The sequence below is a fragment of the Peromyscus eremicus genome, chromosome X, assembly GCF_949786415.1.
Source record: "Peromyscus eremicus chromosome X, PerEre_H2_v1, whole genome shotgun sequence".
Lineage (NCBI taxonomy): Eukaryota > Metazoa > Chordata > Mammalia > Rodentia > Cricetidae > Peromyscus > Peromyscus eremicus.
Genome location: NC_081439.1, coordinates 86,241,898 through 86,386,076, shown reverse-complemented (window position 1 = coordinate 86,386,076; position 144,179 = coordinate 86,241,898). Strand labels below are relative to the sequence as shown.

The 144,179-nt window shown below is 36.7% G+C and overlaps 2 protein-coding genes and 1 long non-coding RNA gene across 3 annotated transcripts; 1 reads left to right on the top strand and 2 right to left on the bottom strand.

Moving 5' to 3' along the window:
* Nucleotides 1–83,614: 83,614 nt before the first annotated feature.
* LOC131899316 (uncharacterized) lies at nucleotides 83,615–115,171 on the bottom strand. Its single transcript, XR_009376076.1, has 3 exons — nucleotides 114,389–115,171; nucleotides 100,015–100,201; nucleotides 83,615–83,762 (listed from the first exon to the last, which is right to left on the bottom strand). It is a non-coding gene; the product is annotated as an uncharacterized LOC131899316 (long non-coding RNA).
* A 146-nt stretch (nucleotides 115,172–115,317) lies between these two features.
* Nucleotides 115,318–116,774, top strand: Tex13a (testis expressed 13A). Its single transcript, XM_059250741.1, has 2 exons — nucleotides 115,318–115,963; nucleotides 116,064–116,774. The coding sequence occupies exons 1-2, from the start codon at nucleotides 115,505–115,507 to the stop codon at nucleotides 116,739–116,741; spliced, it is 1,137 nt and encodes a 378-aa protein (XP_059106724.1). The 5' UTR covers nucleotides 115,318–115,504; the 3' UTR covers nucleotides 116,742–116,774.
* A 4,399-nt stretch (nucleotides 116,775–121,173) lies between these two features.
* On the bottom strand, nucleotides 121,174–122,081 carry LOC131899315 (non-histone chromosomal protein HMG-14-like). The gene has a single exon (XM_059250742.1). The coding sequence runs from the start codon at nucleotides 121,977–121,979 to the stop codon at nucleotides 121,713–121,715; it is 267 nt and encodes an 88-aa protein (XP_059106725.1). The 5' UTR covers nucleotides 121,980–122,081; the 3' UTR covers nucleotides 121,174–121,712.
* Nucleotides 122,082–144,179: the final 22,098 nt, after the last annotated feature.

Below are 144,179 nucleotides of genomic sequence, written 5' to 3'. Positions count from 1 at the left end.
TAGGCACATACCCAAAAGATGCTCAATCATACCACAAGGACGCTTGCTCAATTATGTTCATAGCAGCATTATTCATAATAGCCAGAACCTGGAAACAACCTAGATGTCCTTCAACCGAGTAATAAAGAAAATGTACTACATTTACACAATGAAGTATTACTCACCTGTGAAGAACAAGGACAGCAGGAAATTTGAAGGCAAATGGATGGAACTAGAAAAAAATCATCCTGAGTGAAGTAAGCCAGACTGAGAAAGACAAACATGGTTATGTGCTCACTCATAAGTAGATACTAGCTGTAAAATAAAGCATAACTGTGCTACAATCCATAGACCCAGAGAGACTAGGTAAAAAGGAGGGTTCATTTGGGGACATCAAGATCTCCTGGGAAGGGGAAATAGGAGAGATTTTGTGAGTTTACTGAGGGCAGGTGGGGATGGGAACATGAGTGATCAGGTTGAGGGGGGATGGATGGGGAAGAATGCTGAGGGGTACTGTTGGGGGTGGCATTTCAGGGTCCAGTGGAAGCCCGATGCAGGGGAATCTCCCATGAGTCTATGGGAAGGATTCCAGCTTAGATACTTAGCAATAGTGGATAAGTAGTCTGAACTGGCTATCTCCTGTGACAAGAGTGGTGCCTGGCCCAGTTGTCATCAGAGAGGAATCATCCAGCAACTGATGGAGGCAGATGCAGAAACCCACAGTGAAACATTAAGCAGAATTAGGGAATTCTACAGATGAGGAGGAGGAGGAAGGAGTGTAGGAGCCAGAGGGGTCAAGGACACCATGGGAAGGCTCACACAATCAACTAACCTGGGCTCATAGGGGCTCGCAGGGACTGGACAGACAACCAGGGAGCCTGCATGGGACTAACCTAGGCACTTTGCATATGTTACCATTGTGTAGCTTGGTCTTCTTTTGGGACTCCTGACAGAGGGAACGGGCTGTCTCTAAATCATTTACTGGATTTTGGTACCCTACTCCTCATACTGGGTCATCTTGTCCAGCCTTAATACATGGGGAGGTGGTTAGTCTTACTGAAACTTGATATGCCATGTTTTATTGCTACTCATAGGAGACCTACCCTTTCTTGGATGGGGATGGAAGAGGAAGGGATTGGGGGGTGGAAGTGAGAGTGAGGTTGAGGGGAAGGGACTGGAAGGGGAGGATAAGGGGAGACTGCAGCCAGGATGTAAAATAAATAGATGAAAGAAAAAAAGAAACAGAAAAAATGGCAGAAATATATTTAGGGCCATCTCAGTAATTATTGGAAATTCTGTCTTATTCTCAAGTCAAATTTCAGTTTACAAATCTTTCTAAAACTCAAGTCAGCAACACAAACAGCAATTTAAATATCAAATACTCTGACATACTACAATTCAAAGATATACTAATTGATATTTGCATGCTAAAGAATATGGACAAGAAAATATTGAGTCTGCGTTTTGTAATTAAACTCTTTTGTTTAAGAGCAGAAACTTTTGTCTGTACAATAAAAGCTCTTCAATTAATAATATGCAATGTTTTCTTTTAACTCGAGCTGTAGTGTCTCAGGCAGTGGTCACTGTCACATGATATGACAGCATACTTAGTTCAAGTGCACATATTCTGTTTTCAGACTCAGGGCTGCAATGACATTGCATGATGCAATATAGGAAAGAACTCCCACTTCAGGTTATTATATTTTATCAGTGTATGATCAGAAACTTTTCCTCTTGCCAAATGTTTGTGACACCACATTGAGCTACATGACCCCATATAGGGTCAAACGCACAGTTCAAGAAGCTGTCTTACAGCATAAACATATATAATAATTTATTTTAAGTTGTATCTACTGAGAAACTGTGACCTAGAAGCATGGCTTTATGACCAGACAGCCTTTATGAGGTGAAAGCAGCTTTGCATAATGATGATCACACAGATGAAGTATGCATTACAACACCTTAACCAATGACAGAAACACAACTTACTATTTTGAGTGTTTGATCAGACATTGTACATAGCTCTTTATTATACCATGTTGCTTAATCTTCAAAGTAAGTCTGTAAGATAGTTAATATTCATAGTCCCATATTGCAGTATTGAAAATGAAGCTCAGAGAAGTTAATTACTCTGTCTGGGATCATATACCTAAAAAGTGACCCAATATGAGGCCACACTAAATCTGTTGAACTCATTGGTACACACCATTACACTCTGTAATATCTGTGCAGCTGTCTAAAGGTTTGCTCATAGACTGGAAGCAAGGACTAGAAACACGTAAATCCCTTTCCAGTTTTGTGTGTGTGTGTGTGTGTGTGTGTGTGTGTGTGTGTGTGTGTGTGTGTAGTGTAGTGTCATGAAGAATTGGAGGGAAAGAAAGATTAATATAAATCAATGAATTTTCAAAAAGATTCTCACCTAGCAGGAAGCTCTGCGTGCCATTTGATGAAAGAGACCATTGGGAATCAGTTTATTTCAAACTGAATTCCACATGCACATTTCTTTCTGACTCAACAGCTAACCGTCTGTCTCACCAAGGACAACCTGTGTAGCATCTCGGCGAAAAGTGAAGAAAGATATTTAAAATTGTCCCTTTCAACAATTCTACCTAGAGAAAAATACCTCCATTTACACTTCTTTTTCAATGTTAAATTATTGCACAATGAAATCCTTTAAAAAACTGCTTTAAAGCTAGAGTAGCACTCCCATTATACACAAGAGGCTTATGATATACAGAGGCCAGAATGCATCTTAGGAAAGAACCCCACTCAATGAAACCCAGCTCTACTCCAGCTAGCTTGTAACATCGGTGTTAGTCCTGTCCATTACAACCAGCATTACAAAGGCCTGACAGTCTTCTTCACGGCCTTTCAAGTCAGATTCCATTTTCCTGCTGTCACAAAATGCAGCCTCAGTCAGTATGACATCTACTTCCTCATTTGGCAGAGGGCTCTTTCTTCTGTGACAATGAAAATGAAGGTACTTTCTTTCCTGATAGATTTTAGAACTTATTCATAGGCAGAGCTTTTGTTTCTTCGTGGGTTATACTAGTACAGGGAAGTATCTCAGCACTCCAGTCCTTTTCCTTTTTCTTATTTTTATGACAAAAAAAATCCCCTACTGTTCATATAAATCAAAAATGAAATGCCTGGAGTTCATCCATTGTATTGTATGTTCAAAGCTCTCAATATTACTTAACTCTTTTCATTTCATTTTATTTTCCTGGGACATTGCATCATTGAGTCCTGGTTTATAGGAGTTAATAAACCTCATTTCTAATACAATCAGAGTTTATTAGGTCTATGTGAGAAGCAGAACGCTCAAACGTCTTGTAGGCTTTATACTCAGTGGTATCTGCTTATAATAAGCAGTATGTTCTCCCTCCCTCCCTCCTTCTCTCTCCCTCATTCTCTCTCTCCCTGTCTTCTCTTCCTCCTGTCCCCTCCCTCTTTCCTCTTTATGTGTGTGTTAACTCTACAGAACTATATAAGCAGGTTTGAGACTGTGATGGATATCATGTCTGACCTTAACGGCCCAAATAAACTTCTTATTAGAAACCTGTCACAAAGGGGACAACTGCTGTGGGATGTTCTGTATGTCAAATGTGTTGCTCTGATTGGTTAGTAAATAAAACACTGATTGGCCAGTAGCCAGGCAGGAAGGATAGGCGGGACAAGCAGAGAAGAGAATTCTGGGAAGGGGAAGGCTGAGTCAGGGAGACACTGCCAGCCGCCACCATGACAAGCTGCATGTGAAGATGCCGGCAAGCTACAAGCCATGTTTCAAGGTATAGATTAATAGAAATGGATTAATTTAAGCTGTAAGAACAGTTAGCAAGAAGCCTGCCACGGCCATACAGTTTGTAAGCAATATAAGTCTCTGTGTTTACTTGGTCGGGTCTGAGTGGCTGTGGGGCTGGCGGGTGAGAGAGATTTGTCCTGACTGTGGGCCAGGCAGGAAAACTCTAGCTACAAATGGCGTCCAACGTGGTGGCAAGAGTTTCCACCTAAAAACTGAGAAAAAAGATTCTAAAACGGAGCTAAAAACAGTTTCTAGTTGTCTCTTTTAAGTTAGCAGCAGCCTGCATGTTTGAGCCACTATGGCGGGTTCCTGGCGTGCGTGCTCGACCTGCAGTATGGTGGGAATGAGGCCTCTGCAAGTGGCACATTAAGCTGTGTGGTGGATTTAGCCTTTGCTAGTACAAAACAAAAAACAACAACAAAAAAAGAGGTTTCTGGGCTACATGCTGCTTTGATAGAAGCATAGACCCACTATTTCTGAGAGTTGATGGCTCCCAGAGCTGGCGGAAAACGTACTACCGCCATGTTGGGAAGCTGAAGTGGACGGAACCAGTAGCCACAGCGCCAGCGCCATTTTAGGCTTAGAAGGCTGCAGTTTAAAGCAATAGGCTCAAACTAATATAAAAAAATAAGCCACGTAAAGATGGCTACCACACAGAGAATCTGGATTATGTTCTCTTTGATATTTGTAACCGAAGAAAAACATTTGATTACAAAAGCTGTTGAGTTATGCCAAAATGTATATTTTAAAGGTACCTTGACTTCAAAATTTGGATGTAAGGATATGTTGCTTTGGAAAGAAGACTCTGCTTTTGTTTCCACAGAAAGCCAGAGGCTATGGATTTGTTCCAGATTAAGATACATCAGGCTTGACCAGCCAAGACCACCTGAAAGGTCTCCGATGACACCATGGCCCAGATGATCCAACATCCAGAATGGTTTGAAGGCAACTAGCTCAGACAATACAGCCTCATGGACTACTCCATAATCCTAAAATATTCTTTGTGTCCCCAGAAGATACAGCGCCCCCCTCCAGCAGGAAGTAGTAAGAGAGGCTATGCCCAAATTCCCAAATTATATGTAATTTTACTTTGTTAAGGTTAAAACCTTCCTTTTTGAAAAAAAAAAAGGGGGGGGAAGTGCTGTGGGATGTATGGCAAATGTGTTGCTGATTAATCAATAAAACACTGATTGGCCGTTGGCTAGGCAGGAAGTATAGGTGGGGCAAGGAGGAGAATAAAGCTGGGAAGTGGAAGGCTGAGTCAGAGAGACACTGCCAGCCGCCATGATAACAAACAGCATGTGAAGATGCCGGTAAGCCACGAGCCATGTGGCAAGGTATAGATTAATAGAAATGGATTAATTTAAGCTGTAAGAACAATTAGCAAGAAGCCTGCCACGGCCATACAGTTTGTAAGCAATATAAGTCTCTGTGCTTACTTGGTTGGGTCTGAGCAGCTGTGGGACTGGCAGGTGACAAAGATTTGTCCTGACTGTGGGCAAGGCAGGAAAACTCAAGCTACAGACAACAGGTTTGCCCTGAACTTCAAATGCCTTATTATCCTGTTGTGATTTTCGCATTGTTCCCTGGAATGGCTATGCAGACAAATAGCTTAGGTACTTATGTTGTGACTAGTATATGCCACTAGTTGATAGTTGAGGTCTTTTAATTCAAGTTAGAAGAGTGGGCAAATGGTGTTCATAATTGGCTCCTGAGGATACATTCTGTGATATATGCCTGGGCTTAAAAATCAATATGACAGCAGCTGGAAGAACAAGAAGAAAAATAGGCTAAACAGTTCTGCTTTGAAGATGGAGCCATTTTGCTTGTGGCAAATTTACATCCTACACAATCACATAGTGCAAGTTTTCAGATATATATTTTGTATCATTATGCTCACATTCAATACCAATCATAGATTGTATTTGAGTCAAAACAAATGTATCGAAAACAAAGATTTTTTTTTTTGAAATCAGCTTTAAGCTCCCTTCATGTTTAAGCAAAGACTAATTAAGGAATTTAACCAGGCTCCTCAGGATATTGTAGTTTCTCCTTCAGTGAAATTCTTCTGGGGAGCATAAAAGACAGTATAGACCAATGGGACACCAAAGAGATTCTGGCTTCAGTTGTTACCTTTCACATAACTTCATATCTCTAGTTAAATCAAATGTGTTTGTCCTTCAAATAGATTGCCCTGGACTGCCTTGTCAACATTAGATCAGTACAAGGATTGGGAGATATAAAGTATTGTTCCTATCCTAAATAATGTTAGCTGACATTTATGGGGTGTTTATTGTATGACAGACATTGTTCTCAGCAGTTTACATGCAACTAATGACTTCTTAAAGTACAGATGCAAGCTGGACAGCTTTATGACACATACACCATCATTCTTCCAATCTATAAGCAATCTAGGCAGAGAGAGATTAACTTACTAGGCATTTCCATTTGACCCTGCAATGTACTCCCAATGGCTCATACACTGAAGGCTTATTTGCCAGCTGCTAGTGTTTGGGGAGTTAATGGAAACTTCAGGGTGTGCGACCAGCTAGATAAGTCAGCTGCTGAGATATGCCTTTGAAAACAGTGTTTCAACCCTTGGCCCGTCATATCTGGAGGTGAGTATTTTTGCTCCACCATTCCTTTCTGCCATGATGGCCTGCTTTAAAACCAGCATAGAGATAATAGAACTGCCACTGATAGAGTGAAACCTCTTAAGTCATTGGCCAAATGGCGTCTTTTCTCCTTTATGTGATTTGTGGGTGTCTTTTTTAGGGTTCTTATAGCTGTGCTCAAACACCATGACCAAAAGCAACTTGGAAAGGAAGCATTTACTTCACCTGACACTTTCAGTTAACAACTCCTCACTGAGGGAATTTGGGGCAGGAACTCAAGCAGGGCAGGAACCCAGAGACAGGAACTGATGCAGAGACCATGGAGGAGTGTTGCTTACTGGCTTGCTCTCTCATGGTTTGAGTACCCAGGACCATAAGCCCAGTGGTGTCACTACCAACAGGGAGGTGGGCCTTTCCACAACAATTACTGATAAAGAAAATGTCCCATCTGCTTCCCTACAGGCCATTCTGGTAGGACATTTTCTCAACTGAGTTTCCCTCTTCCAAAATGACTCAAGCTTGTGTCAAGTGGACATAAAACTAGCTAGCACAGTGAGTGTCTGTACTAGAGAAAAAATCCAGTCATACAAAAACGAGTATGAGGTACATGCCCACTAAATAGCCATTTGTAGTAATTGCTTAAGTTAGAAGTAATCCAATTGTCTATTCTAGTACATTTTTTAAGTGGGTTATTTAGACAGGTGTTAAAACCATGATTATCAAAACTTCACAAAGTCTGGAAATATTTGTGACACAATATTAGTTCTACAAAGCAGTCCAAAAATTATAAAACAATACCATTATAAATATATAACCTTTTGAGAATATGAAAAAAGACTAAAAATGATAGCAAACCATGAAAACAATTGTATAACAGTAGGTATATCAGGATAAGTATTTTAAAATTTATTATATATTTTCAAAATATTTGCTAAAAATTCTCATTAAATTCCTTCTTTAGAAATAACATTAAAGAAAAATATACTTCAAAGACCCTGTCACCTACATGTAAGGTTGGCCTTGTCATACTTGATAGAGAGTCAGAAATTCACTTGCTGTGTTTAATGACTTTCTGAGGATAAATAAGCATTCCAAGGACTGTGCCTCTTCAATATGACTACCCAACCAACCTTGTATAGCATCTTTTATATTTTGGGGGATTCCTCATATTTTTTCAACCAAGAAGTTATTTTCAGATCTATTGCTTAGACTTCAGTGTATGGCCAATTGCTGTACTTCTCCTGCTTTCTTTTTAAGATGAAACATGACACACTAGACCTTGGTTAGAAAGACAACATCTTCCTTATGTTGGAATTGAAATTTACAAAATTTATACCCAAAGTAATATAATATCACAATCAATTGCCAGAGAACCCTGACTTAAAAGATAAATTTAATTGTAACATGTTTCTAATTTTTCTTTAAATCAATCAATATTGAATCTTCATTTAGATTGAATAAGGAAAAAGTTTAATATCACTACCTAACTGATACTTCAAGCATTTCATCCTAAAAATCTACATTTTGTTTTGTGTCCTGCTTGAAGATTTATAACTATAGACATATTATCTGGTTCATTAATAGTTAAAGGAGAACAGGGTGAGTTTGTTCTGAGTTTATTCCAGTCCATTATGCTCTGTCCTAGGAAGAGGCTACCCAGTTGCCTTCCAATCTCCTGGAAAAAAAAAGCTGTTAGGAATAATGAACTGGATATGGCTAAAAGCACTCTCAGCATTTAGCTATAAGAAGTCGTGAAGAAAAGAGGGGAGAAAATTACCAGTAATGATAGAAAAAGGAAAAAATGTAGGATAATTAAAATATTTTAATGAAATATTTCCAAAGAGCCCCCTCTGTGAAGTGACTGTGTTACAGTCTCTGCCTGCAAAACGGAAATAACAATTCTCAAAATTTTCCTCCTGGGTATTAAACATGTCTCATAAGGTTATGTAATAAAATTTTTGATTTGTATGTAAGCCAAATAAGTAAAGTATTATTTTTGAAGACTAAAAATGATAAACCATTAAAAAAAAATTTAAACAGTTACCTAATAGAGTTAAATCAAGTAAGTTTCTCTCATTTGAATTTCTTCGTTATTAATGAAAATACATGGATGAATAAGAGGGTAGGTCAACAATTATGCTTATTTTTAGGAAGTCCTGCATAATTACATTAAAAACAACCCTGAATAAATTGGCAGCAAAAACAGCAAAAACAAAATGTGTAAGTATTTAAGACAGAAGTGGAGTAGCTGATATAGTTTGAACCAAAAGAATTATTCTTACAAAATAGTCTTCATCCAAGCTAGCAGTAAGTAAGCAGCTTCAGGTTTGCATGAACAAATTTTGTCAACAATTAGATAATAAAAACAACAAGGTCAAAAAACAAAACAACAAGGTCATAATCTAAATAAAATAATAGCAAACATCAACAAATTCTTCTTCACACAGTACGTCTGTTTCAAAGTGACTAGTTTATTTTCACATTTTGATGATACTTTTCATTTACCCTTTGAAAATTTCATACACGTATACAATACAACTTGATCATGTCTACCTTCACACTCCATTTCTCTAACTTAATCTACTCTACTAACACATCTCCCTCCCATCTCCATGTCTCCCTTTTTAATAATCCACTGAGTCCAATGATTTCTGCCCACATATGTGTGTGTGTGTGTGTGTGTGTGTGTGTGTGTGTGTGTGTGTGTGTGTGTGCATTGATCCAATTGAGTGTGGAGAACCTATCAGTGGCTACCCACCAAAGAAAATTGACTCTAACTGCCCCAGTAGCCATCAATTGCCAATAGTTTCTCACCTAGGCATAGGCCATTTAGAGCCCATCCCCTCTCCATGATAGAATAGTTTTTTATACATTTATATAATACATATTATTCATATTAATCCACCACAATTGACTTGATTTTGTGCAGGTCTTGTGCAGGTAACTATAGCTACTATGAGTCCATGTGTGACACATCCATGCTACATCCAGAGGACAGCATTCCATAACAATCTTCCTCATCCTTTGGCACTTACATTCTTTTTTTTTTTTTTTTTTTTTTTTGCTTTTCAAGACAGGGTTTCTCTGTGTAGCTTTGTGCCTTTCCTGGATCTTGCTCTGTAGCCCAGGCTGGCCTTGAACTCACAAAGATCCACCTGCCTCTACCTTCAAAGTGCTGGAATTAAAGGCGTGTGCCACCTCCGCCCAGCGGCACTTACATTCTTTCTGCCCCCTTTTAACATGTTTTCTGAGCCTTGAGAGTAGGGTGACGAAGGGTAATAATATTGATGTCCCAGCTACAGTTGAGCACTCATGGTCATTATCAGTATAAAATGCCTAATTTGATAGGTAGTTATGCTTATAGCCTGATTTCTGTAGCTTGAATTAGTTTCATACATGCTATAATAGATCTCATTAAGGAGAAATCACTTATTCATCCAATGATAATATACTGAACTCATACTATGTGCCAAGTAGGAAGTACTCCAGGCGTTGTGAACATATGAAAGAGTAAAGGAGACAAAACTCTGTCCTTAATTTCTTGTGGGATATAAATTCAAAGTAAATATCATGGACTTCAAGGTAATAAATGATAACCTTCTTCAGGATAAGGTGGATAGAGAGTGTGGGGAGGTAGGAATAGAATGGGAACAAGCTTATATTTAAATTTCATCAATTCTAATGGATATTCTGTAACTGCATATAATTTTCATAAAATAATATGTTTCATTATTATAAGTAAATCAGGACAGGCCTCATTGAGAAGGTAACATTGGAAGGAATGAAGGAGCTAATTCATTTGGTTAACAGTTAAATCTACAGCAAATCAAGCAGGAGAAGATGGTAGCCACAATGATTGTGGTGAAAACATATGATTCCGGAAACATTTGAAATTAGAGGAAAGATGATTTTTTGATCCACTTATAAGGCTGTTTGAGGGAAACAGAACTGAATCAGAGTCCTCCAAATATTTTTTTAAATATTTTTATTTTATAATTAACTTAATTTCACATATAAACCACAGATTCACCCATCCTCCTTCTTCCCACCTCCCAATCTTCCCCCCAATCCACCCCCCATTTCCACCTTCTCCAAGGCAAGGTCTCCCCTGGGGAGTCAACCCAGCCTGGTACATTCAGTTGAGGCAGGTCCAATCCCCTCGTCCCTGCACCAAGGCTGAGCAAAGTGTCCCAGCATAGCCCCAGGCTCCAAAAAACCATCCCATGCACCAAGGACAGGTCCTAGCTCCACTGCCTGGGGGCCTCCCAAACAGTTCAAGCTAATCAACTGTCTCACTTATCCCAAGGGCCTCCTCCAGTTCCATGGGGGCTCCTCAGCCATTGGTTCACAGTTCATGTGTTTCCACTAGTTTGGCTATTTGTCCCTGTGTTTTTTCCAGTCATGGTCTCAATATCTCTTGCTCATACAACCCTCCTCTCTCTTGCCAACTGGACTCCCGGAGCTCCACCTGGGCCTCGGCCATGGATCTCTGCATCCACTTTCATTAGACACTGGATGAGAGTTCTATTATGAGAGCCAGGGTGTCCGGCCATCTGATCACCAGAGCAGGTAAGCTCAGGCACTCTCTTGACCATTGCTAGTAGTCTACAGTGGAGGTATCTTTGTAGATTCCTGGGGACCTCTCTAGCACTCTGCTTCTTCCTATTCGCATGGGGTCTTCATTCATCATGGTATCTCCCTCCCCATTCTCCCACTTTGCTCCTGATCCAGCTGGGACCTCCTGCTCCCCTAAGCTCTCTTTCAACCAACCCTTACCCTCCATTACTCCCCTACACACCCAGTTTGCTCATATAGATCTCATCCATTTCTCTGTCGTTGGGTGATCCCTATGTCTTTCTTAGGGTCCTCTTTACTAGGTAGTGTCCCTGGAGTTGTGAGTTGCAGTCTGGTTATCCTTTGCTTTATATCTAGTATCCACTTATGAGTGAGTACATACCATGTTTGTCTTTCTGAGTCTGGGTTACCTCACTCAGGATGATTTTTTCTAGTTTCATCCATTTGCCTGCAAACTTCATGATGTCATTGTTTTTCTCTGCTGAGTAGTACTCCATTGTGTATATGTACCACATTTTCTTTATCCATTCTTCAGTTGAAGGGCATCTAGGTTGTTTCCAGGTTCTGGCTATTACAAATAATGCTGCTATGAACATAGTTGAGCATGTGTCCATGTGGTATGATTGAGCATTCCTTGGGTATGCCCAAGAGTGGTATAGCTGGGTCTTGAGGGATATTGATTCCCAATTTTCTATGAAAGTGCCATATTGATTTCCAAAGTGGCTGTATAAGTTTGCATTCCCACCAACAGTGTAGGAGTGTTCCCCTTGCTCCACATCCTCTCCAACATAAGCTGTCATCAGTGTTTTTGATCTTGGCCATTCTGATGGGTGTAAGATGGTATCTCAGAGTCATTTTGATTTGCATTTCCCTGATGACTAAGGATGTTGAGCAGTTCCTTAAATCTCTTTCAGCCATTTGAGCTTCTTCTGTTGAGAATCTTCTGTTTAGCTCTATAGCCCATTTTTTAATTGGACTGTTGGGTATTTTGAAGTCTAATTTCTTGAGTTCTTTATATGTTCTGGATATAAGCCCTCTTCAACAAATGGTGCTAGCATAACTGGATGTCAACATGTAGAAGACTACAAATAGATCCATATCTGTCACCATGCACAAAACTTAAGTCCAAGTGGATCAAAGACCTTAACATAAATCTAGTTACTCTGAACCTGATAGAAGAGAAAGTAGAAAGTAGTCTTGAACACATTGGCACTGGAGATTACTTCTTAAATATAATACCAGTAGCATAGACACTGAGAGAAACAATAAGTGGGACCTCTTGAAACTGAGAAGCTTTTGTAGGGCAAAGGACACGGTCAACAAGACAAAACAACAGCCTACAGAATGGGAAAAGATCTTCACCAACCCCACGTCCTCTAAAATTTTTGGTTTTACCAACTGGAATGACACAGTTTCCATCAACCAAGTTGGGAATGAAGGTAGTGTGTTTTGTCAAGATAACAGGAAGTTTATTTTCGAAATGTTACCGTTGGAGAGTGTTGTTAGATTCCTATGTGGATATAGAGAGCTGTCAATTGAATACATATAGTGATATTAGAGGCTCACTAGTATCTAGAATTTACTTAAGCGAGTAAATACAGGCAGAAAAGAAAAGCAAACCCAAGTATTCAGCTTAGCATATCCAAAGTCCAGAGATAGGTAAGGAATGATGAAAAATGAAGAAGAAATGACAGTAAAATGATGTCTTTCATTCTGAATTCTTTCTCTCTAGTCTATCTCACCCTCCTCCTTCTTTTCATTGGTATATGGATGGATAAGTGTCTATTCATGGATATGTGTGTGTGTATGTATGTATGTGTGTGTGTGTGTGTGTGTGTGTGTGTGTGTGTGTGTGTAATGGTTGGTATGAACTGGTTACAGTATTGAGAGAAGTGCTGAGGAAAAGTCCATCCAAACAGTGGTGGACTCTTTTATTATTAGTGGCATTATTTAAAATTACTGATACATGGTAGTCATAAAACTGACACTCCCTTTTGTGTGACTTACAGTTTTTATATCTCCACAGACAGTGCATTCTTCTACTGCTTGTAAACAGGGTGGACTGTATCCATGGCCATCCAGTCTATCTATCATGTATGTTCTAGTTGAAAATATAAAATAATTATGTAACCTGGCTTTGCTCTATCTGACGGTTTTCTACTTTGAGTTTTCTTAATTGTAATTAGATCCTTCTTCACAAAGTTTCTTAAGCTTTCAAGTATATGGGTGCTTTCTAAAATAAAAACAAATCTGCCTTGTGCCTAGCCTACTAGAAATATAAGGGTAATTTAAACATAAAATTGAATTATGCTCACAAAAACTTGTGATTTTGGTTTGCTTTGATGTTTTAAAATCCTTATTCTTGTATATGTTCTGTACTCTCAACCTCCCCCATCATCTCGTCAACTTTAGTTCTTTAACAAATTCCTCATATACTGAGATTCTGAAGATGTATTTAATGAGGGAATTTCAATATCTAAAATCTTCCATCAGTTATTAACATAGATGCTCTTAATTATAATCTACATGCTTTGAAGAACTCATACACTTTCCAAAAAGGAACCAATATGATAGATGGCAGGTGTTTCCAAGACAAAACAAACTAGAATGTACCCTAGAAGCAATGGGCTAGGTGTTAGCTTCCTGGTGTGGAGCATGTGTTAAGTGTTTTGTTTATTGATGAAAGTGACTAGATAACTTGCATTCTTAGGAAGCCTGACACTGAATATATTATAGGATTATTTGATCTTGTTCAAGGAGGCCAGTTTCAAGTGACATCCTTGACCTCACTAATACCAACCTGTCTGTAATGCTATGATATAATTTAAGAACTTTGCAAAATAACAGAAAACTGTTGGGTCTAGATAAGAGGGAACAATGCAGAGGCAGAAGGTGGGGACAGATAAAGCCTGTCTCTGAGTCTAAACTAAGGCTTGGTCTCTAAGGAACAAAACCTGAATAATTCTTTAGGTTTGGATACAGAAAATCCATCCAAAGAGGAAGAACGACAGTTTCTATGTGCACAACATTATTTGAGATGCTGCACCTGATACAGAAGGCTTGGTTTTGCTTTTAGTTATTTGTAAGCTAACATTCTAGTCAGCAAAGAGTATATGATTACATCTAACTACAATCAGAGAAGTAATAGGAACTAAGGCAATGTCTTCCACTATATTCTATTCTATGGTGGTAGAGAATATAGGTAATAGGAATATCAAAGGAACACTTCTGAGCCTGCCTGCAGCACATACCAACTATTTCAATCTTTTAAAGTAGAAAATAAACATACATGTAATGAAGTATGGTTAATTTCTCAGCACCTTTTCCACAAATTGCATTTCTCTTAAAATTTCATAATTTGTAAATTTATCAAATGAATTTACTGAAAATCCTAAATTCATCACGAGCTATGTATATGCTCAGAAATACTTAAAATAACATCTCTGGTGTTGGAGAGATGGCTCAGTGATTAAGATCAGTGACTGCTCTTCTAGTGGTCTGAGGTTCAATACCTAGCACCCACATGGCAGCTCACAAGCATCTGTAACTAGTTCCAAGGGTATTTGACACCTTCTTTCAGTTTCTATGAGCATCAGACACATATGTAGTGCACAGCCATACACATGAAATTAAAATAAATAAATTTCAAAATAAAATAATACCTCCATTTCTCAATTTCTTATTTACCACCTTCAGTCATTGAAGGATTGCTTTACTTCACTTGTCGTAATGCTTAGAGTTTCAATAACCACCATTTTTCCCTTAATAATCTGTCTATACCCACAGTGCCTACAAGAAAGTATTTGATTCAGGTATTAGATGTCTAAATAACGCAACTGCATTTCCTATTTTGTGTACTCTAACCAACCTTCAGCATTCATATAAAATCCTTTCTCCTCTGAGGATTTTTTGATTATAACTGAACTCAAGACTTTTGCATCTTGGTGAATGCAAAGCCAAAATGCACAACCAGAGTATAAAATGTGGAGAAAGATTTATTACCTTCGGTAGACAAGAAGAGCACAGGGGGCATTTCAAGATCAATGCTCTCCTTGAAAAGAAGCATGGGGATTTTATTCAAGGGTCCTATACATATTCAAGCAGTGAAGCATATTAGAAACAGGTATGTATTTAGCATGCTTTATTTAAAGAGCACATTTATGCGTAGGCTCAATTTGAAGCCACAGGTCAGTATAGAAAGATACCAGATACATTACTGGCCATGTTTACTTCAAAGTCATAAAGTACATGTTTCAAAAGAGAAGAGGGCAGACATGAATAATTGTGAACAGTCTCATTTCAAGGTGCAAGAACACATACTCAAAAAGCAAAGACAGAAGACAATACACTATTAAAGAGAGTCATCTCAGTGTTTTAATGGGCCTAGTTACTCTATATTGCTTAAAGGAATGAGTCCAAGTGACTTGGTGGCATTGACTAATTTCTCTTATGATTCTTCAGAGTTTTGCTGAAACAGAAAGAATAGCTTTGAGGGTATACTAGCAGTCTCTTCAAGAGACAGTAGCTTTCAGCCTCTCATCAGTTTATGAGGTTGCCTCAAAGGTACCTGCCTGCCTGACATTGAAGCTAATATAATTATACCCAAATTGGTCTTTCCTTTTTTCACTATCCAGAAAACTAATAGCTTACTCTATTTTTTCTGTGATATTCTTATAGTCTGCTTTGATTTACAGGTAAATAATTTGATTTACATGTATTTTATATTTTACAAACTGGTTGTGAGTTTTTTGAGGACCAGGTTATTTGCAAGATATTGCTTTAGTATCTAATGCATGCAAGATACCAGTTCAATACTTAAGAAAAGAGCTATAATAGAAATATGGTTAGCTAGAGAACATGTAGTCAATGGTGTTTTTTTAAAGTTTTATACAGATATATATTTTACATTGAGTATATTCTTTCATATTTTCCTAATCTCTGTCTTTTTACCCTTTCACTTTCCCATTAGGTTCCTTTGTTCTCCTAGACTGTTTTGACTCCATTGTTATGTCATATATAAATAAAGGATTTTAATGTGTCTATATAAAATCTAGAAATGAGAGAAATACATAATATTTTTCTTTCTGAGAATGACTTAATTCACATGATATGATTATCTCCAGTTACATGCATTTTCCTACAAATGAAATAATTTCATTCTATTTTGTGGCTGAAAAAAAGTCAATTGTGTGTTTTCCTTATCTAGTCCACTGTTATTAGGGCCAGGGAGATGGCATTGGAAAGCTAGGTTGGTTCCATAACCTAGCTAATTCTACAATTTCAAATAGTGCTGCTAGAAACATTGACCTGAAAATATCTCTGTGGTAGCTTGACTTGGATCATTCAAGTAAAGGCCTAAGACAGGCATAACTGGGTAATACCACATATTCTATATTTAGAGTTTGTTTGTTTTTGTTTTTGTGAAAGCTCCACAGTGACTTCCACAGTGACTGGACAAATTTACATACCCACCAGCAGTATATAAGGACTCCCTTTTGTGTATCTCTTCACAAGCATTTTTGTTTGTTTTTTTAATGACTGCCATTTCTTATGAATGTCTGCCATTCTGAGTGGTGTAAAATAGAATCTCAGTACAGTTTTAATTTGCATTTCTCTGAGTAGAAGAGCTAATTTTTTCCCAAATGTTTATTGGTCATTTGTTTTTATCTTTGGCAGTACTCGATTTCATTAGCCTATTTACTGATTGGGTTATTTGATTTTTAGCTCTTTGTTTATTTAAAATGTACAATGTCTCTTCACTTTACTGTTTGCTATGTAAAGGCTTTTTTTTGCATTTCACAAAATCCTGTTTGTTGAATGTTGACATTATCCTGAGCAACTAGAGTCCTGTGCAGAAAGTTTTAACCTTCTTAAAATGTGTTCAAGAGTTTTTCCCCTTACAGTTTTAGAATTTCAGATCATTTTTAAGGTTTCTAATCCAGTTAGAGTTGAGTTTTATGAAGCATGAGATAGAGGTCTCATTTCATTCTTCTGTATGTGGATATCCAGTTTTCTCAGAACCATCTGTCAAAGAGGCTCCAGTGTGCACTTTTGGAATTTTTGTTAAAAGTGGTGTGGGTCTTTATCTGGGTATTCCATTCTATTCCACTGGTTTATCTGTCTCTTTGTGACAGTTCCATGCTGCTTTTATTTCTATGGCTCTGTGTCATATGTGATAATACCTCTAGCATAATTCATTCTGTTCAGGACTGCTTTGATCTTATGGAGCCTCTTGTGTTTCTATATAAATTTTAAGACTTTTTTCTCAATTTTTGTGGAAAGATAGCATTAAAATTTTAATGGGATTGGATTGACTCTGTTGGTTTCCATGTGCTAATATAGCTTTTTAAGCATGGGTGGTTTTTCTATCTTTTAGGGTATTCTTTGTTTTCTTTCTTCATTGCTTCAGAGTTTTCATTATTAAGATTTGTAGTGGTTTGAAAGAAATATCCCCCATATTGTTGCACATTTTAATACTTGGTAGCCAGTTGATGGAACTGTTTTGGGAGGCTTAGGAAATGTGGCCTGGCTGGAGGAAGTATGCCACTGGGGGTGGGCTTTGAGGCTTCAAAATCCAGGTGCTATTTCTAGTGCATGCTCTGTGCTTCTTGGTTGTAATTTGATGTAAGTTTTCAGTTCTCAACTACTGCTTCAGCTTATGGTGATTTTTATTTGTGCTGAAATGTGATTCTATTTGTATGTTAATAAATAAAAGTGCCTGGGGGTCAGAGCTAATAGCAAGCCATTTAGCAAAAGTCTGGCAGTGGTAGCACACGCCCTTAATCCCGATCACATGACAGGCAGATCTCTGTGTGTTCAGGGACACCACCAGCATGGAGACACATGCTTTTAATCTCAATACCAACCATAGAGACCTGGAGGTCTGTATATACAGGCAGTGACGAGGAGGTCATGTGGTTGGGTTTACAACCAATGAGAAGGCAGAAGAGAAAGTAAATAAAAAGACAGACACACAGGAAGTAGGTCCCTTTCTCAGGGGAAGTACGGCAGCGGCAGCAGGTGGTAAGAAGGCGGTCTTGGTCTCAGCTCTTAGCTATGGCTCTCTGACCTCTGAGGCTTTTAACTCTGCATTTGGCTCTGTGTTTCTTATTTAATAAAACTGTTCAGAATTACATCTACACCAGCCACCTATCACCTTCTACCTCTGCTCTGATCAATAATCATTGACTCTAACCCTCCTAGACCAAAAGCCTGAAACAAATTTATTCTATAAGTTGCCTTAGCTTGGTGTTTTATAACAGCATTAGAAAGTAACTAAGACAGGACTCCATCAGAGAACTCTTAGATCAGTCAAACACTTCAGTATCAGGACACAAAATGAGCATATAAAACTCAGTTTACTTCCTATATATCAGTGACAAACGTACTAAGAAAGAAATAAGGGGAGACATTTCAATTCATAATACCTCAAGAAATATACCCCCAAATAAGCCTAACCAAGGATGTAGACGACCTCTAGAGGTTAAGACATTTTTAAAGTAAATATCATGCTGTTGAAATAAACATATACTGCTTGTAGATATGTAGGTATTGTAGCAATTTGTAATTGCTACTCTTTTGAAGGCTGTTAGTATGAGAATTGTGATGAGATGAAGGAAATGTATAATTAGAAAGCTGTGAAAGCTTATTTTGATGCCTGAGGGGAAGGTAAATATGGCATCAGAGGCTCTTGGACTTCCCATTGGCAGACAACGAATATGATACTATAACACACTAACAAATGGCATAAAGAAGGAAGGAAAAGTCTGAAGGTAGACTCTGGGGCTAGGAAGAAGATAATTAAGATCAGGAAGGAGCCATCTGCATAGCAGCCATGAGGGCTTTGCGAGTAGAGCAACTCAACTTTCAGTCTAGATCAGGAGGAGAAATCAGAGTTAGAGACTTATAGGAATCCTAAGTGTAGAGATCATGCTGAATATGCAATGCACCTAGACACAGTACCAAACAAGAGAAGTACAGAGAACAAAACCCTGGAAAACAATGATAATTATCATTAAACAGGGAATATGAATGTTGCAACTACAATGAAGGAGCCCAAGCAGGATGATACAATGTCTCAGAACAAAAAGTAAGAGAAAGTTTGAAAGAATAGTATAATTTTAAAAGATTGACGAATCGTTTGCTACATAAGAAGGCATATGATTACGACTGGCTGAATGAATGAGTGATGACATGAGAGCTCTACAGCATAGAAGGCAAGTAAATGAGACCATATCAGACTCTTCAGAACACTATCATCCTAGCTACCACCAGTTAAGCATCCTAATTATAACCACAGCATGTAATAGAGTGATGTTATTTTACAACTTCATCTTATTGGTTCTGCAAAGCTCAACACACCTCCTTCTTAGATGACTATCATTTTCTTTTGAGCTGAATGGCTCTCTGATCACTTACATCTTCAAAGTTGAAAATGAAGAGCTATTCACAACTACTACAACTCCAGACAGTTTCAAGGTTTGTGGAGGGTTACAGAAAATGTCTTTGGACCAACCATAAAAATTTCAAATAAGAAAAATGTAGGGCTAAGATGATGGCTCAGAGTGTAAAGGTACCTGCTGTCAAGTCTGATGATCACTGGAACTCATAGGATTGAAGGGGAGAACCAGATCACACAAGCGATCTTAGGGCCACCACACAAAATATAACATAGCATGTGTACCCCATATTCATATACAACATAAATAATGCAATTTTATCTAGCTATTGTGCATGCTTTTATTGCTAGTTCTTGGGAGACAAAAGCAAGCAGATCTCTGTGAGTCTGGGGCCAGCCTTTCTGCTCTACATAGTGAGTTCTAGGCCAATCAGGGATATATAAAAAGACTGCATCAAAAAATGTTTCATCGAAAAAATTGAGAAATATTTACCTTTAACCAGTAATTGTATTCATTCAAGTGTCATTTTTATCAGTGCAAAGACATCTCCATGGAAAAGCAAAGGGCATAAAGTTCTGCCATCTTTTGTTTCTATTGTATAGTGAGACCAAAAAAAAAAAAATTCCCCACGGAATTCACTCTGTGACTTGCTTCACTAAGGTTATATTAAAGCTCAATTTTATTTCCTAGGGAGTCTTCTAATTCCATCCCTTTTATACCTCTCTATTGTATCTGGTCTCAAGTTAAAGGTGATAATACAAATGAGTACATCATTTAGTAGAAGTAAATCTGAACGTCTAAGTTAGTTGTTTAGAAAAGTTTTCATATCCATTGTAAATTGTTTTGCATGTATGTATGTATGTATGTATATATGTATGTATGTATGTATGTATGTATGTATAATATGCCCTCAAATGCATCCATACTGCAGACATCCATTTAAAATCTATGTTGTAGATTGGAACTGTTAGGTCCAAAAAAAATTCCAATTCCCCAATCTCTAAAAGGCAGCCCAAATATCCAGAAATGATCTCAACCTGTACTGTGTGGTTAGATAAAAGCCAGCATTCTTCAGGAATGAAACCAGTTCCCATCTGCCAAAAGGAGTCAGTTCCCTTACCTCTGGCAGAAAGGACATATAGCTCCTGTGGCTCCTATCAACATATCAAAGCTCATGCTGGCCTCCAGGCTTCTTCAGTAACACAAGTACCTGTTACACATTTCAAAGTCCATGCTCACATCAGAGCCTTTCTTCCCTCTTCCCCCCTCCCCCTCTTCCCCTCCTCCTCTCCTCCCCACCTCCCCTCCTCCCCTCCTCCCCTCCTCCCCCCTTCCCTCTTCCCCTCCTCCTCTTCTCCCTACCTCCCCTCCTCCCCTCTTCTCCTCCTTTCTTCCTATAAAGCCCCTCTAGCTCATGGTCTTCCCTCCCCTGAGTTACTCATTCTCTTTATAACCCAGTTGTTTTCAGTTTGCTGTTCTCCCTCCCTTGCTCCCACTCTTCTGCCCTCCCACCTTCCCTCTCCCTGGCTCTCTGCTCTTTTCCTGTTTCTCTCTATTATCTCTCTTCTCTATCCCCTGCTATTTATTTTCTTCTCTCTTGCAGATAGTTCTGGCTATGTCCAGTCTACTGGACATGTTCAATCTACTTCTTTCTTTCTTTCTCTACTATGTACTCTTCCAAATGCCTCTGGCTATTTTCTATATCATATCTACAAAAACCAACCAACCAACAACAACATCAAAAAAAAACTTTTTTATTTAACCATACCATGGATTGATCAGATTGGTCATGTTGTCTGTTTAAACAGGAAGGTTACTCCTCTCCTCCAAAGTTTGAAATAATTAGTCAAGGAGCTAGGAACTAAAACAATATTTTAGTTGCTAGGAGAAAATGACAATCATCACAGTGAGCAGTTAACTTCCTTTTTCTTCAGAGGGAGAGATCCATTAAGAGGGGCTACACGGGTGACTCTTTTCTATGCCACATTGTTACACCACTTAGTTGGGCTAGTTTAATTATCTGTTGGCAGAAAATTCCTTCTTATTTACAAACAAGTATCTGTGAAGATAAGAAATGTGTTGCCACTCAATGAATAGCTACTGTATACATAATCTAGGTTATGATTAGAAGCCAGGCTCAAGGACAAGTCCATTCAGAGCCAAATTCTTGGCAAAGACAGCAATATAATGTCAAGGAACTGAGAGAAGCAACACAGTCACCTTTATTATACAAGAAGTATAGAAATGGAGTGGGAGGGGATCTGAGGAGCAGGGCTGCCTTTTATATAAAGATAGATTCCAATACTGTACTCTTGACAGAGGAGCTTACAAGTTGTTTTATTATGAGGCACCCACCAAAGATGAACACTCAGACACAGTTTATAGCCAATTTAAAGACTTTATTCCAGCCAACTGTGTCTGGATATAAGCGTAGCCCCTAGTGTCCAGAGAACAGGGTTTTTGAAGGCAAAATCCACTTTCTGGCAGCTGGGGGTGGGGGTAGAGGTGAGTTCACAGAAGCAAGTGCTTTTAATAGAAGGTGATCTAAGCTTTTAGCTGAGGCAGATTCCACACAAGTAAGTAGTTTAACAGAAGTTAAGGTATACTAGCTTGGACATTCTGACCTTGGGTTCTCAGAATAGAGTTTGGTATTTTGTCTATGAGCTTCTCCATCAAGGACATCAAATTCTAATCAAACCTGAAATGGCCTCAGCATGAATACAAAATGAAGGAACCTCTGTACTGTCTTGGCCCATCACAGCATTGTTTATTTTTACTATGCACATATTTACATGCAGGATTCGAGTTTTAAGACACTGGGATTCATCATAGAAGAGTTAAGATAGAGATGCTCATCCAAACTCTATAGTTTTCAACATGTCAGATTTCATAACTCTTTCTCACTAAGGATTTAGAAATGAGGATTTCTCCAAGAGGAGGATCCAGAAAACTATCTTTTTCTAGAGAACATTAGCAAAGCAAATAAAGTAAAGGGAAATAGGGAGTGACAACATCATGGATCAGCATAAGAAATGATAGGTAGATGGAAAGAAATAACACATGTCTACCGTTAAAGAATCACCATAGATATCTAAGTAAATCAAAGCAGACTCCTGTTCAGGGCCATGGAAAATGCTGGGAAACCAAACCTAAGAGTGAATGAAGTGGTTCTCAAACACTATGCATACCTGCATTTTATTTTGGGATGGACACATGTTAATGACTGGGAGCTTATTTTCATAGATCTAGAAAGCTACTGATGACTTTAAAAAATGGTTTTGGATTTTTGTAGCCTTTGCTGGCCTGGGATTCACCACTGGCCTCAAACTTTTGGATTTTTGTAGCCTTTGCTGGCCTGTGATTCACCACTGGCCTCAAACTCATAAAGATCCTCCTGCCTCTGCCTCCCAAATGCTGGGATTAAAGGCATGAGCCACCATGACCAGCAACAATATGTGAGGGTAAAATTTTTAATAGCACTTGCAATGGATATTGATTTTGAACTCTAGAAGCCACACTTAAAGAAATGAGTTCAGAGGTATACTAGTAGGATTTACTATTGGATTCCTTTACATTTTAATTCTGCTTAATGCTGGATGATAACCACTTATTTGAAGTAATTCTATTTAACTATAGCTCTTCTAAAATATATATAATTTGCAATCAAGTTATGCTTATAATTCTATTTGAAATTATTTTTTCAAAGAAAATATCAAGTAATAGAATCTTAAAATATTATATCTAAGGCTGGTCCAAATCAGTTTCCTAGGAGTCAGTGTCTGCTTGAAGATCACAAATAACTAGTTCTCTTTTGAATTTTGATAAATGATGAGACCACCTGTTGTTCTGTTTACAAAAATTAGCTGTTCAGTTACTTGTCTGATAGTAATTTTGTTATTTTAGCTTGAATGTGCACAGGAATGAAATCTGAAATGTTGCCATATATACCATTTGGATAGCATCATAGATTTATTGCCATCCATAAGTTTCCAACATTAGATACTCCCAAATCATATACAAATAAATAAGCATTGTCTATCAATGACAATTTGCTATCAAAAGAAGTATTGAAAGGCAGGAAACAATTTAGTCTCAAAAGGAGAACTGGAATTTTTTTCAGGTATAAGATTAATGCATGGTTATTTTAGGTATGGAAAACAGTATGAGGAACAGACATAAGCCATTGAATATCTTATGTGTTAGGAGAAATAGATGAGGGGAAAGAAATAGATAGAACACTGATTTTGCTAGAAAGGTAGATTAAGGGCTTGTCTTTGAATGGTAATCATAATAGAGGCCATTATCCCTATAAAGTGTCCTCTGTTCCAGGCACTCTTCTAATCACTTTGTGCATACTAATGTACTAGCTTACCACAAGTTTTTAAACTAACTGCTATCACTGAACCTAGTTTACAAGATTAGGTTACTGAGGGTGACCAAATGATTTTTAAGAATCATCAGATTTATATTTCAGAAAGATATTTTTGATGTAATGTCTTATACTAGAGCCAGAAATTTAGGAATGATGCTAATGGTTCAGATAAAACTTTACAAAAACATAGGAACATTAGATATCTCATATAGAATGACTGCACTATGGTGATGAACTGGATTTCAGGTTAGCAGGGATTTTCAGCATTGTTATTTCACAAACCTCATTCATAAGTAAATGAAAGTGCTATGTTTTCAAAATATGGTTTTAGATAAGGTAATGAACACAAAAATAACTGGAAAACACTTGCTTGGCTGACCTGCTGCAGGATCCAGAAAGATTAGGGGAGAAAGCTGACTTGGGTATGAATAGAATTTGTAACTTACCTGTTTGTACTACAAGAGATCCCACTTACATCATTACTGTCAGATGTATTAACAAGAAACATGTTAAAATGAAGGGTGTACAGGGGTTCTCTCTCTCTCTCTCTCTCTCTCTCTCTCTCTCTCTCTCTCTCTCTCTCTCTCTCTCTCTCCCTCTCTCTCTCTCTCCCTCTCTCTCTCTCTCTCTCTCTCTCTCTCTCTCTCTCTCTCTCTCTCTCTCTCTCTCTCTCTCTCTCCCTCCCTCCCTCCCTCCCTCCCTACCTCTCTCCCTTCCTTCCTCCTTCCTCCCTTCCTTTCTTCTTTTCCTTCTTTCTTTTTTATGGGTAACTTCCAAAAATGACATTTTTTTCTCATGAATTAACACTTCAATGTATGAGCTACATAATTTGAACTTTTACTCACAGGAAACATTAATGAGTTTCAAGGCAGTGTACAGCAGCCTGGGGCTTGCAAAGGTGCTGCCCTGAGACACCCTGCCCAACTGCATCATCACCCTGATGCTGAGAAACAAAGGTATCTGAGACAAAGTATGGTTCATTTTCTGGATTAAGTCTCCTTGAAAGACTTCCAGGATTTTCAAGACCAGAAATCCAGTGAATGAATCAGCTTAAAAATCTACCAGGAATTAGAGCCACAATGCTTTCAGATAACCTGGCCCTAATTGTCACAGGCTAGTTCAAAAAATACCCAACAAGTTCTCCACTGAGAACTAGGAAGCAGCTGAAAAGAGAGTGCAAACGCTACCCAAGTACTTATCCAGCTCTATTTGTACACATATCACTTTAAGGGTCTTCTTAAATACACACACTTTTCTATAAAGCCTACTGTGTTTATTCTGAACTCTCAGAAGATGTCAATGTTGTTTTTCCATGGGCTATACTTGGAGTCAACAGTCTAGGTAAGTGTTGCGTGATAAAAATACAATATGACCAAATCTGTATCTTACATTTTGGAGAGGACACATTAAAAAGAGCAAAAGATCCTGGCAAAAATATGTGTAATAATGTACTAAACTATGTTAAAACAGGCAAATAATGTAATTTCAGTGTGTACAATATTTAAAGCATTAGTGAGTTATTTACAGTTATGTTATATCAATCATTTGACAGCCAGTACATAGTTTGTCTTTTCAATGAAATCTATCTCGTTTTGGAAGATATGCATTTTGAGTACTTAAAAGTCATATTTACAGGAAAATATAGGCCCAAATAATCAGTTCCAAATCATGTGTCTTGAATTAGTCATCAACAACCGGAAATCATCTCCATGAAGATCCTTCCATCTCTCACAAAGCATTTGAAAAGCCTTTTCTCATCTTGTTCATAATCAGTTGCTCCCTTGACTTTCAGTGAAATGTTAAGTTACTGCTTAGCTCAGTGTTCACTTTTAATTTTGATACAAGATACCCAGTATGTGATAAGTTCCTTTTATACCAAGCTAATTAAGAAAGTAAATAGGAAATATAATCAGCACTAGAATAGGAATCTGAAAATAGAAACTCAGGTCTGTAAGGGTTCTGACCCATATACTTTCTAGATGATTTGAGCTATAGTAAGTTCCTTCCTGGTAAAATGTAAGGAGATAGTAGAAAATTATCTCTATGACTCTTCCCAGTTTTCACTTTCTACTAAACTGTATCTAATGTTATGTATGGCAAGCACATTCTAATTACAAGCCAACATTTGAAGTAACAAACAGGTATATGGCAACACTTCTAGACCTTGGGTCATCTCAACAATGTATCAATTCTGTTGATTAATGAGCCTTGAGGGATAATCTATACCAAAATATTTCCTAATGAATGAACCTATATCCAGTCAATCAAGAAAAATAGCCTTTGCCACGGCAACGGTGATGTGCCAGAAACAGAACTTGTGCTGAACACTACCAATAATTCAATCATAATTAGCTGTCTAAACTCTCCACTAAATCCTCTAAGTTTTCCTGCTTATAACAGGCAATGCCAAGGCTGAAAACAGTTTGACATAGAAAAAAACACTACATTTACTGCACCTTTTCTTATGGTAAAAGCCCAGTAAGTTAATATTTCTTTTCTAATTCAAATTGGTAAGTCTTTACTTAAAACTATCTACCATATAGGGCTCCAAAGTATATCTGGATAGGTTAAAGTTATGTCCTTAACATAAATGGATCAGAGGAGTTGAAATCATATAGCATAAACCATAATATTACTTAAGCATGGTGAAGTTTCCAGGTGGCTTTCATGAAAGGTCAATAATATTTTTGAAATGGCAGACAGAAACAAGAAAATCTGAGAGTTTCCTCCAAGGTTCAGAAAAGAAATTGAGAAAGGTACCAGATACACTATTTAGATGAAACCACATTCCTTAACCCAAATAGTAACTGAAAGTTTTCCTGTGTCCCACCCAGTCCGCAGCCACTCAAACCCAAGAAAATGCATAGAGGCTTATATTAATTAAAACTGATCACCCATTATCTCAGGCTTACTACTGACTAGCTCTTATACTTAAATTCAGCCCATTTCTGTTAATCTATATGTTGCCACATTTTCCGTGGCTTTACCTGTGTGCCATTACATGCTGCTCCCTGGACAGCAGGTTGGCATCTCCTGACTCACCCTTCCTCTTCCCAGAATTTTCCTTGTCTGCTTGTCCCACATATACTTCCTGCTTTACTACTGGCCAATCAGTGTTTTATTAAACTAGTGTACAAAAGCATTATCCCACAGCATAATATTCATGTCTTTTATATTTTTTTTTTATTCTTTTTGTAACCTAAGAGGAACTTTCCACTTTGCACCTCATCTCTTTCCTCTGAAAAGACATCACAATAGAAAGCAGGTTGAAAGCACACACTAGCAAGGGGGTTGCTGGGAAGTTACCACAAGAGGGGATTTTTAAAGATATGAAGAAATGGCTGAGAACATACAGTCTCCCAAAAGTTGATAGTTTAAAATGAGCACATACATATCCTTACAAGGGTATTTTAAGAGATATGGAGATATAAAAACATGACTGAGAAAATACAGTCTCCTCAAGGTTGCTTGTTGGCTATGGTGGCTTGAAAGAAAATGGTCCCTAGAAGGAGTGACACTGTTAGGAGATTTGGCATTGTTGGAGGAAGTATATCACTGTGGGGATGGGCTTTGGGGTCTTTTTCTCAACCTTCACTCAGTGTGACAGTCAGTTGACTCGCTGTTGCCTGCAAGATATAGCACTCTGAGCTCCAGCACTATGTACATCTGCCAGCACGCAGCCATGTTCTCCACATGATGATAATGGACTGAACATCTGAAACTGTAGGCGAGCCATCCCAATTAAATATTTTCTTTTATAAGAGTTGCCATGGTTATGGTGTCTCTTCACAGCAATAGAAAACCCTAACTAAGACAAGATCCAAATTGGTGGATTTTGATATTGGATATCTTCTAAGCAGTAATAGTGAAGTCAGAGTACTTAGACTTTCCAAGTTAAAACAACATTATAAAGAGATAATAATTAAGAAAGTATAATATTAGCTAAAGATCACATGTTTGGCTGTGGGACTCTGCATCTGCTTCCATCAGTTGCTTGATGAAGTCTCTCTGGTCTCTTTGATGAGGATTCTGCTAGGCTTTGGTCCCAGAATACTCTTCAGGCAGGACAAACTGTATGTCGAAGGTTTTGTGGCTGGGTTGGTGTCCCAGTCAGTCCCTCCACTTGAGACTTGCCTAGTTACAGAAGATGGCCAGTTCAGGGTCCATGTTCCCCATTACTATGAGTCTTTTCTAGGGTTAATCTCATAGATTCCATGGAGCTTCCCTTGAACTAGGGTTTCTATCTTGCCCCTAAAATGTCTACCAATTCCTGACATTTCTCCCAGTATTCCCCCTAACACTTGATCTCCCTGTTCCCAACCCCACCCACCCCAAGTCTATCCATGAAATCTATTCTATTTCCCCTTCACAGGGAGATCCATGCATCCCCCTTAAGCCTTAATTCCTTGTTACTTAGCCTCTCTGGGTCTGTGAACTGTAGCACGATTATCATTTACCATATAGCTAATATCCACTTATAAGTGAGTACATATCATGTTTGTCTTTCTGAGTCTGGAATATCTCACTCAGGATGTTTTTTCCCTAGTTCTATCCATTTGCCTGCAAATTTCATGATGTAATTGTTTTTAACAGCTGAGTAATATTCCATTTTGTATATGTACCATATTTTCTTTATCCATTTTTTGGTTGAAGGACATCTAGGTTGTTTCCAGGTCCTGGTTATTATAAATAAAGCTCCTATGAATATAGTTGAGCAAGTGTCCTTGTGGTTTGATTGAGCATCCTTTGGGTATATGCCTTGGAGTGGTATAGCTGGGTCTTGAGGTAGATTGATTCCAAAATTTCTGAAAAATTTGCCATATTGATTTCCAAGTGGCTGTACAAGTTTGCAATTCCACCAGCAGTGAGGAAATGTTGCCCTTGCTCCATATCCTCAGAGCTCAGGGAGTCCTGTGGAGGTTTGAGAAGTAGAATTGGAAGAACCAGAGGGGTCAGAGATGCCATGAGAACATTGCATATAGAATCAACTGACTGGGACTCATGGTGGCTGGCATAGATCAGGGATCCTATAGGGGTCTGATGTTGTGGAATATTTGTACATTGTGTGAAGATGTATTTGTTGTGGTTGGTATAATACAAAGCTGAATGGCCAATAGCTAGGCAGTAGGTATAGGCAGGATTTCTAGGGAGAGAAAGGAGGAAAAGAAGGAATCTAGGCATGAAGGAGACCCATGAGGTAACAGAAGGTACAAGATGAAAGAGAGGTAATACTATGTGATAGAACACAGATTAATATAAATAGGTTAATTTAAGTTATGAAACCTAGTTGAGAACAAGCCTAAGCTACAGGCTGAGCTTTCATAACTAATTAATAAGTCTCTGAGTTGTTATCTGTGGGCTGGTAGTCCTTTGGTGGGCTACGAATACTTGCTATCATTTAGGAGGGTTGGTTACATGTTGTTACTTGTCATGGTAAGGGAGGAAACTAAGCAAGGGAAGTTGGATTCAAGGATCCAAAGAAAAAAGGGGGATATAGGAATGATAAGACAAAAAGTACATTATTGAGGCTAATTTTAACTTAAAAGCAACTACTAATCTCAAATATTTTACATTGGTATGGATTTTTGTATACTGATACAAATTTAAGGTTATTTTTGTTATAACATACTCTATATATGGTTCTACTCTTGTTTAAGATATTTTTTATATTGATACAAATTTAAGGTTATTTTTTGTTATACTGTATATATGTTTTTACTTTTATTTGGACATTGTACCTATGAAGCTCACTTAAAAAGAAAACATGGAGTTCTAGTCCTTAAAAGCTATTATAATAAACCATTTAGGATAATTAAGAAACACAGGTTAGTAGTTACTCATCTATAACAATCAAACTTGCAGTCATGTTAGGTATGTTTTCAAATTCATACAGAAATATATTTCAGAGAGATAGATGGTCTTCAAAGACCTACAGAATATGGCATTTAAGATGTTTTAGTAACATAAGGTTTTTCATGACAGTGAGACACATCTGCTCCTGGCAGCACCAATTTACTTCATAAAAGGATGATGGCCATTGAAGAGCCTCCATATGGAGTTTGCTTTCAATGTTGTAAAGCTAGCCATTTGGTCAAAAAACTGCCCTTGCCTCTACTTCTGACAGTATGCGGTCCAAACTGGATAAGGGGGACACAAAAGAAGGCAACTCCCAAACTTTGCCAAGACAAGGTAGGACAGTCCTTCAAAAATGTCCTGCCTCACAAAAAAGTCTCTCAGATATTCTAGGCCTGTGGGACAAATATGGATGCTCCAATGTTACAGAGGAACCTTGGGTGACTGTCCAGGCAGCCAGCTATTTCTGTCATTCCTGTGGTATTGGAAGTTGCTTGCTCTGCACATCCTGTTTACTCAGGTAATATTATATCCTTCTTGGATCTCTGATTGGGATAGAAGGCTAAGAATATAAAGGTTTTGTCATAAAATTCAGAAAAAAATCTTACATAAGAGATACAAGTTTTACAATGTTGAGAAACATAAAAGCTTAAGTTGTTTATCTAATAAGATACTTTTAGATGTAAAGAGATATTTTAGGATTATAATACAGTTATGATAGAAAATGGTTTAGGTATAAAACTTTAGACTCACTAAAATAGGATAAATAATGCAGTACTTTCTCCAAATTTGCCAAATACATATGAACTAAACAGTGTGAATGCAATTCTTACCTAACAATTGTTATTTTATATAGTTTTATTATGTTAGAGTTAAAATCTTTCCTTTATATTTAGACAAAAAGGGGGAAATGTTGTGGGATATTTGTACACTGTGTGAAGATGTATTTGCTGTGATTGGTGTAATAAAAAGCTGAATAGCCAATAGCTAGGCAGGACTTTCAGGGAGAGAAAGGAAGAGGAGAAGGAATGTAGGTGTGCAGGAGATGCCAGGAGACACAGAGAGGAAACAGGAGGTGCAGGATGACATACCACATGGTAGAGCACAGAGTAATAGAAATGGGTTAATTTAAGTTATAAGAGCTCCTTGGAAACAAGACTAAGCTATAGGCTGAGCTTTCATAATTAATATTAAGTTTCTGTGTCTTTATTTGTGGGCTGGTGGTCCTAATGATAAAGTTTGCTATAGTCTGACCTAGGTCCTCTGTATACATGTTATAACTGAGTAGCTTGATGTTCTCTTGATGTTCTTGTGGGTTTCCTAACAATGGGAGCAGGGGTTGCCTCTGGTTCTTTTGCCTATTTCTGTGACCAATTTTCTTCTACTGGGTTGCCTTGTCCAGGCTTGAAGTGATGGTATGTGCCTGGTTTTATTGTAGCTTGTTATGCAACGTTTAGTTGACATTCCTGGGAGGTCTGATATTTTCTGAGGTAAGGCAGAAGTGGGTAGAGCTGGGAAAAGGGGAGGTTTATTGGAAGGCGTTGGGGGAAGGGGAGGGAGGGGAAACTATGGTCAGGATATAATATATGAGAGAAGAATAGGAAAAAATTACACATGTACCAATGAAACACATGTATACAGTGATCATGGAGGCCAGAAAAGGGCATGGGATCCCCTGGGACTGTAGTTACACAAGACCATGAGCTCCTATGTGGGTGCTGGGAATTAAACCTAAGTCCAGTCCCCTTATCCTCTGAGTCATTTCTGCAGCCATTATACTTAATTTTTATAGTTTTCATTTTCAACTGATACAACAAACATGTCTAGGTTTATGGACTACTATGCAAAATTTTGATACATGTACACATGGTTTAATGTTTAAATGACAGTAACCATATCTATGCTAAACATATATGTTTTATGATAAGGACTTTCCAAGGCCCTGTCTTCTAGCTTTTTAAAATATATAGTACATTATTGTTATCTATAGTTGCCATATTGTGAAAATTGGATGGCAAGAATCTTTGATCTTATCTAACCTTATTTAGTACCAATTACTTTGCATCTCCCCTTCATTATCTAATATATTTTCTTAAGATTCTAGTAAATATCATTCAATTCTCAATTTTTTTCATTTTTAAAGAGTTTGAAATAGGCATTCACTATGTAGCTCAAGCTGGAATGGAATCTGTTATCTTCTTGCTACTACCTACCAAACACTGGGAAATTTCAGGCATGTGCTTTAGCTGAATATGTATTTTCAATTTTTCATGAGATTAGCAAAAGTATAAAGGTATTTCTATGACAACAAAAGACTGATGACAATTGCTCATGAGGCTATGGAGAAAATGGAACCCCTGTACATCATTGTTATAAATATAAAATGGTAAAGGCACTTTGGAAAATGATCTGACAGTTTCTTAAAATGTTGAACAGAGATTTACCTTATGACCCAGTATATCTACATCTATGCGTATATCCAAAGGAAATGAAATGAGAATATATTTGCTTAGAAACTTGTACCTCAATATTTATAGCAACATTATTTATGATAACCAAAAGAGGAAAATTCAAATATTCATCAACTATTGAATGCAAAAATAATATGCAGAATAGTACATATCTGGTAATAAAATGTACTACTAATATATGTTACAACATAGATGAATCTTGAGACATGCCAAAATAAATTTTAGACAAAATAAACCACATATTGCCATTCTCCCATGATGAACACACCATTGGTTATGCAATATCAAGTGGCCATTCCTGTAAGCACACCCACTTGAGTAACATTACACAAACTGATCAAGTTGTACTTAGGAATATATGCGTGTGTATACACACACACACACACACACACACACACACATGTATATATGAAGGTAACAACAAGTAATGAAAAAAGACCCCATGAATTTGAAAGAGAGCAATGAAGGGTTTATGGGGTAGTTTGAAGGGAGGAAAGGGGAGGCAGAAATTACATAATTATATTATAATCTAAAAAATAAACCACATAATGCATGATTCTATTTACATGAAATGTCCATGAAAGGCAAATCTATAGAGACAAAAAGTAAATTAGTGATAGCCTAAGGATGAAAAATAACATGAAAATGGGCATGAAAGATTTTCTGAGGTGCACTAAATATACTGAAATTGAATAGAGATCACAGTGACTGTACATTTTAAATCTGAGAAAAACCTCACTTAATTGTACTTTTAAAAGAAGTAAATTATATGATATATAAATTGTACTCCTTGAACCTATTACGTTGTGTATTAAATATCATTGCTGTATTGGATGTTGGGAAATGAAACTAAATTATGGTTATTTTTCTCACTATATGCTTGTGAAGAAAATAAGTTAAAAAGAAGTGAATCTGCCTATATAAGTAGTATTTTATCTGGACATGTGAAGTGAAGTAGTCAAGATTAGCAACATTTTAAATATAAGCAAAATTGTTGTCCTTTTCATAAACTATGCACATAAAGAACTATTTGATGAAAATAATTAAAAGTACACAGTTGGTGTGAGTTTGAAACTTTGGCTTATATCATGGTTCCACTACTTGCTGGTAGTAAAGCTCAGGTTTGGAGCTTCAGTTTTTTCATCTGCAACCAAGAGAACAATAGAACTGTACAAGAAAACTTGCTTTTAAATAGAAAGTATGATATAAATAAAAAAGAAGATTTCTCTAAGTATGGTGATAGAAACGATGAAACATGAACATGCATAGCTATGCTAAACAATAAAAAGGATCATTGTTTAAGAGGGGGTAGAATGATTTTGAGAACCAAAGGATCAGGGAGTTTGCTGTGAGAGTGCATCTCCTAGGAATGCCAGAAATGACTTCAATGAAGCATCACCAATATAAATGCCTAAACATGAGCTAAACAAGGAGGACACCAATAGACATGTTAACATGGAAAGCCCGTGAAGCCTCAACCCTATACAAAGAAGTACACAAATTAAGAAATGCTGAAAAAGGGAGAAATGGTCTTCCTCAGGGAAGAATATACCAATTAGTTATCCAATACCAATATCAAGTAGTCAGCCATGAAAACATACATAGAAGAAATATTACACAGATTGAGCAGGTAGTATTTATATATTTAGGAATACACATACATATATGTATGTATGTATGCATATGAGTGTGAGAGTTACTTTTCTATTGCTCCAAGGAGTCACCATGACCAAGGCAACTTATAGAAGAAAGAGTTTACTTGAGGCTTGGTTATAGTTTCAGAGGGTATATTCATGACCATCATGGCAGCAGGCAGGCAAGCATGGTGCTGAAGTAGTAGCTGAGAGTTGACATCCTTATCCATGAGCACAAGGTAGAATGAGAGTCAATAGGAATGGCATGGGCATAGGATTTTGAAACCTCCAAGCCTACCCCAGTGACATACCTGCTCCAACAAGACCAAATCTCTTATTCATTTCTAAATCTTCCAACAACATAACTCAAATATGTGAGCCTATGTTAAGATAATAATAGGATTGTACATGGGAGGGGTTGGGGGGATAAAGAGGAAATGAGGTAATTATATTTTAATCTCAATATAAATAGGATATTGTGGGCTTTAGAATGAGGAAAGATTCATTTTTGGTTTGACTGTAAAGAAAAGTTCCATAGAGATGCTGACTTTTGAAGTAAGGCATGACAGATAGACACTTGCATTTTAGTCCCTAGAGATAGTTTGATGGAATAAAATCAGAAAAAGCAAGGGAAGTATGGACCATACAGAAGGAACCCATACCACTTATCTGACCTATGACATTCCTGAATTGTTTTTATCCTTTCCCAAAACTGTACTCTTGCCCAATAGTGGTGGTGTATGCCTTTAATCCCAGCATTTGGGAGGCAGAGGCAGGCAGATCTCTGTGAGTTTGAGGCTAGCCTAGTATACAAAGTGATTTCCAGAACAGCCAGAACTGTTACACAGGGAATCCCTGTCTCGAAAAAAAAACAAAACGAAACAAACAAACAAACAAACAAACGGGATGAGGGGACTGGACCTGCCTGGACTGAGTCTACCAGGTTGAACTCAGTCCTCGGGGGAGGCTTTGCCTTGGAGGAGGTGGGAATGGGGGGTGGGCTGGGGGGAAGATGAGGGGGGCGGGAGTGGGGAGAACAAGGGAATCCATGCCTGATATGTAGAACTGAATTGTATTGCAAAATAAAAAAAAAATACAAAAAAAACCCCTGTACACTATTTACTGTACATCTCATTTTCTCTGTTCTGTTCTGACTCAATACCTTGCACAGCCTACCTCCTACTCTCATGAGATGCTACATATGATTATTTTCTGATGAAATTGATTTGCTTATAATTTCCATGTAACATTATCCTAATTTCAAATGGTATTATAATATTTAGGCTACGATTATAGAATATACCCTTGATTGTAAATGTAAGGCATACAATTATGTCACATGATATTTATTTGCATCCCTTTGCACAGTGCTTCCTCACTTCCTCACTTTTCACTGAATTCATATGCATTCACTGAATATTTATTAAGTTTAATTTTTGCCCAATATAGTAGTAGACAGAATATAACATAGAACTTCATTTCTGGTCTGAAGTTGCTTATGGCCTAGCCAGAAAGTCCCAATACTCAAGTGAAACAATTTTTACGACACTAGAAAACTGAATACAATGCATACATCACTGGTGTTTATCTGCCCCTAGCTAATATCCAACAGGGTCACTAAAATATATTTAATCTTACCATTTGTTACCAATGGCAGAATTATTATAGATATCCAGGCAGAGGATAATTGAATTCAGGGAGTTGGGATGAAGAGAGACTAGTAGAGGATTTCCTAAATGGGAAATTCTATAGTATAGAAATTAACAAATTAATAAAATGTGCTTGGAAATACCAACTACTTACTGGTTTAATTGTTGAAAATAAAAGATTTTCAAATGAAAGAAGTCACTTCTTATTCAACCTCAATAAATACCTCATTATAATTTCTCAGTCCCCTGAAGATACATTGGATAAATTCTTCCATAAATAAATATTTTATTCCAGGTATCACTGTTTGAGAATGACTATCTCACTCACCATTTGTTTTTAATAGTATTTGAATTATGAACCTCCATTGCTGAAAGCTAGTTTTCTTGTACACCCAAAAATTGGACAATCAGAATTTTTGCATAAAAATTTAGAAGTCCCCCCCCAAAAAATTTAGAAGTCCCTTAGGCATATCGCTAAAAGTATACCCATGAATATTGTGGTAGGCAGACTTCCAACATGGCTTCCAGGACCCCCAACCCTAGTGTGCACACCTCTGTTTTAATGTGGTAAGTTATCCCCACTGTGATTAGATTACATTCCAAAGAAGTTCTAAAAATTTGCAGATGGCACTGAATTTTCTAATCAAGTGACATCAAGATAACAAAAAAGAGATTATCTTGCTTTGACTTGACCTAATAAGATGAAAACATAAATGACAGAAGAAGTTTGAGAGATTCTAAGTAGCAAAGTTACTTTACTGTTGTCCTGAAAGGGAACTGATAGCCATGTTTAGAGGAGAGAGAAAGACTCCTTAGAAGGGCATGAGGCAGTGCCCAGGAGACAAAAATAGACGGCAGCTAATATTCAGCAAGAAAATGAGACCATTTTCTTATTATTATGAGAGCTAATTCTTGCAAGAATGTAAGTGAACTTAAAAGCAAACCCTGAGCAGGCAAATAGTCAGGCACATACTCAGGCAAATAATGTTATTTCAGCCTTCTGATACCCTGATCAAAGACAGCAGGTAGTACATGGATAGTGTGCTACTCTAGAAGTCATCATTTATGAAGTAAAAATCCAAATGTCAGGTGTGGGATATCTCTTTCTGGGATTTTTTTTTTGGGGAGCACCCAAAGTCCCCCCCACAAAAAAAAAAACAATATAAGTGCCTTCCATTTCTATTGGCTAACTGCCAGAATTAGATGTATGATCTTATTACTAAAGACATAGTATATCTTGGTCACAAGGTACAGAAAAATCAATCTGGAAGTGATCTGGAAGCTTCCTTTCTGCTGGCTACCTTTCATAGTGCTAGAATGTGGTATGCAGGCTGCTGGGACAGAAAAATAATCAATGGTTTTACTCATAAGCTACAGTACAAACCTTTCAGGCAAAATATTCTCACTGATACAATACTGATATGACTGTGGTGTGAGTAAACAATGGCTTTATGATTATATCTGAAGCCTGCTCCACAGGAGGAATTCATGCCTGGCACTGTAAACATAGTCAAAAGTCCATGGCTGGTGTCATAGTTATTGTTCTATTGTTATGAGATGACACTATGACCTAGGCAACTTTTAAAAGAAAGCATTTAATTGGGGTGTTGCTTATAGTTTCAGAGGGTTAGTCCATAATTATCGTAGTGAGTAATATGGTGTCAGGCAAACACGGTGCTGGAGCAATAGCAAAGAACTCAAAAGATCTGCGGATTACAGGAAGAGTGAGAGATTGGGAAACTGGGCCTGGCCTGTTTCTAAATCTTAAATCTTCTAAATCTTAAAGTCCTACATAGTTCCTAGTTACATACACACTTCCTACAAAAGGCAATGCCTACTCCAACAAGGCCATACCCGTTTATCTTTTCTCAAACAGTTCCACTAACTGGGAACCAAGCATTCAAACACATGAGCCTGTGGGTGTTATTCTTATTCAAACTACCACAGCTGGGCAGATTCTAGGTCCTAGAGAGGAACATACTAGTGTTGTTTTGCTAATTAAATACATTGTCAAACTGCCTTCTATACATCTATGTATATGCCCATAGATGAGTGCTGCTCAACCTTGGTCAGAGGAACTTCTTTTTGCATTGGGCAGCATTTAATGTAGAGACTCATAACTGGCTGATGATCTGGGAATAATTGACTTCAAGTCCTCAGCCCTAAATTGGATATCTACATTATATGCCCCCATCAAAGTTCAAAGAATATGGAAAAAGGAACAGAAAGAATGTTATAGCTAGAGGATAGGGAGGAGCATTGGTTGGCCACTGTACTCATGAACTCACTGTAGCTGTGGATACCTTCACAAGACATGTAACTATTGGTGAAATTATTAAGGCCACTCCACGTAGTTAAAAGGGAGGTTTATTTTGTGGGGTAACTTACAAGTGAAGGGATAGGTAGGTTGCAGGGTCTGGGAAAGGTGTGGCGCAGTCTGAGAAAGGTGTAGCACAGTCCAGTGGTATTCTCTGGAGAACTCTGCTGGGTCTACCTCCAGCGTCCAGGAACCAAGTGTCCTTGTAGGCCTCAATGGGCTACCCACTACATGTAACAATTAATGTGTTGCCATTTTATCATGCATGGTTGGGCTCTACTAAGCACTAACCCTCACTGGGGGATTATGGGCAGTTAATTGTTGTGGTGGGGAGAGGGAGTCCTTAATGCCTACTAAATTACCTTTTGTTCAAGTAAATAATCCTTGCATACATGGTCATGCAATCAAATCTAAACAAATACAACAGACCATAAAAAAAAATCACATGAAAATCAGAGGGGGCATGTTGGGAAGACAAAGTCTTCAACTGGAGTGTAAGGGGATAAGGTAAGATTATGGGGTCAATATGATCAAAGTATATTATATATGTATATATGTATACATTTGAAATTGTGAATTAATAGATAACATTTAAAGGAGAGCAAGCAGGCTCTGCCCACACCTCTGAACTACAACAATTGCATGATAATAATTAAGTGTCTTAAAAGCCATTACATTTGCAGTAATGTACTATGTAGCAATAGAAAAGTAATACAAATATAAATTAGGAAACTGTGACTTAACAGTATAATATGTCCCTAGGCAATATTCCATAGCAGGTGTGTCTTTCAGAGGTCAGGATTCCAGATAATGATACCAGACATCTCAGTAAAGCTTTGATTATTATTTAGTTTTCATCTTCACTGAGGGAGGAAATTACATATAAATCACACAGGCAGAGCAGGTTTAATAAACTTGGAGGATTTATTTGTACCCAACCTACTATTTATTAAGCATGTGTAGTTGTCCAATAGGCAGCCACTTTTATTTTTTATTCTCCCCTACCTCTCTTTTATGAAATGGTCACTAAGTGCTTGAAATTCATTGTGATTTTCAGTCAGAAACACTGTTGTTTACTCAGCAATTGCATATACTGGACATCCCTTATAGCAACCTTAATTTATGTATAAAATTTATGTTAAAATTCCCAATAGAAACATCAGTAACCTCAAATCTCATGGTCAGATCTATTTTTCCTTTCTTTTCTATGCTTTCACCAAATCATCCTTGTCTAGCATCTCACTCTAATAGATCACTGGCAGATGAGAGATGTTAATCCAATCCATTAATTCATCAAACAAGTATTTATATAATGACCTACCACATGCAAGAAACAGTGGAACAAAGCTGGCTTTACAATGTATGGTGTGTGCATTTGCACAGGGTTCTGAACGTAGAATGACCCTGTACTTGATTTAATGCTCTATTTTTGCTGTCTTGAAATCCCTCATCATTTTTGAACAAGGGATTCACATTTCCATTTGCACTGGGACCCTGCAAATCATGTAGTTGGCCCTGCTTGGAAAATATAATGCAAAGGGAAATATAACTGGACAAAAAAGCCAATAGTGTTTGAGGAAGATATAGGAGGAGAAAGTTGGAAGGAGAAATAAGGGTTACACATGGTCATGTTTCAGTGCATACATGGATGAAAATTTGAAAACTAAAGAAAGGTTTTTTTCTTTTCTTTTAAGATAATGGTGTATCAAGATGCCAGTCTTGATTCTGTTACAAAAGGACTGGGTGGTCATTGTCAAGCCTATGTGCTGTCTCTGAGCCTTAATCATCTCTATAAACAGAGGGAATATGATCCAATAATTGCTAAAGAGAATCACTGAGGGTTCATGCTATGAATACAAAGTACAAATTCTCCCAGAAAAAAAACTTATCATTCCTGTTATCTTATCTCTATCCTAATGTTCTCAGTACTTCCCTCCACCCCCACTCATCTCAGTGGGGCTGAGAATGAGATATCCTCACCCTAGGCAAGTGCACATTTATAATGAAATAGAGTGAGTTGAGGGTATTGACAATCACTTCCAAAGGGTGAAAACTGATTAATTTGGGGCAAAAAATTGCAGTTAAGAAAGACCTATCATCTGAGGAGTAGTCTGTGAGAGTGTGCGTGTATGTGTTCTTATGAGTATGAAGATTTGAATGTGTGAGTATGAAAGTATGAAAGTATGATGTTCCATTCCTGACCCATAGGAGAAGTCATACTTGAAGTCATATAGACAGAAACTACACATGAGCTAGACTTTTAAGAATGAGCAGTAATTCCCATACATGGAGAGATAGACATTTTTTTCAGTTGCAGATGATGGTTTATGTGTAAATCCAGCAATCATGCACAAGTGTGAGTCTGGGCTCACAAGACAGAGTTTGTTCAAACCAAGCCAGGCACCAACTGTCTTGAACCAGGGTGTCTAGCCCTTCTCTGGGTCTGTATGAAGTTCACAAACACACTTTCATACTCACACATTCAAATCTTCATACTCATAAGAACACAAACACTCACACTCTCACAGACTACTCCTCAGATGATAGGTCTTTCTTAACTGCAATTTTTTGCCCCAAATTAATCAGTTTTCACCCTTTGGAAGTGATTGTCAATACCCTGAACTCACTCTATTTCATTATAAATGTGCACTTGCCTAGGGTGAGGATATCTCATTCTCAGCCCCACTTAATGAAACAACTATCAACTTTCAATTAGAAGCACAGCTGTGAATAGATTGAATTCACTGTTCTATTATGATATTTACTTTGTGAGACTGAAGGATTATTCAATGGTTAAGAATGCTTACTGCTCTTGCAGAAGAGCTGAGTTTGATTCCCAACATCTGCATCAGAGGACACACAACTGCCTGTAATTCCAGCTCCAGAGAATGAAGTGCTCTCTCTTTTGGCCTCTGTGTGTACAACAATCATGTGAACAAACCCATACTCAGACAAAAAGGCAGTCATACAGACATAATTAAAACAATAAATCTTCTAAAAAGAAAAAGAAATTTACTTTGTGGTTAAGGGTTTACAAAAATGCATCTCTTAAACAACTTCAAAAAATCATAAAATCAAAGGCAAAATCTCAGTTCAGTTTAAGAATTTCATTTCCATCTTTATCACAACTGCTTACTTGAGTGCCCCCAACCTCTGTCATTCAATACTGATGCTTTCCTATGTCTTTCTCACTCAAGATACTGTTATTAAACTGTGACAGGACTGCTTAACATTCCATTTCTCCTCACATACTAGTTGCTATCTCTGACTTAGCACTTGTATAAACATACTTTATCATTATTGTACTTTCATTTTTGTGACTATACCATTTGGTTATTTTATCAGTGGATAGATGAGCTCTGTCTGCCTTTCTGGAATTCTTTCTTGCAACATCCTATTAAATATGCTTGCTAAGGGTTCTCTGAATCTATCAAAATTGGAGTCTTATGTGCGTATGAGTGTGAGAGTGAACATGGAGTTATTTCTGTTACACATGCACATCACTTATCATATAAAGACATTGCTGACATATTTTGAATAGTAGTGTGTGGTATGCAGGGAGAAATAAAATCATCAAATAGTAAACAGCACCAATTACATTTGATTTGATTGATTCATGAACATTATAAAAGAGAATGAGGAATAAAAATCATTATCATGAAAGCAAGCATAACAGGCACCATTTTTCAATCTCTCATATTAATGGAACTTTTCAGAATCATCTTGCTTCTTTCAAGAAAGCATTCCCATTGCAATGGGTGCAAATTGCTATATCAATGCCAATAATTCCAAAGTTATGATGTTCCCACCCTTGAGCTCAATTTCCTAGAACCACTGTCTAATACTTCATACCACAGGAAATTCAGATGCCTGGCTTTGCAAATGCAGGCGCAGACATTTAATACATTGGGAGTTTTACACTAACTTGGATCATTTCATGCAATTCGACAAGGTTTTCGCTTTGTGAGTGACCTAACTTTGGCATTGGAGAGAGCTAATCTTCCTGATTCTTACTCTGTCACTGATAACAAAATAAGCTGCAGGTCAACCTGGGATCTTTGTCAGGTTGAAGCCTAAACATCAGCCAACAAAGAAAGAACAGCTCATCTCAAAGCTCCTTTGCTGAGCTGTGGGAAAGTTGGTATAGCAGCACAGTACCTAAGCTCCACAAAGTCCTTATTAAGTGTGACAGCAACAGCTGGAGCTGCTGGAAGTGGCAAGAGCAATGAATGAAACAAAGGCCAGCTAAGAAAAGGAGGATACAAAGAACCTATGTCGATACACTAAATAATGACTCTCAGGGCTGCTAGTATGCATGGAAAACCCCGCAGCCTCAATGTATGGGGTTTTGTATCCCATTGTGGGCAAGAGCTCTAACTAATTTTGTTTACCTCAACTCACCTTGTGACATTTTCCATTTCAAACATGCAATATAATTGCATTATGGAAACCAAATGTACCAAATGTTCTGTTTGATGGAATGGAGTTCCTGTGATAAGAAGAAATTCGCTTGTTCAATAAAAACTTCGAAGGTAGATATAAATCCTGAAAGCTGACATGGAAGGCCTCAAATCCTGACACGAGCTTCACTGAAGTGAACCACGGTCAACTTGAGTCTGTTTGAACAAACTCATTCTCCAGCCTGCAAGTTGAAATAATCTACTTCTTATGCTGTCCTCTGAGTGCTGGTTCAAGTCCCATCCCTTCCAAAACACTTACCCTGATTAACAAACCCAAGTGTTGCTTTCATTCCATTTATTTTAATAGCACTAATAGCATCACAAAACCAGGCCCCTACTTTCACATAATTTAGCCTTGTCCTCCCCAGTGACCCTCTTGGAGATCAGAGGCATATTCCTCATAGTGCCTTAAGAGCACTCAAAACACAGTAATTTCTAGTGATGAAATGTGTAGTCTTTGAATCCTTAACCTAATGCTGCCTGTATGACTAGAGGCAAATTATATAACTGTATTAACCTCCCATTTCATCATTTGTGAAATGGGAGAAAAAGTATCTATCACACAGAAATAACTGTGTCATCTTCTCATATTTTATTCATAAGATATAAATTATGCTTTTGTTTTTATTTTCTAGAACTTGTCCCCTCATAGAAAGAACAGGTTTTTAACAGCTATGCACATATGAATGTGTTTTCACTAGAGCTAAGTAAAACAAATGAGGAACAACTGCACTCGAGTATGACAGTGCAACAAGAAAAGACACACTGAAGAGCTGGAAAGGGAATTTCACATTATCCATGCTATCCCTTTCACAAGTCTGATAAATGTAAAGCACAAAGTAAAAAGAGATGTGTTCCATATGAAGTAGGAAGAGGGAAGTGAGTACATAATCACCTCAAATCCTGACACGAGCTTCACTGAAGTGAACCACGGTCTTGGAAAAGTTTCCTTTCTTTACATCCTCCTACTACAGTGCCAAACTGACTTCCAAGGCTCCTGGCTCCTGTGCATTCACCATTCAATTCTGGTATGATGAAGATCAACCCAAGGTCAGTCTTCCTAAAAACATTAGCAACAAGCAGTCTCCAAAAAGACATACAAATGACCAATGGTCCATGAAAAAGAATTCAGTATCACTAATCTTTAAGAAAATACCAATCAAAACCACAATGAGGTGTTACCTTGTAGCTGTTAGAACAGTGAATGTCAGATACTTGAGAAATCAGAAGTATTAGTTCAGAATGTAAGGGAAAGTAAACTCATGCACACTGTTGGTCAGAATATAAATTAGTATGGTTATTATAGAAAAGAGTACTTATGTTCCACAAAAGTGTGAAAATGAAGCTAACATATGATTTATCATTTCTACCTCTGGGTATATATCCAAAGGAAATAAAATGAATGTATCAAAAAGATATCTGTATACCATGTTTATTACAGCACTATTCACAGTAGCTAAGATACAGAATCTATTGAGCTGTATATGTACATAAACACTGTGGAATATTATGCAAGAAAAAGGATGAAATCCTCTCATTTATGACACCATGGATGAAACTGGAGGACATCATAGTAAGTGAAATAAGCAAATACTGAAGAGTTTCATTTACATGTAGAATATAAAAAAGTTGAACTCATAGACATGGGGTAGAACAGTACTTGATGAGAGCTAGAAGGTAAAAGAAGCAAGGAAACAAATAGTAGAAAGTTTCAGTTATGTGGGAAGCATAAGTTCTAGAGGTGTAAAGCAGAGCATTTTATATATATACTGTAAATATGAAACACATAGAAGAGATCTTAATTACATTAAATAATGGCTTTTGACTGGCTTGATATAATAATTTGACAAGTTTTACATGCCAAATTATTAGATTTTATATCTGTATCTATCTAATTTTTATTTTTAATGCATCAACTACTTTATGTTGCAAATAATTCAATATCCAAGTGTTTGAATGAGAAAAAAACACATATTTATTTTGGCTCATTGTTCTGTTCCAATGTCACAGAGCTGCCTCTGTTGATGACAGCATTATTGGCAGCATTCCAGGTTGATTCGGTATCATGTGAGAAGAGATAAAGAATAAGCTATGTAAGATCAATTATTACTGGTGTCTTTATAAAAAATCTGGGTGCTGTAGGTATATGGTTTTATGGGTATTCAATTTTATTCCATTGGTCAGTGTAGTGGTTTGAAAGAAAATGGCCCCCAAAGGGACTTGTACTATTACTAGGTATGACTTTGTTGGAGTAGGTATAGCCTTGTTGGAGGAAGTATGTCACTGGCATGGTAGACTTTGAGGTCTCCTATGCTTAAGCTATATCCAGTGTTACAGTTCACTTCCTGTTGCCTGAGATCAAACTGTAGAAACTTTAGCTCCTTCTCCAGCACCATGTCTGCTTGCATGCCACCATGTTCCACCATAAAGATAATGGACTAAACCTCTGAAAACCTAAGTTACTCCAATTAAATGTTTTCCTTATAAGAGTTGCCATGGCATGGTCATGGTGTCTTTTCATAGCAAACAGAAATCCTAACTAAAACAGAAGTTGATCCCAGGGACTAGGGTATTGCTGTGATAGGCCTGATGACCATGTTTTCATTTGGAGTAATTTGGACTTTGATAATTTGGATTAGGAAATAAGTAGAATGCTTTAACCATTGCTTAATAAGCCATATTAATAGGAAAATGGAAGATTTGAAGTGTGGTGGCCTGGCTCAAGAGGTTTCAGGGGAGAAGTATTTTAGTATGTTGCCTAGAGATCATTCTTGTGGTATTTTGGTGAAGAATGGGCCTGCTTTTTGCCCTTGTCTGAAGACTCTGCCTGAGGCTAAAGTGAAGAGATATGGATTAATTCTGTTGACAGAGCAAATCTCAAAACAGCCTAGAATAATTATTATTAATATGGTTATTAGTATTAACTCTAATGAAGATATATAATGAAAAGGAGTAACCTGAGTAAAGAAAATACAAAATGTATAATTTGAGGAGAAGCAGGGCAGCAGGAAGTGGAATGGAGCTAAGTCCTGTGTTCAAGGAGATAAACAGATTAAGAAATGGAATAAAGGGAGCTCGAGGCAAGATCCCACCAGCTAAGTTTACAACTTGCAAAAGGTACTTAAAGAAAAGCTTAGAGTTGGGTGTGGTGGTACATGCCTTTAATCCCAGTACTCCAGAGGCAGAGGTAGGAAGATCTCTGAATGTGAGGCCAGCCTAGTCTACAGATCCAATTTCAGGATAGCCAAGCTTAGGCAGTGAAGGAAAATATAGACAACAGAAAGTTGGTGAAGATGTAATTGAATGAGCATATAATTACAGGATTGTAATACATATTCTGTGCCATTATATGTTGGAAGTATGTGATCTGCTTTTTGATTTTAATTTTCCAGGGGATTACAGTTAAGAGATTGCATGAATTTCAGAAGAGACTTTGAACTTTAGACTTTTAAATAAGTTTGAGAACCAAATACTATAATTCTGCTAAATAGATATAATATTAAACCGATTTCTAGTGACTTATAACTATATATTATGGTACTTGCAATCCTCATCACAAAAGCTTTTGTCTGCAGTAGATGGTGATCAAGACAGAGACCCACAACTGGCCAAGGTGCAGAAATAAGATACTGCAGGAAGTACATGAAATAAGATACATACAGGAATACACCTAAGGGGCATCTATATCTATATCTATATCTATATCTATATCTATATCTATATCTATATCTATATCTATATCTATATCTATATATATCTCACATCATTCTCCAAAGGTTTAGGCAATTTTGCAGATGATGGGTTGGGCGTAAGAGCCAAAGATGGATAACTATAGGAAACTGTGTTTTCTGGATACAACAGAGAAGCAGCATATAGAAACATAGAGGGATTATAATAGCATGCAAAAGACCCTTGCAAGCCCAAGTGAGAACAAATCTCAGAATGGAAGAGAATTGGGCATAAAATACATCCCCAGCCAAGAGGCTTTTGGCCTAGCCAAGAAGCTATTGGCAACTCTGAACTGCTGGGAAAGGAAATGTCAGTTTTCTCTGAAAGTGAAACACCTGATAAGTCGACTTTATTCCAAGAATATTTAGGCAGCATAAATCGGCCTAAATGTGAGAAAAAAAATGATACAAAGTTGGGTGGGAAGGGAAGGAATGGATCTGAAAAGAGTTGGCAGAGAGTGAACTTGAGCAAAACTGACTGAAATTTTCAAAGAACTAATGAGAAACTAAAGAAATATCTGTTATTGTTCTCCATCATTTACCTTCCTTTTTAAAGGCTAGTATGATGAAAATTAAATAACCTTATCAAAAAACACCCAAAACAATAGCCACCATTGCTTAAAAATTTTCACTGGCTACAAGGTGTGTTAATGATACAAAATTAAATTTCATAATCTGATTGATATCATAATTAATCCTTCACGTGTTGTACTGTTTGTGTTTCCTGATTAACCTCTTCCTAGGACAATATTCTCCCAATTGTAGATTCTACCACTAAAGACAATTATTTAAAACTCTAAAAGCGCCAGGCGGTGGTGGCACATGCCTTTAATCCCAGCACTTGGGAGGCAGAGGCAGGTGGATCTCTGTGAGTTTGAGGCCAGCCTGGGCTACCAAGTAAGTTCCAGGAAAGGCGCAAAGCTACACAGAGAAACCCTGTCTCAAAAAATTAAAAAAAAAAACAACTCTAAAAGCATTCTTTGTTCCCTCTGAAATCTTAGGACATATGATTAAAAATTATAGTGCTTTGGGTCGAAGCACATAAGATGTTATTGGGAGTTTTAAGAGAAAATAGGTCAGAAACTCAGTGTAAATAAGTAGAAATACAGTTCAAATGGATAACCATAATCAGTATCTTCTCATACTTGCAATCCTCATCAAAACATCAATTTGAAATATTAACAACTATACTTTATAGAATAATTCAATGCTACTGATTAGACCACTAATAAATATTTATGTACTACTGTAAGGGGTTATTTCTTATTTTTACAGACCCAACAAAGAGTTATTTAGAAATATTCAAAGTTCAAGTTTCTAGATTCTGTGAAAATCAGATAGCAAGGGCAAATTATGAGTGGAAAGTCACTAAGCTAATTACTACTGAAGTCTAGAGGAGAGCCTCTAATGATAGCTAATCTAGATGTCTCAAGTTTGATTTTCTAGATATTGTGTTTGTCTCAAAAAATAAATGAATACAAGACTTTGCTTTTAGTCATAGGTTAAAACTAAATGTGTGTATCAGTAGTCTCCCACCTCAGTGTTTCTAGTGTGTCTAATATCAGGAGGCTCAAGGGACAGTTAACAGAAGGTCAGTTTCCACATCAGGCTAGAAAGGTAAAATTGGGCTTAATCTTGCATTTAAATGGTCTCTCCAGTCTATTCTCCTTGTGTCTCCTTTTAACCTTGCCTCCAAATAACAAGCTCAAACATTTGTCTGTGATTAACCTGACTCTGCTTCTTATGAATGCCTTCGTACCTTCAGTGTTTCTTTGATTTTTGTCTTACTCAAGGTCTTATTTTATAGGGAGATTCTTCTCTGTGTTGTGTGATAGCAAACTTATTTTTAATTTCAGGTTAAAAGGCTGTGTGTTTAAATATTCAAATTTCCTGACATTTTTTTCCAGCCTGGATTGTCGAGTTGTTTTTTTCAATGTCTATTACAACCACAGAATCTGCCTATGTTTGCTTCATTTTTTTCTGCTCAAAGCTAGATAACTAGTGAGTACAGTCTTGGCCATCATTCATTTCATGATTTATTTTCATTGATTAGCAAGCAGAATTCTGTATAAGATTCCATCATCAGCTTATTTATTTTTTAATAACCTTGTTATTCTAAAAACCTAATTTACCCCGTGTTTGGTTTCATCTGTTTTTCACCAGCCGCATCAAATAGCATACAGTCAAAAGTGAATGTACAGCAGGAAAGAAGTCAGTGTTTTCTACGAGATGGCAGAAGAGTACTGCGGACAATGAGTAATATAGATGAGTCTTCTTTTGTTTGGTGCTGAAACTTTTAGAACTAGACACTGATAATATTTGCCCAACACTATGACTCTATGAAGGGTAGTGAGTCTCATGCTTTAAAATGGTTAATTCTAGGTGATAAGAATCCAATTTAATATTGAAAGACAATGAAAAAATCATCTGTTCACAAGGCACTTATATTCTAAGGATAAAAGGCAGACAATAAACCTAAATAGGAAAGTAAGTTAGATTCTATTAAAAAAAATATACCCATAGCCATAGAGAAAAAGATGAGCAAGGTTATGCTTGTAAAGGTAATGAAATTTCTTCTTCTTCTTCTTTTCTTCTTCTTCTTCTTCTTCTTCTTCTTCTTCTTCTTCTTCTTCTTCTTCTTCTTCTTCTTCTTCTTCTCCTCCTTCTCCTTCTCCTTCTCCTTCTCCTTCTCCTTCTCCTTCTCCTTCTCCTTCTCCTTCTCCTTCTCCTTCTTCTTCTTATTATTATTATTGTGATAGGGAATGAGCCCAGAGCCATTAGCTTGCTAAACAGAAACTCTGACAATGAGCTGCATCCCTGGCCAGTATAATTTAAAACAGGTTGGTCAAAGAAGACTTTATGGAAAAATTCAAATAATGGTGAGGGAACTGTAGGATCTAACCACATGGTTTCAAAGTAGAAGAGTACTGAACTATGACTGAATACTAAGGGTAAATGCCTTGGGATCTCAAAGCATCTGACATTAAGTGCAAAGACCAAGAAAACATAATACTTTTGTAAGCATAGAAATGTTCTTCATCTGAGATCAGTCGTCTTCTTATTTCATGAGCTAAAGTCACACAGAATAACAATTATCACCCTGTACCAGCTCAAACAGGCTTTCTATTTCCACAATAAGATGAAAGTACTTGGGCTAAAATTCCAATCAACATTTTGGTCATTTTTCCTCTCTAGTGATATCTGCTTAATGGGTATACCATGGTTTTTAAGGTGGAAAGAAGAAAGCAGTTTGGTTGTCTCTTTTCTGCAAAATTGTTTTTGGTCCAAATAAATTCTGCCATTCGAACATTTCAAACCATGAACATATGGTCACATTTTTAGTGTCTTGCCCTTTTACTCACTCTTCCACACAGATACGCGTTCTTACTGGAGAGCAAGAGTAGGAAGGACACGGAAATGCTGCGAGTATTAGACGGGCTTGTGGCTCTGGTTCACTCGATCCTGACTCTACTAGCTTTAAGCTGTTTAAATAGGTTCTTCCATGTTTGCAGTTGAACGCAGCAGCAGTGTGACTTTTTCGTGCATATTGACCTTATCCTAGTTTAATATTAGTTTACTCACCCTTAGTTTCATTTTCCACATATTTCATGTATTTTTATGAGTTGTCTCAAGCCTTTGGGGGAATTAGGTGGGGAAATTTGAGAAAAAAAATGAATAAACACCTAAAACATTCAAAGAGAACACCAGATTGAAAATAAAGATCTGCTTCTAAAATACCTGCTTTAACGCTTGGACTCTGACGCTTCTCGGCAACTGAAACAAATAATTGCTTGGATATGTATAAAGAAAACATCTTTTGGAAACTCAAATTAAATCAAGGTGACCATCATCCTTGAGGTATCAAGATCCACAACAGAGTAAGTTCACTCCCAAATAACACCCACAGCAGTGACTTAGTTTTTTCAAGAAGATAGCAGTAAATTACACAGAAGTTTGCCTAGGAAGAAGCCAGTAAAGAAGACAATAATGTTTGAAGTAAAAATCTACCTTGCTATCATTAAAAATATTTTTTGTGACATTTATTATTTTCTTCATATAGGAAGATCTAATTAAGAGTCTAAAGATTTTTCAAATAGATGTAATTTATAAATGATCATGATTCATTATATTCAGAGAACTTATGAATAGGGCATTTTAAATAAATTAAAGTAAAATGTCTCACATAAGTTTTTATTAAAACTTACCTGGGTAAAGCTATTCATCAATAAACAAATTGCTAATGTAGTTTTTCCTGATGTCACAAGCATACCCTTATAAATGTGAATGTTTAGTGAGCACTGGGTCGACTCACCATTCTGCTTTCTACTTCTTGTACACTGTGCATTTTACTTATTTAAACTTAGAGGAGTAATGAAGCACTTGTATTATTAAAGTGCACAGTAAGTCATCCATATTCACAAGTCCTAAATGGAATCTACAAAAGTAACTGCTATAGAAAGCCTATTGAGATTTTCAAGAAGATCATTCCAAGCATTTATTTAATGCTCTATTCTGTGTATGTAACTAATAAGTGAGCACAATATAATAACAGTGTCATATTTCTAGTTGTTTCTTGTTCAATATGGAACAATAAAAAATATGAACAAAAGGTATAATAATGAGAAGCACTTGGGGAGCCTAGATCAAAATCAATCACTACAGATTAGAACTCTCAGTTCTTCCTGATTCCTACAAGGAAAAGAAAATGTGGCTGAAAGATGAAAGACAAAATTCCTAATGTGGGTCACTGCTTCTTTCAAAGTTCCTATGATTTCTAAAATCATCCCTGCCCCTGTATGTCACACTTACTAATATGTAATGCATTATACCTAGTTTAGTTAATTCATCTGTAAAGAATCTCACATACCTCACTAACATAACTTATAAACTTAAAACCAGGGTGCTGAAATTTTCTTCCTGGGAAGGTTTGAGTTAAGGCTGAATGTCACAGGCTGGTTCTAAGAGGGAGGAGGAGGAGAAGAAAGAAAAGGAGGGAAGGAGCAGTGGGACTGCAAACAGGAGTGGGGTGATTGTTTCCAGTACTCACAGGATACTGGCTTATTAGAACAAGGAAGTCAACAACTTAGAATGAAATTTTGAAAGCTTGTACCATGAATTCTGGCAATATTAGGATAAATATATACTCCAAATTTAAGTACCTTGATTGATATGGTGGTCTCACAACATTTTAATTTTCCATTGTATCACTTATGTTCATTCAATTCAGCATTAACTGTTTTGAATCTATGAAAAATATGTCAGGATATGTGAAAAGAGCAAATGTCCAGTGTTCCCTTTTCTAACATCTTGTTGTATTTTTATACAACAAATAAAATTATATATATATTTATTAAACAACAAGGTGCTTTGAAATGTATCTGCATATGAATTTTGGAATGACTAAAATGGTAATTAACACATAGGTTATTATTATCTTATGGAGTAGACTTTAAGTGTGGTCACAAAAAGATGGTAATTGTGTGAGATAATGCAAATTTGAATTTCTCACTATTTATATTGCATATGAAAGCCTCAGAGTATCCTAAGTGATTTTTGAGTGTTTAGCCATAAACCAAACATCCATATCATACCTCCTCCAAGACTCAGTGAACAAACATCCCAGAAGGGGGCCCAGAAAAAATACATGAGTAAGAGGATGTGGATATGTGCTGCAAAAAGACATTTGGACATGACAGGGCTATTGTAACCATGAACTCATCTCAGCTACAGTAACCTCACAAGATCCAGCCTTTTAAATAACAGTGTAAATGAGGGATGAGCACACAAAGCCTTACCCCTAGCCAATGAATTATTGGTAGTTACTGGATGCTAAGGGAGTAGGGAACACTTTTCTTCATGATATAGTCATTGGTAAGTTGCTCATGATCCAGTAAATAACATTGTGCCTGTGTGCATGCAAGCAGCCTTAATTAAACACAGTGGGCTATAAAAAGCAAAAGACATGAAAGCCAGAGGGGACATTCTTGAAAGAAGAAAGGTTCAGAGGAAGGGGAAGGGAGATAAGAGAGGGTAATAGAGGGTGAATATAATCAAGATACATTTATATGCATGAAATTTTCTAACAAAAAGATAATTCTGCAAGTATCAGTATAAGACTTACAGCCCTAAACATGGTATCAAAAATTCAAACTATCCATACTAGTTCTCACCTTCTTCAGATATATTGTCACACATCTTCAGAAAAATACCACATCCACTATTTATATATTCAAACAGATTTTCCAACAAAGAACACAGAATATCTTGTCTCAAGAACAGTAGGACATAAGTAATCTGAACATACAACTTAAAGTTGTAAATTAAAGTTGTTTTTCCATAATGAAACTTCTATGGAATATTGACATCTCTGCTATAGTGACCTATAATTCACAGGTATCTTTAACTGACTTCAAACCTCTAGATATTGAATTTGATGATGCATACTTCTAATAAAAAAAAAGAGTAGGATTCATACTGATGCTTCGGTTGAACTGTGGGTTTCATTTCATGTTTTTTTTTCTACCAGGGAATGTCATAACCCCAATCCTTCCCTTGCAACTAGGCTTATATTATCTTATCCAAAACTGAAATATGTATTAATCTCACAAGCCTGTCCAAGCATCGAGGAAATACTAAGGTTTATGTGATCATTTTACGAAGAGGGCATTGAAATAAGGCATATAGGGAATACATCACTTACCCCTATCAATAACAGTACAAGAGATATTTAAACTGGCAACTCCTTTACCCACTTTTCTAATGAACAATGTTAAACAAATGAAGCGCACACATTCTGTCACCATTAAGTATAAATATACAAACACATGGGTACTAAGAGGAACTTATGAATTACCATGAAATAACAAAGACCACATAATATAGTGAAATGAAGTTCTAAATAGAGCTTATTATGTACTTTCTTGCCTTTGAAGATTATATTTGTTGATTAATATTATTTTATAGTTTTATGTATAATGTTATTAAAATAAATAGTTGCTTTAGTATGTAGCATAGCATGGAGTGATATTTTATTTGTGCTGAAATGTAGTGATATTTTATTTGTGCTCTAATAAATAAAGCTTGCCTGGAGATCAGAGCCAAACCAAGCTATTATAAGTAAACACAGAAGTCATGCCATGTTAGCACATGCCTTTAATCCTATCACTTGGCAGGCAGGTATCTGTCTAGATCTTTATGAGTTCAAGGCCACACTGGAAACAGAGCCAGGTGTGGTGGCACACACCTTAAATTTCAACACTAGTTAACCATGGAGGGACGAAGGTCTGTACAGACAGACAGGAATTGGCAGAGCTGGGCAGGAAGAGGAAGTGATATAGCTGGACAGAGAGTGTGTGGCTATCACTCTGTATGCTGTGAATGTGTTGCTCTGATTGGTTAATAATTAAAGTGCTGATTGGCCAGTAGCCAGGCAGGAAGTATAGGCGGGACAAAGAGAGAGGAGAATTCTGGGAACAGGAAGGCTGAGTCAGGAGATGCTGCCAGCCACCGCCATGAGAAGCAAGATGTAAAGATTCTGGTAACCCATGCACCATGTGGCAAGGTATAGATTTATAGAAATGGGTTAATTTCAGATATAAGAACTAGATAACAAAATGCCTGCCTTGGACATACAGTTTATAAGTAATATAAGTCTCTGTGTGTTTACTCGGGTCTGAGCAGCTGCAGGAGCTGGGTGGACACAGGAAAACTCCAGCTACAGGTGGCACCCAATGTGGGGCAAGAGTTTCTACCTAAAACCCAAGAAAGAAGATTCTAAAATGGAGCTAAAAACAGCTTCCTAGCTGTCTCTTTCAAGTTAGAGGCAGCCTGTGTGCTTGAGCTACTTTATAGCGGGTTTGTGGCATGCAGGCTTGACCTACAGCATGACAGGAATGAGGCATCTGCAAGCTGCACATTACACTGCGTGCTGTATTTAATCCGGAAAAAAAAAGGTTTCTCGGCTACATGCTGCTTTGATTGAAGCATAGACCCACTGCTTCTGAGAGTTGATGGTACACAACCAAATCAGATGGCAGAACAGCAAGGCATATAGGCATGGGTATACAGGAAGTCACTCGGATTGGGAAGCTGCTGAGTTGGTGAGGTAAGGTTAGTTGTGGCTTACCCTATTTCCCTGATCTCTCTCAGGCTTTCACTCCTATATCTGCCTCCGTGTTTTTATTTAATAACACTATTTAGAAATTCATCTACATGATTTTCAAAGAGTTTTGCTTACTACTAGATGGTCTCAGTAAGTTGTCAGCTTTAGTTCTTATATCTGCTTTACATAGTTTTTCTAATTCCTTCTACTTCTCACTGTATTACTTATAACTTTTTAATTTTAAAGTTGAATTTTTAATGCAATCCCTTTTGATCATATTCCTTGTCCTCCCTCAGCTCCTCTCTGATTCTCTCCCCTAATCCAGCCAACTTGTATTACTTATAATTTTTGACACTGCATATGCACTTGCTTGGAGTTACTGCCATATTGGGTTGTGTATAAGTTCATAATAAATATAAGCACAAACATAGTGAATAAAAATTAAAAATATTTAATCATCCACAAAGGTTGATAGAAGAATAAACATATGCTGTGACAAAGTTGCCATATTTTATAATAAGCAAAAGATGTTCTCCAGCCAGGCATGCCTATAATATGTAAGCTACAATCTGTAACTCAGGAGGTGAAAGAAGGATGATTGCAAGTTCAAATCCAGCCTGAGATACATAGTGAAATGAGAAAGAGAGAGAGAGAGAGAGAGAGAGAGAGAGAGAGAGAGAGAGAGAGAGAGAGAGAGAGAGACTCTAGGATAAAATACATACGTATTGTAATTTCTAAGGGTAAATAAAAAGAATGTAAATAGGTATAATCTAATGGCTTTAAAGAAACTGAAATAAAACACTAAAATATTTTGATCATCCAAAATGAAAGAATGAAAGGAAGCTCACTAGAAAAGCAAAAGAATGACAATAAGAAACAGATGGGGCTTGAGATACAGTTTAGTGGTAGAATGCTGGTATTGCATTCACAAGACCATACCAATAATACAAGACAAAAACACAAAGAAAAACTCAAGCATATAAATAAATACATTAAATGGAAAAGAGCATTGATAGTCTAATTTAAGTGATGCTATTTACTCTTAAAAATCAAGAAATGGTTATGAATTGCCTACAAAATGTATTTCAAATACAGAAGTGCCAACAGCATGACAATGGAAGAAAGTTAAAAAGTTAATTTAGTTGCAATAGCTATCATGATGCACTGATATAAAGATGTTTGTTCCTGTTAAAGATGGGCATTTCATAACTATAAAAGGTCAATTCATCAAGGAGATATATGCAACTAAAAAAAAATCTAATAAGTTGTGGTTTTCTGCAATGGTCTCCATTTGCTGTAAAGAGAGGTTTCTTTGATGGGTAATAGCTATATTTATCTGTGGGTATAAGAATAAGATATAGATTGTAGTAAGTAATAAATTATGTTGATCTATCACAATGACAGTAGTAGATTCTTTTCTAAAGCCCATAGCCTTACTAGCACCAGAAAGTTGACTAGGATTCCCATTCTAGGCATGATTTCTCTCCTGTTGAGTGTCCCTGATGTGCAATTAGACATCTGTAGGTTGCCACCAGCATCTGAGTGCCACTTCTTGTACCTTTATGCATATCTTGCCATGCTGGTAATTATTGTGGTTCATGGTATTACAGAGATCTATGGATCGTGGAGAGCAAAGTCACAATAGATACATTAACCTTACAGCTTCTATATCTATGGCTCAGGTAATATTGTAGAAAAAAGGGGAATGGAAAAATTATAAGAGTCAGAATAAGGGGAAGTCTGCTATGAAATATGAACAAATGTTCACAAATATGAACATGGACTATGGAATATATATATATCCTATATATCTTATATTTATACATATATTATATATATATAAACCAATGAATCAATTGAATCTCTAGATTTTAATAGTAATACTAGGGTCTATGTAAGAGAATATTCTTGCTCTTTAGAAATACATACAAAAATATGCATGTTTAAGGGGCATGACATCTCCAATTTATTCTCAATTTGTTCAGAGAAAAATTCATGTATATTACAATTATGTTCTGCAATAAAATTTGTGCATCTGGATAAATGATGTGTGGGCATTCCTTGAACCATGTTTGAAGTTATTGAAAAGAATGTCGGAAGTGAGGCAAGGAAGAACAACAAATGCCCACTGAAAAGTTTCTCTGTGAAGTCAGTGCAGAGGGGAAGAAAGAGGCAATGTTTGTGTCTGAGAAGTTACCATGACGAGAAGATTGCTAAAAGATTTTAAGAACTGGATATGCTGATATCATTTTCATGTACCTGGTAGATTAGTTTTTTAAGTACTATTGAGTTTTAATCATGAAGTAGTTATAATTCAAGCTTTAAGAATTTGACCATTTTAATCATAAAGACTGCCATGTAATTCCTCAAAAAATAGTACATTTTAAAATAACCCAAGTTTTTAAAAAGAGCAACATTTTCCTACCAATCTTTGAAAGTACATTGATAATGGAGGAAAGGAGGTGCGGGTGGGGAAATAGCTTTTTCTCTAGCAGATATCCTGCTTAAGTATCCCATTTAATTTTGTATTCTAGACCACTATAAATATAAATGATCTCTAACTTTTCTACAAAGAAAGCTTTACCCTCCAGTGTAGAACATAGCTGCAGCATAGACTCATTCCTGTTAGAGAGCAATAGTGCTTTGCAGTTTGTTTATGTTTGCTAAATCTATTGTCTTCACAACAGATTAATTCAAAGGGGAACAGAAAGCATTGGAAAAAGTAGTAGACTTTCCAGATGAGAACACTGGAGATTGCCTTTATTTTTCAGTTCAAAGAAGGAGGCAGGGTAAAAAAGAGATGGAGAAGGGAATGTTGACAAAAAGGAATGGAGAAAGAAGAGAAAATGACAGTTTTCGTTGATCATGTCTAAGTCATAAAGTATATTTTAACTAGATGTCTTGTATGTATTTTTATGGTTAAAAGCACTGAATGTGAAAGCTATGCTTTAAAGTATATAATAACCTATTGTTAATTATAGGTACTATGTTGTACAGAATATTTCTATAACTTACTCATTACATATAATTGAAACCTTATACCCACTGAGCAATACAAGGAAGCTTTTGAAATTTTTTTAGCAGTGAAGCTGTGTATGGTGCTTTCATGGCAGGATGGCGTCAATGCATGACTATGTCCAAACTTAACAAAATATCTATATTAAACATGAAAAACATGTATATACTGATTAAAACTCAATAGTACTTAAAAAACTAATCTACCAAGTACATGAAAATGGTATCAGCATATCCAGTTCTTAAAATCTTTTAGCAATCTTCTCGTCATGGTAACTTCTCAGACACAAACATTGCCTCTTTCTTCCCCTCTGCACTGACTTCACAGAGAAACTTTTCAGTGGGCATTTCTTGTTCTTCCTTGCCTCACTTCCGACACTCTTTTCAATTCACTCTAGTAGATGTTGTGGTTTCCAAATCATTACATCACAGCTACCATTTTCAGGGTGCCCAGTGAGTTACGATGCTGCCAAATGCAATGATCTATTCCCAGTTCTCAGTTTATTCCACCCTGATTTGTCTCTGCATATACACCTCTGCCAAAATGTCACATCCTTAGACGTAACTCCCAAGCCAAACTTTTCACTATTTTATTTTTATTTTGGCAATTACCACTAATTTAACACACACACACACACACACACACACACACACACACACACACACGTGTACATATGCTATAGTTCTTTATTGTCTCCACTCCTACAATATGAAACTCATGAAAAGATCTACGTAGATTTATTTCACTACGGCTAGTGAATGATATTGAGTGAATGAAATTGGTGCAATAAATATTCTTGGCTTAAATGCTCTTAGAAAAGACCTAATGTTAACTAGATCAGTCCCCTATTTTTATAGGAGCAGCATGTTAGGCCCCAGGAACCAGAAAGATCAAATGGCATATAAAAGGTGACAGAATTTTCTGGTGATAGAGCCAAGGTTAGTGTTGAGGTTTTCTAGTTCCTAGTCCAGAAATCTTCCTGCTGATCCTTTCTGCCTTCTGCTGTCATTTATACTGAGAAAAACAGTAGGGAAATACTTTCCTGAACTACATAAAGACATTGTGTACAAGTGAAAGGAACGTGTTGAACAGTATCACAAATTCACTGCTTTCTTTCCCCACTTATTCACTAGCTTTTGTTGACTGCCAACCATAAGCAAGACATGGCTTATGATGGATTTTAAAGGAGAAGTGGCCATTGTAGGAAAAAATTTTGCATGTGCAAAGGGAATAAATCCAATTAATTTAACACAAGAAAAAAAACAAGTCTGAAATGAATGGTAAGAAATTTCATGAGGCTCTAGAGGAGGCTTTAATTTTGTTCAGCTAAAATGATCATTAAAAATATCCCTTTAAGGATGAGGAGGGCAAGTCAATGGAGAATAGTATGAAGAAAGGTGTAAGGGAATGTCAGTGAAGGTATTCTGAGCAGATTAAGTCCAACAGTTAGGAGCCACAGAGTTCTGGCAATGTTATCGGAATTTTAAAAGAAAAATCATTTGCATAAGAATAGAGAGGACTTTTCAAATAAGACTGTAAGAGTTTGGGCTTTATTTATATACTCAATCACAAGTTGCTAAATACATTTTAAATATATGAATGAATGACTACTGTGTTCCCTGGAAGAGGGGATAGCATATGAGAAGTGCTTTAAAAAGAATGATTTGGTATAAGATGGGCTGGCAGGAGAAGAATCAATATATATTCATGGGTTTGGATGGTTATAAACAGGCTAAAAAAGAAGTAAACAACTGGAGAGTTCTATTAGTGAAGTATTTCATTAATGTTGAAATAGAGCATACAAACTTTAACAATTTACATAAGAAGCAAAAATACTGATTCATTACTATAGTACAGATTTTAAAGAAGGAAAAAAATCACTTTTTTTGTTGCCAGAAGTCATAGTAACCAAGTAAATACAATGAATGTGTGAGTACATAAATAACTTAAATACAATACTCACAAAAACATAATTTCTCCTATACTATAAGTACATTGACATTTTTGTTATACTTTTTATTTCATTTAAAAATATCAGTCATAACTTGTAAGCCACTAATGAACCCACATCCAAATTTTGAAAATGATGACATAAATTTAGGCCCCGTAATTAGATGTTTAGGGCCTGGGTCTCTAATACACTAGTACAATCATCTACCAAGAATTAGTGTGACTGTGGAGTGCTCAGCTTGGTATGGAACATCTAAAAAGTCCCTCCCCCAATGCTCAGAGAACATTGCAGAAAGGGGGTCAGAAGACTGTTAGAGACAGAAGTTGGGGCGGACAACTGAGAAATAGGGTCTTCCAGACATGACAGGGACAATGTACTCATGAACTCACAGCAGTTGTGGCTGACTGTACATGATCTACCTAAGATCAAACCTGTCAATTTCCCATCATGGATCGGAAAGGGGCACTTGAGGCCCCACATCAAGCTGAGATTTATTGGTAGGCAATGGTTACTGGGTGAGGAAGCATCAGTTTTCTCTAGGTATGTGATCTCTCATAGGTTGCCCATGCTCCATTGAATATCTGTATACCCATGCATATAAGAAAAACTCTAATTAGACTCATTGGGTTCAAAAAGAAAAGACATGAAGTTAGAAAGATGACATGTTGGGAGGGTTCTTGGAGGAGTTGGAGAGGGAAACAGGGGTAGATATAATCAAAATATATTATAAACATACATGAAGTAGTCTACTAGACAAAATAAAATAAAATTTAATGTTATTGTGAATAATAGCAAATAATTTGGGACCAAGAAAAATTATACTTTTAGTGGCCTATCTCTTATAATTTATTTTCTTTGGAAAGACAATACCTCAGATCAAACAGTCTCAGTAACACCCAGTCACCAAATTCGCTCCCTTCAGAGAAATCAGCCTACCACACTCTTCCCTTCTCACTCTTCTTCCTGCTCAAAATCTTTTCACGACTCTCCACTATCTACTTCAGAGTTTTAAGCTACATTGGCTTGACTTTCAAAGTCCCAAATTAGTTATATCCTTCTATTCAATCTTATTGCTACACTATGCTAAATTTCCGTTGCTGTTACACTGTTTAATTCTACAAGTATACACTGTTACTCTTCCCTCTAGAGTGGGCTTGCATAGTCAATTCTGCCTTGAATGACTCCTCTTGGTCCAACAATCACAATACTTTACCTACTTTATGATATACCTGCTGCTCATTATGTTGCCTTTCACTAAATCCTGTCAATATACACACAGAATCACAGTGTGTTTGACTTTAGTGTTTTTGATATGTTTAGTGGAAAAGGTAGACCTGTACTGATCAAAGTTTGAAACCTGAATCTTGTTATACATGTATATTTCTTTTCACTAAACCTTAAAGTGTATAGACACAACAAACCGTAGTAGTACACACATTCGTGAACTAAGTATTTGTGAGGCTGACACAGGAAGACTGCTAAAAGTTTGAGAACAGCTTGACTTTCATAGTGACCAACTTCAGAAGCTTATTGTGTTACTCAGCTTTATGACACTGAATAATACTCAAAATACACAAGTTTTAAGGAAGGAAAGCTTATTTTGGCTCAAGGCATCAGAGTTTCAGTCCATGGATAGTCACTTGCCTCTGATAATTTAAGGTCAGGAGATACTGTATAGTTGTGCATGATGAGAAAAGCTAGTTACTTCATGGCAACTGGGGCAGAGAGAGAGAGAGAGAGAGAGAGAGAGAGAGAGAGAGAGAGAGAGACACAGACACAGACACAGACACAGACAGACAGAGACAGACAGACAGAGAGAAAGAAATAGAAAGAGACAGAGAGGGAAAGGATTGCTCTGGGTCCCAACATCCCTACAATGATATGTTACCAAGTATGTTACTTTCTTTCACAATGCTTCATCATATAATATTTCCCCATGTCCCAGTTGCTATATCCTGGCAACCAAGCCTTTAACCCATGGCCTTTGTGGAAACAGGTATGATCCAAACCTTATCAATTATTATGAGCATTATTAGGAGACAATGTATACAGGATCTATAATTGCTCCTGATAATGCATAAAATTATTATTTTCCCTTTCATTATTTCCCTTAAAACATGTGGCATATCTTATTTAGCATCTAACACAAGATTGAGTATATAGTAGGCCATTAGTAATATCTAGTTGATCTATTGATCAATCAGTTCACTATTTTATAGCTTACTATTAAAGTAAATAAACACTTCCAAATCAGCACACACAACCAACTCTACACATATCAGAAAATACAAATGCCAATCATGTATCTTTTCAATTGGCTTCCTATTTTTGAAAAAAATCAATGGGATGTTCCCACAGTTTCTTTACAAAATAAAGACAGAAGGCTGACTTTTAAAAGATAGTAGCTTCTTCTGATTACCTTATTTGTCTCTGAGACTCTTTCTTTACACACTAAGCTTCATTTCAGTGTACTCTGCTAATTATATTGCAGCAAGCAACTGAAAACAAACATGCCAATCACAAGGCTGTGATCTTATTTTAGAAAATATTTGCATCTAAATAGAGTGAGCAGTCCCATCACATTAACAAGGTAGGAATTCCCATATATTTCCCATCTCTTATAGAAAAGTTTCAAATACTCCAATTATATGTAAGCTCAAGATCTTTAATAGAAGTATACAGAAAATTCCCCTTGTCTCAGCTTCAAAAATTACAAGTCTGATAAGCATAAAAAGCAAAATATTGAGGAACTTGTATAGCTGAAAGTTTTCCTGGTCCTATCTAGTTCCATCTTTACGTGGCTTATTTTTTTTATATTACTTTTACTTTCTCTTAAAGACTTTATTCTTTAAAACTTTCTATTTCCTTATATAACTGCATATATTCCTTTTTCTCTCTCTTTTAAGCCTATGTACATTTTAAAAACACATTGTAAACCATTTACAGGTTTATTTAGGGGAGGTGCTCTGGGATGTTCTGGATGCTGTGAATATGTTGCTCTGATTGGTTGATAAATAAAAAAGCTGATTGGCCAGTAGCCAAGCAGGAAGTATAGGTGGGATAAGCAGATAAGGAGAATTCTGGGAAGAGGAAGGCTGAGTGAGGAGATTCCAGCCCATCTTCCAGGGAGAAGCATGTAATGGCACACAGGTAAAGCCACAGAAAACAATGCGACATATAGATTAACAGAAATGGGCTGAGTTTAAGTGTAAGAGCTAGTCAGTGGTAGGCCTGAGCTAATGGCCAAGCAGTTTTATTAATATAAGCCTCTGTGTGTTTACTTGGGTCTGAGCGGCTGTGCACCGGGTGGAACACAGGAAAACTTTAGCTACAGATCTCACTGTGTAGCCCTGGCTGCCCTAGAACTCATTATGTAGGTCAGGTTGGACTCAAAATTACAGAGATCCACCTGCTTTTGCCTCCTGAGCACTGGGATTAAAGGTATGTGCCACCATACTTAGCTAAAGAAATATATGTATTATTTTTATTTAGTAATTCCACTTCATATATCTTGTATTTGCATTCACTTGATGAAACTTTCATTCTTTCTCTGGCTTGGAAAGCTATGCAACTATTTAAAATTAACTATCATTTCTCACATGGAATGATGTCCAAACAATGTTAATCCTAAAACAATGAGTCACAATGAAAGTTGAAAAGTCATGCCTGAGTATGTAAAAATAAATATATGGGTACATACAAACTCAAATGCAGTGATACATATAATAACCAGTGCACACTTACTTATTTATTTTAATCCTTCCAATTATAAAAAATTAATGTATTTACCATGACATTTTCATAGGAATTTATCATTATACTTGTTTCTATTTGCCTCCATTCCATTCCTTGTCCCTCTTTCCTGCTATAGTATTCTTAGGTAGATACTCAAAAAGTTCTAAGTCAGCATAATATAGAGATATTTTTATATACATGTTTATTCCTGGATTATTGACAATGGCCAGGAAATGGAACTAACCTAGATGTCCATCAACAGATGAATACAATAGATAAAGAAAATATGATACATATACATATTGGAATTTTATTCAATCATAAAGAAGAATAAAATCAAAACATTTGCAGGAAAGCTGATGGAAACTAAGATCATTACACATGTTTCCTCTCCTGTGTAGAACATAGATGTATGTATTTAACACATAAAAGTAGGAAGGGGAAAAGAATTAAGTGGTAGATGAGGAAAAAAAGGGTAGTAATAATATGCATGTGATATGAAATAGAAGGTGAGAATATGTGTGATGGAAGAGAAATGGGCAAAATAAGACACAAGCATAGGCAAGTATTTTCTGAAAAGGATTCCAATAGCATGGGAAAGAATCCTGTGGACTGACAAATGGAATGACATGAAGTTACAAAGATTCTACACAACAAAGGAAATAATCAGCAGGGCAGAAGGACAGCCTACAAAGTGGGGAGAAATCTTTGTTGATTATACATCTACCAGGAGATAAATAAGCAGCCTCTACAAAGAACTCACAAATTTAAATACCCAGCTATTTTATACTGCCTCAATCACTGACCTATTTGGTTCCCTGAAATTTTTCATTCTTAAATATTAAAGAGGGTCTCTTGGCTGATGAGATGATTCAGAAGATAAAAAGTAAATACTTAACATCAACGCTGATGACCTGAGTTTGATCCCAGAAACCCATATACTAGAAGGGGGGAACTGACTCCCACAAGTTGTTATCTAACCTTCACAGGTGCACCAAGATATCCACACACAAATAAATAAAATAAAATAATAAATAAATAACTAGACACTCAGCGAGCTTCTATGTACTGTATATATTGTACTAATAGTTAAAATTAAAGATATATTTAATAATCTATTTAAATAATAAAATCACATGACTATATATCATTTTTATATATATATATAATTATGGTTATATAAATATGTACACATATGGTTTTTAAAGACAGAGATTCTCTATGAAGCAGTCCTGGCTGTCCTGGAACTCACACTGTAGACCAAGCTCGACTCGAACTTGGAGATCCACATGCTTCTACCTCCGGAGTGGTGGGATTGAAGGCATGCACCACCACTGTCAGGCCAGGAATATATTTTTCAAGGCCAAAAAATTTCTTTTCTAAGGCAAAACGGACAATGAGAATATTGCTATGGTTTTTCACTAGTAAAAGTCTAATACCTGACCTATTATAGGAGAGATGAATTTTCATATTTGATTCTGCAATCAGTCTTTTGTAATGTATTTTTGTTTGAAATATATGAAAAATATGGCCCCAAGATATGCAGTTGAAAATTCAAGAATTTTCTTAACCATTTCAAAAATTGTAGGTGATCTTTGATACAACACCAGGTAGAGTAATGACGTCTTAATAATTAGCTGAAGTGTAGAATCTGACATTATAACAATTAACTATTTTTACCATGCCTCATTAAAATCTATTGGCCTATGTTTCTCTTTGAATGGATACTTATTCGTGCATTATTTGTATCAATATTCATTGGTTGCTTAGAAAATACTGCTCCACTGAGGCAGGTATATCATCTATATGTTGACATATTTTATTATTCTTCAATATTCAAAATATAGTATTTATTAATATTACCATTAACTGCTAGCAAAATGGTTTTAAAATTATGGATCCCGTGAAAAGTACCTGTGGCCTCTAGAGATAAGTATAATTACATACTATAGAATGTTTATGGAAGGTTATACAAGAAAATGTAAAACCTACTGTATCTGGTTGGTTAGAAAAACAAAGGATATTTCTCAATGTACACTTCTTTTTGCTGTCTGGATATGTCACTGGGTTCAAGATTTTAAATTCAAACCTCAAGTTTCACATGAGTTTTCTCCTTATTTTCTTAATAAAAGCTAAGCTAGTTCAGTAATGATTTTTCTTGGAACAAAAAGCTTACCTTTGAGAATTGGGGCTTATATTCCTGGTGACTTTTGTGACAATATCAAGTTATGATTATTTGAAGACAATTATTATTCAGTTGAATATAATTCTTCACATTAAAGTTTAACTCTACTTGCTTTTCCTTCAAATAATTAATGGTCAGTAGTTAAGAGCTATAGATATGCCTTTTATCATTGAAAAGATGTATCTTTAAAATAGCTATTCTATAAGAATAGCATTTAAAATAAAAAAAGCACAAAATTTTGTATAAAGGTCCCAGTGAACTCAGTTCTTAAGCATCCTGTTCTGTGTAAGAGGCATTGACAAGTAGCGATTCAGCACAAAATGTAATAATTTATTATATTTCAAATGCTTTGGAATTTGATCAAGCCAAGAGGAAGCTTTAAATAGGCAGAAGAGGCCTTTATGAAAGACTAAGAGTACAGCTGCAGAACTGATTTGATGGTCCTTCAGAGCCATGTGTCCCAGCACTTGACCCACTTCGGCCCTAGCAAAGATGAAATACTACTGTTAGGAAAGTGAAATATTATAAACTTGGTTGGAAATCACTTAAAGGAAAACACAAGTCCATCAGTTGTTAATGAAGTATTCAGGATTCACTTTTCTAGTGGTAAGACACTAACTTGAATCATGTTTGAACAACAGACTCATAATTCTTATGACAATCTCAAACTGGGGGCTTTGATCAAACCATCAATTCACACAATCAAATAAGAAACTGGGAGGTATTTGTTTTGTTTCTCTTTTCCCTTCTCACTCTAGCACCATCAGCTTCTTTAAACTTAAAAAGAAAATCACTTGACTCAAAAGACTTCAATGACAACCAGTCATCTCCAAGATGAAATCCAACCTCCTTAGTATGTCATCTAAGATCCTGGAATATCTGGTCCTTGTTTCTTCCTCTATGTCTCCTTCAACTTAATTTGTCTAAAAAGTGAAATCAGTTTTGTAAATGCACAGATACTTCAGCTTTGTGAACATTTCTCAATAAGCTCATCTATTGTTTCATGTATCTTAACTCATCACTGAAATGGTTTTGTCAAAAGTCATCTTTTTTGAAAAACCTTTTACCAGCCTTTCACTACATCTAACCAAGGTAAATTCGATTTTTATGTAATATTTTATACTTATTTCTACTGTGTCAATAGTACACAGTGCTACAATATGAGTAGCATTATGATTAGTAATGCAACTCATTTTTCTACTAGACCATACATTGCCTAGAAACAGAGACAACATCTTATTTGCATTTGTATTTTATTACCTAGGACAGTACCTAGTACACAACAAACTCTTAGCAATTTGATAAAGAATGATGAGATACATAGTCTCAAGAGCAAGAATCTGGGAAAATAGTGTAGGATAGGGCCATGGAACATCCTTAAGATAAAGATTTTGTTAACTAATCATCATGATATTTCTAACAGTTTTCAATTGAGCTTATGGACTTTTCTTAGTACTTATATATGTTGTTCACTTCCTATTTTTCCTTGGTGGGCTTTTCCCTTGAATTCATATACACAACTGTATATTCAATATTTCAAATATAAGATGCCTGAACTACCATTACATAGAAGACCTAAAAGACCATTATCTAAAAGAAACTACTAAAGTCTAGTCTTCTTCATTTCCATAATTACTCTGTCCTTCTAGTTATACAGGCCAAAATATTCAGAATCATTTGTGACTCACCCCCCCCCATATTCCTTGCTTAATATATAAAAATCTGTTGGTTTATTGTGGAAGAAGGGGAAGAAAGATTGTAAGAGCCAGAGGACTAGGGAGTTTGCCATGAGACCATGTCTTCTAGTAGTATCAAATTGACATCCATAAAATCTCACTAACATGTGTGCCTAAATATTAGATGAACAAGGAAAATAGCAATAGGCATGCTAATGTTACTAGGGGAAAGCCTGCAAGGCCTCAATCCTACAAAAAGAATTATAGGCAACTAAGGAATATTGAGACTAGGAGAAATAGTCTCCAAAGGGAAGAGCATACCAATTGGTTATCCAGTACCAAATGGTCAGCCCTGAAAACATACATAAATAATATTATTCAGATTGAGCAGGTTGTATTTAGCAATATGTATGTGTGTATGTGTATATTTGTTACATATATATATATACATATATATATAAAATATGCATGTAACAACAATTAATGAAAAAAGAGTCATGAATTTGAAAGCTAGAAAGGTGGAGTAAGTAGGAGGGCTTGGAGAGAGGAGAATGGGGAAATTATTAATTACTATATAATTGCAAAAATAAAAGAAGTTATAAAAAATAAAAATAAATTTAAAAAATGAAGTATTAGAAGGGGGACCATTTTGGTCTACCTTACTTTTTTTTTTTTTTTTTTTTTTTCGAGACAGGGTTTCTCTGTGTAGCTTTGCGCCTTTCCTGGAACTCACTTGGTAGCCCAGGCTGGCCTCGAACTCACAGAGATCCACCTGGCTCTGCCTCCCAAGTGCTGGGATTAAAGGCGTGCGCCACCATCGCCTGGCTACCTTAACTTTTAAAAATCTAAATATGATAATAATACAAGTTCTGTTTACATATTTGAAACTTCCTGTAAGAAAATATTAATAACCTACTAGTTTCATTACTGCTTTTTTCTAGTTAAATCAGAGGTTTCAAAAACTGTTGTGCATACAATGCATTTGCTATTATTGATTTATGGTAACTTGTTCTTAAACATTTTAATCTATAGTGAAACTTCATAGTACAGCATTAAATTGAAAATAAAATCTATGAAAGCAATTCCTAAGCCAAACAGTGGACAATGACAATGTTAGCTAGAAAACATTCTCCTTTATCTGCATGTGTTTTACAGAATATGGAACAAATCAATCTCTTGTGATCAAAATAGATTTCATTTTTTATGTTTCAGAAGCAAAATATCTACTGGTTCTACCTTTAAAAAGTAAATAGAATTCTCTTGTTCAGGCAGCCATCATATTCTACTCAGAAAGAGCCTCCTTGTAGTGATATTTTATTTGTGCTTTAATAAATAAAGTTTTCCTGAAGATCAGAGGAAATTGCAAGCCATTTTAAGTAAACAAAGAAGTCAAGCAGTGGGAGCACATGCCCTTAATCCTATCACTTAGCAGGCAGGATCTCTGTGTGTTCAAGGCCACACTAGAGGACAGAGCCAAGCGTGGTGACACACGCCTTTAATCCCAGTACCAACTATAGAGCTCTGGAGGCCTAAACAGACAGGAAGTGACAGAGCTGGCCAGGAAGAGGAAGTGATGTAGCTAGACAGAGAGCCAATCAAATGGCAGAACAGCAAGGCATATAAGCCTGGGTAGACAGGAAGTTGCGCACTTTGGAAGTTGCAGAATTGGTGAGGTAAGGTTGGGTGGTAGCTTTCCCTACTTCCCTGATCTCTCTAAGGCTTTTACCCCTATATTTGGCTCCACGTTTTTTATTTAATAAGACCATTTAGAAATTCATCTACACCTCCTAGTTGCCCTAGTCCTTACTCTCTTCAGGATATTTTAAATCCCAGATCCAATGAGAACCATACAAATCCAGGAGATCATTTTAAACATTTTCTCTAAATTTGCCAATGGCTTTCTAGTAAGAGCAAATGCCAGAATCCTTACAACAGTAAACATACTTGTAAGATCTGTAATTCTACCATCACTATCTTTCTGATCCTATCTCCTAATTTTTCTCACTTCTCATTTGGCCACTCTGGCTTTCTTGATGTTCCTTGTAATCTGAAGTCTTCTTTCTACCCATGGCTTTTGCATTTGTCATCTTTCTATCCAGAAATATCATCCCTGAGATACAAATATTGCTAACTCCCTCACTTCTGTCAAGTTCTTATTAAGTACCACTTTAACAATGAGGCTTTCTAGGTCATTGTGTATATTATATTTGAAACCTTTGAACACAGCAATTGTTCTGCTAGAAGATGAGATATCATCAAGTAACACTGGAAATTGCCTCTTGACTCTAACATATGTAATAAACTGTAGTAGTTAGCTTTTTTATTTTAACTCTTTGGGGGCCCACCACCCAGCTCCCAGATAAATACACAGAAATTTATTCTAGGAAGCTTTTAACTTAAATTATTCCATTTCCCTTTTGCTTCTGGGCTTTTACTTTTCTCTGTACTATATATCTTTCTTTCCTTCTCACTCCATGGCTGGTTGTGTAATTGGGTGGCTGGCCCCTGATGCCCTCTCTCTTTCACCTTTCTCACTCCTACCTCTTCTCTCCTTTTGCCTTCTCTCTCCTCCCATTTATTCTTTTTGTCTGGCAGCAGAAAGCCTATCCTTTCTCCTGCCTTGCTGTTGGCCATTCAGATCTTTATTAGACTGATGAGGTGTTTTAGGCAGACAAAGTAACACAGCCTTCCAGAGTTAAACAAGTACAACATTAAAGAATGCAACACATCTTTGTATCATTAAACAAATATTACACAGCATAAATGAAATTAACACATCTTAAACTAATATTTCACAATAGACAGCCAAGTTGCTCATTATACTAAGCAGAAGATGAAAAGGAAAAACAAACAAACAAAAAATGTGTTTTACTTTTACATGCATAACATCTAGCCGACAGTTTTTACAAATGCATGGGTTATTAAAACCTAACTCCACAATAGCTCCTCTCTCTTTTCAATGGTCCCTCTGCTCTTCAACTCAGACCATCTTCTAGGGTATTTTCCTACTTTTGGGTTCTCCAGTACCATGAGCATATGTCTATCTAAATAGTTTCCTATTATATTGAGATTGACTATTAACAGTCTATATTTTCTTTCCCAGCTTACTATGAGCTTCCTGTTGATATAAAACATAATTTATTCTTTGCTGACTCTCCAACATCTGGCATGGTACTTAGGACATAATAGCACATAAAAGTATCTGTTGGTGAATGAATCTTGTCACACTTAGTCCTCTCTCTTAAAATAACCATAACATACATAACATACACACTGGAACAAGAAAAAAAGAACCTAAGCATCACTTAGGAGAATAAAAGGCCAGTGAGAAGGCTGAGCAGGTAGAGATATTCTTACTAGACCTGAAGACCCGAGATAATCAGATCCTACAAGTTGTCAGGACAGAATCAACTCCTGAGAATTGTCTTCCAACTTCCATATATGCATCTTATTTGTGTATATGCTTCTGAAAATTAAATAAAACAAGACAACACCTATTTATATCTAATACATCACAAAATACTAATGATGTACTTTTCCCCATCAACCCTCAAATCCACTTACTTCTCTCCATAGCCATGATTCCCAAAATACTCAAAATTACTATTACTCCTAGCATAGGCTAGAAAAAGTACATCTATTTAGGCTTTTTTTCAAAATCATTCTCCACATTAAAATCATCTACACCCTTCCTAAAAGCCATTTAATGGCTTGTCATTGCTCATAGCATAGCAATGTTCCATCTGTTCCCTGAACACCACTACAACATTAGCTTGTTCTTGTCCCTTACTCACTCATTTTACTTTAGCCAGTTCCAGTTGCCTTTATCTTAGAGGCCAATATTTATCACAATCTGTTCACCGGGCACACTTGCATTTGATGATCCCTTTGTACCCAAAGCTCCTTCTTTGCTTATGTTTTCTACCTGATACTCACTTATCCTTTGTGTCTTTGCTCATTTAACTTCCTTGTTGAAGTTTCCCTTGATCTCCATGATTAAGTCAAACAATTCAATATATGTAATATTAGTCCATGCACTTCCTTCCTTCATAGCATTTTCATAATTAAATATTCATGCATATTTGCATGATTATTTTCTCCATTAGATTTTAAGCTCTTATGGAGAAAGGAGTGTGTGATTTTGTTTATCAACATATTCCCTGGGCTTGGAACAATTCATCATACACAAGGTGTTGAAGTATTTCTTTAACAAATGAATGAGTGTATGTATGCAAAAACATTAACACTTACATAATACACATTTTTACCATCAGGGATCCCATTTAATTCACTTAACAATTAATTACTAAGCTCTCACTCAGTGTCAAGCTCAGTGCTTAAGTGGTCATAATACAAAGAGAGAACATAGGTTTTCTGTGCTGGTGGAACTTACAGGCTAATTTAATGAAAGGTTAGTTTTTACCAACACTTTCATTCAGAAAAACATATTTTCTATACACAAATAAGGTATGATTTTTGTTTAGTAGGTTGTTTGAGATTTCTGAATTTAGTATGCTTTTTGTCAGTTTGTCTTACTCTGTCTCAAGGGTTTTTTTCCCCTGCTTTTGAGCTGATTTCATTTACCATTATTTCTGGGGGCATTGTCTCTCCTGCCCAGCAAATTAATAATGGTAACAATAGCTGTAGGGTTCACACTAATGGAAGGACCACTATAAGAATAGTAAATAAAAACAATAAAGGCAATGTCAATGATAGAAGTAGCTTTTAGTCTACCTTATCATCTCAAAAATCTCCCAAAAACTCTACAAGACAAACACATCCAAATAGGTGTAAAAGTAAATTAAATAGGTGTAAATTAAATGGATTCAGAAATTCCACCCTTGGTTACTCAGCAAGTAAACAGTAAGAAAAGTTTGAAATCAAATCATTATTTCTTTAACTACTGTGATCCTTGCATTTTCTCATACTTGTGGTTTCTCAGTTCTGCTTCAGTCTCTCTCCCTACTAATGGTCTTTATTCTTTCCCTACTAATCAATTTTAATGTTCATAAAAGAGTTTGTGACATGATCTTGTAGTTCTTATAAATGCAAAGGAAAACTGCAGCTTTTGAGGAAGAAAACATTTTGGATTAGAAAATTGATTTATGAACTAATCAAAAGAGGATAAATAGGGAGCCTGCTAAGGTTAGTTTGAAAATTGTCCTCCTTTGATATTAATTCTGAGACGTATTGAAGAACATAAGCTAATAACTTCTAGAAAATATCAAAAACCTCATATACCTCCACAGTTTTGCCTGAATGACTTTTATAAATTAGATCAGCAGAACTCTCTGAAGACTTTACATTAATTTGACTTAAACATTTCAATTATAATGAAGACATTGATTAAGTTTGGCATATAAAAAGCCTCTAAGGCAATACTCTGGACGAGATTAGAAAGACGTCATGAAGTGGTAGGAAATGGGAGAAAGTGGCACTGCCTTGGAAAGAGTCACATATTACCTGCTGCCAAGCGGCATCTGCACATGTTATCTCATTTATGGAATGAGTAGCTCAGACCATCACATGCTCATCTAGGTATTTATGGGTTATTTTCCACTCTTGAAACTACTTCTTAGCTTTCACGTGTTACAATCAAATAAAAAGTCTGGAATTGAGGAGTGGACTCAGGGGACATAGTGTTTTCCCTGCAAGTGTCCTGAGTCGAAATCCTAAGAACTGATGTAAAGTCAAGCTTGTAATTCCAGTGCCCCTAACATGAGCTGTGAGGCAGAGACAAGGGACCCCAAGCCAGATCGCCCGGCATATGCAGCGCAACAGCAAACAACACAGAGACGCTGCCTCAAAATGAGGAGGAAGGCGAGGACTAACATCCAAGGTGAGGACTAATGACCTCTACATGTGTGCCATGGCACTAGTGTACCAGCACACACACACATGTAAAAGTACATCACACATGCACACACACACACACACACACACACACACACACACACACACACAAACATTTTAAATGTATGTGGCTACAATTCCAAGCAAGCATAAATTAACTAGTTTTAAAAAAGAAACTTTAAATAATAAGGCAGAACAAACTTATACTTTCTTCTTCAGAGTGTTCAAAAATGGTACTAACTATCTCTCAAACATCTTTCTTAGTCCTTCCCACAAGTCAGACTTAATGGGCTACTTATTGTGGTTAGGTATACCTGCATATTCTCAATGTAGTATCAAGTATCATAGAGCCTTGATAGAGTAGAGATCCTGAGGAAATTCCCCTTGTAGTGAGTTAAACTAAGAAAATTTAAGAAGGAAATGTGTGTAAATAAAAAAGGAAAAGGAAAGCAAGCCTTCTAGATTCAAACAGACATAAGTATAAGTAGCAGGGCTTATTCACAGTTGTAATAGCTCTGAGTTAGGAAGCAGGTCACTGATGTCCAAAACCTGGATTTGTTTTACTAGTGAAGCAACATCATAATACTTTATGGTATGTGTTTCCTAATGGGTTAATGATCGGAGCTGTTCTTCCTTATGTTTAAGGTACTTCCGTGATCATGTTTACCTCTAACAATACCTCTCAATATCTTCTAACATAGCCCCCTGGCCTCACTTAGTCATTAAAGTGAGAATATGAGAATCACAATCTTAGGAATCAGAAATCAGTCTTCAAATTCCATTTCAGTGCCTCCTTAGCTGTGTGTCCTAGAAAAGTACCTAATCTTACTGACTCTTGATGTTTTCACTAAAAAATAATAAAGCCTACTTTACCAACTTTTGTGAATCTGTCAATTACTGAAATGAAAAAAATATATAACAGTAGACATTTCTTATGAACCAATTATGCACCAGAATTTACGATTCTTTCATTATATAGCATTTAGGGAGACGCCCTCCTCTTGGTAGGGAATACAAACAGTTTGATAGCAGCAGCTACTAGTTCAAGCAAGTGGTCAGCAAGGATTGAACATCCTAGTAGCAATAAGAGAGTGATGGGAATCATAAAACAGTCCTGTCCATTAGGCTTTTATACAATAACTAGCATATGCAGCAGCATATTTTCACATCTTGATTTTTTTTTATTACAATGTAAAAGACCTGTGATGGTGATAGAATTCCAAGAGAAGCACTGAGTCAATTGTCTTCAATGTGGAGCTAAAAATAAGTCCCATTTTACTTGCTGTGTGGCATTAGGTAAGTTGTAGAACCTCTCCAATATGAGTTTTCTTTGCCTATAAGATGGAGGCTGTATTGTTCAGGGGATGGCAAAGACTAGAAATGATGTCTTTATGGTAACTAATAGGTCCCCAGCTTTAGCATGAACTAAGCTATATTTCTCTAGCTCTAAAGATTCAAATGTCAGCTAAATACAGAAAGTTACCCCACATATCAGCAAAATGCAGGTACAAACATCATGCTTGATATTTAGCAATTTGATGAGCTTTGGAAAAATCATGACGAATGGCTTTCTCGCACTGTCATGATTCAAACAAAGATCTGTAACATAGGGCCCAGGAGCTGCAGTTTGCATTGATCTCCTATAGCAATCATCAGTTGTCCCACACAATTTAGTACTTCATTGTATCCTGCCCTATACACCATGCAGACAACTGCAAAATTTATATCTCCAGTCCACATTTTTCCCTGAATGCCAGACTCATATATCTAACTGTCTGCTCAACGCTCTCTAGAAAATATCTAGTAGATATCTCAAACAAAACAGGCTAATGCAGAATTCTTGAAATTCTCCACAAAATCTGGCTTCTCCCAGTCTTTCTCATTTCAGCAAAACCTACTATTGTCCATCCTATTACTAATTTTTTTTAAAAAGGAAACATGAATCATCATGAGAAAGTGTAGTCATTTCTAAATCTGTAAAATCTTTTCAATTTGTAATTTTTGTGTATCTATTCATATGCCTTTAGTTCAAACCTCTATCAACATATGCCATTACTCTGAAATATTTCTCTTGTTCTTCACTTAGATGACCTTTTCACACAATTCAAAATTCAAGTTATATAATATTGTACTTCAAGTAAATAGTTCCCCAAACACAGTCCACTATTTTCCTTTTTTAGTGGGTTCCTGGGAATGGAAACTCAAGTCTTGGGCATGTGAGGCAAGCACTATAGCATTGATCTATACAAGCCCAGGAGTATATTTAGATTCCCAGAACCCATGTTAAAAAATAGCGTGGCAGGTGGGGCAGTCACCTGTAATCCCAACACTCTGGAGGTAGAAACAAGTGAACCCTAGGGCCAAATGGCTGTCTAGACTCACTGGGAGGGGAGATCTTCAGGTTCATGGGTAAACCCTACCTTGAGAAATAAAGCAGACAGTGATTGAGAAAGACAATTGTGAGGTTCCACATGAGTACACACACATACACATGTAAACAAGTATACAAACATGCATGCATACTACAGACACATATACACAAAGAATATTAAATGCAGTACTTTAATAATTACAACATTAAACAATAAATATTTATTCACTTGCTCTAAAATGTCCTTTTCCCTTTGTTCTCTATGTAATTAGTAGTCAGGAGCTAAGTTCAATAGAATCATAAAAATAATTTTATTAATATAATATACAAATAAAAATATCAACAAATGTTTGACTTTAGTAGAAATGGATCTATGTCGTTAAAATATGATTTTAAATGTCTTTTTGGGAATAGGGTTTCATACATCCCAAGCTAGCTTCAAACTTGCTATGTAGGTAAAGATGAGCCCAAGTAATGGGATTATAGGCCTGTGTCACTATGCCTGGTTTATATAGAACGGGAAATTAAACTCATAACACTGGGCATGCTAGGAAAATATTCTACCAACTGAACTACATTCTTATCCTGGTAAAATATATTTTTTTATCACAAAAAGTAAAAGAAAACAAATATTTATTTCTCATACAACTATTATAGCAGGTTTAATGCTGAGTATATGGCATCTTAACCATTGCAAATGGGCAAATCACTCAGGGAGCTGATGCAAACACAAGTGAATATTATTATTACTGCTGTTCTGTCTGTTACCACAACGGAGGTAGAGCTATCGCATAGTATAGATAAGCTCTGGTGTAAAAGATCAAAACAAACTAAATGACTACTATATTCCAGACACACAAGTAGAAGCCTGAACTAGGTAAGAAGATCAAAGTGGTGGGGCCCAGAAAGGAATCAGCTTTCTTTCCTTACCAGTCTGTGTCCATATAGCTTATCACTACTGCATCTGGCAGTTGCCAGCTGCTCCTCCAGATCCCCACTGGAACATGGTGCCAAATCAAAGAGAACTTCAGCTGTAAAGTACTCTTGGTACAAAGAAATGATTTATAGATTCAAACTGATGGATTATCTTCCTATTTGACAGCCAAAAGAGGACATTTAACTGCCTTTATAAACCACTAGGGATGGATCATAATGACATAAGGAACTGCTAGATAGGAAAGGGCCTGTCCCCTCAGCATGCTCGTCCTCAGGACTAATTTCCACCTCAGCTTTCTTTCAGCAGCCTTTGCTCTTGGCTCACACATCATTAAAATGTCCTTGCTGGCTGCAAAAACTCATTTCTACAGACAACAGTATTTTCTCTGACCATATTAATTGACAAATTATTTCACATGATTGCGTCTCCTTGGATGAAATAGTTTGGTTCTAAACACTTACTTATGTAGCAGTTTGCTTGAGTTTTGCATAGCCCCTAGTTAACTTCTTTGTTTTCAAAATGTATCTCCTGTAACTGAAGCACTGTAATAATAATAACCATTTGTATTAGACTATTTGTTGGGCCCCTTTCCTGTGGTAATATTGTAACAAAGTCACCTTTTCAAGGTTTCCCGAAATGCTAATAGTAATTTTAAGAATGTCTCTGTAAGTTACCTGTTAAATCCCAAACACAATTGTCTGCATTTCCCATATTATTTTATCCATATTAACATGACAAAAAATATTAGCATTTTCAATAAAAGATAAAACTCTGAATTTCAACAAAGTAAACTGATTCTTTCAAACTGACACAACTACTATTAGATTCTCTGTTTGGATCATAGTTTCTAAGTTCTGAAACAGGGATCATGGAGCAAATCAAGGTTAATATATATTTATATTATTTTATTTATGTTATATTATTATATTTAATATATATAACACATATCATATATATCTTATATCATATTGCATGCACACACACACGTGTGTGCGTATGTATATTTATATATCCATCTACTGGTCTTTTATCACAGGTAAATCCTTTGTTTTATAAAGTTAAAAGTTACCTCTGTGTGTGTGTGTGAGTGTGTGTGTGTGTGTGTGTATGTATGTGTGTGTTTAAAAGTATTTCCTCTAGATAATTTGCTCGACATATGGACTTCTCTTTCTCCTTATAAGAGTACCCATTCTAGTCAAATCCGATCACATTATCATGAGCTCTAGGTAGTTCTAAGAATCGAGTAGTAGAAGGGGCTCAGGCTGTGTGAAAACCACAACTATCTGAATTTTTAGTGAAAAGTCATCATTTAGTTGCTATGGAACACTGAGAAAATTTATTCTCCAAATTTCAATTGCTATGTCTGTAAATTAAAAGCAACATATCATACCTTATATGTTCTTTTTTATGATGAGCTCATGTACACAAAAGCACATAGCAAAAAAAAAAGCACAAGCAATCTGCATAGATCCATAATTATATGTTGTATCTAAGTGTTATGGTGACTCTCTAGAGAGCAGTGAATTTTAGAGGATTTTAAAGTAATTGCAAAGACAAATCTAAACAAAGGGGGAACTCTAAGATAATTATAAATTATCATCAGACAGAGTCATGAAGATCTGCTTTTAGGAGAAAGAAACAGGTGAATATAGACAAGTCTGCGGAGGCTTTACAAATTACAAAAGTACAAAATGTACATCAGCAAAGAGCATGGAGAGCATGGAGCAGGCAGAAAAGGAGGGAGGCAAACAGTTAGTGACATTTACTTAACACAGTTATGTTCAGGAGCTCTCCAGGTGGCTTACAAGAGAGTGCTTAAAGAGCAACATTCTGAACAGACGTGGAATGGAATCCCAGCTCCACTGCTTACAAGGTATGTTATCATAGACAAGTGCAGGGTTGCTTGGCTCGGCCTAGGAGGAGGGGACTGGACCTGCCTGGACTGAGTCTACCAGCTTACCCTCTCTTAACTCCTCATTTCCACTGTTAAACTAGAGAAAAATTTCACCAATGCAAAAAGGTTGTTGTGAGCTCTGAATACATGTGATGTATAATGTCTGACCCCATTAATGGGAGTTCTCTGAGTAACTTCTCCACTCTACCAGATCTGGTTCATGGCCAGTCTCCTTCCACATAACCCCCGCCCCAGCTTTCTGCTTTACAGAGGGTCGCTTTATAGACTGTTTTCTGCTTGCGCAAACTAATGCTTTCAAGTTAGGCAAAACAAGGTAGATGAAACTTTTACAAATAAACCCAATGGACCTAAGAAAATCTATTTCTGTGGCTATCACGGTCTACACACCTAGGAATGAAAATGCAAACCTTCTCTTAGAAACCTTACTCTACCCCTTACTTGATGTCAGAGAAGCCAGCCAAGAGAATCATTGAAAACCTCTGGGGCTAGAAGACTTCCAATAGAGCTGAACTGTCAAGGATTAGGCACATTTGCCAGATCCTGCTGTCGTGTTCTCTAATACGTTCACTCCACATCTAAGCTGTGATCCTGCATAGCTGCTTGTGAAATCAGCCCACAGGAATGAATATGCTCACAGCCTCTTGGTTTAGAGAGAAGCAAACCTGCCTTTCTGCTGATGGGATAGTTAACAGTGTTCATTTATCTCCCTGCAGGGCATAGAAACATGACATAAATGTTTGCTGAGGACAGAAACCGGTGATCTCTTTGACCCTGGTTGTCACCATCAGGGTTAATAGATAGTCTCATGTCATAGGTTAGAACAGAGTGAAGGAAATATGGAGAGAATAGAGAGATACAATAAGAGCGATGAAGAAGAAAAGGGAAAAATCAATCTTTATCCTGACACCCAAAGCCCCCTTTCCATAATTCTAAGCAGGCTATTTTTCTCTAGTCCCTCAAGGTCAGCAATAGGGTTGACCTTGTTTCTAGGGGGAACCAGTGGCCACCTGCAGGCAAGGGATTGTGACACTCTGAAAAAGGCTCCTACAGGCCTGAAGAATTGCCAGAATTTCCCACCATTAGTCATGCCTGTGACTTACAGTATTGAAATACCTATTAACCTGCAAACATGCTGGTTGAGACGGAAAACGTTTCTGGTTCTTATCAGGCACAAACTGCTAAAGTCACTGAGGTACTAGAGTAATGGCAGCACAAAGCCAGGATCGGAGGAGCTGGGCTAGAAATGAGACAGAACACCAGCGCACTTTCAAAAGAGCCTAAGGCAGTGCAATGCCATCCAGGGTGTGCTGTGGCCAACAAAAGGCTAGCATAACTCAGAAAGGAGAGGGAGGGTTAAGGGGAAAGGCAGTGGAGCTGGTACAGGCCAGTTTGGCTCCTAAGATTTCTGGCCCTGCAACTGTGCAAAAGAACAGTCAGTCATGTGCAAGTTCCTTTAATGCAGCCAAGAACTATTGACTTCCCAATGAAGTCACGGAATAGGTACAAATGAGATCCATTTTGTGTCATAATCAGGACACACACAGTCAGATCGTGTCAACTGGCTGCTCAGAGAGAACATGAAGGAGAGCGAATAAATGCCAGTGATTTGTTTCTCATCACACTGCTTCAGGGTACATCTAAGGTAGATATTTTATCCCCGGGGCTTTCCATTCATCTGTATCACTTGACACTAACATGCATCATCATCTAAAACACTCTTCTCTATAAGGTGATCAATTTGTCAGTATTTCTCTCTCCAGTTGGATCGACCAGTCTATTGGATGCCATGACTGGGGTAGTTACTGAGCACTGTTCTCGGCTTGCCTATTGCATTCTCTCCAACACTCTCTAGGATTTAAAACCTTCCCCCCATTCACTACTAGAGATGGAAATAAATTCTGAACCAACCAGATAGTGGCTTGTTTAAAATACTGAGCACACCAGATATGGTAGAACACTCCTTTGATCTTAGCACTCTGGAGGAAGAGATAGGGGGATCTCTGTAAGATTAAAGTCAGCATAATCTACATAGCATGTTCCATGCCAGCTAGGGCTACATAAGTGAGACCATTTCTAAAACAAAATGAAACAAAACCAAGTCCTACTGGACAAAATTGCTTAAGGCAAGAACATAAATGAACAATTACTAAATGCAATTTAGCCCACAGTCATGGTTTATGTGCTCCATGGAGTGCATTATAATCCAGGAGTTTCACATAAAAATATAGACTTCCATCATTTCTTTAAAAAAAAAAACTTCACAGAACCTAGCAATAGTGAACCCTGCTCTCATTTGACAGAGTGAGCAATGACAGGATGCTACAATTTACTACTCCCTATTGCCTGGGACACGATCTACGTCACTCATATATATGAATTGTCTGAATCCTAGAAGCATTTGAGAATTGATTGGGGGTTAATTCTTGCTTGGATTCAGTCATCCAACTACTTTTCCTTGTATTTATTATTTGCATATTCAGCAGAGAACCAGTTAGTAGGGTTTGTTTCCTAAATGGCTAATGCTCATTTCTAAAAGGCTGCACAAAAGAATTTGTTTATGAATGATTCACCAGCTGAAGAAGTGAATTCATGTTGGATTTCTCCTTTTGTTCATTTTTTAGAACTTTCAGTAATTTATGTCTCTCTTAAACCTTCTTAAGGCAGACCTCTTCTCACCCCAGGGACCCCATTCCATTATCTTGTTCATCTTCTCTCATTCCTTCCCTACTTCTTCCATTATCACCTGATCTGCATTTTCACCCTCGAAGAACCAAATCTCCTGTCTCATCTAGTCCTCTGCACAAATTCAATGTGAGAATAAAGGGAAAATGCTACAAAACAACAAACAGCCACCTAAAATATGCTGTGGGAAATAAAACTATTAGCTGTAGGCATATTGAGCAAATGACCTAAACTTGCAATTGTGTATATTTTCTGTTCTGTCTTATTACTTATTCATATGCACTTTCAAAGGAAATAAAAAGAAATTTATAATAATGTTCTATAACTATGCTGTTATTTATATAATAAATGTGTTGCAGGGAGATGCATTTAAGACAAATCCCATTTTGATACAATAGAAAGCTATTTGAGGAAATATTATTGAAAATGTTTCATATAGGAAATCATTTCATTATCAAAGGTTAACTTTCTAACTTATTATTTTTTAATATTGGAACCATTTTTAACTTGATCTACTTAAATTAACCAGCACTTAACATTTGTTCTTTTGAAGACATGTTTCTTAGATTCATGAATTTAAAAACAACAGTTAGAAAACAGCCTTTTAAAAATGATAATTTTATAAAACACATATACTTGCAACACACCATCTTACCTTAATCTACATGATTTTATAATTAACAAATACTATTATTTCCATATTAAAATTGCTTTCCCATGTCTTTGTGCTACTAGATTCTAAATAAGTACGAGTAGTATTTAATGTGATGCCAGCCTTGGATTTTGAATGATGAGAACAAAATCATTGTAATTACTCTCATATCGCTGAATGTACAAAGTATATAATACTACAAAAAGAATCAGCTTCTATGTAGTAACTTGAGCTTCTATATCTAGAAGCCATTTTGTTTCTACATTAAAAATAACATTTAAACTCTTTAAGTAAATATGAATATTTCTATCTTCTCATATGACTGATTATTTCTTACTGACCTAGAAATAATAGTGAAAGAAATTCTCAATGATTTTTCTGGCTCTCAGCTCATTTTTTGATCTGTTGCACATAGTAAATTTTTAAGTGAATAAATAACTGCTTTTATTGATTGGGGTTGCTTTGTCCACACACTCCTTTGCCATGTTTCCCTTGGTAACCAACCACCTGAATTGTCATGATCACTTTTAGGAGTTGAAAGGAAGTGATTTGGGACCTGTGAGAATATATTTGTACTATGTATGTGAACTGTAACATTCTCACAAGGAAATCAAACCTACTTTGACCTTTATTTTAACCACCATTCTCTCTTCCTGTGTGTTTCAACGCATCTTTGCTCCTTGAAAAGTGTGAAACAGAATTGCCTCAACAAAAAGGCAAATTGTGCTACTGATGTACTAAATTAAAATCTTGTGGACGAGTCTAGAAATCTGGATTTAAAAACTCTCATATTTACCTTTCCTGGGTTCTTCCACATAACTCTGATACATATTAACTTTTGAGAACCTATGCATGGTTACTAATAAAATATTAGACCCATAGTTTAATTATTCAAAACTTTGGCACATGTAAATTAAAGTGATATAAATGTACAAAATAAGCAACACTAGCTGTGTTTTTCCAGGATCTGGAATGAAAGTAAAGACACAAATTGTTCTCAGCAAAATCCATTAGATGAGACTGTAAAGGAGGCTTGGTGCTTGGTTTATTATAGTTCAGCTTAGAACCAAGCCAAATACTATCATGTCATAAAGTTTAATAAATAATTACCAAACACAAGAGTTAGTATGACTCTGATAAGAATCTGTGGTTATGGTCAAAGTGACCATGCCTTGTGTATGGTCAGGTCACTTATTAATGATATGTCTGCAATTGAATTTTCTGCCATGAATGTGTCATGGAAGCTTAATTCACACTGAAGAATTCAGAAACTAATCAAAAACAGATCTTTGCTACTTAGGATTATTCTAACATGGTAGTTACTTTGAAAACTCACACAGAGAAAGAACATACAATCCTAATCCAAAGAATTATTTAAACTTTCACAGAAGGTGCTCTGAAAACTGAATCTAAGAAATAAAACAGTCATTAATTAGGATAGAATGTGAACTAGTGAATTGAATCTTAAGGATCAAAAATTTACCTGAACATATGAGTTATATGTCTGAATTCAGAAACTATCAAGTCATCTGATTTTAATACTATCCCTAAAAGATCAGGCAGAGAAAAACAAAAGCAGTTGATGAAAAATAACATTAGCCAGGGTATGTCATAATTAGTCAACTGGATGATACCAACATTTGATAATTAAATAGGTAATATGCTACATTTAAGTCAATTAATGCAAATGCTGAATGCCAAGTCCTCAATGGTACAAAATCCAAAACTTATTGAGTGGTAAGTTGATGACACAAAAAGGTCCACACCTGATATCATGTAATGGATTATAAGAAAATACTGTCTAAAATTACCTACAGGTTATCTATATTCATATTTATATAACATAGATATATTTATTTAAAATAAATAATATATATAACATAAATATATATATAACATAAATACATTTTACATTTATACTCAAGTCTCATCTCCAAGCTGTTTCATTATTTATATGTAATTATCCAAAAATTAAAAAAAACACCTAAACTATGAGTCACTTCTGGTCCCAAGAATTTTAGATAAGGGTCATCCAACAGGTAAATTAACCAAGATTTGCAGATGAATAAAGAAAAGGGAGTTTCTGTCACACCATCTCTTAGAGTACGCCACATCTATTGTGAGAAATATTATCACAGTTTTAGATTCCATCCTATGTTGCTGAAAATTAATTACTAAATATCTATGAGGTAAGAATATTCTGAGTTTGTGTCTTATACTCCTATAGACTCCTACTTAATTGTTCTTATTTTTACTTGGAGTTCCTCTGTCTAAGAATCCCAATTTATAAATAATTGTGTGTAAAAGCAATTCAACAGATTTCATTCCAAAATCCCATCAGAACCCCAATTTAAAGGCAGCTTTCACCTACATGGGGATTCTACACATGAGTTAAGGCAACATCTGCGAATGGTTCCAGCATATCACTTCAGAGTTCTACACTATCAGTGGCAGGCTGAAGAATTAAAAGTGATCCATAACAGCAGAGAACACACAGGCAGCCAAAGAGCTCTTGACTTCTAATCACATATGTTCCACATATATCTTTAGTTCAGTGCAACTTATTAATGGTGATATTTCCAACAGCTTGATTTGCTGCCAATTCTAAATTCATGGGAAGTTATCTCTTTGAACAAAACTTAAATTGCATTTGTCACACTTTGGTAGAACCAGCTCCTACCTGTAACTTTCAGTTCTGTTGTTCGTCTTACAAGTTTTCCTTCATATTTAAGTTCACATGTGTAGTTTCCACCATCTTCTTCTTGAACTTCCTGAATGAGAAGAGCATTTCCTTTTTGTATTATGATGCTTCTCCACATTTTTGGCTTGCATTCCTGCAGGGAAAATATTTGTAAGTTAGTGAAAAATGAATATTTGCACTGCTAAATCTTAGAATTGGCAAGGTAAAATTGCATTGTTGTATTTTTCCACATAGTCTTCCAAATGTGTAACTAAGAACTTTAAACAATGTCCAGGCAATATCATAAATGCATATTATTGAGTCCAGTTCAAATATCATTAGTTACAACACCAAGAGCTATTTTTAAAGCCTGACTCCAAAAAGCAAGAGGAGTTCAAAGGTATTAAGCAAAAACAGAAAACCATACAAGCTCCCAAATTGCAAGAGTCACATAGAGTAACATTAAAAGTTGCTAAATATTATTTTAATGCCCTGTTTTTTTAACTGATATGTATTTTTCCTAAGAGTCTTCAGGGATTATGTTTCATTTGGCCATGTACCATAACTTGATGGGAATGTGAAGCTTCACTGACCGTTTATAACAGGCTTTTACATTAGGAGTGAAGTTTATAAGTATTTCATTAAATATTTTCTGTTGTAAAAAAATCCAAAATAAACAAACAAAAACCTTAATATTGAAATCTCAAAATCTCCTTTTTGTGGTCAAAAGTGAGAGGAGGGAATCTAAGATACACAGCAAATGAAATGAGGATGCACTTTGTAATAGTAACAGCATAGAGAAATCAACTACTTACTTTGTGAGTTTATTGATACGTGATGAGAGAAAAAAAATATTTTGAAGCAAATTCTTATTTTCTTCTGATGGGAAAGTGGGGCAGTCTTGCTACTACTTTGGACTTCTCAAGAAAGGAATGTATAATACTTCCCCCGTGAGGGACAAGTATGTGGCAACCAAGTGTAAAAGACTGTTCAGGCAGGAAGCTTTAGTTTGGGAATTTTCTCAAACAACTTTTATATATTGTCCCAAGTCTCTCTATTGCCAACTGGAAATTTTCAACTAGCCAGACATTGTACAAACATCAGTGGAAGAATAGCAAGTAGCTATAAGGGAATACTGAACAGTTAAGATAAAATTATTTTGTCATCTAGATTCTGAGTCTGTCAGTTGAGACAATAATAAAATTGATTACAAAGCAGATTATGTGGACAATAGTTGAAAGTACTTTTTCATTTTATCCACTATGGTGAATGTAACATCTGCATCTACTCTTCTTTACCCCTACATTCCGTATACATATTTCAAGCACTCACAAAACCTTGGAATCTGTGTTGACTCTCAATCCCCAGCTGTGAGTGTCTGTAAATGTTTATAAATTATTTGTGAGAGCAAGTACCCATTTATTAGTTTTTCACTATAACTTTTTCTTCCTGTTAGCAGGAGATTTGGCAACAAAGCACAAAAATTGGCATTTAAGTTCGTAGGTATAATATTGAAGAGATATATCCAGTATATCTATCCAAACACATTTTCAGAGCGTAAATAAAAGTAAAACAATGGAGGACATCTAGATATAAGACTGCTTCACTCTCTGGGGTCTTTCTGAAGAACAGCTAAGAGTCTGTCTGAAATTATATTACATACCATGTCTGGCAAGGTTTATCACCTATATGAGATTTGTTTCTGAGCTAAACCTTGGGATATAAGGTTTCTGGGAAAATGAAGAAAAGTCTAAACAGAGAGGAAAAAAACCAGCCCAGCTGCCACTAACGTCATACAACAATAATCCACAATTATGTTCGCATTGCTTCCAACACTGATAGCCTCAGATTTCTAAAGAATCATTCTGAAGGTCATTAAACAAAAATATGGTCCCTCTGGGCATTTTGAGAGGAAAGGAAAATGAAAGCTGAGCTGCTGCGCTCTCACATAGAGGTGGTGGGGGCAGGCAAAAGCCCACACATTTATTTTATTCAAAGATAAATGGCCTCATTTTCTAATGTCATTTTGGGGAAAATCCATATGTAATTAGTTATAACTACTTTTACATTCACTGATCACAGACCCCTCCCCCACGAATACAGGAAGTAAAAACAAAAATATATAGAGGAGATGAACAGGCTAGAATCTTTGCATGTCCTTTGAGATAAATGTAGACAGTCTCATGTACTTTCTAACTTGTCATTTAGACCTATCCAGTGGAAGTAGGTTTGTCTGTTTGTAAAAGTGCAGCCTGTGAAAATGTCGTCAGGTCGTCTTCATTCCTCTGTAGGCCATGTGGTAAAGATGAAAAAGAAAACTAGGCTGGGAATGAAAATATCTCTAGATTGAAATTCAGGGTTTACCCAATTTCTTTAAGTCTCAATTTCACTTTTTCTATTATGGGGGCAATATTATATTAAGTACCATCTGATTTGCCATGACCCAGACCCAAAGGCAGGGATTGTTTGGTTTTTGTTGTTGTTGTTTTGGTGTTTGGGGGTTTTCATTGTTTTCTTTTTTGCTTGTTTTTTTTTTAAGGGGCAGGGTTTTTATCCATCACAGTCTTCGGCAGCTGTACCATATAAAGTTGTCATCTAGCACAAAGAATGTTTTCCATTTCTAAACCTTCCCAATCCTGGATCATATCTCTCTAGAAACTCTTGTTCTGTTTAATAAGCTGTGTTGCTACTAGGCTAATCAGATAAAAGTAAATCCTTACTAATTGGTTAACTATCTGCCAGCAAAATAATGCTTCAGCTGCCTGAGTACACACAGCTTTTACGAGGGCACTCTAACACTAATCTTAGCAGGTAGATGGAGGAACTGTATTTTGATCGAAGGAGCCTGTAGAAAGTATTCTTACCATCATCACACATGGATGACTTTCTGTCTGCTCCCATCTATCTGCTATCTAAACTGTTACCTTTGTGGTATATAAAATTTCAGATGTTTTCTAGGCTTTGATTCTACTTATTTGAAATATTTCTTCTCTAAGAAATTAAGTTCTGCTGAACTTAATGATGTCACTACACCACTTCTGTCTACTACTTGTCTACTGGGCATGTCATAGTGCCACATTTCACTGTCTAAGTGCACAGATCAAGTCTCAGGATAGCTGTTCTTCTAACAATAGTTAGTAAAACCACCAAAAAAGCAAATACATAAAAATTATGAATATTTACATGGTTTACTTTCCCTCCTCTTATTGGCTCTACTGCTATTGAAATAAACTGCATCAATTTGAAGATATTGCTAAGGGTCAGACTATAAAAGTTGTCTACCTCTAGTTCTTTACCATCCAGCTTCATTTTATAGTTGGCTACCCCTTCATGGAGCAGGTTTTTGTAAGATATCCTTGCACAGTCAACGTAATACCAGTCTATAAATCCCAGTTTCTTTCCCTTTTGCCCTCATTTGGATACAGTTACCCCATGCAAGCAGTTGAATGCACAAAAGAGACATTTATTGACATAGTCTCTTGAAATAACCCATTGGCTGACTCATTTGGATCTTGGAGGTTTTGTTTTGAAAATTTCGCCACTGTACTCATAATCCACTTATGTGATATCATCCTCATACCCATGGAAATTTTGTAATCCATTTGCTATGGTGGTCATGGTTAATTTACTGCCATTTGGAACATACAATTCATTCCTCATGGCCAGAAGATCACGATGGTTGATTTAAATATTTCACCTGATTCTGAGGATTAATCACCAAGCAGCTGTATGGACAAAGGCCAAACAGTAACTTCTGATTCTCAAATCACTTATATCTGAATACCTAAAACCCACACCCTTAGGATGACCTCTCTCCTTTCACCTGTACTATGTACTATCCCTTGAGGCATTTATGCATCTGTTTAATGGTCTTCAGGGAACCCACATTTTCTGTAATATGAAGATAGAATAGATGGCTAAAACCACAAGTACAAATTGGGAATGAACCTCAATCTTATCAGCCATACCTCTACCATAACCCAAAATGCTAGAATACCTCACTCCAATGAGTCTATTCCCTCCCAAGTTCTAACTTTCCAATCATACCTTTAATCTTAATGTTGATATTAATGTCCCATAGTCATAAAGTATAAAGTTCTAGACTTGAACACTTGAATAAGAATACCAGTTTTAAGTTTCTGAGAAGTTAGTGGCTGCACCTGTCTTTTAAAAAAGTGGGGGTAATAATATTTATTGAGATAATAAAGATTAAATGAGTCAATGCATATAAAGGCCCTGTATTATAACATATTGCATGCTAAAATTGTGCAATAAATACTAACTCTTATTCAATGTCTGTTGACTCAGTAGTCTCTCATCAAATTATCCATCAATTATTGAGAATTAATGTGACTAGCATTTCTAGAGGACTCTAGAAACAGCATTTTAAGTGGTTATAGTTCTAGAGCTGGTGCCATATTTTTTAGTCTGTCATGAAAAGGGGTTTAAAGCCATCACTATCATTCTTACAAAAAGAATACAGGTAAACCAACTGAAGCTCAACAGTTCTCAGAATCTTCAGATAGTTGATGTCATGGAGGCAACATCCATTCCACACACTGGAATGACAATCATAGCTCTTAGGGAACAAAAACTGGAGAGAGTAACTATTTAAACACTATATCTCCCCCTAGCCTTTGAATTGTAGGAAGACTTCAAAATTCACTGCCTTCCTTGATAGTGAAAGATAAGAATAAAGATCATAGGTATGTGTGATAATATCTGCCTAGAAACAAGGCTCACTAAAATGCTGAGATCTAATCATAAAAGCACAGACTGTTTCCCTACCTTGTACTATACTGGCAAACTGATAAGGATCCTATATAATAATTCAGAATTATAGGGCCAGTCAGATCATGTAAAGATAATTGCTACCAAGCCTGTTGACCTGAGTGCAATCCTAAGGACCTATATGGTAGAAAGAAGAGGATCAACTTCCACATGTCATCCTCTGGTCTCTCCACATGTGCTATGGCAACTGTGTGCAGCCCCACACACAGATAAATAAACATAATTTAAAAACAACTGAAGAATAATACAGGATTATGGCTGAAGTAAAGGCATGACTAGGTCTTATTTTGAAAATTTTTCTTGCAAAATCCAGACAAGTGATTCATCAAAACAAATATACAATATTTTAGCTTCTAGAATCACAATTACAATGAGCAATAGACAAAGACTGTTAGCCAGAAAAATGTAAAGCCCTTATTGTAAATGCTTACTAAACTCAGTTTCTTTTACAAGGTGGTATATTATGTTATTAACTAAAAATTACAAGAGACACAAAAGTACAAAAAAAAGTTCTAGAGAGCAGTATCATAATCAGATTGATATGTCAGATATTTTGTCTTTCACAAGCCATGGGGTAAAGTAAGTATGATTTAAATGGCAAATCTATTTAAAATATATTTACAATTCTAGTGGAAAACTGGCAACATGTAAGAACAAAGAGGCAATGTGAGCAGGAAAATGGAAAGTTTTGAAAAGAATCAAAAGAAAATAGTAGAAACCAAATAGTAGAACAGAAATAAAGAATATCTCTGTTACTAAACCAGCATAATCCCTAACTATATTTAAATATTTGCCTTTATACCCACTGATAACTATAGTCCTCACCCCTCATCAAGGAAAGTTCTCTTTGCAATAGACAGAGAATATTATAGAAAAACTATAGGGTAACAAAACGCAGAGATGTGGAGCACAGTCCCAACTGACACATCTATAACAAAACTCCTGTGCCTAAGGCTCAGGGATCATTGCAGAAAGGGGGGCAGAAAGATTGTAAGAGCCAGAGGAATAGGAAATTTTCTACAATACTGTATCTCCTGGAAGTGTCAAAGGAACTACACCTACAAAGTTCCACCAACATGGCTACCTAAACATGAACTGAACAAGGACTACATCAACAGACATGATAAAGTGGACAGGATAAAGGCCATGAGGCCTCAACTCTACACACACACCCAAAGCCCTATACAAAACTAAGGAATACTGAGAGTGGAAGAAATAGTCCTCCCCTGGGAAGAGCATACCAATTTGTTACCCAATATTCAAAAGTCGTCCTTGAAAACATACATAGAAGTAACATTATAGACTGAGCATGTTGTATTTATGTATTTAAGAATACATGAACTGGCTTTTTGGAGCCCACTACCTATGGTGGGACACCTGGCACAGCCTTGACACAGGGGGAGGGGCTTGGACCTTCCTCAACTGAATGTACTAGACTCTGCTGACTCCCCATGGGAGACCTTACCTTGTTGGAAGAGGGAATAGGTGGTGGGTTGGGGGAAGGAGGATGGGGGGCAAGGAGGAGGGAAGAGAGGGGGATCCATGGTTGGTATGTAAAATGAATAAAAAATTTATTAATTAAAAAAAAGAATATGCCGGGCAGTGGTGGTGCACGTCTTTAATCCCAGCACTTGGGAGGTAGAGGCATGCGGATCTCTGTGAGTTCCAGGCCAGCCTGGGCTACCAAGTGAGTTCCAGGAAAGGTGCAAAGCTACACAGAGAAACCCTGTCTTGAAAAACCAAAAAAAAAAAAAAAAAAAAAAAAAAGAATACAAACACATACAGAGATGCCACATGCACAGTGAGGCATGTGTGTTTGAGGGGGGCGGGCGTTCTATAACAGTGATTAAAGAAAAATAGTCAATGACTTTAAAAGAGAGCCAAGAAGGCCAGGCGGCAGTGGCACACGCCTTTAATCCCAGCACTCAGGAGGTAGAGCCAGGCCGATCTCTGTGAGTTCAAGGCCAGCCTGGTCTACAGAGCAAGATCCAGGACAGGCAGCAAAACTACAGGGAGAAACCCTGTTTCAAAAAACAAAAGAAGAGAGAGAGAGAGAGAGAGAGAGAGAGAGAGAGAGAGAGAGAGAGAATGCAAAGAAAGCATATGGGTGGGTTTAAAGGGAGGAAAGGGAAAGGGGAAATGATATAATTATATTATAATCTTAAAATTAAAAAAGATAGTTTAGAAAAACAAAATATAAAATCTAAACGAAATCCTGCAATAGCTTTATTGGTAGTAACAAAAAAAAAAAAAAAAAAAGCACCACAAGTGTTCCTCCCTCAACTGGTAAATGGTCAGTTAATTCTTCACAATAAAAGTATCCTTGAAAGTAATCAATACACAATTAATAAGTTCAGGATGGAATACTTTTATGGCTATAAAGTGTATAGATTTATTGCATTTTCAATAGTTATTCAACATTGTCAAGCATTTTAGCTAGCAATTTGTCCTTTGGGTTGTCATATAACGAATGAGGTCTTTAAGTGATCGTTTTAGCCTTTAAGAAAATAGTCACAGGTAAATCTAAATTCAACTTTTAGCTCATTCACATAAATGATGACATTTATATATGATCATTGCTAAACTATTATTTGGGGATATAAAATTAAGTCTTTATTATTCATTTGAATTTTTTTAATTTGGGAGGGTCTCAGACATGTGTATTCTATTTATACCATTTCACTCTCCCCATCCTCTCTCCAACTCCTCCCATTCCCCCCCAAAAAACCTTCTCAAATTCCTGGCCTCTTACTTAATATATAATCTTGCTAAGTCCGTTTGATGTTGCTCGTATGTATACATATTTAGATCTGATTGACTGGTATTGTATAACCTATCAGGGCACTTGTCCCTGGGGAAGACTAATTCTCCCTCTTTTGGCAGGCAAAATTGCCTGTAGCTCTTCATCTGGCACCGAGGCCTTGTGTAATTTCTTCCATCCCCATTGGTATGTCACTCGGTAATGTCATTTTAACAGAGAAGTGTAGCTACCAGTCCTCACCAAGGAAGCTCCTTCGTGCAGCAGACAGAGGCCTTTACAGAAAAACACTACACATCAAAATGTTGAGCTCAGCTGTCCATGGGGTGTTCAACCCCAAATGTTACATAAACAATACAACCTCTAAACCTAAGGCTCAGGAAGTATCCCAAAAGAAATGACAGAAAGATTATAAGAGTCAGAGTAGCAGGGTGGCTGCTAGGAGATAGTGTCTTCCATATATGACAGGGAAGCTGTACCCAGGAAATCTCAACAATATTGTTGCCTAAACTGGACCAGAAAAAAAAAATTTCTTCCTTCCTTTCTATTGAGACAATGTCTCTCTATGTATCTCTAGCTGTCAAAACTTACACAGCAAAGCTAGCTGGACTTGCTTAAAGAGATCCTCCTGTCTCTGCCTCTTGAGTGTTGAGATCTTCTCCTCATCTTCTTATTCTAGTTGATGCTGTTTTGCAATATTTATTAGTATCGGACACAATCAACCTCCTTTCATTTCCTAGTATTTTTTTTGACAGTTTGGATATATCTGTTTATCCATGTGAGTCTAAAAACTGTATAATTGTGTTTTCTAGTTTCAAAATTCTTAATTTTGTTACATTAAATTGTAATGGTTTTCCATGGAGAAATAAACTTTACCTCATATTAATTTAAGTCAGAGTTCATATTTTTCCATAAAATAACGTTATTTAGATCTCTTCTAATAATTACTAAAAATTTTTAGTGTCTTACAGTTTGTCACTGTTGTAAATGAGGTACTTCTATTTTTCTCTAGTATAAATACAACTTGTGAGCCATACCCAGCAGTCAGCCAACAGGTGAGAGACCCACGGGCATGATGCACCAACACCCTTGACACCCACTGGACTCTGTAATCTCTACAACCCACTCCACCCCCCACATTCACCAACCCCATCATCGTCCCCTTGGCCAACCATCCACCACAGCATCAGCAGCACTTATACAAGCACCATCTACTCCAGTTGGAAGAACAGGCACAAGCACCACCTACACTACTTGGAAGAACAGTGGACCCTATAGTCACCAGCACCACCTACACCAGCTGGAAGAACAGTCTCCATTGGCACAAGTAAAGTCCACACGAGCCAGAAGAACTGGAGGATACATTGCATTTAGCCACCCAATCTCCCGCAAACCCTAGCTGAGGCAACCATACTGCACCTGAGGACCAGCCAACCACCAGAACCCTTGGTCATTTAGGCCAAAAGACAATAAAGGAAACAGACAATAAAGGAAAAAGAGGCTTATCCAACAAAGATATCACAAGAATCAACACTTGTACCTATAAGAAATCGGGGAGGGATTGTATTAGCCAGGGTGGTCATGATGGGGGAAAACCACAGAGACCTCTGATCAGAGTGTGTGGGAGCTCATGGACTCTGGACCAACCTAGGCCCTCTGCATGTGTGTGACAGTTGTGGAGTTTGGTCTGTTTGTAAGGTTCCTAGCAGTGAGATCAGGACCTGTCCCTGGTTTTTGGGAATCTCTTCTCCATGATGGATTACCTTGCCCAGCCTTGAGGCAAGGGTACGAAGCTCAATCCTGCCTCCACTCGATGTCCCATGCTTTGTTCAAGCCCATGGGAGGCCTTCCCCTTTCTAAATGGAGACCAAGGAGGAGTGGAAGTGGGGGTTAGATGACAAGTGGGGACTGGGAGTAGAGAAGGGATGGGAAACTGTGGTTGGCATGTAAAATAAATGGTGGTGGCGCACGCCTTTAATCTCAGCACTCGGGAGGCAGAGGCAGGCGGATCTCTGTGAGTTCCAGGAAAGGCACAAAGCTACACAGAGAAACCCTGTCTCAAAAAACCAAAAAAAAAAAATGAAAAGAAATGTTATTTAGTTATAATAAATAAATAAAGCAAGTAAGTTTATAATTGCTGGTAAAAAGAAAACATAATTAAATATTTTAGTAATCTATCTTATTGAATTATTTTATTTTCTATTGTTATTGTTGCATTCCTTGTGATATCTAGGTATGAAATAAAATATTAAGTTATTTTATCTCTTTATTTTTTATATTTATACAGCACATTTTATTTAAGTTTATTATTGTATCAGTTATAAATTAAAAAAAATATCGAATAATAGTAGCAACAGAGAGCATTTCTATCTTGTATGTCAGGGCAAAAAGATATTCATGTTTATAATAATAAATATTAAAACTATTTGATTAATAAAGTAAAACTTTTTTAAAATCCACATTAAATAAGGTTGAATAAATAAGGTAACTCCATCCTATGAAGCATTAAAAAATAAATTAGATCTGGGACTGTGCATGTAGCTCAGTGATATTGCATGTGCTTAATATATGTGGGGTCCTAAGTTCAATCCTCAGTACTAGAAAAAAAAAATTAGTCCAAAAAATATCACCGTAGGAAGATGTTCATGTTTATATGTAATGCAGTGTGCTGAAGACTAGTATACACAACATGCTATTATTTTTATAAAAATGAGAAGGAAGAAAACATATGTCTGTGTAGGTATGCAAGTAAATGTGCCTTAGAGAGAGAATATGTATGTTGTGAGTTTGTGGAATGTTTATACATATTGAGAGAGGAAAAAAGAGAGAGGGAAGAAAGAAGGGTAAATGGAGGACAGATTATAAACGAATGCAATATGCTAGTAATATAAGTTAGCTGATATGGTTAAAACATGGTGGAAGAGAAAGACACAAATGACTTTATAGACCTGTGCATTGCTTGGTTTGTCAAGCTGATCTGTTTTTAAGTACACAAACCCTCACACATAGATTAAATATTCCTTATGCAAAATACTTAGGAGGAGAAGTGTTTTGGATTTCAGGTTATTTTAGATTCTGAAATGTTGACCTAATAGGCAGTCTTGGAGATAGAAACTAAAGATAAGTACTTGTGCACAGTATAAAGACAGTTTTATACAGTATTTAATGGCTTTACACATGAAGCAAAAATTGTGTGAATTTTTCCACTGTGGCATCATTCCTCAAAATGTTTCAGATTTGTAGCATTTCAAATGTTGACATCTCAGTGATGACCAACATGAACACACAGGTACATACACACATTCATTTCTTTCCACTGCTCATTGAGCTTTGTGAAATACTTGGAAAATATAAAAAATAGATTTTTATTACATTTAAGCAAGTAATTTTGTTCTTTTGTCTTCAGTTTCCTCATGTATAAAAAGTTGTCTTGGAAAAGCTGTAAGGTCTCTATAACATAATTCCTGCTATTGCTTCCACTTTCATTTTGGAGAACAACAACAAAAAGTTGTCATCCTGGTTCATTTCAGTCTGTTTGGACAACCATAGTAACTACAGAATATTATTATTATTATTATTATTATTATTATTATTATTATTATTATTATTGGTTTTTCAAGACAGGGTTTCTCTGTGTGGTTTGTGTCTTTCTTGGAACTCACTCTGTAGCCCAGGCTGGTCTCAAACTCACAGAGATCCACCTAGCTCTGCCTCCTGAGTGCTAGGATTAAAGGCGTGTGCCACCACCACCCGGCATCACTACAGAATCTTGAAGAAACATAGTGGGATTTGTTTCTGGTGCAATAATTATGACAGATACTTCTGGTTGTGTTAGTGATGCAAGTGTGACTTGTATAGAATTCAGTGGAGCAATCGTTATGATGTTATAAGAATATTTATTGTTGATTTTAAGTCCAGGATTTGAGCCCAGTTGGCCACTGGTTAGCTGAGTGATCCTCTATAAGTAATATCACATTCTTTCTCTTTATAAAGTCAGATAACAACCACCAATTAGTAGCTTCATGTATTTTATCTAGTTAGTAGAGTTCAAATATAGGAGATATAGCCCTATCCCTTGATACCTTGAATTGACAGGACAGCCATAACTGAGTTACTGTGTTATCCTTATGAGAAAGTAAATGAAAGTTTATAAACAAATGAGCCACAGCACTTTGGGTTGCTTTGCAGTGATACATATATATATATATATGTCAATCTTCTGGTTTTCAGCTCTAAATCAGTCAGAAGGGACTTGGAGCAGCTCACACACTCAGGTCAGGTCATCATCTCACTTCTCTCTACCATATTATCACTTTTTTAGTGTACTATATCATATAAAAGGCTGTGTTGTCTGTAACATGTTGCGAAACTATTAAATAATCTTTAAAGTTTTTCTTTTGGTGAAAAACAGTGTATTTCCCTTTACTCAATACAAAGATGTTATTAATCACAAGTAGAAGCTAGTTTTTCAAGTTTTAATTGAAGCAGATACTTCCTAGAGACTTGAGATGAGCCAGATTATTCACATATTACCTCCAGGGCAATGGGGAAATGTGTTTACTTTGGTCACTACACCATTCCCAGTTCTTAGTATAGTGTCTCACCCAGGTTGGTATCCAGAAAGTAATCATTGAACCAATGATCCACTGAATGAATAAATTAATGAGTATTAATTCATTTATTCTCCGTCACTATCAATTAGAACTAATGGCAAACATTCATAATTAGACAGGTAGAAAAAAACAAGGAAAATTCAAATTGCTATTCTTTACCTCCTTAACATCAGGCTACCAATTGAGGCAACTGGTCAAACTAGAAGAACATTGCATGTCAAAGTACATTTTTATGTTTGCACTGTTGGTGTTCTAGAAAAGCTAGAGGACTCTTTCATTCAGAAATTGGATAAATGAAATGTAGGACTTGCTGAGGAAAGTAAAGGGATGATAAGAAGTGGGGCAAAAGAGGATAATGGAGGATGCTAGCAAAAAACATATTCTATACGTGTGTGCAAAAGGTATAATGGAACCAATCACATATAACTAATATATTCAAATGAAAATTAAAGTAAGAAAATTGAAGCAAAAATATAAAATAAAGAGGTTTAATACTTTTGTTAAAACTGTGTGAATGAGGGGGTATTAAATGTTATCCTTAGTTCAGTAAAGAAGATACTCTGTCTCTCAATTCTAAAATGTTAATAAAAGCCATCCAATGTTCTACCCTAGCGTCTGACCTTCATTCATGTAGGATCAGGCAGAATGTATAGAAGTGTAGCCCTTTTCCTCTCCTCTGTCTGTTGACCAATGAGATCCAGAGAGAAGCCAGGTAAGCTACTTACTTTTCTCCCTTGTACTACATATAATGAGAGGTTTGCCTCACTCATCCATCTTTATGAATATATTTCCAGTGATACCAGCTAAACCTCATTCTTGATTACAGGTTGGATGGGGATGATAGCCACCAGAGACCACCACCAACATATTGCACACAATCTTGGAAACTCACAAGAGAAAGTGAGAGTAATATTATCAGAGAGAAGGTTAAAAAAATAGAGATGAACAGAACAGAAACAAGATTTAAGATTGCATATTTGAAAAGATAGCTACAAAGAGGATGGTGGAAAATAGGTTTTCATTGCAAAACACTAGAAATAAGACATTAGACATATCAAAATTAGGATTTGTCCCAGAATGAACTATACAAATATAGCCTCCACTTTATATAGTGATTCTCCAGCCAGAGAAAAGTCCCTTCCTGGGTTGCTAGGTAGGGAATGCACAGGCTTAGAAAAGGTGCAGAGTAAGGTACCAAAATATTGACTTCAAGAAGGAAACATTTTTCCAGTACCTCAAAACATCTTCTGGGAAACTTCATATGAGACTCAATGGTAAACAACATAATTCTTTTTTTTTGTTGTTTGTTTTGTTTTTTTCTAGACAGGGTTTCTCTGTGTAACAGTCATAGCTGTCCTGGAAATCACTCTGTAGATCAGACTGGCCTGGAACTCACAGAGATCCCCCTGCCTCTGCCTTCCAAGTGCTAGGATTAAAGGCATGCACCACCACCACCAGGCCAACAACACACTTCTAATCTCAGAGGTTCTTTAGTATCATATCCGAAATTAAAGTCACACTCACACACTACTAGTTTTTCTGAGTCTCTAGACCCTCCTTCCACAAAATGGGGAAAAGATATTTATATAGTAGTCCTAAGGATTGAGCTAATCTGTAGAACATGCATTTAGTGTAACAAAGGAAAAAGGCAAATTGTACTAAAGACAAAAGTGGAGGAAGGGATACTGGTATCCTCTAACTAAGGAATAAAGACAATGTGTTATATAGATACAGTGTAATACTAACCACAAAAGGGTTGGAAACCCCATCATTTGTGACAACATGGCTAAAACTAGAGATTAGTAGATTAACTGAAGTAAGTCGGGCATAGAAAGACAGTACCAAATGATCTCACATGTGGAATGCAAAAAGTTTGTCTCATAGAAGTTGAGAGTAGAACTCACCATGCAGGGGAGGAGGAAAGAGGACAATCCTGGATAACTGCATGAATTCCCATTTATATAGGATGATTAACTTGTGATATACTGTTATTTTACAGTTAATTTACTATAATTAACAAAGTATTCAACATTTAGAAATAACTAAAAGAGGATTTTGAATGCTCTCACCACAAACAAATGATAAGAGTCTGAGGAGACAGAATAATTTAACCTAATATAAATATTGCAAAATTTACACAAGCATTAATACCCAACTGATATGCACAATTTTATGCTTTTCTATCAATTAAAATAAATTTAAATTTAATAAGCTAAATCTTAGACATTATTATTCTGGCAGAGCTTAGAAATCCTTTTGTTCTCAATGTATTGGTCCATTTGGAGAAGGGAGTGAGGGATAGCACTTCCCAAGGAGTAAGTGGCTAGAGATGTTGAAAGACATAAGGAAAGGGGAAGAAGGAAGTTAGCAGAAGATAAGAGGATAAGATAGAATGAATTGCTATACAAAGAGCTTACTGATCTTGATTTTACTTCTAGCTGCTAACTCTGGGGTAGATCAACCCCCTCTTTGCTCCTATAAAATTGAAGTGAACTCTTTGTTACTTTTGGGGGCACATGGATGGTCTGCACCAATGGTGCATCTTACAGAAATGTCCATGATCATCAAGACTGAATCATTGTAGAAAAGCATAGTAATTAGGAAAATGGTCTTCCAAGTCATAGTGCCTTGAGCACAGAGCTCTACAAGTTTAGAAGTATTTCGTTTCTCTACACTCCTGTTTTCCTCTTCATTAAATAAAGCACTCACCACACAGAGTTATACTGATATTTAGGTAACATAAGGTAGAGAACAGGCTTATTATAGGGAATGGCATATAACAATTACTTAAGATCTATGAAGGAGATTGATGATAACATGAAAGGTCCCATTAAATTACTTGTAGTCTGCTTGAAGGAATAAATGTTATTTGTAATAATATTGTCTCTGCTAAGAAAAAAGAAAGAGTGGAAGTCATAGTTGAGTACATGCTCTTGGTATCTGTTGGGGAGTATGTCCAGGTGTGAAAATGAACAGGTTTCCAAATGTAAAATTTACTAGCAGCTAAATGTTCAGGTATAGGATTTCATAGGAAGAATAGGATCACATAATCCTATAGAAACCACCAAATTTAACTCTTATGTAATGTGGTCCAATAATGCCCCCATCACCTGTGAAAAATGTACTTGATTGCCTGTAGCTATCATATAGAAATCTGTATAAAGTGGCAACTGCTATGGTCAAGAAAATGTTTTGGGCCAGGTGGTGGTGGTCACACCTTTAATGCCAGCATTTGGAAGGCAGAGGCAGGCAGATCTCTGTGAGTTTGAGGCCAACCTGGTCTACAGAGCTATTTCTAGGACAGCTGGGGCTATACAGAGAAACACTGTCTCTAAAAGCCAAAAGAAAAAAAGAAAAGAAAGAAAGAAAGGAACAAAGAAACAAAGAGGGAGGAAGGTAAGGAGGAAGAGAAAGAAGGAATTTCATAGTTGTGTAATTATTCTCTACTTCCTTATTATGCCTACCTTTTGTGCTATAGTATAGGTCTAGTGCACCTGAAGGCCTGATTCTACCTATTGCTTTTTTCCTGTGTTCTAATGGAAGTAGGAGTAAACTAGCTTCAGAAATGCAGGCACATATCAAGAGGGGCTCTGTTACTTATTCTATCCTCTCTTTTCTTGTCTATCTCCTTTATATGTTCTTCTATAGGTCTTCCTCTTGAAAGAGCGCCTCCATTCTTGCTGGGTTCCAATGACTGCTCCTTAGGAGTAATAATTAACAGCTGCCTCTCCTGTCCTTCCATTAAACCTCTGAACATAGCTTATGTCCGGCGAATCATAATTCTAACTGGTCAGAAGAGCAGCACACAGCCCTCTTGTCACTTCTGCCTCCACTGTAGTAGCTCACACTCTACATCATGCTAACAGTGCTCATCCTTCATAGCTGCTACTACTGATGGTGATGATGGACCTTTCTTCTTCATGGTACATAATAGCTCTATGTCCATCAACTAATTTGTTTTATGTTTTATTGAAATCTTTACCCTTCTTCTTAGCTGGGGTAGAAATTTTATTTTTTAGCAGTTGGGGAAATTGGGATAGCTTCTGACATCTGCTGATGGAAATCCACAAAAATCAGTGACATACAGGAGTCACACCTCTAAGTTGTTTTCTTGTAAATCTGTTGATTCGTCTCTGCAAACTGTTTAGTACGAAAAACCGGTAATAAAATGTCCATTTCCAAGGCTGCTATTAAGGTTTTTTTTTTAAAAAAAAAAAAGTTTATTTGACACCATGCTGAATTACCTTGTACCATACAACATCAGGTTCCTGATCAGACTTCTTAAAGTCATCCATGTCTGGGCAGGAGATCTCCTTTCTTTTAGTAACTTCAGATTTCTCTAAGTAGCGGATTCTGCTATTGTAGCAGAGGCCTGATTCATTCTCAGCAACAGTCAAGGACATGGACACCTTCATGCAGTATGTGGAGTTTCTGTTGGAACAGAGAAATAAGAAAATGGCTTTATTGGCTGTTTACAACTTTTACATTCTATATATTTCAAGAGTATTGACTTTTCCATTTAGGGCATTGCCTAAAAATGAGAAACAACATCAAGCTAATACACAGCAACTTTCTTCTTCAACCAACAGAATGGTGTAGAGCAAAAATGGTGATGGAAACATTCCTGATTATGAGATAGCTACAGAGCTATGAGGGTAAGATGTAGAAATCTATGAATGCTAACTTCTCTCCTAGCAATCAATGTTGCTTCCTTGAAACTTTGAAAAGGAAAGATATGGGAATGTTGCCAGAACTGTGGTCACAGCCATTTCTGCTCTTCAGCTATCTTTTGACAGTTCTCCCAGTGATTGTTGAACTTAACGTTGTTTTCTACCCCCAACATTTTATTCTCTAAAATACATATAGAAACCAAGATTGGCATGCAAAGGATACCTGTTTGCAATATATGTAGTATTTCTTTCACTTCCATTTTTATTGTCATAAATAAGACTGTAGTGAATATGCTTGTATACACAACTTTACACCTTCTATCCCAAGGGTAGAATCACTAAGTTAACAGAAATATATATTTCTAGTTGAGTTTGAGATAATCATTACTCATCACAATACAAATTGTTTTTCATTGCCCAAGAACAGGGCTGAATTCAATCAGTGATGACCACAGTTGTCTGAAGTAACAATACAGACTCCTATATTTGGAGGTCTCAGAAGAAAGGTTTAAAGGTTGATGATAATTCTCAATTTGACAGGATCTAGAATCACCTAGGAGGACTAACCCTGAACATGATTCAGTACAGGACATCATTCTATGAATTGGTGGTACCCACATTTAGGGTAAGTCTTCCTACTACAAGAAATTCATTCTAAAAGCATATATAAGTGTTTAAAGTGCTTCCATCCCTAGACAAAGCTCTATAGTCGAATAATGACTACTAAGAAAAGAAAAAATAGTTTCTCCCAGGGATGAGGCCCTAATTGGTTACCCAATACAAAAGGGTACAGCCTTGAAACCATATGCACACAAACAATGAAGTAGATCCAGTAGGTTGTATTTATATAGTTGTGCATATATATATAATATATATATATATATATATATATATATATATATATATATATATGGGTGTAATGATAATAATCAAAGAAAAAGAAATTATCAGTTTGAGAGTGACAGAGGAAATGGGAGAGATTGTAGGGAGGAGACATAGGAGGGGCTAGAGGGAGGAAAGGGAAAAGACTTTAAAATTACATTAAAGTCTATTTAGAATCAATTCAAATAAAAATAAAAGAAGATTAATAAATAATAAAAATATTACTTGTAAATAAATAATAACCAAAAAGAAAACATCCTATTAAAATGTGTCTAAATTAATTCTTCCCACCAACACTATTATTCTAAAACACTGAAATTTGTCACCTGGCCACTTTAGAAATCATGTGAATTGACAGAGTTTTTATGTGAAGATATTTAGGGATAGAAATTTTGCTTTCTTGAAAGTTGGGTACTACATAATTGATTTTCAATAATGTGAGTTTGGCAAGCATATTTGGGACTTGAGAGGTGGTTCGGTGGTTAAAGTGTTTACAACACAACCATAAATATCACAATTTGGATTATCAGAATCCACATAAGTGCCCAATGGGAAATGAAATTTCAGCCTCAGAAAATAGAGATTGGATTGAGATGGCTAGAAAGCCTAGTCATGTAGGTGAGTTCTGGGGTTGATTGAAAGACCCCACTTCACTGAATAAGGTAGAAGAATGAACAAGGGTAAGTCCTGATATCGACCTCACATCTCCACATACATGTGCTTCATGCATACCCACATAAATACACATACACATGCAAAAATATTGAAGCACCCAAATGCATACCACATACACAGAGAAACATACACACATGAAAATAGAAACACAAAAATAAAAAATATATTTTCTGAATTTGATTAATTTCAAACAAATAAATAAAAAATTTATCTTTGTTTCTTTGTATGCATGATGTTTCACTACACAGACCAGAAAACGTCAAACTCACATCTTATATCAGATGGAATTAGCATGCCTATCACCCATTTGAAGAGGGCCCCAAATGATTGGTACAATGCATATTGTTTAGTGGGTCATTCATTGAAATTTTAAAACATTCCAAACAAACAAACAAAACACAGACAAGCAGATGGCTGTGCACATTGGGTTTACAAAAAATGTCATCAAAAGGATGCCTAATAGGTGAAGATAGTTACTAACAAAATACTCATAAACTGGGACTGGGCAAGTGTCATCTAAGAAAATAAAGTAGAGCAGCTCCTGATGTTCAGATACAGCACCAGTATATTCTATATGATACTGCTTTCTGTTGTTTCTAATGTGGGTTTCCAGAACCCAAACAACTTAAGTTAGATCTCCTCAGGTTCAAAAGGAACAAATAATTGGAGCTGGAGAGATGGCTCATTTAAGTGCACTTGTTGCTCTCACAGAGGACCAGGGTTTGATTCTCAGTTCTTACCTACATGATGGCTCACAATCATCCATAACTTAAGTTACAGGTTATCCAAACCCCTCTTCTGGCCTCCACAGGTACCAGGCATGCACATGGTGCACATATATTCATTCAAGTAAACCACTCATACACATAAAATAAAATTAATTAATCAAAAAATTATTTGAAAGAAATAAATTCGGCAGATGTTAGACACGTTTTTTTTTTAATGTCATAGAGCTAAAGTCATTATTTAAAGTCCCATGGAAGAAAAGTAAGTACTGGCTCAATCATTGTAGCTTTTCATGAACATGTTTATAACAATTCAATGTTAAGTGTTTTCCTAAGTCTCTTGGCTTCCTACAAGGACATATATGATCCAGCGTATTATAACAATCTCTTCTCCATTCATCAAGATGCATCCACAGTGGAATTTTTACTGTTCTGTGGACATGCTAAGCTTAATCAAACCATAGGACTTTACATTTTTGTTTTCATTGATCATCCAATGTCTGTTTATTTGGTAAGCATAAGTTAATTAGGGGAAATGATCCATTGTTCTTCCTTAACATTCTATTCCTGGAATCTAAATAAATAGGTACTAGATGATAAACTAATGTCAGTTGATTAAGTGAGTAGATATTAAAAAGTCTGTATTCAAAATTTATACCATGTTTGTGCTGCTTTTGCAACAATCCCTTTAAGTTCAAATCTTACACTCTTTTATATCCAAGTATATCACTAATCAAATATCAAGTTCCTTATATAAGTATGTCCTAGATGACTTTTGGGTATTCTTGGACTACTAAGAGAAAACTAGACATTTTTTGTGTCAGTATATTGGCAAAGAATGAAATATACTGACTATATCTGGAAAACAAAAAGTACAGCAGAAGGGCATAAAGAGAAAATAAATAGTCGTGGGTTTTAAATGGTACTTAACACAGAAGAAAGAGTCTATCTTCCAGACATCCAAAGTGTTCTGAACCTTCCTTCATGTTTTTGGACTTTGATCATGTATGCTCCATGGTATTAACACATACAGGTAGAAGAGCCTTAGTCACTTACTTAATCTCTTCCCATTATTACCTTAATGAAAAGAGAACTACAGACCAGAATTCTCAATCATAGAAACAATAGGTAGAATATATTAATCCTATCAAATAAGTTCACTATTTAAAATGCACTTAGCACTGAGTAGAAAATAAAGTTAAAGAAAGACAAATCAAGGATAGTGGTTTGTTTACAATGCACCAACTTTAAAAGAAGCTCCAGTAGATTCAGCTTTTTCTGTGACACATATAAAACTGTCTCACAAAAACCACAATGTCAAGCATGGAAAACTTCTCTTCAAGTTGTTGATCAAAGTCTAGGAGTCTCCTCAAACGATCTGGCTACTACCCTTGTCCTTGGTTGCCTCCAAGAACTTGAAGATAAGTTTCTACTATGGAAGAGATCACACACTTAAACACAGGAATAGAGCTGAAGCTCACCTAGAAACCTCCTTCATGAGGACTTATTCTCATAGTATCTAAGGGTGTTATGCAAAGTGCCAAGAGAGAAAAGCAATTGATAGTACCACTCAGCTGTAAAACCTATGAACTACAACAATGATTAACATGGCAAGATATACCCAATGATACAATAGTAAACTTACATTTGGGGGTAACCAATAGCTATCTAACTGGACTCACAGTCAACTCAATAGAAAGGAATTCATGCCTGGTGCTGTAAACCCAGCCAAGTACCCAAGGTTGGATAAGTCATGGATCCTAAAGGAGAACCTACTACTGCCACTTTCCTAAACCAGTATAATTTATAAGTGAATTTTAAATACTTATCCTTATACCCAGAGATAAATGTAGCTCTCACCTCTCTTCAAAGAAGTTTCTTTGTGAAGGAGACAGAGACCATCAAGTAAAGTCAAAATACAGAGCTCAACTGACTGTGGGTTGCTCAACTCCAAGTGATACATCAACAACACAACCCCTAACCTAAGGTTCAGGGAACATTCTGGAAGAAGGGACAGGAAGATTTTAAGTGCCAGAGGACAAGAATGTCTGCTAGGAGATAGTGCCTTCTTTATTCGATGGGAAACCTATATCCGCAAAAATCTCAAAAATATGGTCACCTATATGATACTCATCAAATAATGACACCAGTTGATATGTTAACTTGTATAAGGGAAATCTCTTAAGTCCCTATCTCTAGATGCAGAGCTATTAACAATTAAGGACTGCTGAGAGAAAGAGATTCAGTCTTCTCCAGGGATGAAGTCCCTCATAGATTATCAAATCCCAAATGATCAGGAGAGAGAGAGAGACAGAGACAGAGACAGAGACAGAGACAGAGACAGAGAGACAGAGAAAGACAGAGACAGACAGACAGACATAGAGAGACAGACAGACAGAGACAGAGAGCAAGAGACAGAAAGAATAATTAAAGAAGAATTCATGAACTTGAGAGTGAGTAGGAATGAGGGGAATATATGGGTAGAGTTAAGAGAGGAGGAGGAGGGCTGAAAATAATGTAAATATAGTTTTGTGTATTAAATTCTCAAAAGATTTTTAAAGTAAATTTTAAAATTTGGTTTACATTTTTAAAGTAGAAATGTGTTAAGACATGCCCTTTCCAGACAATCATGTTAAAAAAAATAAAGTATCTAAAATACTCAGTGTAGTATTTGTTACCTATTAGGTATTCAATAAATTATAACTACAAAACCAGAATTTTTAGTATAGCTTGCATTGTTATCTATATCACCAATAAATAATAGTATATATTTATATAACAATCACTACTATATTTACAAACAACATATTGATTACACCAGGATAAGATAGGCCACAGGTTAGGACTGCCGCTTCATTGGGGATTCAGCTCAGTGGTAAAGCGCTTGCCTAGCAAGCGCAAGGCCCTGGGTTCGGTCCTCAGCTCCAGGAAAAAAAAAAAAGGACTGCTGCTTGACAGGAAATGGTCTGAAAGTGGTAATTTGGGGCAACACATCTAATACCAGAAGACCAGGAAAGTCTGAAAGGATAAAAAAGATACACTGAATTAGATACAAAAAGGAAAATGAATGGGAAAAAAAGCTTTCAGGTACCATGAAACACTAGCTACAAGATAAAGGTCATAACTTTGGAGGTCAAAGGGTTAATGATGGTCCACTAAATTTTCTGGGGCTTCTTAGACAAATGTTTCCTCTAACAAAACCCAGACATCCAGGCAAGATTTTCAAGCACAAGAGATGCACTCATGTGTTCTTTCTCCAACCCCCCCAAAGATTAAATGATTTAGGCCCTGCCAGCAGCACTTATATTAACTTGGGGTGACCATAAGGGCAGGGGACTCACACTGAACATGGCTGATGAGTTCCAGGAGGAAACGTTTCAATCCTCCCTCACCCTTAAAACACAAACAATCTTAGGCCAGGGCCCTGCATATATACTCACTCTGGCTCTGTTCACTGGCATGTCAATTGAGGCTGACAAATTGCTTGTTAACCCATGAACAAGCCCTAATATGAAGATGTAGGTGATAACCAAGGTCCCTGGAACTCAAAGACAGGCCTAGTTTGAGTCCTGTTGTCACTAGGGCTGACCTAGTAGAGGTATGATCAAGGCTCCTCAACAGTCTGAGATTCAAGTTGATTTTTATTAGTCATGTAATCCAGCCCTGGCATAGTTCCTGCTAACAATCTTGCATTATTTAGATTTTATTTTGAAAAATGCCTCAGGCCCGTTCTATTTAAAAAATTTCCTGCGAGTGGGGTCTAAAAATGTTACTTTTCTTTCATTAGGTACAATTAGAGCTGTGCAAGGTTGAGGAGGCCAACTGACGAGTATGCAAGAATGAGGATTATACATTTTTTCCTCTTCCTTCAACATCCCAAGGGGGATAAGAAACACATTCTGCCTTTATATAAGGAAAGAGCCTTCACTGTGATATTCCAGCAATGACTTATAATTACTTGCATCTGTAATCTTTGCAGGTAGAGTTCTCTCTCAGTATCCGTAAGGGAATTATTCCAGGATGCTACAACACACCTCCAAAGCAAAAACTTTCAGATGTTCAAGCTTATTTTTTTAATATAAGATGACATTATATTTGCATATAACCTATGTACATTCTCCTGGATACTTTAAATCATTTCTAAATGACTTTTAACTAATGAAATATAGATGCTATGTAAATAATAGTTATACTATATTGTCTAGGGAATACTGACAAAATGTCAGCACATGTTCAGAACTAATGCAATTATTTTATTCCTATGAATCTTTGGGTCATGGCTGTTTGGATCCATGAATGTAGAAATTATGAAACAGAAAAGTTGACTGTATTTCCACATCTTTTATCATAGTTAATTCTACCAGTATGTGGCAAAATGGGCAGGCAAGGTAACTTTCATCTAATAGGAATAAAATTTAAATGTAAAAATGATTTAAAAATAACTTTGTTAAATGTTTCCAGCTAGGACCAAGATCTCTTGGTTGTTACTCTCAGAAGTTGATATTAACTTTGCTTAAAAGCCAAACTACTTGTGGTTACCCATGTCAACTTGGAAAGTTGATAGAATGGGAAGTAGATGCTTACAGATGATATACTCAGAATAATTCTATTAAGGTGTATAGCAAATCTACTGCAATTGAATAAACATCACAGCTTTCTATACAAAAGTTTAAGTTTTATTTCTTGTTCTTTTTTTTCTTTCAAAGGGAATTTTGATCAAACTTAGTTTCTCTAGGAAAAGGTAAGACTTAAGCTTTCATGAAAAAAAGTCAAAATATCCATTATAACTCACATTTGCAGAACTTGTTTATATTACAAAATTGAAAGGATGGTTTGAGTACATGTGATTTTTGTGTAACCTGTGGGTTAAACAAGTATCAAGAATCTGAAGAATGAGAAAAAGAATTATACCTAAAAATAGAAGTATTAGTAAAATGACTTAGGATTTAGCTAAACTTTTTAAATAGTTCCTTTCGCAAACTTATTTCACTTCAAAATATTTTCTTTGCAAATTCCAAAAATATCTAGTGATCAGCAAACTAAAAAGATTTTTTTGACATTTAAAAAACATAAATTGGGGCTGGATAGATGGCTCTTCAGTTGAGAAGCACCCACTGCTTCCCAAAGACCCAGGTTCAATTCCAGTACCCACATGGCCGCTCATAACAATTCCAGTTCCAAGGGATGCAACACCCTCCTCTGGCCTCCATGGGCACCAGGCTTTCATGGGGTTCACAGACATATATACAGGCAAAACACCTACGCACAAAAAGAAAGATTATGATATCTGAAATTGTAAATTGAGTGTGTGTGTGTGTGTGTGTGTGTGTGTGTGTGTGTGTGTGTGTATCTACAATCATTAGATAAGACTGTCCTCCTCCAAACATAAAACAAGTAGTAAAATTCTGAGGTCCTTTGCTGATTTATCACTCTTCAAATTTTATTAGTAAAAGACAGTTTTATTGGAAATATTTTCAATTATTTTAGATTTGTCTATTTTATTTTCTAAAACTGGATGAGTGTTTTGATCACATGTATGTCTGTGTAGCATATGCATGCTTGGTGCCTGTCAATATTAGAAGAGTGTATCAGATCCCCTGGAACCAGAGGTGCATTTGGTTATGAACTGCCATGTGGGTATTAGGAATTGAACCTGAGGTCTCTGCAAGAATAACAAGTGCTCTTAAACACTGAACCATCTCTCTAGCCCTTAAAAATATGTTTTAACTTAATGCACAGTCAACTTTAAGACTAATACAGACCATAACTACACAAAACTACAAGCATGTAATATTAATGCAATAAAACTCTAAAAGAGGTCAAATTAGCAAATTTATTGATGTTATTTAATGTAAAAGTCCTACATAATCATTAAAATGACAGAAATTTGCTATATACATTGAAAAATAAATGAAAGTCTAATGTAAGAATAAAAAGTATTTGTGCTGTAAAAGAATTGGGGAGAAATACAAGGTCATTTGAGAAAAACCCCTTTGTGTTTTCATTCTGTTAAATACTTTGTTTGTGGAGCTGTGAAGAGTTCAGAGGTTTTTGCTTTTTATAAGATGCCTTGTCAAACAAAGAATGTTCTGTTTCACAGATGATGTAAACAAACAAGGATATGTTGGAAGGATGAACAGGGAGTATTTTCTCAAGTGCCTTCATCTCCCACTGACATAAATATTCAGCCTTTGGCATGCTACTGTTAATCTCCGACTCAGAATAATCCACTTATTTCCTTATAGTTCATGGTACGGTTAGGGAATATGTGAAGTTAACTCTAGGAAATGAAATGAACTGTACTAAGAAACTTGCTGCTTGAGAATATGGCCCCTAGAATCAGAGACTTGGGTTCATATCCCACCTCTATTGTATCCTAACAATGGGTCTTTGGCCAGGTGACTAAGTCTCAGGTTTTGGTATATGAAAAATGAAAATAGAAAAAGCAACTCTGTTTATAGGGTTATTATACTGCCAAATGTTGGATTTGTAAAGTCTGATATTTTGATGGATTTTCCAACTAACAAGTCAATCTTCCAGTTTAATGAATCCTTATAGAACACATGAGACTCCTGGGTCAGAATTCATAAACAGTAAATTAGTAGTAGCAATGCAAGGCAGCAGTATTTGGGTTGTTTACTCAAACTTTATTCCATAAGCTAATATGGAGGGTGTCAGTGTAAGCAATGTATTACCTACAATAGGAGAATCTCAAGCTTGAGAAACATTTATCTTTGATAATGTGTCACAGAAAATCTAGCTCATTGCTATAGAGGGAACTACATTCTCTTTGTTTCAACCACTGCTCTAGGCAATCTTGTTCTTCAGTTTAGAGGGAGATGTTCTTTGTATCCTCCTAAATTGTTCTCTCTATATATGGCTTTTTAAAATATGATTTTATTTTTATTTCAAAATATTATTTTTATCCATTTGGGGGGTGCCCATAGAAGATTAAAAGAGGGCCCTAGATGCACTAAAGCTGGAGTTACAGGTGGTTGTGAGCCACTCCATACAGGTGTTGGGATCTAAACTCAGGTACTCTGGAAGAACAGCAATGTACTATTTGTTTGTTTTGTTTTGTTTGTTTCTTTGTTTTATGAGACAGGGTTTCTCTGTGTATCCCTGGCTGTTCTGGAATTCACTGTGCAGACCAGGCTGGCCCTGAACTCACAGTCATCTGCCTACCTCTTCCTCCCAAGTGCTGGGATTAAAGGCGTGTGCCACCACTGCCAGGCTCAACTGTTCTTAATTGTTGAGTCATCCCTCCAGTTCTTCCATACACATACCTTTGAAAAGAAAATCCCACAAGACATACAAAATATGTGACAAAACGAAGGAAAATTTTCTTGGAATAGTGAGGTACTTTACAGAAAGCATTTAGTATGGTGTGTCATATGTACTAGGTGTCCAATAAAAATGAACTCTATAAGCCACCACTACATTATTCAAACTGCAAACTACATAAATAGATTTTGTATTCTTTCTGTTACTGTTTAAAAAAATAGATAATGGATCAGGATATAGTAAATGTGTTTGTGTGTGTGTGTGTGTGTGTGTGTGTGTGTGTGTGTGTGTGCATATACTACTTGCTAAAGATACAATTTTAGTCATTCACTATTGGGAAATGGATGTAACTTGGTGGTACAGTACTTGGCTAGTATGTGTAAGACCATGTGGTTGTTCTCTAGCATATTTATGTGTGCATATACACACATAAATACATGTATGTGGAATTGTGTGTACACTATAAATTCAAAACAAGTTAAAATATTTAGGAATTTGTTATTAAAGTCAGATATACTCTTAAAATAATTAGACATTACACACATATTTAACAGCTATTAGTAAAACAAAACCTGAGATTCATGAATGTTTCCAGTGATGAGTTCTTGTTAACCACACCAAGGAAAACAACTATAATCTGCCCCCTAAAGGCCCAGGGATCTGACTCATAATGGCTAATTGAGGATGGGGGTAAAGATAAGGGAAAAAATCAAGCGTAATTACTATCTCCATTCAGCATTACTATCCACATTATAGTAGGAGTACTATCTGTGTTGTTTGAAGATATATCTAAGAATTACAATTGGCAAGCATTAGCCTATAACAAAACATTTTCCAAAAATATGTAGACATTGATGTTTTTGTGGAAATCTACATAAGTTCTCTGTAAAGTCTTTCTATAATAGTTTCACTGACTATAGCAACTATAGCTCATTTATCCTTTGCTTTTTATTTAGATTATGTTGATATATTTACGTGTCAATATGTTCTTTCATAATTATTCGCATAGTATTCATAAAGTCTTTACGTTATTGCCTTAGTTACACAGTGAACTCTTCAAAAACACATCTTTCCTTACATGCACCTTTCTCTCCATACAGTAGATACAGATCATTCTTCTTGCCTTTGTGTTGACATTGTCTAAGTTAATTGACTAGGTAACTAGATTACCATGCCCTAAGCTTTTATGATCTGATCTTATCTGATCTGTCTGCTCATCATTGTCAGAGAACTTGAAAACTTGTAAATATTCAAAAGTTTTAGTTGCCTGTTGTTATGTGACTTCTGCATCAGTAGCCCTATCATTCTACTATCATTAGAATTGGTAAGGTTACCTTATTAGACAAACCCAATGACCCTTGTTCACCTTCCTCCTGTCTGAATTTCATGCATTTTTGGTAAGGTGACAATTTCTTTCACCTTATAATCTCCCTTATTTCAAAATAGCTTCCTCTGTCAGATTATCTGTCTGGAAACACCTATCCCCTTTTCGTCCTCTTTGGGGTCGCTTCAAAATGCTGAGACTCTTCTAAAGGCTTCAGAGATTGTTGTTCTGCTTCATTTTATTTTTTATCCATCTAAACTTTATTTCCAGCAATTTTTTTCTAGTGACTAGTGAATAGAGCCTAGTCACAACTGAGCACTGAACGTATACAAATTGTGTGTGTGTGTGTGTGTGTGTGTGTGTGTGTGTGTGTGTGTGAAATTCTGTCCTTTCTCTTAAATTCCTTCCCGGTATAACAAATAAGAGCTAAAGGATAATATACCTCTCATAAACAAAGTTACTAAATCAGATACTGAACTTATCTTTCTCCTACAGTCTGATTTTCCTTTTGTACTAGGTATTATGGTTACAAGTATCTCTAGTCACTGTACTTAATTTATCAAGTTGAGTGCCTCAGAATTAATAGAAAGAGATAAAAATGGTACAAACAGGAAAGCAAGAGATCAAAATATCTTTATTTGCAGATATCATCTTTGCATTTTAAAAGTCCACCAAAAAGTACTTAGATCAGATACATAATCTCAACAAGTCAGCAGAACACAAAATCAACAACAGAAAAACCAGTAACCTTTCTATAATGAACTTGTTAAGAATGGATTTAGGTTTAAAAAAATAGCTCATTCACGATGGACTTAAAGATACCTAGGAATAAGCCTAACCAAGAGGAGAAATACCTTTATAATGAATCATTAACACACTGAAGAAGGACATTAAAGAAGGCACAGAAGATACTACGACCTGGCTGTTTTACAAAATATGATATACGAATTCAACACAGCCATCCTCAAAATTCCTAATGTTTTCTTCATAGAAATAAGTAACAACAACAACAATAATAATAATCTAAAGTATATAAGAAAGCATAAAATCCCAAATAGCCAAAGTAATCAAAGCAGAAAGAACAATACTAGTGGTATCACAATGAGCCTCAAATTATACTGAAGATTTATAGTAACAAAACTTCATGTTGCTGGAACAAAAACACAGATGTATGTTAATAAAGTAGAAAGAACCCAGAAACAATTGACGCAGCCATAACCACCCAATTGTTGACAAATGTGTCAAGATACATACTAAATGAAAGATAGTCTCTTCAACAAATGTTACTGGAAAAGCTGGATATCTACATGTAGATGAATGAAAACAGATTCCTATCTCTCACCATGTACAAAAATTAATTCAAAGGGGGTGAAAGGCCTTAATGTAAGACCTGAAATGCCAAAACTACTAGGGGGAAATATTAGGCATATAGGCGACATAAGCAGCCACCTTCTGGACAGGAATACAATAGCACAGTATATATAGCAAGAATTGAAAAAAATAGAATTCTGTGAAATTAGAAAGCTTCTGCAGGTTAAAGGAAACAATCAGGAGAATGAAGAGGGAGCTACAGTGGGAAAATACGTAAATTACATATTATATAAAAGATTAAAATCTAGAACATAAAATTGAACACTGGAAAAATTATCCAGTCAATAAATATTAAAGAATGGAATAGTCCATTCTCAAGAGAAGAAGTACAAATGGTCAATAAAGATCACGGAAAGTGTTGAATATACTCAGTGATTAGGGAAATACAAATTAAAACTTCTTTAAGATTCTTTCATTTGCCAGGCGGTGGTGGCACACACCTTTAATCCCAGCACTAGGGAGGCAGAGCCAGGAGAATCTCTATGAGTTCAAGGCCAGCCTGGTCTACAGAGAGAGATCTAGGACAAGCACCAAAACTACACAGAAAAACCCTGTCTCAATCCCCCCAAAAATTCCTTTTTCTACAAAGAACTAACTGAAGGTAACTAAGAAATGCTGAGAGAGACAGTCTTCCCCAGGGAAGAGCACAACAATTGGTTATCCAATATCAATTGCCAGGCCTGAAAACACAGTACCACTGTATGAACCAAGCAGGCTATATTTAGAAATATGTATGCATATACAACATTTAATGAAAAATGAGGCTATGACTTTGAAAGAGATCAAGGAGAGGTATATGGGTAGGTATAAGAAGAAAAGGGAGGAAAGAAATGTAATCATTAAAATCTAAAAAATAAAATAAGTAATAAAAATTTTGATATATACACAGTGAAGTATTACTCAGCCACAAAAAGAATGAAATTTGGATATGTGCTAGAAAATTGATCAATTGATCATCATATTAAATGATACAAGCCAGAGTTTAAAAGGGAAATATATGTTTTCTCTCATTTTTGAATACTGAATTTTTACAGATGCATAAACACATACAAATGGAAAAGAGATTAGCATGAGTGTGGAAAGGGTAGAAGGAAGGGGACATAGGGGCAAATATGCTCAGAATACATTATATCATGGATGACATTGTTGATATATATCCCAATATGATATACAACTAATGTATATGAATAAAACACACCAAAACTATTAAAAGAAAGAAACCAATCTGAAAATGCTATATATCACATGATTCCAAATCTATACTTTTCCTGGGAAAGACAGAATCTATGGAGCTAATAAAAAATGATCAGTGGCTGTCAAATACTGGTGTGGAAGTAGGGTGGAGTGATGAATGGTTGAAGGATAAAAATGGTGCATACACATGATATGTTTCTCAAATCCTACAGATTACACTACTCTGGGTGAATGTTCATCTGAACTTTAATTAACAATGTACTAAATTAGTTCAGTAATTTCTAATACTCGTGGTGTAGATGGAAAATGGTTTCTGCTCGATTTTCTAAAAATGTAAAATGACTTAAAATGTCTTAATTCTTTTAAATGCAAAAATACTTCAAATTAAAATAATAAAAATAAAATGGTAAGTAAATAAACAAAAGATCAGTGTCTGAGTTCCTCTCCATACATTTCCTAGTTAAGCACAATCAAATTTAATGCATAAACAAACCTTAACTTAAAAGTGTTAGAAACAGCTGGGTTTCCATTGGTCACAATTCGATGGTTTTCAACCAGTCCCAGGCAGCCAAGTGATCCAACAGCCAAATGCCTTAGTTATAATCAATAAGGTAGTTTCTCTCCTTTCAGGCTTGGCTTATCTAGTCCACCATTTCTTGTGATGGATGGAGTGTTCTGAACGTTTTTCTGGTTTTTAATATTGCTGAACTCATGAATTATCACTTATTCAAATAAACTTTGATTTGCCTTTGATTTTTTTTCTCTTTTCATTGGGAAGTAGTGAGGGCTTTTAGTTGTTGTCTTGTTTTTCAGGAAGAGTTTGGTGGTGGAGGTCTTTAAGACATGCTACATAACACTGTACCTCCAGGAAGGGGCACATCAGTCCTTTGTGTAGGATACTCTCCTGGCAAGAAGGGGAGTGTGAAATTTAAATCTTCCTTTGGAGAGTTTCATTTCCTTTTGTTTCAAGTCTTTTCTGTTCCCCTCTTCCGCCACACACCTTCATGGATTTTCCTCTTTGTGGACATTTCCCTTACTTCCAAGGAGATGTAGAGACCATCTAGCTCTCCTTATTGCTTTCACAGTATGGAAGCTGTAATAGTCCTAGATCAAAAACCAGGAGAGTTGGTCTGAAGATATCCTTTCCCTTAAGTTCTTGGAGAGAGACAGCTGATGAGGTTGAGCTTGTGCTTTCTCTTGAGGCATGATAGGCAAGCCTTGGCAGGGGTGTTAGGTGGACCCTATGGAGAGCAGGCAGTTAATGGTGTACTTGGATCTTTTCTGGTCATTGGCTGGAAAGGTGAGGTCAGTTGAGAATTCTCTTCAAGAATGCTATCTATCAGGAACCATAATGACAGAATAGTTGATGGGCGGGGCTAGAGAACCTGGTGGGGGGAGGGGAAGGGAGGAAAGAGCGAAAAGGGTGTCAGAAGACTAGAGGGGAGGGGAGGGGAGGAGATGGGTGGGGAGGGGAGAGCCGGGAAGAACAAAGGGCTGAGAAAACACTGAAGGAGAGGAGACATACTAACACCAAGGGACTACAGGAGCAGGGACAACAGGTTGATTTAATCTCTCAGGGCCAGGAAATTCCATAAGGCACTCAGCCAGCATGGCCTTGAATCCTGAGGATCTCGGAAGTGGGTTCCGGCATAGCAAGGTGTCATCTTTCATCAACGAGCAAATGGCCAAGCATGACAAAGGCCCTGATTTCTACCTTGAAAACCTATCCCTGTCCTGGGAGGAAGTGGAAGATAAGCTCAAAGTCATCCTGGAGGATAGAGAGGTGCCTATCGAGGCTCGGGAAGCCTGTGCCTGGGGCACCCTGGCCTTGGCTGTACGTTTTGCTCACAGGCAAGGCTGTTTACAGGGGCACGGGGTGCAGTGGCTACAAGACTTGTCTGGTATGCAGAAAGTGTCTACACTCTCCTTGCCATCAGACCTGAGGCAGCTCACGCACCCACAACAAATGGAGCGGAGGGAGGTAGCTAGCCAGCTACAACTGGCCCGGGCCAAACTGGCAGAGGTGCAGAGGGAGCGAGACCTGCTGAGACTGAAGATCATTCAGGCAGTAAGCTTGTCACCTGGTCCTGCCTTATCCCTGCCCATCCCACCCCTCTGTGAGTACCCTGTTCCCAGAACAGATCTCAACCCTCTCCACTTCTCCCCAGGAGCTGAGGGCTCTTCCCAATGCAGTAAAACCGGCTGTGCCCATTCCTTCTGCTGTTGTCAGAAGAGCAGGGACAGAGTTACAATGGTCAGCTGCAAAAGAAGACTTGGCAGAGTTGATGGCTGTTGCTACAGGAAGAAGAGAAGAGAAAGCAGAGATGACAGCAGCTGCCCTGGCAGAGACAATATCTGCCCCTGAAGAGGTCTCAAAGGAGCCCAATGGAAGTTTCCTAAAGCTTCTTGAAGTCATGAACTGGAAAAATTATCCCTTGAAAAGTCAGAAAGTAGGAGATCTCAAATCCCAGGAGACATCTATGTGCCCTCTCTCCCAGTCCCTGAGTCTTAGATCCACATCCTCCTCTGAACCCATTACTGTCCAACTCCCTGCCTCATTCACATATTCATATGAAAGCCCCTTCCCAGCCATACCTACCACATCCCAAATAACAAACCCAGACAGACCCCCTCAGATATATCCCTACTCCGTGGCCTCTGAGATGAGTCAGCTATCTGATACAGGGATCCACAGAGGAGACCATCAAGAACTGCAGAAAGACAAGAGATCTTCGGCATTCCGCAGGCCTGGGGATTGGGACTGCCCTTGGTGTAAAGCTGTGAATTTTTCAAGGAGGGAAAGCTGCTTCCACTGTGGGAAGGGAATCTGGCTGCAAAACCCTTAGTGAATTTGGAATGTGAAATAGAACAGAAACAAACCAATGGAAAATCATTTTTTGGGGGGAGGTGGGTGGAAGGTACTAGGTAGAATTGTGGAAGGTGAATGGGGGGCAAGAAAATGGGATAAAACTTGGTGTGAAATACTGAGACAGTAGAAATGGTGTGGGGAGACAGAAATTTTGATTATATCTGCTGTATTCTAGATCCCTAGCATCATTCACAAACCCAGAATAGCTTCTCTCTCTCTCTCTCTCTCTCTCTCTCTCTCTCTCTCTCTCTCTCTCTCTCTCTCTCTCTCTCTCTCTGTGTGTGTGTGTGTGTGTGTGTGTGTTTGGTATGCATATGTGTATGCCCTCCCTAGTGTCTGGTAGACCTAGATAGCTAAATATACAAAATCCCTCCCTCCCTTTCCACATACCTAACCCTTAAGTGATAGAGCCAGAGGGATTGTTTGACCCAAACTGATTCTCAGAGTGGAGGTTCTGAAGAGAGGTAGATTCTATAGTCAGGGTGGGATTGGGTAAAGAACTGGTGGTGGATCACTGGAAGTTGGGGTCATAGCTAAAGATTCTGGAGACCACAGCCCATCCATGGCCCTGACAAAGGTAGAAAACAGAACTGGCTGCTTTCCAAACAGCTTTAGAGGGATACTAGAAACTCCAGGGAGCTGACAAACAGAAAGAGACACAGAGGAGTTGATCGGCTGACTACAGAGAACTCAGCTACCTTTTATTTCTCTGCGGTTGTGTTACACAGGTTCCATTTTACCTAGTTCCCTTCTCTTTAAGCTAAAAAGTAGGTTTCTGTTCTGAGCAACTAAATCATTCTCATATCAGAACATTTTTCTTTTATAGTTTGATATTTCCTAAAAGCAACAACAACAACAACAACAATGTCTCATCTAGGCCACACTGGTCTCAAATTTACTATGTAGCCAATGATGACTGACTCTAGATCCTCCTGCCTCCACTTCCTAAGTGTTGAGATTATAGGTGTATGTTACCATGCCTGGCTCAGAAATGTAGTTTCAAAACAATGTACCATTAGATAACATAATGGAATTGGCAGGGGAATTGAAGAGGCAGCGAGCGAGCACTGAGGATTTCCTTATCCCAAGTCTCCAGGAATGAACTGGGTGGGGTGCCTATGTTCTGAAGGAATTCTATTACCAGAAACAGGTCAAGCCTCAGGTAGTTGTTCCCATGAATCAACTGGATAGGAGGCTCACGTTCTGAGAGAGAAATAATACAAAAAATAAAGCCATCAAATGAAGCTGGAGATGGGTTAACCTTGGGTTTATGCTTGACTCAAATTAACTTGGCAGAGATTTGCCACCCCTATGAGAATTCTGAAAGACTATGGAGGATGCCAGCACCAGGTGCAAACAAGGTTTTCTATGATTATGCAGCCCTTTAACAGGGAACTCTTCCCTAGTCCTCAGTGTGCAGAACCAGAGACAGCTCTGAACAGGAAAGTCAAGCCACTGCTCCAAGGTGAGTCAGCAACTGATAGTACACAGAGGCTTTGAAGGTCTATATAGGCCAAAGCACAGTGCTAACTGGTGGGATTCTTCCTTCCAACTCAGCAGCATGCTAAATGAAGGAGAATGTGGGTTTTAAAGGCTCTCTGGGTATATTCAGAAATGTTAAGTACAACAGATCCCTATCCTAGTGGGATGTGATTCTGGAGGAAGGTGGGAGTTGGGGGAGTAAAGGGTGGGGAGGAGGTTGGTCTTCTCCTTCCTCTCTCATGGCTATAAGGTATGTTGAAATTAACTGTGTGTGTATTTTAATCCACAGGTGGGAGGAAGAGGAGAGACTGCATCTGGACCAGACTAAGTCCTTGGCTGTTCTCTAGGCACTACAGACCTAGAGAATGAGAAGCTGTTGTAGCCATGAAACACCTACAGGAGCATATATGTGACTTTAGGTTGTCTGTTATTGGTGATGGGGCAGTCACTATTAGGATTAGGGGCCAGATCCCCAGCCTGCAATTTTCCAAACACCTTTTGGGCTTTATCCTCCTGTAGTACAGGATTTCCTAATCTCAATGTACCTGATACCTGGATTTGGATCATTCTTTGTTAAAGATTCTTGTGCATTTTAGGGTGTCCAGTGGAACTCCCAGGCTCTACTTATCTGAGTGACCCATTCTCTACTCCTTCAATTGTGACAACTAGAATTTCCTCTTGGATATAGCCACATGTCCACTAGAGGGCAAAATCAACCCGAGTTAGGAACCTATCAGGCAAGTACTTAAAGGAGTGAATGGGTGAAGAATCAAGGCAGGGTCACAGAGCCTGGAGTAGCCCAGCAATGTCCATTAAGCCTGGCTTTGACTTTGAATATTCAAGCACATTCGAGGTGGAGGCAGAGTAGAAACAATACTGCTAGGTTAAAGAGTGTGGAACACTTCTGCAAGGACTCTAGGCTGTGAAGGGAAGTAGTGAACCAAGCTTGAGACATGGAACAAGGGAAAACATGAGCCACTCAGAAGGAGGTAGCTGAAGCAAGCTTGAAATATAAGAAAATATGTGAAAGAATAAGGTCCCTTAAAGTACTGAGGCATGGTTATTGGATTATTAAAATTTAAGATTCATATGACAAGGTCATTTGTTTGTTTTCTAAACAAAATCCCTCCAAAGTGCTGCTTAGATACATATACTTATGATTGCAGACTTGTGCTTTTAAAAGCCTTTGAAAGCCATTTTGCAAAGGGAGAGTGAGTCTAAGGGATGAGAGACAATGTAGTACAGGATCCTGCAGAACTGAGGAAGGCCAAGCAGGTAGCTCTTCTTATATATGTCTGTTTTGTAAAAGTAGTAGAATTATTTTCCCCTCTCCTCAAGAAGAAAAGAAAAACATGGATTTATTGACACAGGTAGATTTGGAAAGGTGGTTTCTTCCTTTGGGTTGGGAGGACAGAGGGAATGACTATGTGACTAAGTAACAGGAAATCAAGGGGGCTCGTGTGTTAGGCTTATGTGTTAGAATAAGCAAGGACTAGCCGGGTGGTGGTGGCACATGCCTTCAATCCCAGCTCTGGGGAGGCAGAGCCAGGTGGATCTCTGTGAGTTTGAGGCCAACCTGGTCTACAGAGTGAGTTCCAGGAAAGGTGCAAAGCTACACAGAGAAACCCTGTCTCAACAAAACAAAACAAACAAAAAAAAATGAGCAAGGGCAGATAAGGAGGGTTTCTGAAGGGTGACATATTTCAGAGTATTTAGGAGTTGGGGTGAGGGGAAATAATGGATTGTTTCAGATGGCTGACTCATCTGAGACAGGGCCCAGCCAAAAGGAAACTCTGCTTGGAGATAGCAGCAGAATTCTAGAACAGGGCTTGGTGATAGAGGTTAGGAAGGGTGTCAGGCTAGGAAGGACATCATAAGAAAGACACTAGACACAAGCCTCAATAGTGTTATCACTTATTTTTTCTAGTAAAAATTTCTACTTCTTTGGAGATGGGTTTTATGTTTGGATGGATTGAGGAAAAATAAAAAAAAAACTTCCTGAAATCATATATTGTATACCTTATTTATTTTACACTATAAAGTGGAAAGTATGGTGTCGCATGCCTGAGATCTTAGCATTTGGGAAGGTGAAGTGAGGAAATCCACACAATTCTGAAGATAGCCTAGGCTACACACCGAGTTCAAGCTCATGCTGGGCTATACAGAAAGACCTTGTCTCAACAAAATAAATTAAAAATACTAACAAAACAGAAAAAAATGACAACCAAAATTAATTCTGAGTATGTCATTTGAGTACCTTCTATAAACATCACAGAGGTGGTAAGACTGGAAACTTAGTGATAAAGGTAGCTAAAAACAAAGAAGCCTTTAAATACAATGCTGCTGGGCCAAAGAGATGGCTTAATGGGTAAAGAGACTTGCTACCAAGCCTAAAAATCCAAGTTCTATCCTGTAATCCAAATAGTGGAAAATGCAACCAATTCCTGTAAATTGTCTTCTGACTCCATATGTGCACATATTTGAATGCACACAAAACACAAAAACAAATGCAAAGCATTTTTAAAAATACATTACTGAAAGTGAGGAAAAGGGAGGAGATTTCATGGGGCCTATATAATGCCTTTGTCTAGAAGAGTTAATTTCCCATCTGTCTCAGCTCTACTGGACCTTCCTTTGGAAATACCAACAGTTTTCACAGAGCATGATTACAGAAATCCCCTTTGTTGACCACCAACTTTCTTTTTTTTTTTTTTTACTCTTTCACAACTGAGACTTTATTGGTTGAGTACACAGACATTTCAATTCTTAAAACATGGACCCAAACTCTAAGAGTCAGACATTGTGTTCATGTACCCAAAAGAGCCATGTGTTTTTTCTCTTTGAACTTATTCCAGTGATGTTCCAGCCTAAACTTGGCAAGTTTTCCCTAAGACCTCACATAACAATCAAATGCTCACAATCCTCAATTCCACTGACTCACAATTTTATGCCACATACAGTACATATTCAAAATTTCAATCTTTCACAGCACATTATCACAATTGTTAGGAAAATGGACTGCCGTGACCAAAGACAGTTCTGACAGGGCAAGGACCGAGGAGTGGTTTTTAGGATACAGTTCTACTAGAAACACGAGACCAGAAATAACTGAAAATATTCCAGACACAAATGCACGGCCAAGACTCCAAGTATGCTTTGTGTTGTAGGATATAAAACTAGCCCCCTCTACGGAATGTTATGGTGACCCCCGAGACACTCACAGCCTCTCCTGATTCAGTATCCTGCTCTTTTCTGGTTGTACCAAAAAATAAACAACCAGCAAGTGATTTAACCTCTTAAAAAAATCATTTACACTTAAAAAATGGGATGAGGCGGGACTTCCTCCCACCTTTTAAAAATGTTTCTAGAGCTACTAAAAAACTCGCATTTACAAAATAGTTGATAAAAATATTCCTCTGGATTTTACAAGAAGGGAGGCGGGGACACTGACAGACACGATGGATGGTTAGTCGGACTTGGCTTCTTTCTCTTCGACTTCAGAGGCTGGACTCTGGTTCTCAGCCTCTCCATTTTCTGCAGGCACGTCTGTGGTCTGCTGGTCAGCCACCTCCGCCTGTTTGCCCTTTGCTCCCCTCTTCCCTTTGGTTTGCACTTTTTTGTCTGACGGTTTATCCTTTGCCGTGGCCTTCTTCGGCTTCCAGTCCACCTTGGCAGGGGCGGGCTTGGGCTCCGCCTTCGCCGCTCCATCCGCGCTAACCTTCCTCTTGGGCATCGTGGCGGCGCTGGGTGAGAGGTGCGTGGGAGGCCGAACCCGTCACGGAGCTACACCGCCTCGGCCGCCACCGCACGAACTGCTGCGACCCGCCGCGGGGGCGGTGGGAGAACCGGATCGACCACCAACTTTCTTAAGAGTCATCTATACACTAAGAAGCCAAAATTACCTAGTGGTGACTCTAAATAATGGAAAAGAAAACCTTAAAGCATATTCCACTTAAAAACAACAGCATCTTTCCACTTCTGTTTTGCATCATATGGGATAAATACCAAAAGTTGGACTAGCCAGGTGGTGTTGGCACATGCCTTTAATCCCAGCACTTACTTGGGAGGCAGAGGCAGGTGGATCTCTATGAGTTCAAGGTCATCCTGGTTTATAAAGCCAGTTCCAGGACATCCAGGGTGTTACACAGAGAAACCCTGTCTCAAAAAAACAAAACAAGAAGTTGGACTAGGTATACACACAGAAACATTACTTACTATACAGAAACATCCCTAAATGCCTCTAAATACAAGTAAGGTTTTTATGTGGTCTTTTTATTCTGCTATTTTTTAAAAGGAACTGGTTTAACCAGCATCATTCTTTACATCTTCTCCATATAAATATTTCCTTCATTCTGTTTGCATTGGCAAAAACAGGAGGAGGCTCGGAGAATAAAAGAGAAGGAAGGGAATACAGGGAGATGATCAACAAGAAATATGCATGAAAATTTATAATGAAACCTAGTATTTTATATGGTAAGGTTTCTTTCAAGAATTTTTAAAAATTTATTCTTCTCTGCTACATTATATCCCAACCACAGTTTCCCCTCCTTCCACTTCTCCCAGGTCCCTCCACCTTACATTTTCCCCAGATATACTGCTCCTCCTTTTCCCTTCAGAAAAGAGCAGGCCTCCCAGGGATATCAACCAAATATAGCCTAACAAGTTCCAGTAAGACTAGGCACATCCCCTCATATCAAGGCTGTACAAGGCAACCCAGCAACTAGTAGAAGCAAAAGGGTTCCAAGAGCAGACAAAGGAGTCAGAGACAACCCCTACTCCCACTACAAGTCCCACAAGAACACCAAGCAACACAACTATAACATACAGAAGTCCTATATCAGACTCATACTGGCTCTGTGATTGTCACTTCAGTCTCTGAGTCCCAATGAGCACAGCTTAGTTGATTCTGTGCACCATGTTATATGGTAAGTTTTAGAAAGATTTTAAGTGGCTTGTCATGTAGCTCAATTAGTAGAGTGCAGTATGCAGGAGACCCTAGGTTTGAGTCTCAGTACTTCAGAAACTGAATGTGATATCCCACATCTGCATTCCCAGTACTAGGAAGGTCTTGAGAGCTGGATCAAAAGTTCACAAGGTTATTCTTAACTACAGAGCAAATTAGAAGCCAGTCTGGTATACAGCAAAGAAAAAATTAAGAAAAAAATCCTATTCATGTGAGTAACTTAAATACATCCAGACTTTAGTGATCTGAGAGTTTCAGCCTGTCAACAAATGACATTTATGGAAATTCCACTTTATGTGTATATACTGTGTGAAGAGGCTCTGGAATAAGTTTCAGATTCAGTTAAAAAAGGAGACATTTCCTCTCTGAGAGTAAGAAGAAAGTGAATACAAAGCATGAACAAAGTCCTTTCCTTAAGGAGAGTCAAGGGAGGGGTATCAAGAGCAGATCAGGGTAATGGCTCTAAAAACACAAACATTCATTTAATATCTCTTTATATACAAGTAAGCATATTGCCTTTCATGTGAAGACTGTTATCTGGCCTAGAATTGAGTATGCATGGTTCCATATTAGCCTTGGTTTTATTTTAATGCATTCAGCACTTCAGGGTGGACATGTACATCACCCTCTGACTTTTTGTTGTTTCATAGTAATAGAGCTAGAACATACTCATCAAATAGCAACCATCTTATCTTGCCAAGGGGAACCATTATGCACTGTAGAGGGTAAGGTCAAATCTGTGCAAGTTGGTCCCCATCCTTAGGAATACATGTTGGAATATATGCTCTGATTAACAATGCTGAGGTGAGCACATTGCTTTCTTTAATGAGCGTTGGGTCATGAAAGGGAATTTACCTCTTTTAAATACATATTTTTTACATGGAGCTGTCATCTGTTATAAACATGCTCTATTGCCTAATTACAAGTCAAGTTATCCTTGGGTGGTGGACTTGTATCTCTCTTGATTCCATCTTTCTTCATCTCTATCTTCAGTTTGAATGTACCACCTAACCATATTCTGCCTCATCATTGGCAAAACAACTTTATTGATCAACTGATGAGAGCAACACATATTCACAGCATACAGGAAGATATTCCACAACACTTCCCCTTTTCTGTCTAATCAAAAAGGAAGGTTTTAACATAGTGAAAAATATATATAACAAAAAGTTATCAAGAAAAAAATTATAGTTACAATATCTAGTCTATTTGTATTTGGTAAAATTAAGAAACATTCTATCATCTATCCTATATTTGTGAGTCTAAACTTTCATATCTAATTTACCTTTTACTATAACCAAAGAAAATTATAACTATCTAGTTTTCTGCTCCATCAAAGACCCCAAAAGGATATAAGATTACCTGAGTAAATAGGAAGTAGATTGTAAGCAACTTCCAAAATTTTAGAAATGACAGAGACATCTTGCTGCCTGGAAAATCACTCAAAGTTCCTCTGTAATATTGGGGCATCTATCTTCAGCCTATAGGTCTAGAGTTTCTGGCATATTTTTCAGTGAAGCAGGAAATTAGGAACACATAAATTAATAGAAATGGGTTAATTTAGGATGAAAGAGCTAGCTAGCAAGAAGCCTGAGCCATAGGCCATACAGTTTATAATTAATGTGGGGCTCTGTGTGTTTATATGGGACTGAGCAGCTGCGGGACCAATGGGACATTGGAAAACTTCCGTCTATAGGGGGATATAGATATGATAAGACATGTCTGCTCTTGGCAGCACCAATCTACTTCAAAGAAAATGATGGGTATTGAAGAAAACTCTATATGCAGTTTACTTTGTTTGTGCCAAAACTTAGCTACTGAGCAAGAAAATGCCCTTGCCTTGATTGCTGGCAGTATGCTGTCCTAATGGGTCAAACAGGACACAAAAGAAAGTACTGCCAACCTTTGCCAAGATAAGGAATACTGCTTGCAGCTAAAGGAAATTGTAATAGGACAGGCCCATAGGGTCAAGAAAATTGGCTCAAACCAGTTGCCAAGGCATGCACATAATGTACTTTCTTATGAGCCAACCTGGAGTCAGCCTGAGGGCCTAGCAACAGGCACTGTCAAAGTTCCAGATCGTGCACAGTCAATGAGGGACAACCATGCAATGCCACCAGATTGGGACACAGCTTGGGTGCTGGGAGGAGGGTATATAAGGCCTTCCCCATCATCGAATAAATGAGACTGTGGTTTGCCTTAAAAAAAAAAGTCAAGTTATATATTAGTTATTTTAGCATCTTTTCTAAGAATTGGTCAATTTCTTAAAATAACGAGCTCCAACTCTCTGTATGAAGCTTCCATTAAATAAAGGTTAATTATTGTGTGCTTTACATTTAGAATAAAGACCTTGAAAAGCCCATGTCCTAGACAAACTTGTTTTCCCCTGCACATGTCTATGCTTCACTATCTTCTTGCCCTTGAGCACTGTTACACTTACCTGTGAAAATCTTGACTATCTTTATCTGTTTTAACCACTATGAATCATCTAAGATACCATAACTCTGTAAGTCAATGACTATCTTTTCATTTCTCTAGTAGTCTACTTGATATAGCAAATCAGTTATTGGATGTTTATCATAAAAATGAGAGTAATAGCTGAAAAAAAATGAGACATTGCAAGGAAAAATAGGAATTTGAACAAATTACACTAGAAAGGGATACTTATAAGTAATACATATATCAACCTGGAGAGATGACTCAGCAGTTGAAAGTGCTTGCTACTATTCCTGAGGACCTGAGTTTGACTTTCAGCAACCATGTCTGGGAGATCACAATAGCTCCAAGGGTTTTCACATTCTCTTCAAGTTGTTGTAAACAACCCCACACACATGGGCATATATACTCACACAGATTCAGACACAGGCACACTCAAACTCACAAGTAAACAAAAAATTTAAAATAAGTAATGAGTAATAAAAATAATGTGTAGTATTTTTAATAAAAAATTAAAAATAAATAATAAATAATATCACACACAAACATATATATATGAGGTGGAGAGGATAGAAGAGGTCAAAAAGAGGAGAAATTTACAAAGAATGCATTTTAGAAAGTCTTAGTTCCAAATCAGATTGAGGAGGGATGAGAGAAGTTTAGTGCAGCTACAGAATGTAAGACACATTGGGAATTATGATAAAGTTAAAAAACAAAAAGAATAAAACAAACCACTTTTTGTTGTTAGTAGCTTGATGTTTTAGGCAACACAGGAAATACTTAAATATGCAAACATTTAAATGTTTTTAGTTGCTGGACTAAGTTTCCTGAGACTTACTTACTTCCTTGTCTAATCACGTAAGAACCTGTCTTCTGAATTATCCTTGCTTGATTATAAATTTTTTAGGCATGTCCTATTTATTTTAATCTATTAGAAATTAGAAACCTTGTCATTTCCTTTTGCTCACTTTAGTACCTTTTACATAGAAGACACATTAAAAATAGTTGCTTCTTATGTAATTGATGCCTAACAGCTAAAATAGTCTTGACTGAAAACATACCTTTTATTAAAAATAAACACCTGCTGGGCAGTGGTGGCGCACGCCTTTAATCCCAGCACTCGGGAGGCAGAGCCAGGCGGATCTCTGTGAGTTCGAGGCCAGCCTGGGCTACCAAGTGAGTTCCAGGAAAAGGCGCAAAGCTACACAGACAAACCCTGTCTCGAAAAACAAAAAAACAAAACAAAACAAAAATAAACACCTGCAGTTAGGAATGAGTGAGTTATCATATATGAGTTATGAAACAGTTCAACTTTGAGGTGAAAAAGAGAAGCAGTTTCATGCAAAGAGTTCTTAGACAAACCTAAACTATATACTTGTGACCTATGTTTATATTCATTCCACCACCATGCAATATGCTAATGAATATGTTTCTTGAATTGATTGTGTATCTTATACCTTGGATATTCGGGGGTTAGAGTAAATGGTCAAAAATAAAGCACATGCGTTTGATCCCAATACTTCAGAAGCAAGAGCAGGTGGATCTCTGTTAGTTCAAGGCCAGCCTGGTCTACATAGTGAGTTCCAAGCCAGCCAGCACTACAAAGTGAGACTTTGGAGAGAGAGAGAGAGAGAGAGAGAGAGAGAGAGAGAGAGAGAGAGAGAGAGAGAGAGAGAGAGAGAAGAGAGAGAATGAGAATGAATGAGGGTAGTCATTTAAGGACATACCTCCTACATATCCTCAATCTCTCTCTTTTGTGAAAAGCAATTTTAAAGCACTTTTGTATAAAGTTTAGAAACTGCAAAATGATTACAATTTTCCTCACTTTATAAAAAAAGAATGGATTCTTTTTGGACTTGATCCTTACTTTTCATGAACTTATTATCTCTATTCTACTGCCCTCTGTTGTTCATTTTTAATCGGTGAGATTCTGCATTCATCTCCAGACCATACTGTGCACCAAGGGAACTGCAAACAGGACCACGGAGCCTTATGCAGGCAGAAATTAACATAAGTAATTGAACCTCATTTGTTATGATACAGATAGGTTCCTACAAAGAATGGGTAATAAATGAGAAGAGAGTACAGCAAACTGATTTGTGCATGAGCTCTGGAATCTGAAACATCTGCCCAAGTTTCAGTTGCCCAAGTCACTGGGAAAGTCTCTTTAATCTTTATAATCACCTGATTATATGGGTTATATGCCTCAAATTGGTATAGCTGGATCATACAAAATGTATATTTTTAGAAAAGGTCTTTCATGCTGATTTCCAAGTGGCCAAAATAATTTATATCCACACCAGCAATGACTAAGGGCTCCCTTCCTGTCTCTGACCCTATCTTCACTAGCATTTGCTATTGTTTATTGTCTTGATGATAGTCACCTAGGCTAGGGTGAGGAGGAACTTCAATATAGTTTTGATTTATATTTCTCTGATGGCTAAGTATGGAATACTTTTTTTTCAAATACTTATTTGCCATTGGCACTGACTTACAAGATAATTTGGATTTTTAACTTAATTTTTGCAATTCTTTATGCATTTTCCATATTAATCATCTGTCAGGTAAGTATTTAACAAAGGTATCATTATATGGGCCTTCTATCTATTCTTTTGAATGTGTTTCTCAGTAAACAAAAGCTTTCTTTATTTCATGAAGCCCCATTTGTCAACAGTTGCTCTTACTCCTTGAGCTGTCAGAATCCCATTCAGACAGTCCTTGTCTATTCCCAGATCTTGAAGCACTATCTATAAGATTTCCACTAGCTTCAAATATGTAGATTTTACATTACAGTTTTTGATTCATTTTGACCTGATTTTTACATAGGGTAGAGATAAGACTCTGATATTTCTATACATATAAATATCTAGTTTTCCAAGTAACTATTGTTAAAGAGGATTTTCCTCCACTGTATTCAACAGCTTTATCAAGAGTCAGATGGTTGTATCTGCTTGGTCTTATTTATGAATATTCCGTTTTATTTGCTTCATCTATGTGTCTGTTTTGTGCCAGTAGCATGCTAGTTTTGTTTCTATGAGTCTGTGTACAGTTTGAAGTCAGATATTGTAATGTCTACAACACTGCTCCTTTTGCTTAGGTGTCTTCTACTGTTTTGGGTTTTCTGTGTTTCCATATGAGTTTTGGATTATTTTAAACATTCCTGTGAGGAATGTTATTGAAATTTTGATAGAAATTGTACTGAATTTGTATAGCACTTTTAGTAATGTGGTAATTTTTAATAGTATTTATTCTGCTGATCCAATAACATCTTTCTATCTATTAGTATTTTCAACAACTTCTTTCTTTGAGGCTTTATAGTTTTCATTGCAGAAGTTTTTGACAAAACTCTACTAGGCACTGAGTCTAGTATCCTGTTTTCCGAGGCTGTCAATCTTCCTTTCACCTTACATCTAATCCTCTGTCATGCACATGCTCTGTACTCCAAACTGTGTCCTTTGTACACTGTATTTTCTTTTCATTTTATCATTCTGTGTATTCACTACCACAAACTCAGTACCTTTCCATTATCTTCCACCTCAAAAGATGGCTGCTCTCTAGCTGCTCCTAGTTTGTTCCCCAGAGATCTCAGCAATCAGTGTGTGTGAACAGTCTTCTTTCTATCCTTCTTGAATATAAGAAGCCTGTTTCCAAAGAACAAAAAAGCAAGCACATGAACAAACAGAAAGAAACCTGTCTCCATTCCATGAACTTTCTATTTATTTTTTGTTGACCATAACACTCTACCCCCAACAAGTTCAAAAGACTGACTCCTTCCATTCCTTCAGATTTCATCTCAAGCATCACTTTCTCTGAGAAGCTGCCCTGACCACCTAAATGAAAGCAGTCACCAATGTGCTTCTGTAACATGATCTTTTTTAGGCTCACCATCAAAATTACCCATTGCATTTGAGGGGAGTATTTTTTTTATAATCTGTGTGTTTCCCATAATTTAAAATGAAAGCTCCTTAAGAAGAGGCACTTACATCAATGTTGTGAAATATAAATACTCAATATCTAACATGCATGTTGAAAATGTCTGTTGAATAAACAAGTCTTTGTTTTCCATCTGAGAAAAGCAAGACACAGCAATTAGTATTTGTCAGTCCATAGGATAATATTGGAATCATAATCTACAGTTCACAGTTTGGAAGCTGTGAGTCTACTGCTTTAACCTGAAACTGTTCATGGCCACAAAGAATATAAGTAGTCACCCCAGGATACAAACTCAAGCAACTTAACTACAGAGACTCAAACTACAGAATCAAGGTAATAATGCTGGTAGCGAAAAATAAAACATCACAGTGCTAGAACTACACATGAGTGCTAGCTGGCCCATACCTTTCTCAGAAACTCACTGTTTTTTCCCCTTAGTTAATGGATATGTTCGTGGAAATTACTCTCCATGCCTGAGACTAGACTTATATGACATTTTCAGTTTTCTTCACTGTTGGGAAGGAAGTTTGAGAAGAAACACAGATCTGTAGCAGTAGAAATTTCTTTGCAAAATACTACTTTAGTATACTATGCTTAGCAGTAAAGACTCCTATGTTGAACAAAGTACCTTGCCTAGAGATTCCAGTAGCTGCTGTAGCAAATAAACAGAGGTTGGTTCCTGAATGCATTCACTGAAGCAACATTTGATTTTATTAGTAAATGTTCAAATATATTCTGGAGAACACGAGAAATTTTTCCTAAACTATTATTCTGCCATGAGAACGTTCCTTCTTCTGCTCCAGTTTATTTCATATAAAAATCTCCATCTCTCCTCTAAGATTATGCCATCACTGTTTAGGTTACTGTTGGTATTAGAACCTACTCTGAGTTTGCAAAGTGAACTTATTTGCAAACACTAATATATGTTATTTGGAGAGTGTAAGCCTCTCAAGAACTTAGAAAGTGGAACATTTTGGTCAAATACTCAGATTCCATGATCTCTTTTTAAAGGTCAGAAAACATGGAAATACTGACCTATCTAACATTAAGAGGTTAGGAAAAATAAGAAGTGCCAAGAAAAGAGCTTAAGGAAGAGTGAAAAAAGTTACTAAGGAGAAGACTATTCCATGTGATATCTAAAGTTAGGTAAAGAATGCTGTCAAAAAGAAATGGAAGATCGGGTATGCCAATTACACTGATAAATCAAGTAATCAGAGGACTTAAAAGTGACTTGGTCATTGTGGTTAGTGTTGTTGAGGTCACTGGAGACTTTGATGAGAGCAGTTTTGGTAAGTGGTGAATCTTTAAAAAATATGGGTACAGACAACTCACATTCTTATATGTTTTATGAAGGTATAATTTATTATACAAGGAATTACACACATTTAACTATGAAGTCTGTTGGTTTGGACATCTGCAAACATCTGTGATACTATTGCTCTTTGAAGTAGTTTTGTTCTTCAAGTGACCAAGAAATTGGGAACTATGGCAGGCAATGGAGTTGAAAGGATTTTTTTAATGGTATGAATTTTTAATGGTATGAATATTGATTAGTGTGTTTATAGATAGTGTGTGTGTGCGTGTGTGTGTGCGTGTGTGTGTGTGTGTGTGTGTGTGTGTGTGTGTGTGTGTATAAAATTCCATGATACAGGAAAATACAAGAAAACCAGTCAGATGATATATATGAGTAGACAATCAGGGAGAAGACCTAAAGGACAAATGAAGTAAAGAGCCTTAGTAATCTATCTATGCTAATAGGCTATATGGAGATTAGGTAGATATAGAAGCCCAGGTAGATAGAGCTGAAGTTCTTTCCTAATTGATTCATTTTCTTCAGTGAGATGGAATACAATGAGGAAGGCAAGAAAATATAAACTAGTCATTTAAGCAGATGGAAGACTGAACTAAGAATACATAGTAAAACCACTGAGAAGCATTAAGGATCCATTTGAAGTCTATGATAATTCACTTAAATTAAAATCAGTAAATGATATCATACTTCCCTTCAGTCAAGATCAGCAGCAAGAAAAGAGGCACAGTGTAGATGAATGTGTAGCCTTAAACAGGGCTGCAATTTTCACAAGCAAATAAGATGAAGGGAGAAAGAATAAAGAGAATGAAGGTGGTATAAATGGAAATGATTATAGCAATTGATCACTATATTTAAATATTCTGTGTGGGAAAAGAGAGACAGTGCAAACATGTGAGATAGTTAGCTCAGTGTCTTGGTGGCATCAATAGACTATTGGTAATGGGGTATAGACAAGTAGGGTACGGTAGCAAGAGAGGAGAATGCATAAAATGAGATAATGATGCGGTTTGTTACTTTATATTTTTATACTTTATATTTCAGGTGGTCTGCCATGCTTATTATGTTACTTTCTTGTTCCTAAGAAGATTTTTGGTTTTCAGTGCACAGAAGAGGCTAAAACCTTAATCCTTATAAAATAACTATAGAACAGAAATTCTGTAAAGATTGTGTTATGATATAAGGCATGAAACTAAAAAAGTACATACATACACCAGTCTTAGTCAGCTTACCAATGGCAACGTGGAATCAATTCTCATTCATAGTTACAAAATATAATCCATTAATTTTTATAAAACAAAAATCCTGATAACTCACTAAAAATAAACATATACTTCTGTTCAATAAACAAACTGAATAGAGCTGAATTTCATTAGTATTATACAATAGAGTGGTTATATTTCTGAGTTATATAGCTAAGGTATAATAGTCTGGTAATATTTCCTAAGCTGCAGCATATCTAATTTGCTGTTAACGCGGGGAAAACAAAGTACAATTGTCATGTATTTGCTATTTTAAGTTATATATAATTTGTATAAACAAGCACATTATCAAACTTTGAATGTTGAAAAATAATTTTGTCAGTTAGATATATAATCATTTACACATAATTAGTATAAAAAAATAATTAAAGCAAGGGCTCCCACCTGTAACATAAAACAGGCCCAAAATAGCTAATTTTATTTCCTTTCATCCTACACAGACCAAATAAGATATTGCTACTGTCTCAAGACCCTGCTGTACAATCTTGAACTTTTCTGGGGGTCAATTAATTCTGTAAGATTCAAGCTTTCATTTTTCCAACAAGAAACTATCTGCTCTCCTGGAAATTGCTACCCAGGCAACTGACTTGTTGACACTTAACTTTTCAAGGATCAATAGTTAGGCTGGAATTGAATTATGAGAAATGTTCGATGTCCTTGAAAATCTCTTGGTAACCATGGTAGAGAGGAAGGAATGAGGGTAGAAGGTGATAAAAACTATTTCTTTGTGTCTGAGATAGACTAGCACAATCACTTTTTATGAAACATATCTTTCCTTGTTATATTGTATAATGTGAATACTATGATATATACTCACTGAATATTTTAGACTGAAATATAAAAATGTACTAATACATTATGTAACATTTTACAGATCAGTATAATTTATGAGCAAAAATCAGGTAAATTTACTGGATACTTATATTTATTTCTTCTTTTATATTGTAGACTATTCAAACATACTCAGAAATAAAAAAGACAATATACTGAGTTGTCCTGTACTGATTACAGATATTCAAGAGTTAATAATATATTATATTTTTTATTTCAAATAGTTATACCCTCTTCAACTTTTCAAATGGTGTGACTTGCTTGTATAATAACTACTCAAATATGACTTGATAAATCACATTTGGATAAGCAATACAAGTGTCATGTTTTCTGGTTGAATAAATACAGTAAGAGATTATCTGGAAAAAATTTGTGATACATTAAGGTTTTGAGACTCTAATTTATTTCCTTGATTATTAAAGAACAAAATATCCAAATTATAGTCTCATTTAAAAAATGGGTTCCTTCCTTATATCGTGTATTTAGTGCACAATAACGATTATGGTGTGCTTCCACAGCCAACTGATTATCTGCATTTGGTTATGGCTACCCTAAAACTTGAAGATTTCTATAGATACTCATTTATATTCACTCATTCATTTCAATATACACAAAAATTCACTCTGGAATTACTGAATTACATCTTTATCTACAGATTAAGTCACCTCTTATGCACAATTTGTGAGAGTGATATGGTAGATTTTGTCAAATAATATAGATTTCATCTTTTTGTACAGCATTAAAAACATTAATTGAAAGGACTAGAATAGAAAAATTGGGAATTATTTTTTTAATTAACACTGCCTGCCAAAATATGCTTCAGTCCTCTACTATTCCTCTGTTACTAGTTTATCTGTATTCTGAGATTGAAAAATGAAGATGTTAAAATGAGCATCTAGTGAGGTCACAAATAGTAAATACTTTGCTGTGATTCAGATGAGTAGAGGACATTACTAAATATTTCATATCTTGATTTTTAAGCACAACAAAGCCCACAGAATGAATTCCAATGAGGTCAATAAAGCACAGATAATTCATTACTGATTACCTTAAGATGACACCAAATTTGGAATTTCGGATGAATACTGACATTGTGAATTTAAGAATATTTTTGTAACCACAAATTTTACTAATTTATCTATATTGACTGATTTTCTCACTTGGAACATATTTGAAGTGAGTGGTTACTATTAGATAAAAAATATTATTTACCACCCACTGCTAGCTATGCCAATGTCATGTATTATAACATTAATTTATTTTTATTGCATTTTACATTAGCATATACAGTGATGGATTTTACTATGGGGTTTTCATGAGTGTGTGTGTGTGCGTGTGTGTGTGTGTGTGTGTGTGTGTGTGTGTGAGAGAGAGAGAGAGAGAGAACTTGTGTGTGTGTAGGAATACTTATGTGTGATTACAATTTGTTCTAGAATATAAATTCCTGCTTCTCTGAGTTGATACGACCGAGTGATTACTTACTAAGGAATGATGGTTCCCAAACTTTGGTGAGCCTTACCAAGGGACATAGGAGGGCTATTTTCCAAAGTTCTACCTGTACCGTTGCTCCCTAAGGCCTGAGGCACAAATGAAAGAAGACACTAGTTATGTTTAAGTCCAAGTCTCTGCTACTGATCTAGCTGCAAGATGAGAATCACTGACTCAGATGGTATCTACAAAAATTATAATGAAAGCCAATCTGATGTGAAATAGAGAGAGAAATGTGACAACTAAATAGAATGCAATATCTGGATGATATCCTGAAACAGAAAAAAAAGAGCTGTAAAGAAAAATTGAGGAAATATAGAGTATGATATTTAGTTTATAATAATGTGCCATTGTTACATTATTTCACTAGATCATTATTGTAATAAATATATCACAGTAATAGAAGTGTAGGAAATATAAATGCCATGCTACATTTGTAATCATTCTGTTAATCTAAAGTTTATCTGAATATTTATTTTAAAACAAGTAGATTTTAATTATAGCGTCCCCCTATTAGGATAAATTTCTGCAAAGGATATTTTCTTCAGTAAGAAAATGATTAAATTTTGACATCATAGAATATTTTGTAGCATTGAACATTATCTACCTACAAAGAAACAGTGAACTTTCCACTATTTATTGTAATAAACAAAAGGAAATTCAGAGAAATTTTAATATATAAAACTTCACTTTGTTTAAACAAAAAAGAACCACAACAGGAATGTCTCTGTGTAGATATGCTTATGAGATTAAGACATGGGAAATATATGTGATACATATAACAAGCTGTTAACTGTGCTAAGAGTTAGGGTCTAGAGTGGGAGAAGGGGGAAGGAGATATTAAGACTGAAAACGTGTATAGTAGAGGCAGTAAGCAATGACTTGTTCATTAATTCAGTCTATAAACTTTGTATAGTGGGATAATGATTTGTAAAGAAACTATAAATTTATACAAACAAACAGAATAAAAAAGTAAGTCAATTAGTAGGAAAAAGAACTCCTTTTGACTGGCAGGCTTTAGTGGTGGTAAGAATTAATAAGGGGCCAGCAAGCAAAGAGTAGTGACATCCTGGAAATATAATGTCAGTCTTCAAAAGTGAATGACACCTATTTCTCAGCTTTGCCAAGAGCTGCACAAGTAGAATCTGTTGGCTATCACTAAGGATGTAGTGATAATGATTGCTGCTTCTGCCATGACCATGGGGATTCTTCTTGCCTTCAAAAGAAACTAACCTCTTCATTTGTTCCTCTCAGTACTCCCCTGGACATGTGCACAAAAGTGATTCTAAGGCTTCAGGAGCTTTCTCTATTTATACACTACCTTGTTCTCTTGGCCTTTAGAACAATGAGGACTCACTAGGGAGCTCTGAGAGCTTTTGATGAAGAAGTGACATAGCTTTACACAGGAGACAAAAATAGGAAGGGTCTATATTTCCAAGAAGTTAAAATCAAATAGCAGAGTGCTGGTCCCTGGTGAATAAGACCAGTGATTCTCAAAATGGCAGAATTGAAAGGTGAGTTAAAGGCCATCTCAGCTCTCTTTAATACCTAATGCAGTCTCTTTCTACTGTGCTAGATCCTAGGTTGTGATGCTGGGCTGCAGGGGAGATCATATTGTAGAGTCCCTAAGACAAAACAATTTGCTTCTCATTGTAAATTTCTGGCAAGAATTAGATCTGTTAAATTTTCAGGATATAGGACTTGGAACTTCACGATGACCAAGTGTTTATTGAGTTTTATGCTGGACATTTAGACAGAGTAGAATGAAGTTCATTTTGCAAATTGTATAGCTTATTTGCTGTGAGGTCTCTGGGGAGCATTTGAAGCTACTTTCCATCAACAAGAGAGGCAGCAAGACCTTGGCCTAAATGATATGTGAGGTCAGCTTCCTAGCCAGGCACCAAGATCATTGAGTCAATTGGCTCTGTGGTGAAATAATTGTTACCATAAGACCCTGGAGCAGGGGTGGTGAAGTTAGGAAAGAAATGAGTCACACAATGCTCTAAATTAAAGAAACACATGCAGTAAATAGGAGTCCTGAGTTATGAGAATCTGATAAGAATTTTGTATGTGGTTTCAGTAGCTCATTGAAACAGTTTATAAAAGTTCTTCAGCTGCTGCTGCATAACATGAGTTATACCAGCAAACATTCCAATATAACATTACCCAACAAAAGACAGCAAGGCATGTGGTTGACAAATATTTTCAAATGACACTTACCTTAAAACACAAGTGTAGAATCCACTGTCTTGTGCCTCAGCTGAGTGAAACCATATTGAATCTTCCTCTTTGCTCATCCTGACCTCTGAAAAGATGATAGGCTCTTCCAAATCACCTTTGTTTTTGTACCACATGAGCCTGAGCCCAGTACTCTGGGCCATGCTATAATTGGTGCGGATGTAACTGTAGAAAAGGGCACATTTCACTCTGACAGGTTCGCCTGCCAAAGCCATGTATGTCTTGAGATCCACTGACCAGTCAATGCAGCCATCCACTGAAAGAAAAGAAGAAAAGACATGAGATGTAGGGAACATCATTCACAGTAACAGTGAGAGAAGTAATCACTGCCATCATGAACAGGGAACTTTCTGTGAGTCAGAGCTTTGTAGAGATGGCTTTATTCAATCCTGCCAGTGACTTTATACGATACCCTAGCATCTTATTTAGATGTTAGCAAGTAGAGATGGTGCACTAAGTCTGTGTCCTTAGGTATTTTCCTATCCTCCACAGCAACTTCTAGGTAGAAATCTGTTAGATAAGCTTCTCCACAAGGCTCTCTAGCACTCCACACATGCCTATATGGTTATCTCATGGCTGCCCAGCTAGGTCCCCCAGATCCTAGCTCCAGTAGAGTGGCCTGCTAAGTGAAATGCTCCTATTAACCAGCAAATCTTTCCTCTGTGAGATCATATGAACCTAGACTGCTAGCGTGACACTGATATGCCAGTTTCGGTTAATTTTGACTGATTCTTTGGTAGGAATCTTATAAAACTAGTGTTTTTAAGAGACCCCTGCCAAGGCCAGGCCCGATCCTGGAATTAACACTTATAATCATACTTTACAGATGCAAACACTGAGATTCAGTTAAGAAGTCCTTACCCAAGGACACAGAGGTAATAAATGGTAGGAAATCAGTCTCTGACCGGAGACTCTATGTATTCTTAACCCCTACCATACACTATCTATACCTATAATTGTGACAATAGTCACTGTGTTGTTTACTTGCTGTTGAGAAAGCAATGCTGAGGTTGAAAGCATTAGGTACCTAAAGTGATTACTTGCTAATATAAATATGTATTATATATAATACATTTTATATATTATATTATTTTATATTATATAAAATGGCATGTAAATATCATTTTTCCATGGTATGACCTATTAATATCATGTACTTAAACCTAGGTTGCTTTCTCCTTATACCCTTAGGCCTTCCTTGTTGCTTAGGTGCTAAGTGCTCATAGGGATATTAATGTCAGCTTTAATCAAATAATTTTGGGTGGATAAATCTAATACTAAATAAATACAGTAAAATCTCCTTTTCCAGAAGTATTAGAAATAGATGCAAAAGATAACTTAGTATGCTATTCAATACAACCAGCATAGATACTACACTTCTGAATGCCTATTGTTTTTCAAGAATTCCATCAATGATGCTGTGTCCTTTTATATTACCTGATTATCCTTTATAAACCGTATCATAAAATGGGTAAATACTTCCATCCCAAAATGATGTTTTGCTTATAATTCTGTAAGCTGGTCTGTTTCCTTTTTCACATATTAAGGACTCTGTAACCCAGTATGTTTAATCCTTTAACCTCAGTTGACAGGAAGCTTAGAGCCAAATGCAATGCTCAAAAGTAATAACTATCATACTTCAAAGTTTCACTTTCTCTACATGAAGGGTTATTGAACTAGGGTTCAAGGGCACTCAAGGGAAAGGTGCTCTAATAGGCTTTAGATTGTTGGCAAAATAATGTGCCTATTCACATAGGCATACTTTTCTGGGGAGATTTTATACTACACTTCATTAGATTGTCAAAGGAGTGTATAGCCTAAGAACTCCATGGTTTCTTTTTCATAATTATTGTGTGGTTTACAGAGCAAACCCATGGCCTTGCGCAAGTTAAGCAAGTATTCTCCTGCTGATTGCATGGCTTCCAATCTTTTTCTAATGTCATTTTTCACTACCCTGGTTCAAATGGACTTTTATGATGAGTTCCTCAAGCAGTATGTGAAGTAGCAGAAACAGTAATTGGCTTTGGATTAACAAATTTGACTTAGCAAAATTATCTTAAACTGTAATTACCATCCTGATAGGAAAAAAAGTTTTTTTTTTCATTTCTTTCCTAAACTCCTCCAGGTTCCTCCTCTACCCTGTCTATTTTATGTATATGATCTAGATCATTGCAAGCTCAAGCTACATTTCTAATCTTAGCAGGCTAGTTTTGCCTATAAACTATGGGGCATGGTTGATATTGAAGAAAATCAAAATATTTTCTCTTGAGTCACAACATCTATGCCCAAAATCAATTTGTGACATTTAACTGCCATTAGAATTAGTTTTATCACACAGACCTTGAAAGCATGCTGAGAAATGACTTCTTGTTGAATACCGTCTGAACCACATGCGTTTGGCTTGATAGATCTATGGTCCCTTTGCTTCTTCTTCCCTTGCTTTAGGCATTAGGGAAGGAGTATTTATAAATAAGGTAGTCAACAACCAGAGAACAGAAATTCAACAACTAGGGGAAAATACAATTTCTAAATATCATTCTTTTAATTTTTTCCCCACTTTTAATATTCACAATACATGATTGCACCATGACCTATTTCAAGAGGCCTAAAGGAGTTTTCCCATAAGACAGACAAAGGGTATAATGCCAAGAATTATGAAGGCCCACATGATTCCAAATATTTTTTTGGTCACAAAACACATTAGGAGAAATCCATTCCCATAAATTAAGGTATCATAGCTTTATATCTAAAGATCATTAGACCACTACTGGATTCTAACAAGGGGGTTTGATTTGTTTTTATTGGGTTTCTGTTCTTAGCAGTTCACCTGCAGGAAAAGAATGGGTGGCATAGGATATAGTACATTTATTTTTAGATTTGGTGCTAGTGAAAGCAACTACAAAGTAGAGAGTGAAATTCAAGGCCTATAAAGTCTGGTAGAATGCCAGTATTAAGGGACTGAAATCTTGATTAAGTAGGAAGCACAGAGAGATGTCAGAGGATCACAAAAATGGAACAGTGGGTAAAAGGTCCACACATGACTGAATTTTCAAGTGCCACCAAGAGTCATAAGTATAAGTTACATTGCTGCCACAAAGATATGGTAATAACATATTCTACTTCCAGAACTGTTTGCATGTTGAACAGACGTCCGTGTTTGGAAAATAGCTGGAGATATGCATCTGCGATGCAGCCGGCAAAGACAGATTCAATAGCCGAGTAGGTGACATGGTGGAACTGAGTAGTCCACAGAGGAGGCTCGTCTATGAGCTTGACCTCATCAACCCAGCATTCAGCCCACAGAGCCATCCCGACCTGTTCTAGACGCAATTCCAGTGGCAGCTCTGTAAGCAGAGCCCCCACAGGGCTTCAGTGAAAAGTGTTTTCCATATAGACTGTATTCTTTCACAGGTGATTCCATAACTGTGTCTCTCTGATTCATTACAAGTGTGAACAGACACACCACAGGCAGGGAAACATTGTTTTCCCCCAAATGGTGAAATTCTTCAGTTGGTGAAGTTTATTTCAGAAAAATACATTGAAAATATAAAAGGGTGTCTCCTTAGTTTCTTATCTCTACCACCTTGATTCAGATCTCTGGAAGGCTCACAAATTATTACTTGATTTCGTCTTCTTGGCAGAAAATGCTTTAATATTTAAGCTTTCCAAAACAATTATAATGGAGCAAAGAAAGTCACTAAAAAATGTTCAGAGCTCTATTTTAATCATTTTTATTCCAATCTACAAAAGCAAGTAAACAGGTCTGTAATTGAGGCTCTTGACTTGAAGATTCTAAACAGGGTACGCAGATGGCTATTGTCATATCCATGCAGTTTATTTTGCCCCAACGAGACTCCTAGGAGTGAAAACAACTAAAATTTCCAGCAAAATATCCTAGGTGACACCAGCAAAGCTGTTTAACCTCTTGATAATTAGTTTCTCTCTGCCATACATACCTGCCTTCAAAACAAAGCCCTGTGGAAAATGTATGAATCCTTGTAAGAGGATATGATGCCAACATTAACAACTATCAATACAATTTTAAAGGGAAAAAGAATGCTGAGTGTAGTTAAATCAGAGTGCAATGGCCATTCACATTACAATTCTTTTACTGTTGTGGTGGGAAAATGGATATATAGCTGCACATATAATCTCTAATTCTGTATTTTTACCTCAGATTCAGAATTTGCCTCAAATTCCCCATTAAATAAAACGGTTCAATGGTCCATGTGAAACTGGAAATTCCAGACACTTAGATGACTAGTTTTGTTGCAATTTATAGCTTATGGCCTCGTAGTAACTTACTGTGTATGTTTAACACATTCATTTTTTTTAAACAGGTATTTTTTTTTAAAAGAAAAAACTGTATCAACTAGCTATCCCATTTATTTTTATCATGTGTCCTTGCTCTTCAATCAACAGGGCAATAATTAGGGGCAATTCCAGAAATTTCCACTAGAGGGAGAGCTGCCCAAGTCTTTGTGTAGCACTCAAGTTCTCCCTGCCTATTTTCTCAAACTAAGAATTTGTTAAGAGGTCACGCACTAAGCACTGGTTCTTGGGGAGGATTCACAGCACAGCTATGACGATGCACCACTGTGATGATAGAGGTAGCCAAAAATTGGGATGCAACAGAGATCTTTCTCAAAGAGGGGGAAGGAGAGCATACACAGAGCAAGTGAGTAGAGGTGGAAACACAGTAGCAACAGCAAGAGAAATTCACTGAGCCCTTAACCTTACAATAGGTACACTAGATGTTTAGATATTTTGCAAAGTCTTTTGTTGTGTTTTTGTTTTGGGTTTTTTTTTTCCTCTAATTTCATTCTCATGTCTAACCGTGAAAGAAAAGTTTCAATATTCCCATTCTCCTAGTATGAAAACAAAAGCTCAGAGAATTTAAAGTGACTTGCTCAAGGTCACTTGAGGTGCAGTGCTGGCAGCACCACCTCCATAATGCCCCAGCCCAAATGAGATAAAGTGGACGCTACAGCTTGGCTCTTAATGTCTGTGTTTCATATTCTTTCATGCATATACCCTTCCTCCTTCTAGTTCACAATCCAGTAGAAAATTAAATTCTGCTTGGTGGTGTCTAAATTGTCATATGTATGCCCCAGAGTCCACACTTGTCCAGTAGAGTTGACCTTTCAAGTTGAGTCATAGTCTATGCCTGCATAAACACTATAGGAATAATATCCATTAAGTAATATATGCCAATTATTCATCTATTAATTACACAATGCTTACAAAGTAATGAATTATTAATAATCTATTGTATCATGTTTCTTCCTAAGATGAGGTCAAAATCTTGGGTAAATAGTATCTAACCCCTATCAATGTATTTCAAATGAAATATCTAGAGATGATCACCCAAGTTTTACTATTATAATCAAGTCATAGGAATGTGTACTTATCTTAACGTTTGTATTAATAATGTACTTATTGAATACAATGTCATGAACCTCAATCTTAGAATTTTAATGTTAGAATTATATAAATTCTCTTTCTATCTCATGCCACTCTGCCCCCTAAAACCAAGCTTATTTTTATTTATATACATCACAGTAGACTCTGTCTCATGTAGTCATTTCTCCAGAACAAGTAAGTCAAATGCTCTAAGAAGTGATTGACTTGTGCATTTATTGCTAGATCTGTGCCTATTTGCCTCTAGCCTAGACTTGTGGATAGATCTGCTCATCATTTCTTTTTAAAAATATATTTATGTCTAGGAAAAAGCAATATTGACTTTTAAACTTCATCTGTGCTGCAATATCTACCAATAGACAGAAGATTTCCTGTTACAGCTCCACAGATACAATGAATGATCACTGCTTTGTTTTTTCGAAAGTGTTTTTACATTTTTTATGAATTGGATTATATGTTCCACTTCCATGCTTTTACCCCCTACTATTCATCAATGGGAAAGTTCTGCTGAAATAAAGTCCTTCATCTCATTTCAACCTCGTCATTATGCTTAATAATGGGCTGGCAACCATTTTAATTTCCCTGTCATTACAAGATCTGTGTGATGCTTTGTCAGGATCATCTTTTTTATTTTTATCTGATAGGGGAGCCTGTGTGGTGTTTTGGAAGTGAAATCACACTGGGTCATTACAACCAACTCTTCAACTCCTGATTCCCTGAGGCCTGAAAAGCTCCTGAGAAATGGTCAGTAGCCAGAAGCTCTTCTCAGATGCAGTGATGCTAATGATGAGAAGGGCCAGTAAAACGTTCGTGGGAGGCAGCCCTGCACACTAACCCCTCTGTCAGGCTTGCTACTGCCCACTTAAATCCAGAATACTTGGCAGTAAGCTGTTTTCCTGTGCCAGTTCAACCCCACCTCCCATAATCACTCACGGTTATCTGAGCCAAAAACGTTGGGAGTCATCCATGAATCTTATCTTTTCTTTCACTGACTTTCCCCCTAATCATTACTCCCATAATATATTAAGCCTTGCCATTTCTGATGTAATTCAAATATCTCCCCATTTCTTTATTCCCATAGATACTGAAGTATAGGACATCATATTTGCTTAGATTGTTATAATATTCTTCTCTTGTTGGCTTTATTTAAATTGAGATAATTTTATGTACTTTCAGTATACAACTTGATGTTCCGATATCTGTGTCTACTGTGAAACGATTAAGCTGATTACTATACTCTTTAACTCCTGTATTTCCCAATTTTGCAATTGAAACATTTAAGATCTACTCTCAAAAATTGTTCATCTATACACTGTTAATATATATATAGTTATTAAGCTATGAAATAGATATCTTAGGGCTTAATCGCCTGTTTATCTAAACCTTATGTCCTTCAGCCATCATTTCTTGTCCTCTTCTCTTTGCCCTTTGTATTTATCATTCTAGACTCTTTCACATGTTCACTCTTTCTTTCATTCCACGTGTAAGTGATATCAAGCCGCAACTACTTTTCTGTGCTTGGCTTATTTCTCTTAGCATAGTGTTTTCTATATTTGCCATTGCTGCTTCAGATGACAAAATTATTTTATAAAGCTGGACAACATTCCATCACACATGGAGATTGCATATACATAAATGTTTCCTTGTTCATTCATTTGTTGACAGACACTTAGGTTGCTCTCTGTGCCTTAGGTATTTTGAATAATGTTTCAAAGAATATACATGTGCTGATACATTGATCCATAAAAACACATATATATGTATAATATACACTTCCTACACAAATATCCCCTTGGTACACTAGTGAAATATCTTTTGGTTACATATATAGAAGTAGTTTTATTTTTACTTTTGAGGAATTTCCATATTGTTTTTCCTAATTGCTGTATCAATTTATATAACCATCAATTGTATACCCAGGCCCTCTTTTCCCACATACTTGCCAACTATTTACTAAGTCTTAACATGTGTTTCATGATGTGTCATTGTGAGTTTCATTTCCATTTGTCTGATGAATAGTGACATTGAGCACTACTTTATAAGTCTGTTAGT

What these genes read in the sequence shown, in the direction of transcription:
- LOC131899315 (XM_059250742.1), bottom strand. Translation starts at nt 121,979, where the DNA reads ATGCCCAAGAGGAAGGTTAGCGCGGATGGAGCGGCGAAGGCGGAGCCC.
- Tex13a (XM_059250741.1), top strand. Translation starts at nt 115,505, where the DNA reads ATGGCCTTGAATCCTGAGGATCTCGGAAGTGGGTTCCGGCATAGCAAG. An exon ending in GACTGAAGATCATTCAGGCA is followed by an intron (nt 115,964 to 116,063) that starts GTAAGCTTGTCA and finishes ACTTCTCCCCAG; the next exon opens with GAGCTGAGGGCTCTTCCCAA.